We start from the raw sequence: 121896 nt of genomic DNA, 5'->3' as shown, positions 1-121896 counted from the left end.
ATCAAAAATTGTCCCCCACCCAAAGGACATCCAGCCAACTTGACACAACTGTGGGAAGCAATTGAGTCAACATGGGCCAGCATCCGTGTGGAACACTTTCGACACCTTGTAGAGTCCATGTCTGATGAATTGAGGCTGTTCTGAGGGCTAAAGGGGGTGAAACTCAATATTAGGAAGGTGTTCTTAATCGTTTGTACACTCAGTGTATTCTTGCATACAACATCATGGTAATGTACTTGCTGTATTTATGATGAGACATATTTGTGCATTGCACAGCAAAGTAATCTGTAATGTTCAAGCAGAAATTAGGATGAGACATGGTTTGTTTGAAATTCACAGAGTATTTTGTTTAATGGAGTTTTAGTCACATATCATAGAGCTTAATGATGATTAAACTGTCTCACATTGAGGGGCCTGCATATAACATGATGTTTTCCAGATGTATTTCTGCCTGCTGTTTGTTTTTCTCTGAGTATGGATGCTATTTAACAGTCTGTGATGTCTGGGGATTTGTGGGGATGGAAAATATAGGAGATAGATTGACCTCTGACCCTGTGTTCCAGAGAATAAGCACAGCAGTGATTTGCTCTGAGGCTGGTTTGGTTTATACTGGGCCAAATCTGGGGTCCTCTAATGCCATCTAGTGATGGTTTGGACATAAAGGAACACTTTCATTCCCCTATGAGTAAAACTCATTGGATTTATTGAGAGTGTGGTTTGAAAGTGGTTTCCATTATTCATACATAAATGCATCATTATCCTCTAGGATTGTCTGCAACTGCAAACTTCTGAACAGAATGCAGGCTAGAATCAACTAAGGACACAGACAATAGATTGGTGTAAAGATGTTAATTAAAAGCTTTACTCCCCATAAGTGGAGTGGGATAGTCTGGGATGTAGTTTACACTCCCATCCACAGGCTCACTCTACAGTAGCGTTCCCCTTTACAGTGGTAAACCCATAACTATAAACTGGGTGGTTCAAACCCTGAATGCTGATTGGCTGATACATCAGACAGTATACCACAGGTATGACAAAACATTTATTTTTACCCTTCTAATTATGTTGGTAACCAGTTTATAATAGCAATAAGGCACCTCAGGGATTTGTGGTATATGGCTAATATACCACGACTAAGAGCTGTGTCCAGGCACTCCGCGTTGCGTATCGCCTAAGAGCCCTTAGCCGTGGTATATTGGCCATATACCACACCGACTCGGGCCTTATTGCTTAAACATACAACAGTACGTAAAATACAGTCCGATGTCACAACAAACAGACAGGACGCAGACAGATGATTACAGACATAGAAAGTGCTTCTACTCCTCTGCATGGTGACTGATGCTGCAGTGAGTCTACCTTCACTACAGCCCAGACACCCCCATCAGCAGGGGGGCAGGACAGGGAGGATGGATGACGGTGGTGGGCAGGTTAGGCGTGGTTCTTCTTGATAAAGTTAATGAGCCCGTTGGTGGAGGAGTCGTGAGAGTGGACCTCGTTGGAGCCATGCAGCTCAGGCTCGATCTTCTTACACAAAGCCTTACCCAGCTCAACTCTGAGATAGAGAGAGAGAGATAATAATGGACGGAATAGAATAGAATGTCACCAGAAAACTCACCAGAGTAGACAGAATAGAATGTCAGTGAAATTTTTTTTGTACAATTTCATAGGATAAAGGCTCTGTGTGTAATCTGTCATAGACTACACATTATCGAGGAGCTTGGTTTCAAATAGTCACACTTACCCCCACTGGTCAAAACTGTTGATCTCCCACATAACACCCTGGACAAAGATCTTGTGTTCATACATGGCTGTGAAACAAACAACACCATACATTGTTACTGGGAGCATAACAAGTAAATACATTATTTTGATCAATATTTCAAATATCATTGGTTGTTGGTTCACAGGTCCATATTCAGCTCTTACCAATAAGTGCTCCCAGTGTGAATGGGTTCAGCTTCTTGAAGACAATAGAGTTGGTTGGCTTGTTTCCTTGGAATACCTTACAGCAGAACAAGAGGAAACATTTTATATCACACAACCTGTTGTAAGACAGTTGTTGCATGCTTGTAATTATACAGTGTTGCACCCTGTTTGAAGCTTCTTCCATCCTGATGCAAAACTTATTTTGTCCACTAGGAGGACGCACGTCCCTATCAGAGCGACAGTGTCTGCCCTAGCAATAGACACACAATCTCCCCAGTATAACAACAGGGTTTAAGCCCATATAAAGTTTTAGGCCGGACTGGGGCTGCAGTGGACTTGCGCCATGAGGGATCTGCTCTCACTAACTTTGTGTGGCAGAATGGTTTCCAAGGCCTCTCCTGTCAGGCCGCCGGCCTCCAGTTCCTTCTTAGCCTCCTCTGTGGTCTTTCCTTTCATCAGAGCCTCAGTCTGGGCCAGGAAGTTGGCCATCAGGATCTACAGACACAGAGGATACAACAGGTAAGGCACACTGCACACTGAACATTGCATAGGTTATTTTGTCAGATAAACAGTAAAAGTAGGCATGAATAACTGAATAATTATGAATGATTAGTTCAGTCACTGAATGGGAAGGTATTTAATCCCAGATTATTCCCACTGACACCACGTCATTTCAATGTGGATAATTGGGTAATATTCGGTTGAGATGTTGATCAATTAGATTACAACCTATATTCACCCACTCAAAAAGACAACCAGAGGTTTGTTTAATTTCCAAAGTGTTATCACTCTGCTTTCAACCATCTATATAAAAGCATAACCAAATTCCAATGGGAAAACCATGTCTGATTTTTGGTTTAGTTGTCACCCAAATGTCTGTCATTGCGCTTTCATCCATTTAAAAGCACAGGAAATTTCAAATTAGGAATACACTGACAGATATTTTGTTTATTTATACAACAGATTAATGTGTTATTACTGTGCTTCATCTAATAGCTGAACCAAATGGCCTGGATGGAAGTTGAGACTATTTTAAAAGTACATGGTGCAAGTGATCAATGCAGTTTGAGATTCTGTATAGATTATTACAGCAACATGCATGTTTTATATGATTACATACAGTAAGAAGAAATGTATGGTGACAGTAACTTCATAATGTGGCCTTGGATGTGTTACTAATTTTAAGGTTGAATGTTACATTAGTTTGTAAGAAAGCCTTAACTTTAAGCTATTTAGTATATTACAAAAGTAGTATTGAATTTTGTTTGGTTGACAACGCAAACAACATCAACATTTGAAGGAGATGTATCTACTGCCTGGATAGCTCCATCTGAGCCACTGTCTTAATCCCATTCTTTAACTTTTTGGCTGAGTTGGAGACGTGAATGCAACATATAATTTGTTAACTTGTCAACAAGTTAATAATAGGCTACAGTATTTATTGTATGTGAAAAGTGATGTTGAATTGTGTTTGGTTGTCAATGCAGCCTGATATCAACATTTGAAGGAGACTTATCTTCATTGCAGATAGTTCCATCTGTGCCACTACTTAGTCTGGCTTTAATTTTTGTTTGTCTACAAATGAATAATTGGTATGCTGGATTACATCTCCATCTCAACCAAAAATCTAAATTAATGAATTGGACTAAATCAAATAAATTCAAACTTTTAATGCTTTGAAATAAAGTTTGATTTTATTTAGTCCTATTCTTTAACTTAAATTTTTGGTTGAGATGGAAATGTGAATCCAATATATAAATTATTCATTTGTAGACAAGCCAGACTATGTCAATGGCACAGGTGGAACTATCCAAGCAGAAGGTACATCTCCTTCAAAATGTTGGAAGCGTTGACAACCAAACACAATTCAATATCACTAAATATCATTACATTTGAAATCAACCACTGCTTGAAATCCAAGGCCTATTGTATGGTCTATTTTTAGTTGAATTCTGGATTTGAATTCAAACAATAGCTGTTTAATATTTTGAGAATGCTATATAGTCCTAAATAGCATCATTGATGATATATGAGTGGTAAAGTATGGTCACATTTCATACGCCTCTGTCCCGATGCAAGAACCAATTAGCCTGGAACTTGCCTTGCTAGGCCCAATTCCCGGCTAGCCGAAGAAGTCCATCAGCCACTCCTTGGGATTCAATACCTATTTTGCCGATTGGCATGGACCCCCACCGACCCATCACGACTGGACTACCGACGTGATTCGCCCGAGGGGGTCTCTCAACTGGCTCCTCCGTCGCGACGTCCCCTGAATGCCCATCTGCTATCCGCGGCCTGCTAGCTGTCTAGAGCACATCGGACTGTTAGCTTTAAGAGGCCCATTGGACAAATTCTTTGGCCACTATACCTATTTTGCCAATTGGCCTGGTTTTACCACACGGAGCCCTGCTGATCCGTCTGCTGACGTAACAGCATGAGGGGGCCACAACAGACTATCTTCCGTCACGACGTCCCTCAAAGGCCCTTCTGCTAGCTTGCTAGCCCCGGCCCGCTAGCTTGTCTAGAGACAATATCTCTTTCATCATCACTATGCACAGGTTTATCCCCACTGTATTCACATCCTACCATACCTTTGTCTGTATATTATGCCATGAATCTATTCTACCGTGCCCAGAAATCTGCTCCTTTTACTCTCTGTTCTGAACGTACTAGACGACCAGTTCTTTTAGCCTTTAGCCGTAGCCTTATCCTACTCCTCCTCTATTTCTCTGGTAATGTGGAGGTTAATCCAGGCCCTGCAGTGCCTACCTCCACTCCCATTCCTCAGGCGCTCTCATTTGTTGACTTCTGTAACCGTAAAAGTCTTGGTTTCATGCATGTTAACATTAGAAGCCTCCTCCCTAAGTTTTTTTTATTCACTGTCCTAGCACACTCTGCCAACCCGGATCTCCTAGCTGTGTCTGAATCCTGGCTTAGGAAGACCACCAAAAACCTTGAAATTTCCATCCCTAACTATAAAATTTTCCGACAAGATAGTACTGCCAAAGGGGGCGGAGTTACTGCAGGGATAGCCTGCAGAGTTCTGTCTTTCTATCCAGGTCTCTACAAGTCTCTTACCGTTGCTACAGACCACCTTCTGCCCCCAGCTGTGCCCTGGACACCATATGCGAATTGATTGCCCCCCATCTATCTTCAGAGATCGTGCTGTTAGGTGACCTAAACTGGGACATGCTTAACACCCCGGTCATCCTACAATCTAATTTTGATTCTCTCAATCTCGCACAAATGATCAATGAACCCACCAGGTACAACCCTAAATCCGTAAACACGGGTACCCTCATCGGTATCATCCTAACCAACCTGCCCTCCAAATACACCTCTGCTGTCTTCAACTAGGATCTCAGCGATCACTGCCTCATTTCCTCCGTCCATAATGGGTCTGCGGTCAAGCGACCACCCCTCATCACTGTCAAACTTTCCCTAAAACACTTCAGCGAGCAGGCCTTTCTAATCGACCTGGCCCGGGTATCCTGGAAGGATATTGACCTCATTCCATCAGTAGAGGATGCCTGGTTATTCTTTAAAAGTGCTTTCCTCACTATCTTAAATAAAGCTACCCCTGGCTACCCCTACCCCGGTCAACAGCCCTGCACCCCTCACTGCAACTTGCCTCCCCAATTCTCCTTCACCCAAATCCAGATAGCCGATGTTCTGAAAGAGCTGCAAAATCTGGACCCCTACAAATGAGCAGGGCTAGACAATCTGGACTCTCTCTTCCTAAAATTAAAAGCTGAAATTGTTGCAACCCCTATTACTAGCTTGTTCAAACTCTTTCGTATTGTCTGAGATCCCCAAAGATTGGAATGCTGCCGCGGTCATCCCCCTCTTCAAAGGGAGACACTCTAGACCCAAACTGCTACAGACCTCTAACTATCATACCCTGCCTTTCTGAGGTCTTCGAAAGCTAAGTTAGCAAACAGATCACCAACCATTTAGAATCCCACCATACCTTCTCCGCTATGCAATCTGGTTTCCGAGCTGGTCATGGGTGCACCTCAGCCACGCTCACGGTCCTAAACGATATCATAACCGCCATCGATAAAAGACAATACTGTGCAGCTGTATTCATCGACCTGGCCAAGGTTTTCGACTCTGTTAATCACCACATTCTTATCAGCAGACTCAACAGCCTTGATTTCTCAAATGACTGCCTCACCTGGTTCACCAACTACTTCTCTGACAGAGTTGTGTGTCAAATCGGAGGGCCTGTTGTCCGGACCTCTGGTAGTCTCTATGGGGGTGCCACAGGGTTCAATCCTCGGCCGACTATTTTCTCTGTATACATCAATGATATCGCTCTTGCTGCTGGTGATTCTCTGATCCACCTCTATGCAGATAACACCATTCTGTATACTTTTGGCCCTTATTTGGACACTGTGTCAACTAACTTCCAGACGAGCTTCAATGACATACAACTCTCCTTCTGTGGCCTCCAACTGCTCTTAAATGCAAGCAAAACTAAATGCATGCTCTTCAACCGATCGATGCCCACACCTACCCACCCGTCCAGCATCACTACTCTGGACGGTTCTGACTTAGAATATGTGGACAACTACAAATACCTAGGTGTCTGGTTAGACTGTAAACTCTCCTTTCAGACTCACATTAAGCATCTCCAATCCAAAATTAAATCTAGAATTGGCTTCCTATTTCGCAACAAAGCATCCTTCACTCATGCTGCCAAACATACCCTAGTAAAACTGACTATGCTACCGATCCTTGACTTTGGCGATGTCATTTACAAAATAGCCTCCAACACTCTACTCAGTAAATTGGATGCAGTCTATCACACTGCCATCTGTTTTGTCACCAAAGCCCCATATACTACCCACCACTGTGACCTGTATGCTCTCGTTGGCTGGCCCTCGCTTCATACTCGTCGCCAAACCCCCTTGCTCCAGGTCATCTATAAGTTGTTGCTAGGTAAAGCCCAGCCTTATCTCAGCTCACTGGTCACCATAGCAGCACCCACCCGCAGCACGCACTCTCGTTGGCTGGCCCTCGCTTCATACTCGTCGCCAAACCCTCGGGCTCCAGGTCATCTATAAGTTGTTGCTAGGTAAAGCCCAGCCTTATCTCAGCTCACTGGTCACCATAGCAGCACCCACCCGCAGGTAAATTTCACTGGTCACCAAAGCCAATTCCTCCTTCAGCCGGCTTTCCTTCCAGTTCTCTGCTGCCAATGACTGGAACAAACTGCAAAAATCACTGGAGACTCACACCTCCCTCTCTAGCTTTAAGCACCAGCTGTCAGAGCAGCTCACAGATCACTGCACCTGTACATAGCCAATCTGTAAATAGCCCATCCAACTACCTCATCACCATATTGTTATTAATTTGATTTATTTTGCTCCTTTGCACCCCAGTACCGCTACTTGCACAATCATCTTTGCTACTTGCACACTCATCTATCATCCGTGTTTAATTTGCCGTACTGTAATAATTTCACCACAATAGCCTATTTATTGCCTCACCCCTCTTATCCTACATCATTTGCACACACTGTATATAGACTTTCTCTATTGTATTATTGATGGAATGCTTGTTTATTCCATGTGTAACTCTGTGTTGTTGTTTGTGTCGCACTGCTTTGCTTTATCTTGGCCAGGTCGCAGTTGTAAATGAGAACTTGTTCTCAACTAGCCTACCTTGTTAAATAAAGGTTAATTTTTTTGTTGTTTATTTGCTTTCTTAAACCTTCCCTTTGGAATGACTTGACAGCAACAGTAAATCTAATTCGTTTTTAAGAGGAGATCTCTCAACAATCATTCTCACAATAGCATATTGGTAATTGTCCGTAACAAATATCATTGCTAAGCAGTGCTGGGCTTGGTTAAAACCCTGGATGGGAGGTCAAAGGGTAGCTGCAGATAGATACATTCTCCAGTAGGAGGGGCTGCCCAGCCTATTGTTTTGAAGAAGATCTGACGTTGTTTTAAAAAGGTACAAATTCAACATATTTTAGATCCAGTATATTTTACACATAGAATACACATCACAATACCTTGACAAATTGACAAATTACATTGAAACAATGTTGATTTAACCAGTTGGTTCCCAGTTGGTTGGTAGTGCTGGAAGATGTGTCCTGTAGGGGTAGCCTACCTTATGGTGCTTACTTTCCCTGATGGGGTGCTGTGTCTGGGCAGGGATGAGGAAGTCAGCGGGGACCATGCGAGTTCCTGTGGAGGACACAGCAGTAACACTGCATCTGTGACTAATAACATATTACTCTTCCATAACATACATACTCATCCATTTCAGCTGACCATTAATCAATATGTTGAAGAGCTTATGGACCAGTCAGCAACATTATTTGGGTATGAGTTAAGAGAATATGAACTTTTAAAAGTCAGATTTTAACTGGACAGTTCCTTTAAGGAGGCAGTACCTTGGTGAATGAGCTGGTAGAAGGCGTGCTGTCCGTTGGTGCCAGGCTCTCCCCATACGATGGGGCCAGTATGGTAGTTGACACGTTTGCCATGGATAGTGATGTACTTTCCATTGGACTCCATGTCACCCTATAGACATCACATGAATTGAACATCTTCGGTGTTCCGTTTCAGTTCAATTTAAACTAATACTAAAACAACATTATCATCAGGCTATTTAACCTTGACTTAGTATGCACAGTAAAACACATTTCCATTTGATCAATACAAATCTGACAATATATCCGACCACAGCCTCCCTTCAGGACAAGGAGTGGGTGTATACATTTTTATAGTATTTATAGTAAATTGCCAAAGTAGACTGACACATTCTTCACTGTGTTTTGCTTTGGCTGTTTACTTATGTTACACTCAGTCATGTCTTAACTGTGGAAATGACTCTTAACCCTGGTAAAGGCTCTTAACCCAGGTAGTGACTGACGGACCTGCTGGAAGTAGGCAGCGAATCGGTGCATGTACTGGTCATAAGGCAGCATGGCGTGGGTCTCGGCCTGGAAGAAGTTGATGTACCAGACACCCAGCAGAGCCAGGAGCATGGGAGCGTTCTTCTCCACAGGGGCTGTTTTGAAATGGTTGTCCTACAGGAACAAGAGGGGGTCAACTCACACGTATTCATCTGACCAATAGAAACGTTTCCAAGTCTTTGGACAGTGAGAATAATTGGCTGTACTTACCATCCAGTGAGCCCCTTCTAGAAGCTTCTCAAAGTTGTCATAGCCTGGGAAGAAAGAAAATAACAGAGACTTTGAGTTATACTTCAAATATCTCCTTTTAACAACTGATTACAAAGGTTATTCTACTCAGGTAGAGTACAGGCAGCTGATCAAAGCATTAGAATATCTAAACTGGGAGAATAAACCTACAACATAATGTACATACCGATGTGCAGAGCAATGGACAATCCAATACAAGACCACAGGGAATAACGTCCACCAACCCACTAAAACACAGCAACAATCTGGTTAGAAATGTGCACAATATCAACAAACATTTATTGAGCTTAATCATTTTCACAGTACATATTTGAATATGCAACATGTATTTTTTCCCCCCCAAAATGTAGTGACCCTAACACCAATGTTATGTAACTCAGAAATGTGACTCTTACTGAAATTACTTTACTATTTCAGTGCTGTGCATTCTAGTCTATGTATTTTATATTAATTGGTGTCCTGAGAAGATTCAGAAACCTCAGAGCACTCTGAAGCTTACGTAATTGAATGTGACACAGATACGGGGAACTGTGCCCAATCTCACTTGGCCCTACAGCTTGCCCCAGAAAGAGGCCCAAAGCCTCTAAAAATTCCATACCATTGTCTTGAAATTCCTTACCATTAACCCTTATCTATCTGTGGTGACACATTTCAGCCCACTGCAGAGAATGAATCCCCCATTGTCACGCCCTGACCTTAGTTATCTTTGTTTTCTTTATTATTTTGGTTAGGTCAGGGTGTGACAAGGGGTGGTTTGTTGTGTTTTTGTCCTGTCTAGGGTTTTTGTATGTTTATGGGGCTGTTTACTAGTCTAGGTGTTTTGTATGTCTATGGTTGCCTAGATTGGTTCTCAATTAGAGGCAGCTGTTTATCGTTGTCTCTTATTGGGAACCATATTTAGGCAGCCATATTCCTTGGGTAATTTGTGGGTGATTGTCTATGTATTAGTTGCCTGTGTCTGCACTTATTCTATATAGCTTTGCGTTTTTGTAAGTTTGTTGAAGTGTTCTTCGTTTCATTAAAATAGAAGATGTATTCACATCACGCGGCGCCTTGGTCTCATCGCTATAACGAAAGTGACACCCATATTACACAGCACTTCATTTGGGTAATAATATAATAAACAGTGTGTAATAAGTCACAAATAGCCGGGTAGGCCTATATATGAAAAGGCAGACCCCAACTTCTAAATATTCTCACTTCTCATAATTATTTTCAATGTGAATGCCACCTTTAATCAGTAGTGGTGCGTGGGTAAAATCCCCGGGGAAGCCAATCCAGAAAAAAAGCCATATTACAATCTATGTGTTGTGATAATTGCGTTTTTTGCTCTATAATCTGGTAGTTCAAACATTTTCGAACTACTAAACAACTATTGATTTAGAACACAGAGTTACTGCAAGTCGTAAAGAAAACAGGAGCTGCCTCCACTATTCCAGCACCATTTCAACTTCAACATCATCGAATCACCTATTCTTAGTATAATACATTGACAACTAAAAGATACAAGAAACGATTAGTCCAATCAACATAAGTTAAATATGATGTGGCTGTCCATGGTGATGATTTATCTCTCTCTCTGTCTGTGTGTGTGTGTGTGGGGGGGGGGGGGGGGGGGGGGGGGGGGGGGTGCCCCTGTGACAACAATTTTGGACCCCCTTGTGGCCCCCCTAAATATGGAGTATGATATAATTTTTACATAACTAATTTTTGCTATCGTTGTTTTTTTACATCCGTTATTAAGACAGTGGCAACGATGATGATTATGAACATGGTCTTTTGCCTGCTTATGCCTGCAATGCAGTGAAGAAAACGATATGACAACAATAACGTCTAATGTAATTGGCCCCTCTAACAGTACAACTGGCCCCAGCTTGGCCCCCCCAGTTGAAATGGTCTAGAACCGCCACTGGTGTGTGTGTGTGAGTATAAAAAACATGTTGACTCACCCTACGTGTTGAGAAACGCTAATGCCATCCTCCTCTTTTATGTTGCCTAAACGGTCTATGACAGTACACGCTTTTAGTTTTGTTGTCCTAGGCTACCTGGCTAACATACTTGCTCGCTAGCCTAACTTCCTTTCATGGGCAACGATATGCCAGGCCAGCTAGTTAACATTACCATACTACATCTAGCTATCATCTAGCTACATGTTGAACTTCCATCCTCTCAGGCCATGGGAACAATGTATGAATTTATGATTAGGTCAGAATCGCTGTTATAGTCATTGACCAGAACGGAAAATTAAGTAAAACCACAAGTCCAAATCCCTATTTCCATCGATGTCTAATTTAGGAAAGGGATGATTTTACCTAGCTATCTAGCCACCAGAGGACAACAGGACAATGAGATGCCACAATTCAAGGCTTTTCAGATATATGCTACACATGCTGAGACAGAGGGGGTGCTGTTTCGTTCACTCGGATGCTTTCTCAGCCTCTTGCAAATTGAAGGAAATTTATGAAACACAGAGTAGAGTAAATATTTTTTCTTGGTCCATTTTTGGGGAAGCCTGGTTTCCCTTGGTATCCATGAATACACACCGCTGCCTTTTATACATATTACTTCTGAGAGCAAGCAGCTATCTTTACTCCGACGTGAAAGGGCACGGCATGTTACCCTTTAAATACCAACAATGTAACTAAATGTAGCTTTCTGACCTTTGATGTGACCCAGCCTTTACAGTAACCTCTCCAAGGGAGAAGGTCGCTACCAATAATATAATACTCTTTGAGGGCAGAGCTGGAGAGTGCGGCTTCTGATTACCCCACAGCTGCCAGCCTGTGAGCCCAGGCACCTACTTCACAGGTCAGAAGTCTATGCTATTTATAGTCGTTGCCTAAGTCCCCCGTCAAAAGCCGGTGATTGCAGGAAGAGCACTGTACTACCCCAAATGCACTGCACACATGACATATTCTGCATCATCAGATAACATGCACTCACATCCCAGAAGCCAAACATGTTGTCAGGATCAATGCCAAAGGCCTTCACTAAAGGCTGCAGAAGAGAGGAGATAGAAAGAACAGAATTAGAATGTTATTTTATTTTACAGAAACACATGCAGAGCATATCACTGCATTTATGATGGTGTATTGCAAAAATAAGAACTTACGCCGGCAGTGGAGAGCGCCACAAAGTGCTTGGCAACAGCAGATTTCTGTAAAGAAGACAAGGTTTAATTTAACATACTTTGCATTCATCTTCGGTAATAGAATTCAACTCCTTTCCCTGTATTTTTATGAAGGTAAAACGGCTACCCACATCTTTAGCGTGCTCAATGAACCATTCCTTGGCAGACTCTGCGTTGGTGATGGTCTCTTGGGTGGTGAAAGTCTGAAAAGGGACAGACAGTTAGATCACTACAGTAACACCAAAGATATTGCATTTCTAATGTGTGTTTAGGCTACTGTGTACAGTACTAAACCACTAACAGTTCATGCAATCTCTTCATCAATTCTCAGGGCTGGGTGACAATAGGAAAGCCATTCAGACATAATTTTGGGTACCACTCTACAGAGGCATAGGAGAGAAGGTACAACATGGCATGCAGCACCAACTGATACCTTTGTTTCAATGGAAACGTCCATTGTATCAAACAACTGTTGCTCCTAAAGCTGAGTGGAACTTTATGATTTTCCATATTATCAGATGCAGTTTCTTTGCTCTTTGTCAATGTCTTTTTGTATGTCTTTCTTGTAAATTTTTTTGACCAATATTGAAGAAGAACATCTCTCTCTCAAGTGTTCAGACAAAACAATAAAACCAGTGAATGCACTGGTATGGTAAAGACAATTAAAATCAGGCACCTTGGAGGCCACGATGAACAGGGTGGTCTCAGCATTGAGCTCAGCAAGGGTTTTGGCGATGTGTGTGCCGTCAATGTTGGAGACAAAATGCACACGGGGACCTCCCTTGGAGTAGTTCTTCAGAGCCTCAGTCACCATTAGAGGACCCTGGAAAAGAAGACACAACAAATACACAGTGATGGCAGAGGTAGCTTTCACACCTAATAGTGAAACATCATATTGCCTAGTTAAATAAAGGTTAAATAAAAAATATAAATAGAATATTGACATTTTAACAAATGATACGGTGAAAATGTTACTTACCAGGTCCGATCCACCAATGCCGACGTTGACAACATCTGTGATGGACTTTCCAGTCCAGCCCTTCCACTCGCCACTGCGAACTTTCTACACCAGACACAAACGAGTAGACCATTGAATAAAGTGCCTACACAGTTCAGTCAAATTTAATTTGTTATGCCTTGAATGCCACAGGGAGATAGCTAGCAAATCTATGTATAAACGGTACTGTAACTATTCAAATTGGAAATACAAACGGTCTCACTAAGCGATTTGGGGGATTACTACGAAATTGAGACCCTTGGGTCAGCTCCCACTCACGTGGCAGAAGCCCTTCATCTTCTCCAGGACTTTGTTGACCTCAGGCATCACATCATGTCCGTCAACCATGATGGGATGGTTGGAGCGGTTCCTCAGAGCCACGTGGAGCACAGCACGACCCTAACCAAACAGGTGGAGAAGATACAGTAAGGACACACACACTGATATAAGAATTACAGCAAATGTATGTAGTGCCATTGATTTGTTTCAAGCCTATTTCTGAGGTGTCAGGTGTGTTACATTTGGCCATTCATTATCACAATGATAATAACATTGATAATAAACCACGCTCAGGCTAAAGCTCAGATACGCACCTCAGTGAAGTTGATCTTGTCTCCATGGAACATCTTGTCCCTGGTGGCCTCAATCCCCCTCGACTTGCCCTAGAGAAAACATATATACATCTATTGGTGGGGAAATGGGCCTTCATTGTCAGAAAGGTTGATAGGGTACTGGACGCACAGCAGAAGAAGACTGTTTTTATAATGACTGTAGGTAAATGCCAAATACAGTATGGCTATTTGTAATTGTTGTGTTATTTGAATCATAATGATAGAGAAGCAGCGATTTACCAGTTCGACCAACATCTTCATGACATCCTCAGTGATGAGATTCTTAGAGTAATCAATCAGAATGTCTCCATGATCTGTCTTCAGCGTTGTGCTATTCAGACACAGAACATTTGACAGTGAGTGATCTGTTTCCACAGAGATCCTATTAAATGAGGGACTCTATATGTAATTCTGTCTGTTTCTGGATTTAGGCAATTAGCTCAATAACCTTTTGCCCACAAGTTACAAAATCAAACAGCCCTTTACCATGAAACAAATATAAATCTGTTTTGTTTCACCACAAGCATTTTGTAGTGAATTTGAGGGGTAGCCCAATTGAAACCTGAAGCCACTTATTTATAATTCCAAGGCAAGCAGGGTATCCCAATTCTACTGTTTGCTTGTGTATGTGGAAGTGCTTGTAATGCACTTAAGGTTAGGGTTATTACAATACAGACAGACATCAGACAACAAACCTGCACATCACTAGCAGTACATGAAGAGAGTTCAGAGTTCACAAGTCTACATACAGTGACAGTGCTGTGCATTTTCTATGGTGTGGAAGCCCATAAGCTACTCTGATAAAAGGCACTACTTCATATTTTGGGGAAGGAGACAGTTGCACCTGAATGAATTGCAAAGATCTCAAATTGTATGGTAGTTTTTTTATTGGCAGTGGCATCTGTTTATGATGACACATTATGTGCTTTTAGCCTATGTCTAAAGGTAATAGCCTGAAGTGAAGACAACATTTTCTGATGGACATCATTTGAATTTAAATCACATTTTATACTGGTGATGTAATAATGTTTTTGAGAATAAGGATACTGTGTGTATCTTCAACAAATTAACACTGACAGTTTCAAAATAAATGCCAACCATAAAGATACCTGAATTTGTGGAATCTCTCCTTGTCTTCCTCAAACATCTTCCTCATGTTGAGGTGCAGAGCATGTTCATGGTACCATTTCTCCAGTTTCTGGAAGGTTGGGTCGTGTGTGAGTCCCATGGTGTCGAGATGTGTTGGGCGCGGTCCTTTCAGCTCAACTACCCTGGCTGAGTGAGACCGTAAGGCGCGAGAGGAGAGGCTTTTGAAGGGCAACCAACCTGCTACACTTGCCCCTCCTATAATAACACGATACCTCGGATCGTGCAGCACAGCCACATGTACTGTATCAGTAAAGCAGCGATCAAGACTATGTTGTGTAGCTAAGTCCATAACATTACCAACCGACTGAACTTACAATTCATGACATAGAGTAGTTTTACCAAATTCCATGACAAAAAAACGTCACACTGTCATTTATAAAATGGAGTGACAACAGTATCATTGAATAATTGAATACAACTTCTAAAGTTACATAAACGTCAGTGCACACAATTAAAATCTAATTAATAAACTATAACTGCCTCCAGATGTGATACTATTTTTTTTTATTATGTTTTTAAACATAGGACCAAGGGAAATCTCAAGTCATGCTGAATATTGTAGCTCCGGGTGATAATTATATTATTAGAACAGCATCAATGTGTGGACAACCTAAGTGCGTCTCGTCCAGTGGGAGACATGTTAGTGTTGAATCTTTGTCGCACGCTAGTGTTTGATAAGTGATACTTCACCTATTCAGTTTAAAAATACCACTAGAGGGCGGATAACTCCACGGAATATACATAAATACCCTTGTGCGACAATTCGATTCTTGTAACAAAAACATGTTTTACTGTTTCAGTGGGATTGTTTATACACCTAATCGATTAAAATAATGATCAAATTAGTTATGAAAAGCGTAATGTATTGTTCTTCCACACTTGAATTTGTAACTGATGTCATGCCATATTATCTACATAAAACATAATCTTTGTGATGAAGTAATGATGTTATAAAAATATGTTTATATCTGACGCTTTCATCTTAGCATTCACTTCAGATCGAATTCGAGGTTTTGAGTGTGTCTGATCCGTGTGATCAAGCGATGTTTGTAGTTTAGCTCACGCGCTCTGGTTTTTATAGAGAAACGTCACATCCGTTGTATACAGACTTCATTCGCTGTCAAGAGGGTGGATGCCTAGCTAGCTGGTAAGTGATGCGCTTATCAACTGTACTTTGATTAAAAACGTTTTTATCTGAAAGCTCTTACCAAATGTACTCCCTTCACAAACAACAGTTGTTGTAACAAGGAATAGTACCCTAGTGTCCCAGTTGTATTAGGTTTGTTTTTTGTGTTCTAGCTTTTAAAAAATCGTGTCGCAGAGCGCTAGCTACAGTACCTAGATAGCTAACGCTTACATTGGTTGTCGATAACTAGCTAGTTAGCTGTGGTCTTTGGGAGTTATGTGGCCGTTCAGTAGCTACTAACCAGAAACCTACAATTTAGCATCAGTTGCAAGAAGTTCTAAGACATTCAAACTATGAATGCTTGGTAGTGAACTGGCTTTTAGTATTTATTTTAAGATATCCCTGAAATAAGGTAAATGTGGACTAGCTAACGTTACCTAGTGTGATTTGATTGATTGGTTTTGGGACATTATTTTTGCAAATATGTTGTGTTTGCCCTTCCAGCGAGGCAATTTCAATTAGTATCTTTCGAGGGTCAGGGAAGGTAGCTAGCTAGCTAACTAACGATAGGTAATTAAGATAGGTAAACTTGTCTAAAGTGGGGGCAAACATGTTTACAATAGGTATGGAACCCTTCTAATAGTCTATGGTACTCTGACAATTTACAGCCTACTAGTTACTTGGCTGCTAACGTTAGATCTTTGGGTGTGGCTTATGGGGACTAGTGGTTAAAGCGTTGGGCCAGTAACCGAAAGGTTGCTGGATCGAATCCCCGAGCTGACAGGGTAAAATCTGCCGTTCAGGGGCAGACCCGGGTAGGCGGTCATTGTAAATAAGAATTTGTTCTTAACTGACTTGCCTAGTTAAATAAAGGTAAAATAAAGCATGCTTTTCCAAACCGAATAGCGTTTGTTACAGTGAATTTCTCATGTATTTTGTGTAACTATGTTGCCGAACTTTTTCTCCACTCGAGCCTGACAGGCGATTTCGTTGTAGTTTAGGGCGTTAAAGGGCCGTATTAATAGCTTGCAACATAGTGCCCGGTGTTGTCTGCATGAGTTTCGATGAAACCGGCGTACTGCGCTTGCGGAGATTATGTTGCACCTTCCTGCTAAATAGTGATCAGATTCATAAATACTAGCCTACGAGCTACGTCTATGCATTTTTCTATGCTTCAAGGTGGATAACTCGGCTCACTTGAACTGACCACACAACCGACTAGTACCAAGCTGGTCGGATTTGAAAGAGGATCACCGATTTATAGTAGGTAAAATCTAGTGTAACTAGCGAGCCGGGTGGGCAATTTTGCGACCTCTTTACTTGAAAAAAAAATCTGCCTTGTCTTCTGAGTTCATATCTGCTTGACTTTACGCTCGTGATCTATCGGTATTTAGCCGTGCTAGTATATCTAGGTTACATTATGTTTCGCTTTCATCAACATTTGCTTGTGTGTTATAGCAAGCTAACCAGTGAGGGACAGCCGGAGAAAGCTTGCTGCATCCTCAGAACGGGAGTAGCCCTTACTATCCTTTGCGTTTGGTAGCTTGCTTGATAGATGACATCAATAATGCTGCACCGTTGTTTTCGATATTCTACATTGATCTCGGTATTGCATGATTTGTTTAATGTTATAGTTTTTTGCTTGGGTGGTAATGTTGGATTGAGAATTTGGCAAATTTTGCAAAGATATAGGCCAGTAGTACAGTATCGAACAACTGGAATCAAATCGTATTTGTCACGTGCCAAATACGACTTTACGTGAAATACTTGCTTGCTTAGGAGTCCTTCCCAACGATGCCGTTTAATAATAAAATGATAAATAGGAATAAAATACACACGAATGGCGATACAGTATACACAGGGAGTACCAGATCAATGTGCAGAGAGGTACGAGGTATTTTTGGTAGATATGTACATGAAGGCAGGGTAAAGGGACTAGGCATCAAGATGGATAATAATAAGAGTAAAGAACAACAGAGCAGCAGCAAATTATGAGTGTTTAAGTGTGTGTGGGGTAGGTTTTGTGGGAGTGTCAATGTAGTGTGCGTGCTTGCGCATAGGGTCAGTGCAGATAGTTCGGGTACCATTAGTTGGCTATTGAGCAGTCTTATGGCCTGAGGTTAGAAGCTGTCTCGGAGCCTGAACCGATGCTCCGGTACCATTTGCCCAACGGTAGCAGAGTGAACAGTCTGTGGCTTGGCTGCCTGGAGTCTTTGCCACTTTTGCATTCCTGATATAGTGGCCCTGGATGGCAGGAAGCTCGGCTCCAGTGATGTACTAGGCTGTCCGCACCACCCTCTGTAGCGCTTTGAGGTCAAAGGTGGTGCATTTGCCGTACAGAGTTCCACCTTTCAGCCTGAGGGGGAAGGGGCGCTGCCTTGCCCTCTTCATGACTGTATGGGTGTGTGTGGGCCATCCTTAGTGATGTGGATGCCAAGGAACTTGAAGCTCTCAACCCATTCCACAACAGCCCCGTCGATGTTCATGGGGGCATGCTCTCCCCTCTTTATGTATTTATTTCACCTTTATTTAACCAGCAACCTGGCCAAGATGGAGCAAAGCAGTGCGACATAAACAAGAGTTTATCCCATGTGTAACAAACGTACAGTCAATAACACAATAGAAAAACCTGTGTACAGTGTGTGCAAATGAAGTAAGGAGGTAAGGCAATAAATAGGCCAATAGTGGCAAAGTAATTAAAATTTAGCACTTTACACTGGAGTGATATGTGCAGATGGAATGTGCAAGTAGAAAAATAACGGTGTGCAAACGAGCAGAAAAAGTGGTTGGATGGGATATTTACAGAGGGCTGCAGCGATCTGTAAGCTGCTCTGACGGCTGATGCTTAGTTAGTGAGAGAGATATACGTCCAACTTGAGTGATTAAATGTGTGTGTATGTATGTGTGTGTGTATATATACATATATATATTTTTTTTATTATTTATTTATTTTAAAATTGCAATTCACTCCAGTCATAGGCAGCAGAGAACTGGAAGGAAAGGTGGCCAAAGGAGGTGTAGGCTTTGGGGATGACCAGTGAAATATACCTGCTGGAGGGTGTGCTATGGGTGGGTATTGCTATGGTGACCAGTGAGCAGAGATAAGGCAGAGCTTTACCTAGCAAAGACTTATAGATGACCTGGAGCCAGGGGGTTTGGCGACGAATATGTTGCGAGGACCAGCCTACAAGAGCATACAGGTCGCAGTGGTGGGTAGTAAATGGGGCTTTGGTGACAATGGATGGCACTGTGATAGCAAATTGGATGCAGTCTGAGTAGAGCGTTGGAGGCTATTTTGTAAATGACATTGCCGAAGTCAAGGATCTGTAGGATAGTCAGTTTTACGAGGGTATGTTTGGCAGCATGAGTGAAGGAGGCTTTGTTGTGAAATAGGAAGCCAATTCTAGATTTAATTTTGGATTGGAGATGCTTAATGTGAGTCTGGAAGGAGAGTTTACATTCTAACCAGACACCTATGTATTTATAGTTGTTCACATATTCCAAGTCAGAACCGTCCAGAGCAGAGATGCTAGTCGGGCGGGCGGGTGTGGGCAACGATCGGTTAAAGAGCATGCATTTAGTTTTACTTGTATTTAAGAGCAGTTGGAGGCCACGGAAGGAGAGTTGTATGTCATTGAAGCTCATCTGGAGGTTAGTTAACACAGTGTCCAAAGAAGGGCCAGATCTATACAGAATGGTATCGTCTGCGTGGAAGTGGCTCAGAGAATCACCAGCAGCAAGAGCAACATCTTTGAAATTTACAGAGTAAAGAGTCGGCCCGAGAATTGAACCCTGTTGGGACCCCCATAGACTGCCAGAGGTCCGGACAACAGGCCTTCCGATTTGACATACTGAACTCTATCAGAGAAGTAGTTGGTGAACCAGGCGAGGCAGCCATTAGAGAAACCAATGCTGTTGAGTCTGCCGATAAGAATGCAGTGATTGACAGTCGAAAGTCTAAGCCAGGTCGATGATGACGGCTTCACAGTACTGTCTTTTATCGATGGTGGTTATGATGTCCTTTAGGACCTTGAGTGTGGCTGAGGTGCACCCATGACCAGCTCGGAAACCAGATTGCATAGCCGAGAAGGTACGGTGGGATTCGAAATTGTCAATGATCTGTTTGTTCACTTGGCTTTCGAAGACTTTAGAAAGGCAGGGCAGGATGGATATAGGTCTGTAGCAGTTTGGGTCTAGAGTGTCTCCCCTTTGAAGAGGGGGATGACCTCGACTTCTTTCCAATCATTAGGAATCTGACGAAATGAGAGAGGTTGAACAGACTAGTAATAGGTGTTGCCACAATGGCGGTGGCTCATTTTAGGAAGAGAGGATCCAGATTGTCTAGCCCAGCTGATTTGTTGGGGTCCAGAATTTGCAGCTCTTTCAGAACATCGGCTGTCTGGATTTGGGTGAAAGAGAAGCGGGGGGGTCTTGGGCCAGTTGCTGCGGGGTTGCAGAGCTGTTGGCTGGGGTAGGGGTAGCCAGTTGAAAAGCATGGCCTGCCGTAGAGATGCTTATTGAAATTCTCGATTATCGTGGATTTATCTTTCTCCTATAGTGCACGATCATCCCCTTTGGTCTTATTGAGGTTGTTGTCTTTGCACCACACTAGAGGTCGACCGATTAATCGGAATGGCCGATTAATTAGGGCCGATTTCAAGTTTTCAGAACAATCGGAAATCAATATTTTTGGGCGCCGATTTGCCTATTTATTTATAAAATAAATGTAAATGTTTTTTTTTTATATAACTTTTTAACTAGGCAGGTCAGTTAACCTCTTTGATCTCTAGGGGCGCTATTTCATTTTTGGATAAAAAACGTTCCCGTTTTAAGCGCGATATTTTGTCACGAAAAGATGCTCGACTATGCATATTCTTGACAGTTTTTGAAAGAAAACACTCTGAAGTTTCAGAATCTGCAAAGATATTGTCTGTAAGTGCCCCAGAACTCATTCTACAGGCGAAACCAAGATGATGCGTCAACCAGGAAATGAGCAGAATTTCTGAAGCTCTGTTTTCCATTGTCTCCTTATATGGCTGTGATTGCGCAAGGAATGAGCCTACACTTTCTGTCGTTCCCCCAAAGTGTTAGCAGCATTGTGACGTATTTGTAGGCATATCATTGGAAGATTGACCATAAGAGACTACATTTTCCAAGTGTCCGCCTGGTGTCCCTGCGTCGAAATTGGAGCGTAAAGCCAGGTGCAATTATTTTTCCATTTGAGAGCAAGGAGAAACCAGGCTTCCACGAAGGATATATCATTGAAGAGATATGAGGAAAAACACCTTGAGGATTGATTCTAAACCACGTTTGCCATGTTTCAGTCGATATTATGGAGTTAATTTGGAAAAAAGTTCGCGTTTTGAGGGCTGAATTTTCGTTTTTTTTTTTTTTTTTTTTTTTTTGGTAGCCAAATGTGATGTACAAAACGGAGCTATTTCTAATACACAAAGAATCTTTTTGGAAAAACGGAGCATCTGCTATCTAACTGAGAGTCTCCTCATTGCTAGCATATTTATTTCATTTCATTTGCGATTTTCATGAATAGTTAACGTTGCGTTATGGTAATGAGCTTAGGTCTATAAATAGAATCCCGGATCCGGGTTTGGTCGTCGCAACAGGTTAAGAACACATTCTTATTTTCAACGGCGGCCTAGGAACGGTGGGTTAACTGCCTTGTTCAGGGGCAGAACGACAGATTTTCACCTTGTCAGCTCGGGGGATCCAATCTTGCAACCTTACAGTTAACTAGTCCAACGCAATAACAACCTGCCGCTTTCTCGTTGCACTCCACAAGGAGACTGCCTGTTACGCGGATGCAGTAAGCCAAGGTAAGTTGCTAGTTAGCATTAAATGCTATCTTACAAAAAACAATCATAATCACTAGTTAACTACACATGGTTGATGATATTATCTAGTGTGTCTTGTGTTGCATATAATCTGACTGAGCATACAAGCATACAAGTATCTAACTGAGCGGTGGTAGGCAGAAGCAGGCGTGTAAACATTCATTCAAACAGCACTTTCGTGCGTTTTGCCAGCAACTCTTCGTTGTGCTTCAAGCATTGCGCTGTTTATGACTTCAAGCCTATCAACTCCCGAGATGAGGCTGGTGTAACCGAACTGAAATGGCTAGCTAGATAGCGCGTGCTAATAGCGTGTCAAACGTCACTCGCTCTGTGCCTTGCAGTGGTTGTTACCCTTGCTCTGCATGGGTAACGCTGCTTCGAGGGTGGCTGTTGTCGTTGTGTTCCTGGTTCGAGGCCAGGGAGGAGCGAGGAGAGGGACGGAAGCTATACTGTTACACTGGCAATACTAAAGTGCCTATAAGAACATCCAATAGTCAAAGGTTAATGAAATATAAATGGTATAGAGGGAAATAGTCCTATAATTCCTATAATAACTACAACCTAAAACTTCTTACCTGGGAATATTGAAGACTCATGTTCAAAGGAACCACCAGCTTTCATATGCTCTCATGTTCTGAGCAAGGAACTGAAACGTTAGCTTTCTTACAAAGCACATATTGCACTTTTACTTTCTTCTCCAACACTTTGTTTTTGCATTATTTAAACCAAATTGAACATGTTTCATTATTTACTTGAGGCTAAATTGATTTTATTGATGTATTATATGAAGTTAAAATAAGTGTTCATTCAGTATTGTTATTGTCATTATTACAAATAAATAAAAAATCGTCCGATTGATCGGAATCGGCTTTTTTGGTCATCCAATAATCGTTGTTGAAAAATCATAATCGGTCGACCTCTACACCACACTGCTAAGTCTCTGATCTCCTTCTTATAGGCTGACTCATCTCCGCCGGTGATCAGACCTACCACGTGTTGTCAGCAAACTTGATGATGGTGTTGGAGTTGTGCGTGGCCAAGCAGTTTTGGGTTAACAGGGAGGGCACTAAGCACAAACCCCCCGAGTGGCCCCCGTGTTGAGGGTCAGCTTTTCTGAGGTGTTGTTGCTTGCCCTGTGATGATTATGGAATTTGGGGTAATTGTTATGCAAATAGACACTGTCATTATCATAATCGTCATTTTTAAATGTTTTGAGCTTATAATGCCGCTTTGAAAATGATCTACGACATACGCAATGAATAAAACACAGCTTTGGTGACACCAGATTTAAAAAATTAATGGTTTTGACCGCTCGGGACTTTTGGAAATTAAGCTTCTCCTTCCGACTGTGCCGTTTTGCTCGTAAAATGATTACCAATTTTACCCACTTCATGTAAAACTTAACTGCTATTGACTAAACTTTATCTGCTTGAATATAAAGTTAAATTGTTATATTGTCCTTAATTGTCAGTTACACGATTATCTGAAAATTGAGCCAGCCCTAGTTGTTGCATACCCTCACCACCTGGGGCTGGCCTGTCAGGATGTCCAGGATTCAGTTGTAGAGGGAGGGGTTCAATCCCAGTGTCCCTATCTTGTTGATAAACGATGAGCTGTAGTCCATGAACAGAGTTCTCACAGTTATTTCCCCACCTTTGTGTTGCTGAATGTTACACACACACAAGACACATTCAATCAGTACTGTCCAACTCAACTGACTATCTTATTAAAGTATTTGAATAATCCCCTCATGTGCTACTACAACACAGAGGTCTTTGGTATTGTTGTTGAGCTAAAGGCAGCTTCAATTGCTATGTCTGCCTTCTGTGGTCATGTGGAATGTATTTCCTGTTTGGGTTGCTGCAGTTTGGAGAGAGAGGGGTGGGGGAAAAGTGTGACCTTCTACCGAATATTTTGTTGCTCCACAAGTGATCTGAAGAAGGAAGTTTTTACCAATATAAACATCTCTCATTTTTGGGCCATTTTATCATTGTGGAATCAGGTTGTCAATGCTGCTGTCTCTGGTTTTGATTATATATATATTTTTAAATAGGCTAACTACACTGTCAGTAGCCTAAATGTGTCACTGAGTTTGAGTATAGACCAGTTGTTGTGCATCTCAGCTCTCCTCGGTAGTAAACCAACATTTCCAACACATTTGTCACAGCCACCTCTTAACCCTTGGGTTTCTGTTTGCTTTGAGCTTGTCACATTTTAAGACATTGCATTATTGGCTGTCATCCAAAGCTTGATGAGATATTCTATTTAACAGTAGAGGTCGACCGATTATGATTTTTCAACGCCGATACCGATTATTGGAGGACCTAAAAAAGCCAATACCGATTTTAATTCGGACGATTTTAAAATAAAATAATAATAAAAAAATATATTTTGTAATAATGACAATTACAACAATACTGAGTGAACTTATTTTAACTTAATATAATACATCAAAATCAATTTAGCCTCAAGTAAATAATGAAACATGTTCAATTTGGTTTAAATAATGCAAAAACAAAGTGTTGGAGAAGAAAGTAAAAGTGCAATATGTGCTTTGTAAGAAAGCTAACGTTTCAGTTCCTTGCTCAGAACATGAGAACATATGAAAGCTGGTGGTTCCTTTGAACATGAGTCTTCAATATTCCCAGGTAAGAAGTTTTAGGTTGTAGTTATTATAGGAATTATAGGACTATTTCCCTCTATACCATTTGTATTTCATTAACCTTTGACTATTGGATGTTCTTATAGGCACTTTAGTATTGCCAGTGTAACAGTATAGCTTCCGTCCCTCTACTCGCTCCTACCTGGGCTCGAACCAGGAACACATCGACAACAGCCACCCTCGAAGCAGCGTTACCCATGCAGAGCAAGGGGAACAACCACTGCAAGGCTCAGAGCGAGTGACGTTTGAAACGCTATTAGCGCGCACCCCGCTAACTAGCTAGCCATTTCACATCGGTTACACCAGCTTAATCTCGGGAGTTGATTTGCTTGAAGTCATAAACCGCACAATGCTTGAAGCACAGCGACGAGCTGCTGGCAAAACGCTCTAAAGTGCTGTTTGAATGAATGCTTACGAGCCTGCTTCTGCCTACCACTGCTCTATCAAATCATAGACTTAACTATACCATAATAACACACAGAAATACGAGCCTTAGGTCATTAATATGGTCGAATCCGGAAACTATCATCTCGAAAACAAGACGTTTATTCTTTCAGTGAAATACGGAACCGTTCCGTATTTTATCTAACGGGTGGCATCCATAAGTCTAAATATTCCTGTTACATTGCACAACCTTCAATGTAATGTCATAATTATGTACAATTCTGGCAAACTAGGCGGCCCAAACTGTTGCATATTCACGGACTCTGCGTGCAATGAACGCAAGAGAAGTGACACAATTTCACCTGGTTAACATTGCCTGCTAACCTGGATTTCTTTTAGCTAAATATGCATGTTTAAAAATATATACTTCTGTGTATTGATTTTAAGAAAGGCATTGATGTTTATGGTTAGGTACACATTGGAGCAACGACGGTCCTTTTTCACGAATACACACCGCATCGATTATATGCAACGCAGGACACGCTAGATTAACTTGTAATATCATCAACCATGTGTAGTTAACTAGTGATTATGATTGATTGTTTTTTATAAGATAAGTTATGGCTCTTATGGCTGCATCCCTTGTTCTCAATTTACGCCTGAAGACATACCCTAATCTAACTGCCTGTAGCTCAGCCCCAGAAGCAAGGATATGCATATTCTTGGTATCATTTGAATGAAAACATTCTGAAGTTTGTGAAAGTGTTAATTGAATGTAGGAGAATATAACACAGATCTGGTGGAAGAAAAGAGAAAGAAAGAGCATACGTCTTCTGTTTTTTATTGTTGTAGCATCTTTCACATGTCCTAGAATAGCCACACAATCAGATGGGATGCTGGAGATCATTTTCATGGATAACACAAGAGGGCAACTGTAGGTGTGCAAAGTTTCAGACTGATAACTTCAGGAATGGGTGAGCTACATGACATTTAGCATGAAGTCACCCAGGTGTCCCACACAAGTTGGCCAAATGTACCCAAGTGGCCGACTTGGTGAAATGACTTAACTATTTACACAACAGTGCAAATAACTATATACAACATATCAAAAAGCAATTCTAACACAGCAAAAACAAAAAAAGTTTAAAAAAAGCGTAGAAAATAAATATATTAAAAAAACAGTACACCCTTTGGAAGTCCTCTATACAATATTTTGCTGCCTGTGCCATGTCCCATAGCAGTCTCTTTCTGATGTAAAGCTGAGGCAAACTGAACAAGTAGTGCAGGTCATGCGACACAGAACACAACGACGCCTCCATGCCGTGCCCTTTTGGCCCTGAGGCACAGTCATGCCTGCAGTAATGAACTGTGGCATATGAACACCACTGGAGGCAGAGGTAGAGCGGGCAGCTTGGCACCGGGGGCTCCCAGTCGGAGTCGCTATCACTGTGAAAGAAACAATACAAATCTTTTTTTATGTTATGAGCCTTTTATCATCACATAAAATAAAAATATATGTATTGTATAGAGCAGAGGGAACAGTCACTAAGGTGAAGTGCTGTCCCATTCAACTCTGGCCATTGTTGTGGGCCTGCCCTCCCCTGAACAGCACCCAATGGCTATTTCATATGGAAATGGAGCGGAGTAGCCAGCGCAGTGGTCATGTGTGTGTGTGTGTGTGTTTGCTGTTCTACTCCATTCCATTTGAATAAAATTTTTTAAAATGTATATATCTGACATGGAAAATATATATATCTGACATGGAAAATTATATATATCTGACCTGATTCTTTGATAAAATCCATTCTCACTTTGACTATCAGAGGAGTTGCTGTGACGCTTGTTACGCACAGCAGTATTTTGGAAAGTTGTATTTTCAACGATTTCATTGAAGACATCATGGCGAATAAATCAGGAAAAGTGAAGTCAAAGTCTAAGTATACAGATTTGCACCAGATTATAGAAGAGATTGATCGGGAAAGTGAGACAGATTTTTTGTTTGAGGTATCTTTGAGTGTTATGATTCAAACAGGAGCTGAGGAGCTGTTTCTGCAAGGACAGGATGTACTTCTGGACAGGTAAGTGCTAACGCCGTTTTATGAAATATATATATATATATATTTTTTTTTTTTTGTGTGTTTTTGCACAAAACATATATATTTTGCAATGAAATGTGTGTTTTGTTTGTTTGTGTGTGTGTGTATGTATATATATATATATTTTCAATCAATCTCTTCTATAATCTGGTGCAAATCTGTATACTTTGACTTCGCTTTTCCTGATTTATTCGCCATGATGTCTTCAATGAAATCGTTGAAAATACAACTTTCCAAAATACTGCTGTGTTGTTATGAAAACTTGAAATCGGCCCTAATTTAATTGGCCATTCCGATTAATTGGTCGACCTCTACTTAACAGTTTGTTTTACTGCATGCAGTTTGAAGAAATCTTCCTCTATGGAGATTGACTTGACTTAACCATGTTTTTATGCAAGTAAAGTCTCTGTATAATTTAATCATAACAGCTGTGATGGAAACAGGAAAGTTAGGTACAATCGTTTGACATGGTGACATGATGCTGTAAGGTTGGCACACCTCTATTTGGGGAGTTTCTCTCATTCCTCTCAAGCTCTGCTAGGTTGGATGGGGAGTATTGCTGCACAGCGATTTCAGGTCTGCTGTTCGATCCGGTCTCTTGCTGGGCCACTCAAGGACATTCAGAGACTTGTCCCGAAGCCACTCCTGCATTGTCTTGGCTTTGTGCTTAGGGTTGTTGACCTGTTGGAAGATGAACCTGAGTGCTCTTCATCAAGGTTCTCTCCATTACTTTGCTCTGTTTGTCTTTGCCTCGATCCTGACTAGTCTCTCAGTCCTTGCCGCTGAAAACATCCCCACAGCCTGATGGTGCCACCACCATGCTTCACCGTAGGGATGGTGCCAGGCTTCCTTCAGGCGTGACGCTTGGCATTCAGGCCAAAGAGTTTAATCTTGGTTTCATCAGACCAGATCTTGTTTCTCATGGTCTGAGTCCTTTAGTTGCATTTTGGCAAACTCCAAGCGGGCTGTCATGTGCTATTCACTGAGGTGTGGCTTCCATCTGGCCACTCTACCATAAAGGCCTGATTTGGTGGAGTACTGCAGAGATGGTTGTCCTTCTGGAAGGTTCTCCCATCTCCACAGAGGAACTCTGGAGCTCTGTCAGAGTGACAATTGGGTTCTTGGTCACCTCCTTGACCAATGCCCTTCTCCCCCGATTGCTCAGTTTGGCCGGGCGGCCAGCTGTAGGAAGAGTCTTGGTGGTTCCAAACTTCTTCCATTGAATAATGGAGGCCACGGTGTTCTTGGGGACCTTCAATGCTGCAGAAATGTTTTGGTACCCTTCCTCAAATCTGTGCCTCGACACAATCCTGTCTCGGCGCTCTATGGACAATTTTTTTCGACCTCATTGCTTGGTTTTTGCTCTGACATGCACTGTCAGCTGTGGGACCGTTTTTATATAGACCGGTGTGTGCCTTTTCCAAATCATATCCAATCAATTTAATTTACCACAGGTGGACTCCCAAGTTGTAAAAACATCTCAAGGATGATCAATTGAAACTGGATGCTCCTGAGATTAATTTTGAGTCTCGTAGCAAAGTGTCTGAGTAATTATGTAATTAAGGTATTTGTTTATTTTTAATACATTTGCAAACAAATCTAAACCTGTTTTTTGCTTTGTCATTGCTGAGGTTTTTTACATTTTATTAAATCAATTTTAGAATAAGGCTGTAACGTAACAAAATGTGAAAAGTGAAGGGGTCTGAATAATTTCCAAATGCACTATATGTGAAATGTCACCATGCGCTGATTTTGACCTGCATCAAGTCAGTTTGGCAGAAACACTACTGGTGAAACGGGTGAAAATGCGCTTGTTTTCTTTATGCAGATTTTGGCAATTGGCCTAATAGTCACCTGGATTTGTTTGCCTGTAGAGAGAGGACTTTGTCAGACTGCGTCTTTGTAACACTTACTGAGAAGCTCTGGTTTGTTGTATCATGTTTGACATAGATAAGAGGGTTTATCGCAGATATCCCTGTTGATTTATGTCACAGCTCTGTTGCTATGGAAATAAATGCATTGCTCTGCAGATGTCTGTGTATACTCCCTGACCACTAATCCAACTCCTGACTAGCCCTGTCCCAGACCATGGACCAGTTGTTAGTTTTTGTTGTCAGTGTAACTAATGTATTGATCAGCAGATCCCTTTTTAATTTTGTTTCCTGTTACGTGTGAGGGAGTCAGCCCATGAGCCCAATAGTCACAAGATATCTATTTTTGCCTTTTGTCTCATGGCTTTGTCTATTCTTTCAACTGGACGAACCAGAGTGATATTTCCATTAACAAAGCATTCTAGTGTTGCTCATGCTGCAATGCTTAGAGTATGCTGTTCTCTCAGACTCTCATCAGAGTTTAGAATGTCACAATGGAATCTTTGATGGGGGAGGGGGGTGTAATGAATCCCAGATGAACAGGAATGATTCTAGTGTTCCATGGTTTTTTGTTTTCACCTAATTCTGGCTATGAAATATAGACTACCACTACAATGTAAGGTAAGCATGAAGAGGTTTCTGTGTTTAGTTTGATGGCAGCTTTTAGCAAAAGTGGCAGGACTTGTTTTGCAATTTTTCACTGGAGTGTCTGATTGGTGGCCCCTGAGGGCTAGTTTCTCAGATAAATTCCTAGATCCTGAGGGAAGCAGCACTCTCAAGAATGTCATAGAAAAAACAGGTGTAGCAGGAAGGAACACCTAATGCTACCCAGGTTTGAACCTCTTGAAAACTACCCCTAGAAAGACAGTAACCAGGTCCCATTTTAAACTGCATTCCCTTCCCCTTGGGTGTTCACAGATCTGAAATAGCTTGATAGATGATTCGTTCCATCTAGTCCCTCCAATCAGCTAGGTTGAGGGTCTGACAATCCTTCAACTTCCAATGTCTTTCATACATGTGAAGGCTGGGGCTACTGGGTCAGAAATGAAGCCGTGCAAGTTATCCTCACTTGCCTCATCCTGTATTTCTCAATGACATATATTTAAACCTCTGTGCCCTCTAATCAGTGCTAACCCTATATGAGATTTCTCTCGAGACCAAACAATTAATTCATGCTCTATTCCCATATAGTAGGCTAAGTAGACTACATCAAATTTAACTGCAATAGTATTTTTTTTGTCAGGAGAATGATTTCCATACATAATCTGTGCTTCATATTTGTAGATAATTAATGTTAGGCATGTCCTATACATGGTACTGTATATTTGTGGCTTTTCTGTTTATTGGCAGAAAAATCACATTGAGGAATAGGCCTCATGCATGCCACAGCCACATTGCCTAGGCTCTGACAGTGGCAGTGCCAATAACAACTTTCAAAATGTCTGAAAGAGAAGCCCTAGGACTCTTTTTGTGGAGGTTATACGTAGGCAGAGTAAGTATCAACAACATCCCTTCCTAGGATATTAACAGTTTCCTGACACCAATACAGATGAATTAGGCCTATTGCTAAACAGCTTATACTTATACCTTTTGAACAATAAATCCTACTTCATGTGTGTCTGGGCATCATTCCAGCTATTGCAAATCAAAGGCTAGAGCTGTCATTCACTTTCAGGTCAGGCTTAGTACAAGATGCTACAAGGCTATTTTTCCCCTTCGACTTACCCATGGACTGCTCAAATCTAGGCCAAATAGAAGGTACAACATTTGCGTCTCAGGAGGAATTTCCATTTGTCAGACACACAGCAGGTCTTGGTCTTAAAAATGTAGCATTCTTGGGGGAATTGATCATTCATTGATGTTTTGATAAGTTAGTCTAGCTAGTAGCAGGGAATCTTTCAGAATGCACAAGCAATTTCCTGTAGGTTCATATCAAGCAAAATTCATGATTCCCCAATTACCTTTTTTGTAGTTACACATACTTAAGATGGTTACATAACACAAATGTACAGAGGCAAGAAAGTATATGAACCCTCTGGAATTACCTGGATTACATCAAATCTGATCATCTAAGTCACAACAATAGACAAACCTAGTGTGCTTAAACTTCTTAACGGGATCGATTTGACAACATCCGGTGAAATGGCAGAAATATAAATATTTAACTTTCATACAATCACAAGTGCTATACACCAAATTAAAGCTTTACTTCTTGTTAATCCAGCCACTGTGTCAGATTTCAAAAAGGCTTTACGGCGAAAGCAAACCATGCTATTATCTGAGGACAGCACCCCATCAAATAAACACCAGGCGTGACACAAAACTCAGAAATAAAGATATAATTCATGCCTTACCTTTGAAGAGCTTCTTCTGTTTGCACTCCAATATGTCCCACAAACATCAAATAGTCCTTTTGTTTGATTAATTCCGTCGTTATATCTTCAATGTCCATTTATTTGGCGCGTTTGATCCTGAAAAACACTGGTTCCAACTCGTGCAACATGACTACAAAATATCTAAGTTAACTGTAATCTTTGTCCAAACATTTCAAACAACTTTCTTAATACAACTTTAGGTATTTTTTTACGTAAATAATCATTTAAATTTAAGGCGGGATAAACTGCGCTCAATAGCCGATTTTAAAAACAAAGTGGCGCAAGCTTTCAGGTCGCGATCCCCAACCACAACAGTACACTAGACTCGACCCTCGTTCTAAACAGCCCTACTTCTTCATTACACAAAGGGAAAAACATCAACCAATTTCTAAAGACTTGACATCCAGTGAAAGCGACAGGAACTGCAAGCATAGTGCCTTAGTACATAGAAAAGCATTGTACATAGAAAACACTGTCACCTCAAAAAAAAAAAAATCCTGGATAGTTTGTCCTCGGGGTTTCACCTGCTAAATAAGTTCTGTTAAACTCAGACATCATTCAAACAGTTTTAGAAACATCAGTGTTTTCTATACAAATCTACTAATAATATGTACAGTGGGGTAAAAAAGTATTTAGTCAGCCACCAATTGTGCAAGTTCTCCCACTTAAAAAGATAAGGGAGGCCTGTAATTGTCATCATAGGTACACTTCAACTATGACAGCCCCATGCTTCACAGTAGGTATGGTGTTCTTCGGGTGCAACTCAGCATTCTTTGTCCTCCAAACACGACGAGTTGAGTTTTTACCAAAAAGTTATATTTTGGTTTGATCTGACCATATGACATTCTCCCAATCTTCTTCTGGATCATCCAAATGCTCTCTAGCAAACTTCAGACAGGCCTGGACATGTACTGGCTTAGGCAGGGGGACACATCTGGCACTGCAGGATTTGAGTCCCTGGCGGCGTAGTGTGTTACTGATGGTAGGCTTTGTTACTTTGGTCCCAGCTCTCTGCAGGTCATTCACTAGGTCCCCCCGTGTGGTTCTGGGATTTTTGCTCACCGTTCTTGTGATCATTTTGACCCCACGGGGTGAGATCTTGCGTGGAGCCCCAGATCGAGGGAGATTATCAGTGGTCTTGTATGTCTTCCATTTCCTAATAATTGCTCCCACAGTTGATTTCTTCAAACCAAGCTGCTTACCTATTGCAGATTCAGTCTTCCCAGCCTGGTGCAGGTCTACGTTTTTGTTTCTGGTGTCCTTTGACAGCTCTTTGGTCTTGGCCATAGTGGAGTTTGGAGTGTGACTGTTTGAGGTTGTGGACAGGTGTCTTTTATACTGATAACAAGTTCAAACAGGTGCCATTAATACAGGTAACGAGTGGAGGACAGAGGAGCCTCTTAAAGAAGAAGTTACAGGTCTGTGAGAGCCAGAAATCTGGCTTGTTTGTAGGTGACCAAATACTTATTTTCCACCATAATTTGCAAATAAATTCATTAAAAATCCTACAATGTGATTTTCTTGATTTTTTTTCTCATTTTGTCTGTCATAGTTGAAGTGTACCTATGATGACAATTACAGGCCTCCCTTATCTTTTTAAGTGGGAGAACTTGCACAATTGGTGGCTGACTAAATACTTTTTTGCCCCACTGTATATCCTAGCTTCTGGGCCTGAGTAGCAGGTAGTTTACTTTGGGCACGCTCTTCATCCGGATGTGAAAATACCGCCCCCTTGCCTAGAGAGGTTAAACTAATAACGCACAAATCATTGTATTCAATATAGACAAGAAAAATACGTAACCTACACTGAATGTTTCAATTACGTGAACCCCTAGGCTAATGACTTCTCCAAAAGATAACTGGAGTCAGGAGTCGGTTAACAGTGAGTCCAATCAATGAGACGAGATTGGAGTTGTTGGTTAGAGCTGCCTTGACCTATAAAAAAATACTCAAAATTTGACTTTGCTATTCACAAGAGGCATTGCCTGATGTGAGAACCATGCCTTGAACACAATGGATCTCAAAATACCTAAGATTAAGAATCGTTGACTTGTATAAAGCTGGAAAGGATTACAAAAGTATCTCTAAAAGCCTTGATGTTCATTATTCCACGGTAAGAAAAATTGTCTATAAATGAAGTTCAGCACTGTTGCTTCTCTCCCTAGGAGTGGCCGTCCTGCAAAGATGACTGCAAGAAAGCAGAATGTTCAATGTGGTTAAGAAGAATCCTAGTGTCAGCTAAAGACTTACAGAAATTTCTGGAACATGCAAACATCTCTGACGAGCCTACAATACATAAAACACTAAACAAGAGTGGTGTTCATGGCAGAACACCACGAGGGGGAAAAAAAACATTGCTGCACGTCTGAAGTTTGCAAAAAAGTGCACCTGGATGTTCCACAGCTCTACTGGGAAAATATTCTGTGGACAGATGAAACTAAAGTTGTTTGGAAGGAACAAACAACACTGTGTGGAGAAAAAAGGCACAGCACACCAACATCAACCTCATCCCAACTGTAAAGTATGGTGGAGGGAGCATCATGGTTTGGAGCTGCTTTGCTGCCTCAGGGCCTGGACCGCTTGCTATCTTGGACAGAAAAATGAATTCCCAAGTTTATCAAGACATTTTGCAGGAGAATGTTAGGCTGTCTGCCGATTTGAAGCTCAACAGAAATTGGGTGATCCAACAGGACAACGACCCTAAACACAAAGTAAACCAATAGAATGGCTTCAACAGATGAAAATACACCTTCTGGAGTGGCCCAGTCAGAGTCCTGACCTCATCCCGATTGAGATGCTGTGGCATGACCTCGAGCGGTTCATTCTAGACATCCCAAGAATATTGCTGAACTGATAGTTTTGTAAAGAGGAATGGTCCAAAATTCTTCCTGACTGTTGTGAAGGTCTGATCCGCAACTACAGAAAACATTTGGTTGAGGTTATTGCTGCAAAAAGGAGGGTCAACCAGTTATTAAATCGAAGGCTTCACATACTTTCCCCACCCTGCACTGTGAATGTTTACACTGTGTTTAATAAAGACATGAAAACGTATAATTGTTTGTCTTATTAGTTTAAACAAACTGTGTTTATCTACTGTTGTGGCTTAGATGAAGAAAAGATACAATTAAATTTTTATTTATGCAGAAATCCAGGTAATTCCCAAGGGTTCACCTACTTTTTCTTGCCACTGTAGCATTGTAATATGTCTCAGAAGGACACCTCATAAATCCAGACTGTTGCGCAGTCAGTCTCTAGTATGGGGGATGGTGAACTGAGGGACTGTCATAAGGGGCTTCCAGAGGGGAAATCTCAGCCTGCTGTATCCTGGGAAACCAGTGCAAGCCTGCTCTCAGCTATTTTCCTCCCTGTGAGTCTGTCAAGAGGGGCTAAAGTTCTTCGGCACTGCGACTGATTTCCTTCATATGGATTCTGGAGAGGTCGTTTCTTTTGTAGATGACATAGAACAACCATGCTTCAGTATGTATTAAGCTATGAAATACATTTAATTTTTTTTCTCTTATGCTGTGTGCGCTGAACTGACATGCATGATTGTTTCTGACACTCCATTGTTAGATGAAGGGTTATTAAATTGTCTAAAATGCTCAACTCAAACAGCGCTGTATAGCCTACTGTTGCGGCTGGCGATGTAATTCAAAGCCTGTACTTCATCACTCAGGATGTGACTTTCCATTGCTCCTGTTTTTCCCATGTAATGTTATTAAAATAAAATCTGACAACAGTTGACCTATTTACCTAGTCTGCTTGTTGTGTGTTAGAGAAATATTATTCTCGAGGTGTGTTCAATTTGTGCGAGCCAAAGGGAGGGAAACATGTATTCTGACAAGCAGTCATTGTACAACAGTTCTTAATGCAATTGCGGGAAGACACTTTTGAAGAAGTTTTGGCCTTTGTTAAAAAGAGGGGGATCCCATTTGCTACCATGGGTGTGAACGTTAGAACGAAATTGGGATCCTTAACGTTAAAAATCCCAAACTGAAAAACAGTTTTTATTATTCATTTAAATTGCAGTGTAGTTATCAAAAACCGTATTTTCCATGTTAGTCTAACTAGACGATAGGCCATAAAGGCCTGGGGAAATTTGAGGACCAGAGGAAGAGGTGAATTTTAGGTTACTTTAGTGAATGCGTGAGGCAAGCAAGACCAATTTTACCAAGATGAGCTTTATATACAAAAGTATGTGGACACCCCTTCAAAATAGTTGATTAGGCTATTTCAGCCACACCTGTTGCTGACAGGTGTATAAAATCGAGCACATAGTCATGCAATCTCCATAGACAAACACTGGCAGTAGAATGGCCTTACTGAAGAGCTCGGTGACTTTCAACGCGGTCCTGTCATAAGATGGCACCTTTAAACAAGTCAGGTTGGCAAATGTCTGCTCTGCTAAAGCTGCCTCGGTCAACTGTAAGTCCTATTATTGTGAAGTGTTAACGTCTTGGAGCAACAACAGCTCAACTGCAGAGTGTTAGGCCACACAAGCTCGCAGAACGGAAGCAACGTCGGCACAAAAATTGTTCGTCAGCTTCATGAAATGGGTTTCCATTGCCGATCAGCCGCACACAAGCCAAAGATCACCATGCGCAATGCCAAGCGTCAGCTGGAGTGGTGTAAAGCTCACCGCTAATGAAACGCGTTCTCTGGAGTGATTTTAATCACTCTTCACCATCTGCCAGTCCGACGGATGAATCCGGGTTTGGCGGATGCAAGGAGAATGCTAAATGCCTGAATGCATAGTGCCAACTAAGGTTTGGAGGAGAAAAAATAGTGCCAGTGAAGTTAAACTTTAACGCTACAGTATACAATGACATTCTAGACAATTCTGTGATTCCAAGTTTTGCGAAGGCCCTTTTACTTTATCATCATGACAATAATGCACAAAGCGAGGTCCATACAGAAATGGTTTGTCGATCTGTGTGGAAGAACTTGACTGGCCTGCACAGAGCCCTGACCTCAACCCCATCGAACAACTTTGGGATAAAATGGAACGCCCACTGCGAGCCAGGCCTAATCGCCCAACATCAGCTCCCGACCTCACTAATGCTCTTGTGGCTGAATGGAAGCAAGTCCATGCAGCAATGTTCCAACATCAAGTGGAAAGCCTTCCCAGAAGAGTGGAGGCTGTTGTAGCAGCAAAGGGGGGTACATCTCCATATTAATGCCCATGATTTTGTAATGTTATGTTTGATGAGAAGGTATCCACATACTGTACATCACAAAGTATGTGTACCACTGTTTTCTCGCTCTATCGTTCTCTCTTATGCCCCAGGCAAGCCAGCGCATTCATTACGTTACTTATATGTAAGCAAACCGAATGAAATGGGAAGGGACCAACCTGAATTTGTCCAATAGAAACTTGTTTTAGTTGCAACTGTTTGGACTAATGATTACACCCCTGCTCTATCTCTTCGCTGATGATGCAAGTGTGTGTTCAGTCTTGTGTGTAGAATATCCTATTCATTGATAGGCCCTGCTTTACTGAAGTTGCAAGCCAAGAAATTGCGAGATGCAGCTTTTGGCTGCCTATAGATGGGCCTAGTGCACGGTTCTGCCAGTTGGCCGACTTGCCAAAACTGTACCTCTCTCTCTTCCTCGCTAGGTCACTATGACAGATGGGAGTTTGTTCTCGGAAGTACGGTAACTAATCAGTCTCCTCCTTCCAAAAACAGTGTCTTAGGAGTCGATTCCTAGTGGAATCGACTCTTGATACTTAGAAATGGGAGTCGAGAAAGGGAGGCAACGTACAAGGAGTCAAGGAATAATTTTTTTTTTTTGTGGTCGACTTTCCACCACTACGTCATCGTTGTTAACAGTTGGGAAAAATAGCAATGAAAGGCAAGCAACAGCAGCGAAGTCCTGTATGGCAATACTTTGAGAAGGAAATGCAAACTGCGGAGTCTGAATTGAGATACAGTAATGGTAGTACAGGTGCAACACTTAACCATCTGAAAGGGAATCACTGTTGGATCCAAACCGTTTGCAGCAGCACAGCTGCCTTGTGAATTCACATGGATATACAGTGCTTTCCGGAAGTATTCAGACCCCTTGACTGTTTCCACATTTTGTTATGTTAGCCTTATTCTAAAACTGATTAAATAAAACAATTTTCTCAGCAATCTACACTACCCCATAATGATAAAGTGAAAACAGGTTTTTAGAAATGTTTTGCGAATTTATTAAAAAGAAAGTACAGATAACTTATTTACATACAGTACCAGTCAAATGTTTGTACACCTACTCATTCAATGTTTTTTAATTTTATTTTTACATTATATAATAATAGTGAAGACATCTCAACTATGAAATAGCACACATGGAATCATGTATTAACCAAGAAAGTGTTAAGCAAATCAATATATTTATATTCTTCAAAGTAGCCACCCTGTGCCTTCACAGCTTTGCACACTCTTGGCATTCTCTCAACCAGTTTCACCTGGAATGCTTTTCCAACAGTCTTGAAGGAGTTCCCACATATGCTGAGGACTTGTTGGCTGCTTTTCCTTAACTATGCGGTCCAACTCATCCCAAACCATCTCAATTGGGATGATTGTGGAGGCCAGGTCATCTGATGCAGTTCTCCTTCTTGGTCAAGTAGCCCTTACACAGCCTGGAGGTGTCATGTTGAAAAAGAAATGATAGTCCCACTAAGCGCAAACCAGATAGATAGGATGGTGTATCGCTGCAGAATGCTGTGGTAGCCATGCTGGTTAAGTATGCCTTGAATTCTAAATAAATCACTGACAATGTCACCAGCATGGCACCATCACACCACCACCACCATGTTTCACGGTGGGAACCACACATGCGGAGATAATCCGTTCACCTACTCTGCGTCTCAAAGACACACCGGTTGGAACCAAAAATCTAAAATTTGGGCTCATCAGACCAAAGGACAGATTTTCACTTGTCTAATGTCCATTGCTCCGGTTTCTTGGCCCAAGCAAGTGTCTTCTTCTTATTGGTGTCCTTTAGTAGTGGTTTCTTTGCAGCAATTCGACCATGAAGGGCTGATTTTCTGTCTCTGAACAGTTGATGTCTGTTGCTTGAGCTCTATGAAGCATTTATTTGGGCTGGTAACTCTAATGAACTTATCCTCTGCAGCAGAGGTAACTCTGCGTCTTCCATTCCTGTGGCGGTCCTCATGAGAGCCAGTTTCATCATGGCGTTTGATGTTTTTGGGGGATTTGCACTTGAATAAACATTCGAAGTAGTTGAAATTTTCCCGGCTTGACTGACCTCCGTGTTTTAAAGTAATGATGGACTGTCGTTTCTCCTTGCTTATTTGAGCGGTTCTTGCCATAATATTTCCTTCCTTTTAGCCCAATTTGGTATCTTATGTATACCACCCCTACCATGTCAGAACACAACTGATTTGTCTCAAACGCATTATGAAGGAAAGAAATACCACAAACTTTTTAACAAGGTACACCTGTTAACTGAAATGCATTTCAGGTGACAACCTCCATGAAGCTGTTTGAGAGAATTCCAAGAGTGTGCAAAGCTGTTAAGGGGGGGGTTGCTTCATGATTCCAAATGTGTGTTTTTTTCATTAGTTTTGATGTCTTCACTATTCTACAATATATAAAATAGTACAAATAAAGAAAAACCCTTGAATGAGTACGTGTGTCTAAACTTTTGACTGGTACTGTAAGTATTCAGACCTTTCCTATGGACCCTGAAATTGAGCTCCGGTGTATCCTGGTTCCATTGCTCATCCTTGATTTTTCTACAACTTGATTGGAGTCCAATTCAATTGATTGGACATGATTTGGAAAGGCACACCTGTCTATATAAAGGTCCCACAGTTGACAGTGCATGTCAGAGTAAAAACCAAGCCGTGAGGTCCAAGGAATTGTCCGTAGAGCTCCGAGACATGATTGTCGAGGCACAGATCTGAGGAAGGGTACCAAAACAACATTTCTGCAGCGTTGAAGATCCCTGAGAACACAGTGACCTCCATCATTCTTAAATGACAAAGGCTGGCCAAGGCTTTCGACTCTATCAATCACCACATTCTTATTGGAAGACTCAACAGCCTTGGTTTCTCAAATGATTGCCTTGCCTGGTTCACCAACTACTTCTAGTTCATCCCCAACTAGTTCAGTGTGTCAAATCGGAAGGTCTGTTGTCCAGACCTCTGGCTGTCTCTATGGGGATGCCACAGGGTTCAATTCTCAGGCAGACTCTTTACTCTGTATATATCAATGATGTCGCTCTTGCTGCTGGTGATTCTCTGATCCACCTCTACTCAGACGACACCATTCTGTATACTTCTGGCCCTTCTTTGGACACTGTGTTAACAAACCTCCAGATGAGCTTCAATGCCATACAACTCTCCTTCTGTGGCCTCCAACTGCTCTTAAATGCAAGTAAAACTAAATGCATGCTCTTCAACCGATCACTACCCTCACCTGCCCGCCTGCCCGTCCAGAATGACTACTCTGGATGGTTCTGACTTAGAATATGTGGACAACTACAAATACCTAGGTGTCTGGCTAGACTGTAAACTCTCCTTCCAGACTCATATTAAGCATCTCCAATCCAAAATTAAATCTAGAATCTGCTTCCTATTTCGCAACAAAGCATTCTACACTCATGCTGCCAAACATACCCTTGTAAAACTGATCATCCTACCGATCCTCGACTTTGGCGACGTCATCAATTAAATAGCTTCCAACACTCTACTCAACAAATTGGATGCAGTCTATCACAGTGCCATCCGTTTTGTCACCAAAGCCCCATATAATACCCACCACTGCGACCTGTATGCTCTCATTGGCTGGCCATCGCTTCATACTCGTCGCCAAAGCCCCGCCTTATCTCAGCTCACTGGTCACCATAGCAGCACCCACCCATAGCACGTGCTCCAGCAGGTATATCTCACTAGTCCCCCCCCAAAGCCAATTCCTCCTTTGGCTGCCTTTCTTTCCAGTTCTCTGCTGCCAATGACTGGAACGAACTGCAAAAATCACTGAAGCTGGAGACTCATATCTCCCTCACTAACTTTAAGCACCAGCTGTCAGAGCAGCTCACAGATCGCTGCACCTGCACATAGCCCATCTGTAAACAGCCCATTCAACTACCCATACTGTATTTATATATCTTGTTCCTTTGCACCCCAGTATCTCTACTTGCACAGCAATGTTCTGCACATCTACCATTCCAGTGTCTAATTGCTATACTGTAATTACTTCGCCACATGGCCTATTTATTGCCTCACCTCCCTTATCTCATTTGCACTCACTGTATATAGATTTTTCTTTTTTTACTGTATTATTGACTGTTTATTCCATGTGTAACTCTGTATGTGTCGAACTACTGTTCTTTATCTTCGCCAGGTCGCAGTTGTAAATTAGAAAAATTTCTCAACTAGCCTACCTGGGTTAAAAAATTAAAGAAATAAATGGAAGTAGTTTGGAACCACCAAGACTCTTCCTAGAGCTGGCCACCTGGCCAAACTGCGCAATTGGGGGAGAAGGGCCTTGTTCAGGGAGGTGACCAAGAACCTGATGGTCACTCTGACAGAGCTCTGGAGTTCCTCTGTGGAGATGGAAGAACCTTTCAGAAGGACAACAATCGCTGCAGCACTCCATCAATTTGGCCTTTATGGTAGAGTGGCCAGACGGAAGCCACTCCTCAGTAAATGACACATGACAGCCCGCTTGGAGTTTGCCAAAGGGTACCTAAAGGACTCTCAGACCATGAGGAAACAAGATTATCTGGTGAAGCATGGTGGTGGCAACATGATGTGGGGATGTTTTTCAGCAGCAGGGACTGGGAAACTAGTCAGTATCGAGGGAAAGATGAACGGAGCAAAGTACAGAGATCCTTGACGAAAACCTGCTCCAGAGTACTCAGGACTGCAGACTGGGTTGAAGGTTCACCTTCCAACAGGACAACGACCCTAAGCACACAGCCAAGACAACACAGGAGTGGCTTCAGGACAAGTCTCTGAATTTTCTTGAGTGGCCCAGCCATAGCCCGGACTCGAACATCCAACCTGACAGAGCTTGAGAGGATCTGCAGATCAGAATGGGAGAAACTCCCCAAATACAGGTGCACCAAGTTTGTTGCGTCCTAGCCAAGAAGTCTCGCGGCTGTAATCTCTGCCAAAGGTGCTTCAACAAAGTACTGCGTAAATGGTCGTAATACTTGTGTAAATGTCACATTTCAGTTTTTAAATGAGCAAATATAAAAAATACTCTCTTTTTGCTTTGTCATTATGGGGTACTGTGTGTAGATTGCTGGGGGGGAAAAAAACTATTTCATCCATTTTAGAATACGGCTGTAATCCAAAGGCAGTGTGTGTCTTTTAAACGGTAAACTTATTAAAAAATTAAATTTGGCACATCCCTACCGTTACCGCATTTATTTCTTTGCTCTTAAAATTGCTTGCAGCATCATTTTAAAAATGCAGTTACAACCAGAGGTTTAAGCATGGTTTACGCATTGATCACGCTGATTAGCATCACTGCGCAAAATGGTACACAGCATCTGGATATGTGTGCAACAAATGTTCAACATTCACCTTCTGCTACCATTTCTGTCCATCAGTCTACGCATGCAGTTTGACGCAGCGTATGCACCACACAGAACGCACTGCCTCTGCAAGGCAAACAGTGTTCCATTGGAAATGAATGCATTTCTGGTTTACCAAAATGCAATGACTCTGTCGGTGTGATCGAGGCGTTAGGCACAGCGCTCTTAAATTACATACTTAATATGTAATTAGAAACCCATAAAATGTATTGGAGTGAATAAGAACAGAATATGAATATGTGTACAATGGGTTAAGTAGAGATGGATAAGACCCATGCTTCAGCCTATGTATTTATAGCCACTATGCTGCATCAGTTGGGCTACAGGTGATAATGTTTATTTCTAATAGCATGCATGGTCCAATATGTTAATGAAATATATTTTAACCAATATGTTATTGGGCTCATTTCTGGAGGGGGAAATTCAATTTTAGATGGTGTTGACATTAATTTTTATTTTCATTCACTTTGGAATATGTCCTTTTTTAAGTCTCTAGAACTGAGCTCATCAGTCCTCCTCCGACATACAAATGATTCCAGGAAGGACCCTGGACACCCTAAGCAAGGAGACTAGAGTTAGTCAAACTCGCAGTTTCATACATGTACAAAATTATGCACTTTCCCTAAAAGCAGGATGTTCATTATGGGAGGTTTACATGGTCCTAGACAATCGATCTGAGACCGACTTAAGTTTCATTCATGTATGTTTTGTTTTTTGCTTCATCCCCAGTGTGATGCATGGAAGTGTTGTCAATGAAGTTACTCACTGTTAGTATGCACATCATGTACAAATTTAATGGCAGATGTTGGTCATCTGTAAATCATGGTAGGTAACAGTTGTGAGAAGGGTAGTATTGGCTACATAAGTGTACGGTTTATTTACCAAAGGGCAGTAGGTTTCTCATTCTGTGTAGTAAGAGGAATGATATATCAGATTTTTCTCAATGGGAAATCTGTTGTGAAAGTCAAATGGGCTCTGTTTCCATAGGAACCCCATATCCTGTCCACTCCTGGAGTTAAATAGAAAATCTTACTTTTGTCCTGGCTAAAAATAAAATGATGTTTGGCAAATCATGAAACCTTTTGACCTTACTCTTTTTAAGTGAGCCATTTGTGTCTTCCACGGTATGTCTTCAATGGATATGACATCCAATTTTGTGGTTCTGTAGCCTTCAAGTTGTGCCATTTTACATATGGGGATAAAAGTAGCTTCATGTGACACACGTTCCCCTTTTTTTAAGAATAACATTGTCTTATTCAAGGATGCTTACAGATGTCATGCTGCTTATGTAGAAGAGAAACTCAAACTCCATCCGCTAGGCTAGCCAGCAGAGCTCCCTCCAATGATGTGCCTCGTGAGAGGTCTGTGAAATGTGAGCCGCGTTCGCTATTGGCCTGTTGCTGAAACGGAGCTGTAGTTAGAAGGCTTTGAATAGGAAGCTGCTCGAGTCAGGAGGTCACTGTCGTCTCCAGGACAGGGCTGGGCGTTGTGCTTCTATCTATGCCCAACACAGTTCATGAGCTTTACTCATGACTACCATTGATAAGACATTTATCTGAGCATGCCTCAATTCGGATCTTTGTTTATTTTTATAACTCAGTTGTAGTGAACTGTAGGAATCCTTTTATAAAGTCATTTCGGTTTCTCCATACATCCTGTAAGTAGTTGTTGGGTTGAAGTTGCCTCTGACCGCTTGTATGAATTACGTTTGCATTTTGCCTTCAAATAGTTACTCAAGCCACCTATACCAGTTTGTCAACATTGTGAAACCTATAAGGGAAGTTCCGGTATGTGTAAGACAGTAGGACATTTTTAGTTAACAATTTGAAAATAAGCATCTCCTTATTACTTGTCTAGGAAACGATTAAACACCAGGGCCAACATTTTGTTCTTCGAGCTATATAAACAAGTGCACTGTTGGCGACGGAATGTAAGCTTACATAGTTAGGAGCCTCAGACCTTTTGCTGTCCAAGCATATCCCCTCCTTTGTTTCAGCAGCCAGCCTGCTATTTTTACGGACATAAGCTTCTTATATCACGTTATAATATCTAGGCCTACTAGCGTACAGCCAGTTAGCCAACCTCATTTCAGAATGGGACTCTCCCGTATACTACGTAATTTGACGATAAACATTAAAATCATAGACCATATTTTGCCCTTTTTTCTTTGAGAATCCTGCTGCAGCTGGCTGAGGGTGTTATTATTTTTTGTTGTTGTGGTGGTATGGAGGAGGCCGGTGCTTGCCACAATGACCTCCTTGTGTTTTCTGGGCAGGCAGAGCCTGGCTCTGCTCCTGTCACACAGTTGCTTGCAGCACTTGTCCTGCCACTTGGCTTGACACTTGACCTGTCTGCTGCCACGGAGTCTGGGGCTAGGCTACCCCATATCCCATCCATCTACAATGTGACTATGTAAGAATGTTTACCTACAAAATACTAGTAATATCTTCTATTTTAATGGTTCCTGCTCATTTTAATTGTTGAGCAATTTGTGCTTATTGCTTTTTTTGAGATGTTTCCTTCTCATATTAGTTGCATATTTAGGTTGATACCCATTACCTTAGATACTATATATGTTTGAAGTAGAATATCAATGAAATGGGGTACATACTATATAAAAGGGTATAATGGGATTGAAATGGTCGCTCTACCTGTTTTTGACGTGTTCTTGTTTGAATCCACATAAGAGCATTCTGGGGGAAAAGCATTCCTTTGCTTCATTGGCAACAGATGTAGAGAACATTTTTGAGCTGAAACTTTGAGTCCTAAAAGCGGTATGGTACTGTCTAGTGTATGGCAGCTGTTTGGCCGAGGAGGCTGAAATAGACCTCATAAGCGGAGACTGAGGGGTTGTCTAATGGTGGCCATGTGGTTGTACCCTGCCTTCAGTGGGCCTGGTGCCTCAGTGGCAGAAGGAGCTGTCAGCTTGAGGAACAGCTGCCCTGTCCACCACCATGAGGCTACCTTTTAGTCGTTGATGTTGAAAAGAGTAATGGATACACATTTGTTATATGCTGCCTGTGCCATTATTTTACATTTCAGTTGACTTTTTAGTGCTGACATATTCCTTGAAGATCTATCACAGGTAAATCATACTTGGGAGCTCATTTTGTATCTGGCGACAGAGCTTGCTTCAGGAAACCTAAGCTCCTTGTCCAAGTAGCAGCAGCTGAGATACACAGTGAGGGGTGGAGGCGGCACTAACATTAGCCCTGAGTGCACCCTGCCAAAGGAAGGACATTAAACCGGGCGCTGAGCCAGCAGCACAGACTGGGGACCCTCCTATTACGTGTTTGTTTGGGTGTAAGCTCTAATACTTTCCGCATTGGAACAAGAAGCTTGGCTGCCAATAGAGAGGATAGTGGGACGGGTCACATCAATATTGATGCCGTGGCCGGCCTGACCTGCTCATCTTAGCCAGACCTTAGGCAGGCAGGGCAGCAGTGTTTCACTTGGACACAAATTTAACCGTTTTTTAAAATGTTTTATGTTATGATGGCTGGCTGGGTGTCTTATCCTGTCAGCAGGACACCAAGACCCACAAACTCACTTTTTGGAGTCAGAACAACAAACCTGACAGCCTACACTTCATGGTTTGATAAGTCAAAATGAGAATATCAGAGGCAATATTGGCTTTGTTTATTCATCACAATACTTGGCTGGCTCTGCCTCCTTTTGTTATGACCTGAGTCCTACTGTATTTCACAACAGTTTCCTTATTGGATTCATAGACCTCTGACGTAACTTCCCTTTTCTGTTATGCAGTTTCTAGGGTTTAGGACCTTTTTGGGCTGGACCTGGCTAGTCCGGTTCCTGTTTCCTCCGGTAGCCTTAATATCCTTACTTTAAGCAGCAGGGAGTGTGGGGCATCTGGCAGTTACCGCAGTCACTGTAATCCATGGGATTTTGCGACAGGAGAGACTGCTCATTTCACTAGTTAGACTACCTCTCTCAAAGCACCATGTTTGAAGTAGACTGCTCATCTCTTTTTTCCAAAAGAAAACATAAGGAGCAAAATTTTACCTTTGGTTATAATGAGAACTGTTAGGTGTAATGGTTTTTTGAACCAGTTTGCTCAGTTGGAAATTGAGGTACTGACCTGTTTCATCCTTTATAACCTCTGTGATTATTATTTGACCCTGCTGGTCATCTATGAACATCTTGAAGAATAATCTGGCCTTAATGGCCATGTACTCATAATCTCCACCCGGCACAGCCAGAAGAGGACTGGCCACCCCTCAGTCTGGATCCTCTCCAGGTTTCTTCCAAGGTTCCTGCCTTTCAGTTTTTCCCTTGTCACCATGCTTCTACATCTGCATTAGAGGTCGACCGATTATGATTTTTCAACACCGATACCGATTATTGGAGGACCAAAAAAGCCGATGCCGATTTGTATTTATTTATTTGTAATAATGACAATTACAACAATACTGAATTAACACTTATTTTAACTTCATATAATACATCAATAAAATCAATTTAGCCTCAAGTAAATAATGAAACATGTTCAATTTGGTTTAAATAATGCAAAAACAAAGTGTTGGAGAAGAAAGTAAAAGTGCAATATGTGCTTTGTAAGAAAGCTAACGTTTCAGTTCCTTTCTCAGAACATGAGAACATATGAAAGCTGGTGGTTCCTTTGAACATGAGTCTTCAATATTCCCAGGTAAGAAGTTTTAGGTTGTAGTTATTATAGGAATTATAGGACTATTTCCCTCTATACCATTTGTATTTCATTAACCTTTGACTATTGGATGTTCTTATAGGCACTTTAGTATTGCCAGTGTAACAGTATAGCTTCCGTCCCTCTCCTCGCTCCTCCCTGGCCTCGAACCAGGAACACAACGACAACAGCCACCCTCGAAGCAGCGTTACCCATGCAGAGCAAGGGGAACAACCACTGCAAGGCACAGAGCGAGTGACGTTTGACACGCTATTAGCACGCGCTATCTAGCTATCCATTTCAGTTCGGTTACACCAGCCTCATCTCGGGAGTTGATAGGCTTGAAGTCATAAACAGCGCAATGCTTGAAGCACAACGAAGAGTTGCTGGCAAAACGCACGAAAGTGCTGTTTGAATGAATGTTTACGCGCCTGCTTCTGCCTACCACCGCTCAGTTAGATACTTGTATGCTTGTATGCTCAGTCAGATTATATGCAACACAAGACACACTAGATAATATCATCAACCATGTGTAGTTAACTAGTGATTATGATTGTTTTTTGTAAGATAGCATTAAACCTAACTAGCAACTTACCTTGGCTTACTGCATCCGCGTAACAGGCAGTCTCCTTGTGGAGTGCAACGAGAAAGCGGCAGGTTGTTATTGCGTTGGACTAGTTAACTGTAAGGTTGCAAGATTGGATCCCCCGAGCTGACAAGGTGAAAATCTGTCGTTCTGCCCCTGAACAAGGCAGTTAACCCACCGTTCCTAGGCCGCCGTTGAAAATAAGAATGTGTTCTTAACTGACCTGCCTAGTTAAAAAGTTATATAAAAAAAAATATATACTTTTATTTTATAAATAAATAGGCAAATCGGCGCCCAAAAATATTGATTTCCGATTGTTCTGAAAACTTGAAATCGGCCCTAATTAATCGGCCATTCCGATTAATCGGTCGACCGCTAGTGTGGTGCAAAGACAACAACCTTTGATGTCTGTCTCTCCGCTGCTGCCTCCCATGACATGGAAGGACCATGGGCTTCCCGGCATGTAAGGTCACCTCTGTCTCCAAGGCAGGTTAATTTCTTTTGGTGTAGGCTGTCAGTCTGTCTACACACCCCTCTGTTTGTGAACGACAGCGAAGTTTGGAGGTTTATTTGTTATTTCACATTTATTTAATCATGTAGGCCAGTTGAGAACAGGTTCTCATTTACAACTGACCTGGCCAAGATAAAGTAAAGCAGTGCAACATAAACAACAACAGTTACACAAAAACAAGCCTACAGTCAATAAACACAATAGAAAAATCAATGTACAGTGTGTGCAAATGTAGGGAGGTAGGCAAATAGGCCATAGAGGTGAAAATAAATACAATTTAGCATTCATTCTAGAGTGATAGATGTGCAAGTAGAGATACTGTGGTGCAAGAGGGTAAGGTCAGTGGAACATTGTAGATTCAAACAGTGGTGGAATGTTTGTGGTTGATAAAGGCCATGTACAATGCACAGGCTGTCTGAGCAGCACACAATGACGGGTGTCTTGGTGTTATCCTGAGGAAAAGCTGTGGCTTGTTTTTTTTTTCCACGAGTTGCTCCCTCATCCCCAAACATTGTAGCTGTAAGCATGGGGCTGAGTGATAACTCGGAGCGTTCCACAACAGAATTAATAACAGATAGGCCTACACAGTGGGACTGGCCTATCAGTATGATTTACTTTGATTTTTGCCATTTAAGGTGTGATCTCATCAGGGGATTCTAATATCAACAAACAGTACAGCAACACCCCAGATAACAATTGCAAATGTTTTAGTATTGCTTGCCAAATTGCTTGTGTGCGTCTGAATTTCCTAGCCTTATGCTAGCTAGGGCCTACATCTAGAAAGGAAACGGGTACATTTCCAAGTATTGACATGGACATCTCCACTACTGTGGCGTATTATCACCATTTTTCTCATGCTAGGTAATGATACATGCTGGCATTTGTTTCTCCTAAACATGCAAATAGGATTATGCGTATTTGCATAATTACATAACTACCAAGAAGAGAAACAGGTTTCTGTTGACAATTTGCTGCTTAGATTTTGAAAGGGGATATTGTTAACTCCCACTGTGTGTGTGTGTGTGTGTGTGTGTGTTCCATTAAGACAGATCGCCACTGTTTTCCAACAATGACCGCTTGCAGACATTTGTCTGTGGCTGTATTTCCTTTTGTAGAGGAGTTATTAGTGAGTGAGGTACAACGTTAGTACCAGTCTAGAAGTGTTGATTGTGTATGCAAGGATCTACAATGCGGTCATGTCTACCATTTATTTATGAAGGCTAATATGAAATTAGTTTAATAATTGGATAAAGAATTAACACCTGATTATGCTAAACCTTCAATTTTCTGTTTTATCTTGTTCGGTTTTTTGGCTGTTGAGTTGGGCTACTGTAAGTAGTTGCACAATATTGTCACAAAACCTAGTGTAATTCATTAGACTAAATGCTTACTTGAGTTTCTAATCATTCACAATTATTTTTCTTCCCAAGAACTGCTTCAACTGCCATGTTTTATTGGAAAAAACAGAACATTTGAATCCTTCCTCTGAAATCATTTTGACTTTCTTTTGTTTCTCCTTTTTCCTCCCTTAGGAAATGACCTAGAGGCCTTACAGATACATTTGTTCTTTTGTCGCTCTTCTAATCTCCATTTTGTGGAGGAGAAGGGGCGAGATCTGGGAGCACATTTTTGTTTCCGCAGTGATTAACTACCTCAGCCAGCAGAAGGAAACGGCGAGGACGTTGAGGAGGCCGGCAAAGTTTCCAACAGCAGTTCTATCAGCTGGCTTCCTTTTTACCGCCGCAGACAGTGTGAAGAGAATCTCTGACGGACTGGTTGTCTGCCCTCCGCTCTGCTCCATACACACAGAGAGGAAGTGAAGTGACAAGGCACCATTGTCCTACTGGATAACAGATTTTGTCTCTCTTTATTGTCAGACTCCTTGCTGTTGACCAGTGCCACATTTCTTTTCAGATTATTTGCTTTTTTTGCGTACAGCTTTTAAAGATTTTCTATCTATAAATATAAAAACTATATACTAACTATATATGTTATACAAAAGGACATTTTCTGCTTCTATTTGAAGGAATTGTTATGCACATGAATCTTGTCTTGGAATGAGAGAATCGTGGAGTGTTTTCAGTTTTTTGCACTGTCCTCTCATAAACCATTGACTCCTTTTGAGGCAGATTCAGGAAGGTGCATTTCCACCTTTTTATTTTTGCTGGGACTGTCCACCGTGACCTGCAGCAGGGCTGCACATAAACATCACACTTAGTCAACAAGTCTCTACCCTGCATCACTCTGTTAGTTACAAAGCATTTTGAGATGAGTTTCTGGTAGATGGAGCCCTTAAGTTGTCTTTTTACATAAATTCCAGGACTATTGGTTTGTTGTATTCTATAAGAGAGAGAGAGAGCTTCTGGTTGGCTGAAATCCGGAGCTTCCAGAGTCAGCCTGACACTTATGTATTGTTGTAGTGCGCAGGAAAGTAAAATGGACTACAAGCGGCGCTTTTTGCTCGGCGGGTCCAAGCAGAAAGTGCAGCAGCACCAGCAGTACCAGATGCCTGAGCTGAGCCGGACCCTCAGCGCCCCCCTGGGCTCCACCTGCTCCCCCATGGGTGGATCCACCGGGGTGGGTATGCCCGGCAGCTGCCAACCACCTCCCTCCACCCCCAACACCACTGCGGTCGCCGACATCCAGCAGGGCATCTCCAAGTACCTGGATGCACTGAATGTGTTCTGCAGGGCCAGCGCCTTTCTCACTGACCTGTTCAGCAGCGTGTTCAGGAACTCTCACTACTCGAAAGCAGCTATGCAACTTAAGGACGTGCAGGAACATGTCATGGAGGCGGCCAGCCGGCTGACTGCAGCAATAAAGCCAGAGATCGCCAAGATGCTGATGGAGCTGAGCGCTGGGGCTGCCAACTTCAAAGACCAGAATGACTTCAGCCTGCAGGATGTGGAGGTAAGGGGTTGCCAGGGTTACAGTTACTTACCTGGACACACACTGAACACCTGTCAAAAGTAAAGTTATTACATTATCCTGACAATTAGGCCTACCTATAAAATAACATGAGTCTTTTCCATTCCCCTCCTTTCCATTTCCCTGTCAATCAGGGGCGGCTGGTAGGAGGAGCTATAGGAGGAAAGGTTCATTGTAAAGGCTGGAATTGGGATGGTTTCCATATGTTTGACTGTTCCATTTATGCCATTACAATGAGCCTGTCATCCTATAGCTCCTCCTACCAGCCTCCCCTGCTGTCAATAAGCATGTTTTGCAAAAAGGGAACTTTTTAAAAATACCACATTTTGTTATGATGGTCTAGACTATAATTTTTTGCAATTTCTTTTGCACTTTTTGCTTTGTTTCTTATGTTCCATGTTTCTAGGGCAAGGCTGCTGCTAAGATGCCTAGCTAAAGTCTCTCAGAATGCATGGCTCCTTGATTCAGAATTTCTTGGCTGAAATTAGGTCCTGACGCCCAATGTTAAGCGGGTGCTAGGATCTGAGGGCGAGGTGCGAAAAGCACTGAGAATGTGAGAAGAAAAGGGCAGGAACCATCGTTTATGCTGAGAGACAGTCTGACTGAGCATGCAGGGTGATCGGTCTGTCTATTACAGGCCAGCAAAGTTGCTTACGTCTCAATTGTGAAATGTTGCTCTTAAAGTATTTATTTTGTTGCAGTGAGTGTTTTGATTGGGAAAATAGTAACTGAAATTAGACTTTACCGGCATTTGTGGATGAGAAGCCTTATGTGCTCCTGATGCCACAGCTGTGCCTCCTGCCTCACCAGTCAGAAATGAAGAGGTTCCAGGGTAGTGCACTCCTAAATAGTACTCAAGAGAAATGCCAATTTATGTATTTATTTTTAATTCATCTGTTTAGGCAGCAAGCAAATTGCCTCTTGTGTAGTGAATGTTTGAGATGTCTATGCTCTCATCCTGGAGATTAAACAGATTTAGGGAGCAAGGCCTCAGTGGCAGACAGTGAGTGAATAAGCTGTATGTTCAGGCCAGGCCTGTTTTATGAGAGGGACTGCAGGGCCTCAGTGGATGTGGTTGTGCCCTGAGCAGGAAAGACTTTTGCACCACAATCTGTAATTTAGACTCTGTGGTCTTGGATATGCACAGATAAATATTAAAGGAGGGAAAGCCCAACTCAGTGAAAGTTCAGACTGTGGCAGGACTGTCTGGCAGCCACACTGACTCACTCTGGCTTCAGCTAGCGTCTGTGAATAACAACAGTGCGTTTGTCAAATAAAAGTGTGCTTTTGCTCTACCTCTTGCCAATATGCAGGAATTGAGGAATGAATAAGATATTCAGACCTGGTTGAGTAGAAGGAATCTATCAACAGACAAAGTCCAAAATGGCCATGTGCATCATAGGCCTACTGTGTACTTTTACTAGACCAGTGAGTTTCACTCTATTCCACAGATTACGGCATCACTTTTTATTCCACCCCCATTTCCTCCATAAGCAGCTGAATATTGTTTATGTAAAATTGCTTTTCACATAAGTACATGGTACACCTTCAGATTTGGCCATTTCCATGCCCCCAGAGATTTACTACATTTGTGACAAAGGACTTTTCCATTTGTGCGTGTTTATGAACATTTATCTTGGCAGTTGTATGTAAAAGATAGAATTGTGTGTCTGTATGAAGAACAAAAAAATACATTTTGAGTTTGGAGAATTGTGGAATTTTGAAGGAAGCAGGATAATTCCCCCCCACCCCCAAATCCAGAAAGTCCAGTCAGTATGGAAAACAAAATGTGTTTTTATCGGAGCTTGGCTACACTGGCTGCTCAAAGTGTCTCCGCTGCCAAATATGCATGAAAATGTCACTGTTTATTAGGGGGCAGTCTACTGAGTGTATGAGCGAAACCACAGAGGGAGCGAAGGTCAGGCCAGCCAGACAGGAGTCCTGGTCTCGATTGCATACTCCTCGCATCCTCTCTCCTCGTGTCCTTCTCAAAACCCATTGGAGGAGAAGACATGAGGATAATGCAATTGAGATCTTCTCCTGGTTCTGAACATGAGGCAATAATAGTGCAGGCAGGGCCAGAGCCAGGCGGACAACTGCACTAGCAGCACTCCCAAAACACCCCTGAAAAATAGAATGGCAAAAAAACACTCTGTTTACATGTCGCTTAGGAGTGCATTTCAAACTACTTTTGGATTATGATTAGATTTTAAGGCTCGTATGAATGTCTTACTTAATTTTGTGTCAACACAAATCAACAGCATTATACTTAAAAAGCACTTTAACCAGTAAAATGGCTATTTGGCTAGCTTTTGCTACAGCCTATATCAATGAGCGTTAGCATTATAGCAAACTGATACATCCAAAATTAGTTATTTTGCAAAGATCACAACCAAATATATTCTTAGTGACTGTTTATGCAAGAATCAAAATGTCATAAGAGTATGAAAACCCTGAAAAGTTTTGTTTAGAAGTAATAACATAAATCTAGGCTGTCGAATGAACACAGATCGTGATGGTTTTCTTACCTCCGCCAAGACTCTCATGCATCTGTACGTGACGTCAGTGTGTCGTGTACTGGAAAAGGGTCTAATAGATGTTACCTTTGGAAATGGCCATCCTACAGAAGACAGGCTAATATGTTGCGGGCTACTCACTAACAGCACTAAAGCGGTATCTTAGACAGGAAGAAAACACGAAGGCATCTGGTTTTTATTCTCACTCCTAGGATAGATGATGATTTCCCCTTCAAGAAGACAATAGATGTGTCTTCGCACTACACGTGCCCTTAGTTAATGGGGAAGATGAGTTGTTTGATTCATTCTTACTGTTTAAGCCAGCCTTTCAGCCTTGTATGCGGCTAAAAGTTGGCTTGGCCCTGTAGTTTTATTCCTCATATTTTCCATGAGCCGATTTGAAATTTCATCTTATCCCCATGTGTGATTAATTATCTTTTGTTGCAACCTTTACATTTTTCTTGCTACATAATCATGTCCTTTTGTAGTTTGTCTGTTCTGTCCTTTTTTATAGTGTTCTGTGCAGCTGGTCCAAAAATAATAGTATTAATGGTCAAATTGCTTAAAATACATCACTTTTCAGAATGCAGAGCTATTCATGACCTTTTTTGCCTTTTCGCCTTTGGACAAGAAGGACTGATTTTTATAAAATTTTAACCAAAAGCGTAAGTCACTTAAAATAAATAAATGGTCTTTAACACCATTTTACATCATTGTATGACTTTGCAAAAGAAAATGCATTACTATATTTTTAACCATAGAGAAACAGACAAAAATGTTGGCTACTGGCTATTGGCTATTCATATTCAAGCCTGTCTCAAATGGTTGGCCACCTTTTGGTAGCCTATAAAATATTGCAACATTACAATTACAACCAAATACTTTTTATGTCTTTATAAAATAATTCCTTCCAGGGCTGGTAATTAAGGGCACATTTTTGTCACTGGGATGATCAATATGTCTACGTTTCAAAACAGACACAGGGACAGTTCTGGGATGACAAAATCCATACAACCACTGCACTTAAAAAAGCAGAGGCTGATCAGACCATTTTTAGGTTAAAATGTTAACTTTTTTATTTCTTCATATTATAAGCTCAACAATGCGCACATGGCTGTTTGGTTACGTGCGAATGTTCCAAAATGCAATTAGTGGGAAACCACCGGGAAACCACCGGGAAAACACTCAAAATATGTTGGAAATGAAGAAAGCATTCAAATTGTGTAACCATAATCTGTAATAATAAGGCTTTTGTTACATTCACTGATCAAGTGGACTCCAAATTTGACCGCTAAGAGATTTTATGTTAAACAATTCGCCACTCCATTCCGTGACAGCCTACAATTTGTTTGATAGTCTGCATTAGGAAAACGAGGGAAGAGGGACCATCTCATATATCATCATTATTCATTGAGCCAGTGTTTGGTATGCATTAGTCATTTGAGAGTGAGGTGTTACCAGTGTTTTATACTGTGATTAGCAGTCCAACATAAGCAGCACGCGTTTCACACCCTCATAACTCATGGATCCGAACCAATACTGCATGTTTGACTAATTCCCTTATGTTAACTGTTATTTGGTCCTATTTTAGAATCAGAGCTGAAGAGGGCTCTAAAGGGTTTGGACCTAGCCTTGGAAATGGTCAGTAAGTGTATAGGCCTAGTCGGTGTCTGTGCCCCCATGATGTGTTGTTAAAGAATGAGGACATCCCAACCTTGTTGTTCCTGTCTGCTTTTAAACAGGGCGGCATATTTCTGTCCTTAACAACTCAGCCAAAATATATTTTCAGCACGTACCTGAAAAAGAACCCTGTGACCACAGTGAGCCGGCTGTGGTGTCCGGTTGCTCTTGTTTTGCTCCTCTTTTTGCTAACTGGACAACAAACATGTCTGACTCCTACAGCTTTACAATTCTTTCCTTCACTTATGTAAATGTGAACCTTATTGTTTATATGAATTGCCCGTTGCACAGGGTCTGGGACGGTATCATCATGATGTGGAAAAATCTGCTCCACTATTAAGTTGAAGGAGAAGAGCGAACTTTGTTTCCAGTTGTAAGCATTGCTTGTTGTGCTTTACAACTACAGTGCTAGGCCTTGACTCTCAGAGTAGACTGTTATAAAATCAAACTGAGCTTCCCAAATATGGTAGAAAGTTATTTGCTGTGGTAACATTGCACTGTAGACTGGTGTTGTGTGGAAAATTAGAGGATGTGTTATCAAGCAGCACAGCAGAACATGGCCTTGATATAGAGACATTTTTTATTTAATCCTGCCACAACTTGAGCTGTGGCTTTTTTTTTGTACAATGTTAGCCTGTCAAATGTTTTCCATAATGTTCTAGTGATATGACCCAGTTGAAATTGAACTATTAAATAGACAGTGCTCTTCAGTGACTCACTGTAATGCAGCCTTTATCCAGCCTTGAACTGTTTTTGGGTTATAGCCCTTCACAATTTACTTTCTTACAAGTTGTTTTTGTGGGTAATAATGTCATGTTCTTAAGCTGGGTTTTCCTCAAACAAGAGCATCTGTAAGCAGTAAATTGATGCAATACATGTGACTCTATTTAGGACTGATTTAAGAGGACTCTGAGGGTTATCAAATATGTAATTGTTTTTAAGGAGAATTTTAAACAACCAAGTCACTGAAGCTAACATCACTTAAGTAACTGTCTGAGTAATGAAAAACAAGGAATGCCAAGGCCATATGCTTTGAGAACCAGTGTTCTTAGAAAACAATGATGAATGATCAAGGCTCCCACTAATTTAATCTTGTCAGGGGTGTGATTTTTTTGTTGATATTATAGGGAATTCCTGCTTTTCTGCCATGTCTCTCTTCATTCATCATTGACCTTGACCAATCCCCCAAACCAATAGGCTAGTGTTCTTGATTTTCTATGTTGTCCTGATCACAACCTTTGAATGTTGTGTTCTCTCTAGGTCCTGGGTCGGTGCTTCCTAACAGTGATGCAGGTGCACTTCCAGTTCCTATCCCAGGCCCTGCAGAAGGTGCAGCCTGTGGCCCAGTCGTGCCTGGCGGAGGCCCTCGCCCAGGCCCAGGAGCGACGCAGCATTGTCCGCTCCCAGAGCTCCTGTCCTGGGCCCCTGACGGAGCTGGAGGAGGCTTCACGATCATGGAAGGGTGCAGCCGAGGTATTTGGACATGGAGGCCAGGGCGCCCCCAGGACTCACCAAGGAGCTTCCTGGTGTGACTAGCTGGTGGAAATAGGCTGTGTTCAAAACTTGACAAGCTGACTGTTATACATTCCTATGAAATGCAGTCAGCTACCATTATAGCCTCAATTTCCACTTATTTCCTGTTGAGAAGTTTGTATATACAGTATATGAGCCTGTATTGATAGTTTTCCCTCCTCCACTTTAAGCTAGGCCTACACATCCCCAAACAAACCCTAGCTAACTGAAATGGAGGCTGTTTTGTGAGAGGAGCTAGCTGGCTAATCCCGTAGCTAGTAACAGCCCCCCCCCCGGCACATTTGGAGCTTTGGTCTGTACATTGGAGGCAGAATGGAGAATCGTGAGTGGCCTGATTGATCTGTTAAGCCCTGGCATGTGGGGTGTTAGCCCTGGAGGGAACGGGGCTGGATATCCTGCTGGAATGTGCTGCTGCGATATGGCCGGGCTGGGCCAGGCCGGGCCTCACTGCACTGTTGGGCAGTTTCCATAGAGGGAGGCGATCGGTCTCCCCTCTATAGAAGCAGTTATTCACAAATCTAGGCATGTCACAAATCTAGGCATCTAGGCACCAGTATGACATACCGAAAGACCAGTACGCCTATGCTAGTAATTAAAGCCTGCAAAGTAAACAGTTAAATTGTTTGGTGATCAAGGATATTTATGGAAATCCGCTCTCCATACAGTTTGACATTTGCACTGCACCCAATCCTATAGCGCTACAGCAAATTGTCAATCTGTTTGTTGGCTCATTGGTTCTCACACTTTTTGACCCGCAACCCCCAAAAAGCAGTGGTTCAAAGCTCGTGACCCCACGCATCTACATGCACGCATAATTTCTGCGCCAATGTAGCCTGTCATTACAGCCATAAATGGTGATGCAGTTTCAAACGCAACATATAGAAATAAACTGTGTTTTACACATTTTGCATTTGTAGCTGAAAGTCATTGTTAGCAGCCAATATCAACTAGGTATGGATGTCATGTCACTTCTCTAGAGTCCAGAGCAGAATCATACTGCCGACCTGTATGCAGCGGGGGTTGCAGGATCGGATGGAAAGCATGGTCTATCTGCACTGCACGCTATCACTTTGGAGAGCCGCCTACGGTATTGCACTAAATTGCTCGTTGCCAACTGTCAAGTAAACTGCCCTTTTCTTCCTCACAAATACCGTAATTAATTTGCCAGAATGTTATATCTTCATCCCATAATATTGAATGCAGTGTGACGTTACAGCCATCTTTTAAACATGTAGCCACCCAAACTAGGCCTATCTGAAATATGAAAATGATCAATGAAAATCTCCATGTAGCCTGTTATTGTTCTGTCAAATATGCCTCTGTAGTAGATTTCCAAACTGTTTTATCTGGATAATACAAACATAGGCCTACTCTGTTTTTGTCTGGTCATCAATCAATATGTGCAACTTTTTGGTTCTGAAGCACAGATTAGATATTTTTGAGATGACAATTTAGTGCAATACCGTAGGCCTATATTAGAAACCAGATAAAATGGGTGAAGGTATATAAAATCTAAATGGTAGGGTATTTGTATTTTTCCCATTAAGTTTGACACTTGTGACCCTTGTGATCATTTCAAGTAATCGGTCAAGTTATTTTATGTCATCAAATTTGTGACTCGAGTCAGACTCGAGGTCAAGCCATGACTCGAGTACACACCTTTGTAAAAAAAATATATATATATATACTGTGTACTTGGTGGTGAGTTACTCCTTTACGTTGAAGATGTTAGCTAGCTACTTACCATTCCCTTACAATACAACACTGACACATTTCCTCATGCATATTGTGTACGTTGCTGTAATGCAGATTAGCTGTGCAAAGCAGATGCAGGGTGTGTAAGGGTTGTAGTAGGGTATGTGATGCTGTGTGTAAACTGCTATGTGACCTGAGACTATGTGCTGTGTTCCAGGCTACGGGACGTCTGAGGGAGAGGGGACGTGACGGCTGCCTGGCAGGCATCCAGGTCCAGCAGCTCTTCTGCTCCAACAACCCCAACATCCCTGATCACCATCTGAAGGAGCTCAACATGAAGATCAACAATGCCTTACAGGTAGATGGCGCACGCGGCAGGACCACCACAGCCTTGGTCAATGTCTGAAATGACACACTATTCCCCAATATAGGCTTGTGCACTGCTTTTGACCAGAGCCTTATTCCTGGTAATTTTCCCTGTAATGTGCAATATTTTTAATCAGGGCTCTGGTCAATAGTATTGCACTATATATGAAATAGGGTTCCATTTCTGACTGGGTCAATAGTGCCCTACAGCACAAGGGCTGCTTCAAATCAATGTGTTGATGGCTTGGATATGAAAGGACTGGATGAAGCAATCGCCAGCCTGACTTACTTACATGTTGAGTTTATACAAATTATTTTGTATTTTCTTTCGCCAGGCTTATAAAGCAGCACTAGAAAGTATGGGCCACAGTGAATATGCACTGAAGGCTGGCTTTCACCTCAATCCCAAATCTGTGGAGGCAGCTTTACAGGTATGTTTACTCTAAGCACAGTATGTATTACAGCTCATTAGGAATGGTAAAGCCTTGGATTATAGTGGCTGTGATAAGGGCAAAACCCGGTCTCTAACCTACATCCTGTGTCTGCGCCTGTCTCTCTCTGTCTACTATGTAGGGCTGCTGCAGTGAGGCAGAGGCCCAGCAGGCTGGCAGGATGCAGACCATCTCCCAGCCCATTCAGTGTGAGCTGCCCACCATCCCTGTGCAGATTGGCGCCCACTTCCTCAAAGGAGTGTCCTTCAACGAGTCGGCGGCTGACAACCTCAAACTGAAAACGGTATGCCCTGTGGTCTGTTATAGAATGTTCAGATATTGCATAGAACATATATGATAGTCTGTCATGTTAAATTGGGAGTCATCAGCTCAGGAGTGCCTTGCAGCAGAAGTCTTGTGTTTTCACACCAGCCACCTTGTTTTGTATCCTCAGCACACCATGTTGCAGCTCATTAAAGAGGCAGTGGGGCAGAACGGAGTGACCCCCCGGGACGACTCCCCCGTCACTGAGGTCCTCAACCAGGTCTGCCCTTCCAGCTGGAGAATGGCCTGCAAGACCGCCGTCCAGTTACTGTTCGCTCAGGCGGGACTGGTGAGTACAAAGCACTTAAGATGTCAACAAGGACAGCAAACGCACCCAGATTAAAATACTTGTCTCATTAGATGTCAACAAACTGTTGTCTCAACTTAAATTAGCTGATGGATTGTTTTGCTTTAGCAGTACAGCCATGTGGTTCAACCAACTTCACTTATTTTATGAAAAGGTAAAATAATATTTAATTCGATAGAGGTCCCTGCCTTGGGCAGATTCACTATATCTCTACAGCCTCTGCTTAGTGAAGCCTCTACATTATAGCTCTGGGCCAGGCTGCAAGTTGTAGTCTATTGTAACCTAGAGCCCATTGTTTGGGAGGTGTGTAATCGAGATGATGGGAAGGTATGTTGGGTTCCTTTGAACGGCCAAGAGGTGTAAGCAAACTCATTGTAGACACAGTGAAGCCAACATTCCTGCAGCATCTGGGTAAAGGGGTCATCTGGTTGGGTCTTCAAACAGATCTCTGGCTGTTCACTTTGAAACGAGTCTCCCCCAGCCAACAGAGAAAGCAGCAGTCCTCCTATTCTACTTTATTTCCTCAGTGTGGTCTGTAATATTTAGTGCGTCAGGCCTGGGGAGTGTTCTTATCCACCTAACAGCAGCGCTGAGTGTAAAACAAACCCTGGTGGTGGATGGGAGCTTTACATGAACTTCTTATCTGGTTATGAGCTCTGAAGAACAGACAGTGGGAGCCTGCATAGCAGCCTAGGAGGAGACCACCTTCTCTTAACATTACTTATAGAGCAGATCTGCCAGACAATGAAAATGGCTTTGTTATTTCTGGGATGTTAATTTTCAAGTTCTCAACAACTAAATTGGCCAATTCTCCTTTTTTGGGAGCCTATGCTGCTGCATCTCGCTCTCGTTTTTCTCTCTCTCTGCCTGTGACCTTGTGAGTCTGGGACCTGGTGGGTGTGGTGGTATGTTTCTCACAGGCCTGGACTCCGCCCTCTGACTGCCCAGGGGTCCTGAGGATACACCTGCTATATAAATTACAATAGGCTGACTTCCTGTGAGACAGGAAGGAGGGTCCTCCCTCCCCATGACCCAATTGCATTTGCCTATTTTTCAAAGAACTACTGGAAAATATTGGGCTGGATACCTGAAAGCGTGGATATTTGTTGTACACCCAAAGTAGCTTACATTGCCTTTGCCCACATGCTCTGACTATGGGCAGAGTTAGTACTAGATCTTATTTCATTATATCCATTTTCTATTTTAGAGGAGACTGGTGTGTTATTGTGGACAGATTGGTACTCTATCTGCTTTGCTTACAGTCAGAGTCCAGATAAAAAAGGGACATTATAATGCTGTAGAATTGCTTGCACAAGCGTAACTGGCTATGAGGGAATGCATTCTATTAGAAACTGTGCTGATGCAGCTCTCTGAATGACTGTGTGGACAGGTGGTTGTTGACACTGCTCAGATGGAGAACAAGGAAGCCTATGCTCCACAGATTGCTCTGGAGGGCTCCAGAGTTGTGGTACAAGTACCCTCCACATGGTGAGTAGGATTATTCATATTTGTCTCTTCTGCCCTCTGTTTTTCTACAATCTGCTTGCTTTACATGTCCAAAAAATAATTTGGCAAATAAATACATTTAGCTTGCTTTAGTAGCTTTATCTTAGCAAGGGAATTCCAAGTATTCAGAACCCTTAGACATACAATTGGCTAAATCTGCAAACTACATACTTTCTATCTGCATAAGCCAACACTGAACTCAATCAACTATCACATTTGGACAGTAAAGTGAAGTATTAACAGACCTTGTATAAATGTATTTGTGTTATGTTGGACATGACAGTTGTGCTGTGTCCTGACTGTCCTGTGTGTAGGTGCCTGAAAGAGGACCCAGCCACCATGTCTCTGTTGCAGCGGAGTCTGGACCCAGAGAAGACCCTCGGCCTGGTGGACGTGCTATATACCGCCGTCTTTGACATCAATAGGTGGAAGGAGTGCAAGTGAGTGGATGTGTATTGTCCAAGGCATTTTCACATTTGCATTTTTAATTCCGAGAAAGAATCAACCTGCTGTGTGTTTGCATTGGTTGACAGAGGTGTAGCTCTCATTCTCAATCTTTAGTTTAAATTTGCCCTGAAAGAAAATCTTGAAAAAGCTAGCTAGCTATTGTAATTTTCCATGCCATTGAATGCTTATTATCTTCTCCCTCCACAGAGAACAGGCCTTGCCCACCATTCAGATGCAGTTACAGCGGGAGAGCTCTGACTACGGGATGCAGGTAGACCTGCCTTCTGGAAATGGCTCCAAAGCCTACAGTGGCCTGCCCAAAACTATCTCCAAGCTAACTTCCAAATTCACAAAGAAGGCCTCTTCCAGCTCTGTGTCCAGTGGGGGGGGTGGTGGTGGTGGTGGGGGCAGCTACTCCATTCCCAGCACCCCGTCCCATAGCATGCTCTCTAGCAGCAGCTCTGAAGACAAGCAGTTCAAGAGCCTGGGTCACGCAGTAGACGGGAGACTGCAGAGCATCTTACAGCTGGGCAACCTGTCCAGCAACCTCGACCCGACCCAACCCCAGAACGGTTCAGTGTGTGACGACCAGGGCATGAACCTCCCCACGGACCAGGAGATGCAGGACGTCATTGACTTTCTCTCAGGTTTCAACATGGGCAAGTCCCAGCAAGCCTCCCCACTGGTCAAAAGGAGGAACTCTGTAGCGTCTGCCAATGCCGCCGAGCTGAAGCCCCCGAGCGGAGCCACCGACCGAACCCCCATCTCCCAAGCGGTCTCCCACAGTTCACTGCAGCCCCCTACCCAGAGTAAGCCGCAACAGCAGCAGCAGCCACCACCACCACAGCAGCCCTCCCAGCAGGCACTGCAGTACTACCAACACCTCCTCCAACCTATTGGTCAGCAGCAGCATGCTCTACCTCAGCTGCCCTCCCAACAGCCTCCACCCCAGGCTCTTCCCCAGCAGAGAATGTCAAGCAAGTGGCTGAGTGGTTCCAGCCAGCAGCAGCCTCCTCCCCAGGGCCCCCCTCCCCCAGCAGGGCTCTCCCCCCTTGGGCCCATTGGCCAGTGGGGCTCACCTGGCCTCCCAGACCTGAGCTCGGACCTGTACAGCCTGGGGCTGGTCAGCACCTACATGGACAGTGTCATGTCTGAGATGCTGGGGCAGAAGCCACAAGGTCCTCGCAACAACACCTGGCCTAACAGGGACCAGAACGAGGGAGTGTTTGGGGTGCTGGGAGACACTTTGCCCTTTGACCCCGCAGGTGAGTAATTTTTCTCCCTCTGACTAATGTGGGTGGTGTTCAATAGGGAGTGAACATTTTGGAACAGAGTGAAACGGGGAGGTACTACGGTGTTCCTCACTGAACATAATGGTGGTTGATAATAACACTTCAGAGCAGTGTGTGATCTGCATATTATGTTGAAGGATGCAGTCGACTACAAAGGCTCAATATAATAACAATGAAAGTTGGCTCCTTCCTGCACATCGTTGGTCAAAGTGTAGCCAGGGTGAGAGCCAGTGTCTTGACCTCCGATAAAGAAAAGCGGCCTCCTTTAGGACGGTGTTATTCCCCCTCCCTCCCCATTATCAGTAGGTTGTGGTGGTGAGGCAGGCAGCTCACAGCCTCCAGGGATTCCGTGGTAGGAGAGAACTGTGTCAGCACTGGGGCTTGGAGCTGTGTTGACTGGGCTGTTTCATAAAAGACTGAGAAGGAAAAAGGAGACACTACTGTTTAGCACTGAGGTCATTATGCCTGGAAAGGATAGGTTGCTTTTGATTTCTTGGGGTTTTGTGGTTTGGAGATGTAGGTTGTTGTCTGACAGTGAGCCCCCCCCCCCCAGCATTTCTGATTTGTCATTTTAAATGATATGCTGAATTTACAATGTGTCAGTTGCTGTTTTTACAGTGCAGCAGACTCTTTGAGTGGAGGCCATTGTGTTCAGCTGACTTACGGCTATTGTGCTTTTTCTGCTATGGTAGACAGTCTGGCTGAATGGTTTGAGCTGTGGAGTGCAAACACACAGAGAAAAGCTGAGGATGTCAAACTGAACTGTGTTTTCTCCCTTTCATATGCAGTTGGCTCTGACCCTGAGTTTGCGCGTTATGTTGCCGGAGTCAGCCAGGCCATGCAGCAGAAACGGCAGGTGCAGCAAATCCGTCGACCCAGCAACACCCGCGGCAACTGGCCCGTCTCTGATGAGCAGCACAGGACCTGGTCCCACCCAGAGTACTACAGCGAGGGGTACGGTCCCCAATCATAATCAACACCTAACATCTCTGTATATGACATAGGGCTCTATATAGTCTGCCCAAAGTAGTACTACAGGGTACGTTCATTCAAGGCTCTATACACCACTCCATCTCACATGACACATGCCTACTAGTACAATTTATTCACACCTCTTTGTATATAACATCTCTCTAGAAAGTATGCCAATCAATCTTACATCCCTCTTAGTGATGTTCGATTTGTAGAATGGTAAGAACAAGATGTTCAGTGTTTCAAGTAGTTCTGAGAATGCCACTTATGTGAAACAGGGAGGCGGTCAACAGCAGCTGGTCAGCCAATCAGGGAGACTCTGCCAGCTCCAGTGATGAGACGTCCTCAGCCAATGGGGACAGCTTATTCTCCATGTTCTCTGGACCTGATCTGGTTGCCGCCGTCAAACAAAGAAGGTACAACTGAGTCACCATGTGTTAAACGTACACCATAGTGTATTACTGTTCTTTTGGTTTCCCTACAACCTGTTTTGTTATTCATGAAGTGCTATTGATATTGTGCTGTAGAGCTTCATGTCTCCTCTTCTGCCTGTAGAAAACACAGCTGTGGTGAGCAGGAGGTATGTACCCTTCCCTCTCCTCCCCTCCATCACTTGGGAGATGATAATAACCAGGTAAGGAAAGTGTGTACTTAGGAGTCTGTGTGCAGCACAGTAATTGGGCCAGAAAATGTAAGCCTCTATCGTTCACTGCATCTGTGTGTATATATATATATATATATATGATTATATTTTATATTAAATCCTTTTTTATTTATTTTTGCTAAAGATCTTGTATTGATCAACTCCCATTTCCATCCATTCTACTCCACAGGAAAGCAAAACTAAAACTTGGCCTCCAAAGGCCCCATGGCAGCACTCCGCTCACACTCAACACAACACCATGCCCAATCCAAGCTCTTCCCTGTACCAGATGAACATCCCTTCCAGCCAATGGAGTGATTCCATGCAGATGTTACAGTCGCCGGTGTGGTCCACTGCCAGTGACTGCCCTCCCTCCACCGGGATCTCCTCTGGCTTCTCTCACTACACCCAGCAGCAGCAACAGCAGCACAAACCCATCAGCAAGGGCTTTAAATCCTTCCCCATCAAACATGAGCACAGGCCCTCCTACCTTCACCAGTACTGATACAGACCAAACAAATGAGTCCATTGGCATGATAGAGTAGCTGTATTTCTGAAGCAAGTTCCGCTGCGACCATTATTAATGTTGCCCTTTTGGAATAACCATTAAATTGAAAACATTAGTCTAAGTATGTGTTTTAAGGCAAAATTGCATTGTTCATACTGGCTTAACATTTTGTATGTATTTTTCCATTTCAAACAACCCCTATTTGAAAGACATTCTAAACTGCCATGTAAAAGCTGTAAGCAATGCATGTCATGCTGGCAGCAGTTAGTCTGCCTGATAAATTTTATACTGTGTTTCCTCAGACAAGAGCTTGAGACATGCATGGCCATCATCCACTTTTCTTCTCCTTCTGAACATGTGTAAGGGATGAGATTTTAGGGGGTGGGCTCTAAACGAGGCACTCCAGTTTTCCCCATAATTATATACTGTCTACATAGCTGTAACTGCCAAATCTCATGTAAAATGACTGATTACAGCTAACATCTACTGTTCCATAGCTTGTAAATTACTGAAGTTGAAATATAAATAATAATTTACTACTTTTTATTAAGAGGCTTTGAGCAGGCTCAGCATACATAAATCATTGCAGAGGTGTAATTGAAAAAAATATAGCAGTAACTGTGCCATGTTGGTATTAATAGCACTTTCACAATATTATTTTCCAACCAAAGCGTTGTTCAGAAGATAAATGGTGCTGAGAGAAGTAAGAATATTATATTGATCATTAATAAAGTTACGAGCCCTAGTGATAGTCTGATCAAAAAGCGCATTCATTTCCTTTTCTTTCCCTGATTTGGCAGTTCGCTTCAGAATGACTAACTCAAACCTAATGTTTGTTCCTTTTAAAATACAATATTTTCTTGTACAAATATTGACAGTATTAATCTTATTTTTGTATTTTCTTACATGTTATACCATATTACAACCGCCCCCCCAAGATGTGAAGGCACATTAATTTCTTTAGTACAGAGTTTAACTACACCATATATCTAAAGGTTACCAAATATGCCATTAAACACTAAAACATTGTGAGTAGGGTATTTTTTAGCCCATGTTTCTATGGCTACGGGCTGTATTTAAAATGCCCAGAATGTTAAATTTTTGATGTTTGCGGATGCCAATGTTGCCTGTATTTATGAAATGACACCATGTTTTCTGAAAACTAACATACTTACCATGTTTACACAGATTTGTTTGCTGTATATACATAAATATATCTTTTTATAGTTCAAAATATAGGGTGTGTTGCTTTGTCTGTTCCCCAAACTTTTGCTGCCTTTTTTTTTTTACATCTTTATAGACCTTGGACTGTAACCATTAGCATCTTTCCGCTGTGTCAAAATGGTTTACTAGTGGCATCTACAAAAAAAAGAATGTTACCCTGACAGAAGATATGAAGGGGGACTGCTTGGCTTATGTTGCTTTTTGTTCTCTTGAGCTGGCAACTGAATCTTCCCAAGTGTACCAGCAATGCAACAACAAAAAAATAATAAAAATGACTAGCAATTGAATGTTGGTATTTTCTATGATTTCATGCTGTCACAAATTACAGTATGATCCTTTGAGGGGTGACAGGCTGTTGCAGTTCAGTGAAATCCTTTGTCAGCATAATAGCCATTGTCCGAGGCTACCCGTAGTAGTGTATTTCAAACTTAACAATTCTGGGACCTAATGCTGTTGGTGATTTGTTCACGAACTGACCTGTTGGGAGTAATGATATTCTGCGACAGCTCAGTATGCCCAAACTATACTGCTCAAAAAAATAAAGGGAACACTAAAATAACACATCCTAGATCTGAATGAATGAAATGGTTTATTTTATAGATGTCTAGCATACTTTTACAACCTTTGCTTTGATAGAAACATCTATAAAAATCAAACGTTTTCACTGATTATGACAGAAAAATCTAACTAGGTATGAGTTATTCTATAAATGTCTGGCATACTTTTACAACCTTTGTTTTGATTTTATACATCAAATCTATGAAATGCCATTTAAAGCGGTATAGAACTAAGTCACCGTTTGTTACAGAAACATCAAACTAGGTATGATCTATTCTATACATGTCTAGCATACTTTTTTTAAATTCCAGTTTTGATTTGATAGAGGGCACGTGGTCAAAGTTTCAACAAGTGAGTTATACTTAGACAGGGCCTGGTAAAAAATTCTGCATCTTCTGTCATATTAAATTAGATTACAGGGAAAAAACTATGGGATGAAGGGGTAAGGCCTGACTATCAAAGAAGACAGGTGGATGGATCAACATGGACATTCCACAGTGGAGATAAGGAAAACTAAGAGTGACCCATAACATACACTACCGTTAACATTTTGGGATCACTTAGAAATGTCCTTGTTTTTGTCCATTAAAATAACATCTAAAGGATCAGAAATACAGTGTAGATATTGTTAATGTTGTAAATGACTGATTTTTAATGCAATCTTTGGAGAAAAAAATCGATGACCTACGCGCAAGATTAAACTACCAACGGGACATTCAAACTGTAATATCTTATGCTTCACGGAGTTGTGGCTGAACGACGACACTATCAACATACAGCTGGCTGGTTATACGCTGCACCGGCAGTATAGAACAGCGGCGTCTGGTAAGACAAGTGGCGGCGGACTATCTATTTTTGTAAATAACAGCTGGTGCACGACATCTAAGGAAGTCTCGAGTTATTGCTCGCCTGAGGTAGAGTATCTCATGATAAGCTGTACAGTTGTGGCGAAAACTTTTGAGAATGACACAAATATACATTTTCGAAGTCTGCTGCCTCAGTTTGTATGATGGCAATTTGCATACACTCCAGAATGTTATGAAGAGTGATTGATTGCAAAGTCCCTCTTTGCCATACAAATGAACTCAGTCCCCCAAAAACATTTCAGCCCTGCCATAAAAGGACCAGCTGACATCATGTCAGTGATTGTCTCGTTAACACAGGTGTGAGTGTTGACGAGGACAAGGCTGGAGATCACTCTGTCATGCTGATTGAGTTTGAATAACAGACTGGAAGCTTCAAAAGGAGGGGGGTGCTTGGAATCATTGTTCTTCCTCTGTCAACAATGGTTACCTGCAAGGAAAAACGTGCCATCATCATTGCTTTGCACAAAAAGGGCTTCACAGGGCCTCCCGGGTGGCGCAGTGGTCTAAGGCTCTGGGTTCGAGCGCAGGCTCTGTCGCAGCCGGCCGCGACCGGGAGGTCAATGGGGCGACGCACAATTGGCCGTCGTCCGGGTTAGGGAGGGTTTGGCCGGTAGGGATATCCTTGTCTCATCGTGCACTAGCGACTCCTGTGGCGGGCCGGGCTCATTGCCAACAAAGAGATAAACTTTTGTTATTGACCAAATACTTATTTTCCACCATAATTTGCAAATAAATTCATTAAAAATCCTCTCTCATCTTTTTAAGTGGGAGAACTTGCACAATTGGTGGCTGACTAAATACTTTTTTGCTCCACTGTATATTAACTTGACTAACCGGTGCCCCCACACATTCTCTGTATCCCCTGTATATAGCCTTGCTATTATTTTACAGAATGCTCTTTACATTTTTTTTACTGCATTGTTGGTAAGGGCTTTGTAAGTAAGCATTCACTGTAAGGTCTACCTACACCTACACCTTGTATTTGGCGCATGTGACAAATACAATTTTATTTGATTTAAATAATTATCCAAAACGGAATTATCCAAAAGGTTTATTGCATGACTACCTAGTAAGTACTGCAGCCAATGATAATTGGTGATGTGTCCCAAAATAATTGATATTAAAGTTTCTGACAGGATTGTCCATCAGCAAAAAAAAGTTGTGTAGTGAAAGTTTTCAAAAACATTACAACCAACCAGAATCAATTGGACACAGTAATAGATAATGCAGCTTTAATATTTTAATACATGTATGATTTCTTAGTGGGTAAACTGAGCATTATGCAAAGTAGTTAAATCATGTATGTCAAGGGACTATGCTACCATAAATACATCTTCCAGTAAATATGGACATTTCATTTACATGTGTAATGGCAAAAGACACTGTAGTTGGTACATAGGTCGCGGTGCAGAAAGTTTAGTGGAGAAGCACAAGTGGGACTTTGAGTGAAGTAACTGAGGGCAGAAAAGCTGCTGGTCATCTCCATGTCAATGTACAGTAGATGGGAGAATGGTGAAGTCTCACCATCTACTTTGTTTTGTTTACGCTGAGACTGACGTATCACCATTATGTCAGGTCCCACAGATCCTTCATGTACTCATGTGTACCATGGTAGTGTCGGGTCCATTCTGGGGATACACATTTTTATGATAATGTAAAAAAATCGAAATTTGTTATTACAGGATTTACACCCAGAACCCTGAGTCTGCTAACCAGTTTGTGGGTCAGGATGGCGTTGAAAGCAGAGCTATAAAATAAAATGCACTCTGACGTATCAAAAAATGTATAATTGACATTTGTTGCGACAATAGGCAAACTGGAGTTGTACATTGTGCTACACAATCTATTGTTCCAGGTTTTTAAAATCGATATTGACTGGGCTGCAGACACTGCAGTCAAATGCCAACCAGCGGCTCTCCGTCCTACGATGGCTGAAGACGTTTTGCCTGACGTTAACAAGAGTGTCAGATTGAAGTGTCTGGAAAAAATTTAAACAGAACCATAAGAGCAGATTACTTTTGTCATCTTTACTGGCACAGTTTTAAAATGTCTAATTGTAGTCACTTTCAATTGATTCATTGACTCCCAAGAACCATAGATTGTTTGTAGTTCATAACATTAACACAACTGACAAACGCTGCTTGACTGTATTTGGGACACATGTTTTAATAACATTGGCTATTTGATTGGGCTTAATGTTGCATACCTTATGTTGTGCATGCCAACCAGGTGAGAATCACCTGAATGAATTGATACTTGATGAATCAGGTCTTCTCTGCTGCTTTACAGTTTTTTCCAACTGCTTACACACAAAATCTTTTCATGTCACACGATTTTTGAAACCTCTCACTCAAAGTGCAAAACTACACACCAAATATCCAAAACCATAAGCTATTTCTCAGCGTTTGACTCAGTTGTCAATTGCATAAAACACTTTTTTCAAAACACTACACACAATTATCTACCTAAAACACAAAAATCGAACAGGAAGTGACTTGCTTTCCTTTTCCAAACACAACCAATCAAAATGCTACACTTATTCACCAGGTCACACACACACTCCTCACATGTGCAAACACTAATAGCTTAACTGATCACTAACCAATCACTGCTTTACTGTAGTATAGGCCTATAAATAGGTCAAAGGTCAGATGACCTGTTTTGAACAATGGATGCCAACAATGGACAGAGAGCAAGAGGAGTAGGAGGGAGAGGAAGAGGACGAAGGCAAAAAAGAGAAGGAAGGAGAGTCATCTCTGATGAGATTAAGGCAAAACTTGTTGATCATGTGATCAACCACGGTTTGACCATGAGAGAGGCTGGACTGAGAGTCCACCCCAACTTGAGTCGATTTACAGTGGCGAGGTTGAGGTTGGATAGAGGTTGCCTCTGTCCAAGGTTGGATACGCCATGCTAGGAGATACTTCCCTCGATGTTTGGCAAGAGAAAACGTATCCTGTGATGTGGACGAAGATTCCCCCCCTACCAATTCCTGGACTGTCCCCCCCGGGACCCCATACACACAAATTGTGTTCTTTACTGTATTCTAAAGAATATACTTTTGGTTTACATATGTTTATGGTTTTGTTGTATGCTACTGTATACAACAGTAATGTTTGGCCTAATACATTTTTTATGTTTCTACATTGCATTGGTGTTTACAGTGTACTTGTTACCCCTCTCAGCAGATTACTTTCACTATAGAACATTGTATTGAAATGTAGATATAAGCCTATGAAAGACCAAAGAGCTTTAGATTTAGAACAACAGTGTTTACATGGTATATCCAAAAATGTACTATTATGAAAGCAGTGTTTGCCATTTGATGCAAATGCTTCATTCTGACATGTGTCTATGGCATTTTGAATGCATTGTTACATTTTGAAGGAGATGTGAGGCATTTTGCATTTTGTGTGTGCAGTTTTGGGAATTGTGTGTAGAGTTTTGAAAAAAAGGAGACAGTTTTGAAAACTTGTGTAAGCAGTTGGAAGAAACTGTATCAGCCTCCCCCTTGCCCACTCCAAGCTCCTCTTCATGGTTCCCTTCTGCAAGACACAATTGTGTGAAAATAAAGCGGAAGGAATGGGAACCCTATTCCTTTGAAGAAGTACTGGGTATATGCCTGAAGTTATTTTACCCAAATAAGCTTCGATGGAATATAAATGTTCAAAACGTGAACGTGCACATTAAAGTCTACTCTGTTCAAAAGCTGACATGTAATGTTAGCAAAGGTTTTACAAGGTTGTGACTATCCAAATGTGCTTTATGTGAGCTTTTCTGTGTTCATGCTAATACCGAGCTAGCGCAGCTAATGCTAGCATTTAAACGAAAGCCAGTCGGCCTGAACAAGTGGCCTACCTTAAGTTGTTGTTTTACTTAAATACAAGGCTTTGGGCTAAAAATGTAACTCAAAAACATGTCCTGCTTCGGTACTAGCCGATAAGTCACATTTAGGAAGCTTGTCTTCCTTAAGTCAATGATAAAGCAAAATAAAGACAATAGTCCAAAAATCGAGAACTACCTAGATTTTGAGCATTTTCGTTGTCTAATCTACGTATGCCTGGCCCTGCATTCAAGCAACAATCTTGCTAGTATGTAATTTACCTTAATAGTATTGTAACAATCCTGAATTTATAAGCGCGGAAATCGACTCAGCCGCCTGAGCATGCTTTTGCGGCACAGTCAATAGCGCGCTGGACTTCGAGCCCTCGACCTGCTCCCTCCCTGTTTCATTACAGTATTAACACATTTCCGTGGCTGTTATAGTTTACATGTTTTTTCAGCAGGGCTTTTAATAAAACACAAGACGGTGACGTTCACTGCGGCTAGCAGTATGACCGTGCAAAGTTTGAGGCTACCTATATGATATTGTAGCGACCCGCTCAGACAGCTGTGTGTTATGTATTAGGTTATTAGTTGGTTGTGTTGTACTTAACAGTACCAAGTGTTCGCGGGGTCCGACATGCCAATCAACCTGTTATCTGCCAATCATGGGAATGCCTGGAATGTTCTGATGCCGGGCATCCTGGTGGTTGGCGGAGTGGCGTGGAGGGGGGTTGGGCAGGGGGATGGAGCATTGGAAGTTAAGACCAGGTTTAGCCATTGTTCTTTCTATTACGTCTGGGCTTCACACGAGAAGGTCATGGGCTACGGCCAAACAGTAGCCTGTGTGAAGTTGGGTTAATAAACCGTCAATTCGTAAACTTAATCCTCTGTCTGGACAATTGCTCCTTTACAGTGCCTTGCGAAAGTATTCGGCCCCCTTGAACTTTGCGACCTTTTGCCACATTTCAGGCTTCAAACATAAAGATATAAAACTGTATTTTTTGTGAAGAATCAACAACAAGTGGGACACAATCATGAAGTGGAACGACATTTATTGGATATTTCAAACTTTTTTAACAAATCAAAAACTGAAAAATTGGGCGTGCAAAATTATTCAGCCCCCTTAAGTTAATACTTTGTAGCGCCACCTTTTGCTGCGATTACAGCTGTAAGTCGCTTGGGGTATGTCTCTATCAGTTTTGCACATCGAGAGACTGACATTTTTTCCCATTCCTCCTTGCAAAACAGCTCGAGCTCAGTGAGGTTGGATGGAGAGCATTTGTGAACAGCAGTTTTCAGTTCTTTCCACAGATTCTCGATTGGATTCAGGTCTGGACTTTGACTTGGCCATTCTAACACCTGGATATGTTTATTTTTGAACCATTCCATTGTAGATTTTGCTTTATGTTTTGGATCATTGTCTTGTTGGAAGACAAATCTCCGTCCCAGTCTCAGGTCTTTTGCAGACTCCATCAGGTTTTCTTCCAGAATGGTCCTGTATTTGGCTCCATCCATCTTCCCATCTTCCCTGTCCCTGCTGAAGAAAAGCAGGCCCAAACCATGATGCTGCCACCACCATGTTTGACAGTGGGGATGGTGTGTTCAGCTGTGTCGCTTTTACGCCAAACATAACGTTTTGCATTGTTGCCAAAAAGTTCAATTTTGGTTTCATCTGACCAGAGCACCTTCTTCCACATGTTTGGTGTGTCTCCCAGGTGGCTTGTGGCAAACTTTAAACGACACTTTTTATGGATATCTTTAAGAAATGGCTTTCTTCTTGCCACTCTTCCATAAAGGCCAGATTTGTGCAATATACGACTGATTGTTGTCCTATGGACAGAGTCTCCCACCTCAGCTGTAGATATCTGCAGTTCATCCAGAGTGATCATGGGCCTCTTGGCTGCATCTCTGATCAGTCTTCTCCTTGTATGAGCTGAAAGTTTAGAGGGACGGCCAGGTCTTGGTAGATTTGCAGTGGTCTGATACTCCTTCCATTTCAATATTATCGCTTGCACAGTGCTCCTTGGGATGTTTAAAGCTTGGGAAATCTTTTTGTATCCAAATCCGGCTTTAAACTTCTTCACAACAGTATCTCAGACCTGCCTGGTGTGTTCCTTGTTCTTCATGATGCTCTCTGCGCTTTTAACGGACCTCTGAGACTTTCACAGTGCAGGTGCATTTATACGGAGACTTGATTACACACAGGTGGATTGTATTTATCATCATTAGTCATTTAGGTCAACATTGGATCATTCAGAGATCCTCACTGAACTTCTGGAGAGAGTTTGCTGCACTGAAAGTAAAGGGGCTGAATCATTTTGCACGCCCAATTTTTCAGTTTTTGATTTGTTAAAAAAGTTTGAAATATCCAATAAATGTCGTTCCACTTCATGATTGTGTCCCACTTGTTGTTGATTCTTCACAAAAAAATATAGTTTTATATCTTTATGTTTGAAGCCTGAAATGTGGCAAAAGGTCGCAAAGTTCAAGGGGGCCGAATACTTTCGCAAGGCACTGTATGATCAAGTCCGGTCACTACATTGGTGTCAGAAGTGGGATTGAGTTTACAAATTGAGGAACTGTGTTGGTCTTGACCCCGAGCAGCAGGAACGGTTGTGGCAGTTGCTGTTTGAATTCAGAGACAGCTTTGCGCTGAGTGAGGAAGAGGTGGGTCAGACTCATCTGGTGCAGCATGAGATCGACCCATCAAGATGCGTCCCGCCGTATCCCGCTGGCACGCCAGGCAGCGGCAGACAAGGCTGTGTTGGAGACGCAGCGGGCAGACTTCATTGAGCCCTCAGACAGCCCCTGGGTGGCGCCAGTCGTCATAGTTCCTAAAATGGGGGGCAAGCTGAGGTTCTGTGCGGACTACAGGCGGCTGAATGAGGTAACCAGGAAGGACTCATACCCCATACCACGTATCGATGAGTCGCTGGACCTGGTTAGGAGGTCCTCCTGGTTTTCCTCACTACACCTCCGCAGTGGCTACTGGCAGGTGCCCCTCTCCCCAGAGGTCAGAGCCAAAACTGCATTCTCCACTAACAGAGGACACTGGCAGTTCAAGGTCATGTGCTTCGGCCTGTGCAACACTCCAGCTACTTTTGAGCGTTTGATGGACAGGGTGCTGGATGGCATCCCCCGACAGCAGTGTCTGGTATACCTCGATGACATCCTGGCCCATGGCAGCACCTACAGTGGGGCAAAAAAGTATTTAGTCAGCCACCAATTGTGCAAGTTCTCCCACTTAAAAAGATGAGAGAGGCCTGTAATTTTCATCATAGGTACACTTCAACTATGACAGACAAAATGAGAAAAAAAATCCAGAAAATCACATTGTAGGATATTTAATGAATTTATTTGCAAATTATGGTGGAAAATAAGTATTTGGTCAATAACAAAAGTTTGTCTCAATACTTTGTTATATACCCTTTGTTGGCAATGACAGAGGTCAAACGTTTTCTCTAGGTCTTCACAAGGTTTTCACACACTGTTGCTGGTATTTTAGCCCATTCCTCCATGCAGATCTCCTCTAGAGCAGTGACGTTTTGGGGCTGTTGCTGGGCAACGCGGACTTTCAACTCCCTCCAAAGATTTTCTATGGGGTTGTGATCTGGAGACTGGCTAGGCCACTCCAGGACCTTGAAATGCTTCTTACGAAGCCACTCCTTCGTTGCACGGGCGGTGTGTTTGGGATCATTGTCATGCTGAAAGACCCAGCCACGTTTCATCTTCAATGCCCTTGCTGATGGAAGGAGGTTTTCACTCAAAATCTCACGATACATGGCCCCATTCAATCTTTCCTTTACACGGATCAGTCGTCCTGGTCCCTTTGCAGAAAAACAGCCCCAAAGCATGATGTTTCCACCCCCATGCTTCACAGTAGGTATGGTGTTCTTTGGATGCAACTCAGCATTCTTTGTCCTCCAAACACGACGAGTTGAGTTTTTACCAAAAGGTTATATTTTGGTTTCATCTGACCATATGACATTCTCCCAATCTTCTTCTGGATCATCCAAATGCTCTCTAGCAAACTTCAGACGGGCCTGGACATGTACTGGCTTAAGCAGGGGGACACGTCTGGCACTGCAGGATTTGAGTCCCTGGCGGCGTAGTGTGTTACTGATGGTAGGCGTTGTTACTTTGGTCCCAGCTCTCTGCAGGTCATTCACTAGGTGTAGTTCTGGGATTTTTGCTCACCGTTCTTGTGATCCTTTTGACCCCACAGGGTGAGATCTTGCGTGCAGCCCCAGTTCAAGGGAGATTATCAGTGGTCTTGTATGTCTTCCATTTCCTAATAATTGCTCCCACAGTTGATTTCTTCAAACCAAGCTGCTTACCTATTGCAGATTCAGTCTTCCCAGCCTGGTGCAGGTCTAAAAAAAAAATTCTGGTGTCCTTTGACAGCTCTTTGTCTTGTCCATAGTGGAGATTGGAGTGTGACTGTTTGAGGTTGTGGACAGGTGTCTTTTATACTGATAACAAGTTCAAACAGGTGCCATTAATACAGGTAACGAGTGGAAATAAATTCATAAAAAATCCTACAATGTGATTTTTTTTTTCCCTCATTTTGTCTGTCATAGTTGAAGTGTACCTATGATGAAAATTACAGGCCTCTCATCTTTTTAAGTGGGAGAACTTGCACAAGTTGTGGCTGACTAAATACTTTTTTGCCCCACTGTACCAGTCAGCCCTGGTGGCGCTACGGCGTGTGCTGGAGTGGGTGGCTGCCGCAGGTCTGAAGCTCCACCCCGAGAAGTGCCACTTCATGAGGAGAGAGGTGTCCTTCTTGGGCCACCGAGTGGGTAAGGAGGGGATCAGCACCATGGAGGACAAGGTGGGGGCTGTCTGAGACTGGCCCACCCCCACCGACCAGCGTCAGCTGAAGAGCTTCCTGGGCCTGGCCTCATACTACAGGAGGTTTGTACGGGGCCTGGCCTCGTACTACTGGAGGTTTGTACGGGGCTTCTCAAGCGTCGCTGCTCCCCTGAACCGCCTGATGCCGAAGGACAAAGCTTTCACTTAGACAGTGGAGTGTGAGGAGGCGTTCAACACCCTCAAACGTGCACTGATCGAGGCCCCCGTGCTTTCCCCCCCTGACCTCACCTTGCCCTTTATCCTGGACACAGACGCAAGCAATGTGGGCATGGGTGGGATGCTGGCCCAGGTGGGGCCAGAGGGGGAGAGAGTGGTGGCATACTTCAGCAAACATGTGCGCCGCTACTGTGTCACCCGGATGGAGCTCTTGGCTGTTGTGGCTTCCGTCAAACAATTCAAGTACTACCTGGGTGGCCTGCCATTTACTGTAAGGACTGACCACTCTGCTCTCCAGTGGCTCATGTCTTTCAGAGAGCCAGAGGGGCAGGTGGTACGCTGGTTGGGGGAGCTTCAGACGTATAACTTCACAGTGGTGCACAGGGCAGGGGCACGCCACTCCAACGCCATGTCCCGTCGGCCCTGTTCTGCAGACGGCTGCCGCCACTGAAGGCGGAGAGAAGAACGTGAGAGAGAGCTGTGTGCAGAGGAGGGGGTCTGTGCCGCAGTGTGTCGGGCGAGCGGGCCTGTCTGCTGTGAGCTGCAGACTGTCAACGTGGCTGAATGGGGGCAGCAGCAGCAGGGACGGGACACAGACCTACAGCCAGTGCTACAGTGGGTAGAGGCGCAGGTGAGGCCTCCGTGGGAAGAGGTGACAGCGCTCTCACTCGCGACCAAAGGGGTGTGGTCAAAGTTTGAGAGGCTGATGGCGTGCTACGGCAGGCATGGAAGGAGTCAGCTACGGGAGAGGAGAGGTGGCAGGTGGTGGCCCCAAAAGCACTGCGGGAGGCTGTGCTCCAGAGTACTCATGGGGGGGTGGGGACTGGACACTTTAGGGTCACAAAAACACTGCGCCGCCTCCGTCAGGGCTTTTACTGGGGCAGCACAAGAGGGATATGGAGGCCTGTGACAACTGCACAGCGAGAAAGGACCCCCCAGGCCGCTCTCATGCTGAGCTCCAACAGTTCCCAGTGGGGTCTCCCATGGAGAGGGTGGGAGTGGATGTAGTTGGGCCGTTTCCTACCACAGACAGTGGAAACCGCTGGGTGCTCACGGCCATGGACTATTTCACAAAATGGCCCGAGGCCTATATTCTGCCTGACCAGGAGGCAGAGACCATCGATGACACCCTGACAGCGGGGATGTTCAGCAGGTTTGGAGCTGCGGAGTCCATCCACAACAACCAAGGCAGAAACTTTGAGTCCTGTGTGTTCGCCACCATGTGTGAGAGGCTGGGTATGCACAAGACGGACACTACTCCTCTCCATCCTCAAAGTTATGGCCTAGTGGAGCGCTTCAACAAAACGCTTGGACAGCAGTTGGCCATCGTCTCTGCCAAACAACAGTGTGACTGGGACAAGCACCTGCCTATGGTCCTCATGGCATGCCGCTCCGCTGTCCAAGACTCCACCTCCTGCCCGCCTGCCCTCCTCATGCTGGGGAGAGAGATCCACACCCCTGCGGAGATGGCGTCGACCCCCGGATAGCCCTCATGTTCCACATGGGCCGGAGTATGTCCGGAGACTCCAGGACCGCCTGGAGACAGCCCACACCTTCGCCAGAGAGCAGCTGGTGAATGCAGGTGTGAGGCAGAAGAGGAACTATGACGTGCACACCCGGGGAAGGCACTTTGTGGCTGGGGAGCTGGTCTGGGTCTACAGCCCCCTAAGGAAAAAAGGCAGATGCCCCAAGTTGGACAGTCACTGGGTGGGACCCTGCAGTGTCCTGGAGAGGGTAGGGGAGGTTGTTTACCGGGTGCAGCTTCCTCCCAGGGGGAGAAAGGTGGCACTGCACCGGGACAGGTTAGCCCCATACAGAGGGGCCTCTTCTCCCCAAACCCCAGGGACCCCCACAATTCCCCTCTGGCAATGACATTCTCCAGGCACCCACCCCCAGGTGCCGCAGACAAGGCTCCAGACAGCCCACTCCCCCTGTCTCCCTCCCTGTCACCTCGTGATGCCACGGACTGTATTCCCCGTTCCCGCATCCTGGTCCCCCATATCGCTGACTTCATCCCCTGGGTCCAAGAGGGGCAGTCCCCTGCCACGGATGGAACCCTGTTTCACATCTGGACACTCTGCAACCATCACGGCCACACAGGCAAAGAAAACCTCCGGGTCGCTTCAGAGACTTTGTTTGTTCCCGGGGACGAGGGACTTTGTGGTGGGGGGGCTGTGTAGCGACCCGCGGGGTCCACCATGCCAATCAACCTGCTATCTGCCAATCGTGGGAATGCCTGGAATGTTCTGATGCCGGGCATCCTGGTGGTTGGCGGAGTGGCGTGGAGGGGGGTTTGGCAGGGGAATGGAGCATTGGAAGTTAAGACCAGGTTTAGCCGTTGTTCTTTCTCTTATGTCAGGGCTTCACAAGAGAAGGTCACGGTTGATTTGTGGGGTATCCTTCATTTATTTTGCGTGGGCTACGGCTTAACAGTAGCCTGTGTGAAGTTGGGTTAATAAACCGTCAATTCGTTAACTTAATCCTCTGTCTGGACAATTGTTCCTTTATGATCTAATCTGGTCATTACAATATAATATGGCCGGAGTTCGAGGCTACCGGCGTTAGCTAAATTAGCTAGCAATTATCTGACTTAGTTTATACTAGGCACTGCTGATCCTGGTGCTAGATTAATGTTAGCTGCATTTTATAGCCAGTGATGAGAAACCGATCCTTCCACTGTAAACTAGCTGATAAACTTTACGATTCATGTCAAATGTCAAAGACAAAACCGTTACCTTGTAAAGTTTCAAAATCTGTTTGCAGTGGAAAAGGAAGTTCCTTCAAACTGTGAAATCTGTTTGAAAGGAGAAGCTAGGGAAATTGGATAGTAAAATTGCATATTAAAGAACGCGTTAAATTAGCGTGTGTGGATGTATATTTAGCAGCTGTAGGCGTTAACTTGACGTGCGCAGGACCGCTTGCAGACGTTTATTTAGCACATGTTAAACCGCCTGCAAGCACATTTGCACGCCCTTTGACGCGTGTAGGCGTTAATTTAGCGCCTGGACTTTACACACATAGCATTAAAAAGATCGCGTTTTGACCACGTGCTTTAAGACCAAAACGGTGTTCCACATTTTAACCTCAGCGCTAATCTTATGCCTAACCCGAACCTTAAATTATGACCCATAGGCCAATTTCTGTTTTCATGATTTTTACGATATAGCCATCTGGACTTTGTGGCTATGGTAACTAGTGGAAACAGGGATTTTCGTTCATTTTAGTCGAACATTTGCCCGTTCAATTTCAATCCAGTCCCTTGTCTTTACCCTGATATAGAATCCTGCTAATCTGTGGATAGGCTAATTGATGCTTCCTGCTATATCAAGTTCATCTATCCAGTTGTTTTGGACAGGAGTAGGACTCAGGGTAGGACGAGAAGTAGCTAGGGAGCGAAGTGAAAAAACGTCCCGTGCCCGTGCTAGTGCGCATGTCAAAATCTAATCAAACTTCAGAAAAAGTCAACCCAATGCTTTCTACAGAAGCATGTCTATAAAAAATATAACTTAAATACATTTTCAAACTACATGACCATAAACATATTTCAAATAGTAACTGAAAAGCCCTAAAAAGTCATAAAACGATGACATACACAAATGCTATGAGCCTGGAAGGTTTGCTAGAAGGCAATAATTACATTTAGCCTAAAATCTTGAAAAATATCTGAACTGAGTAGTGTCCACAATTCTTGGAAGGCAACTCGACTGTCAATATAATAAAAACAAGGAGATGGCTATTGAACAATTGTTTATTTTTATAGAGTAAAAACCTGTCTGCAGAGGGTCGGCCCACTTGAAGTACACCATGCTGTTCAACTGCCTTATTTAGAAACAATATCTGGCTTTATTATTCCAGAGGTCGGAAGAAGTAACTAATGTAATCAAAACTTTACAGCAATATGTAGGTAATATGTACTGTTTGAAATCTCAAATTAGCTCTGGACCTTACACCGATGTGGTTATTGCAACTGCCCAGGCTCCTGTGTATAATCCTTGTTCGGAGTCATTATTTTGTGTTTTATCACAAGGCAAGGCTGCCATAGCCCCATACAAGCCACCCTGATCTCACAAGCTCACAGATCAGGATGATTTGTACGAGGCTAAGGCTGCCATACATTGCTCTGTATTATCAATCTGTACAACAATTCAGTCAAACTGCACATTTATGAACTACAGGATATATTGGCCTAGCTGCCCAACATTTTTTATGTTCTAGATCAGGTTTATCTTGTAGTGTTTTCAAATAGTACAGCTTACATATTGTCATCATACTGTAGGTCAATTGAGAGAAAGATAAATGCATAACCCTCCTTCTAGCACTCCCAAACATACTGACAAAAAGTGAGAACATCTGAAAAATCCACCCCCTTATCCACTGGTCTCAACATCCAGTTCACATCCCTTTATCTTAAAAAAAGAAAATATCCCATTAAAAATCTGAATCGCCCCAAGAGGTATGATTTTATGGACAATCCTCCAAACTGCAAGTGCTGGACAATAGACAGTGCTCAATAGACTTCCCCAAGCATGGGGAAAGGGACAAACATTGCAAGCTTAAAGCACCGATGCGGTTTATTATAAATGCTGGAATTGGATCACTAGGAATTCTTCCAGAAGCTTAGTAGATTGGTTTTAAGGCCTGGAGTAACTTCACTACTTTTCATCTAACTTCTTCCAACAAGTGAATTTGTTTCCTTCAACCTCATGTAAACTTAGCGGTTGGACTTAAAATAAATCTATGAATGTATACTCAAACCTAGCTGTGCAGAATATTATCTCTGATGGCTGAAGATTTTTCCCAAGTTATACAGCCCTTACTCTCCCCAACATATTGCCACTTCAACAAATGTATGTTCTTTTTTTCAGGACAAGCTTACGTTAGAATCACTTGTGTGCCAGGCTACTACAATGTCAATACAGCTGGTGAATGATACTATTATTCACTGAAGTTACATTAGTGGGACTGAAAAACAAAAAACACCAGCATCTTTGTTTCGAGTTGAGCACACCAGATTGTTTTTTCAGATGCAACACCATACAAGGGCCAAGCATGCCAATAGACCATCAGGCAAAGCAAGATTGTCTGCTAGAAAAATGTCAACATACATCAGTAACACTTGTTGAATTGCAAATTGTTTTGAAACAAACAGAATAAGTAGCCCAATGCTCCCAGTCGTATTCCATACTGGGGACAAGATCAATCTGGTTACACAGCAGTCTAGGCCAGAAGCAGTCATCTTCTCTTGCAGGGCAAACATTTAGAGGTCAACAATGATTTAATACCATAGACACTTGTTAAGCGGCTATTTAAAACATGGCAGTTATTTCATATTCAAGCGCTGGGGAGATGAAGGCTAGATAGACATTTCTAATGACTGATGCTCCAAGTTCAGCCATGATTGTTGCAGAAAAGCCTCCTTTGACGACATCGACTACACTAAAAGAGCAATAGTCACCAACACTACATTTAACAAAAATATGCCAGAGCAAATATGTGCAGCACACCCCATCACAAGGACTGCAGTCCTTCCCAACATGACCTGTAGTTGGTGACCAGCATTAGCAGGTGTTGGGAACCACAGGGCATGCTTAGGGGTAGAGAAAACATCCCAAAAGCTCTGAATCAATTCATTCATATGCATTTCTAAAACCAGAAGTTAAGTGGCAACCACAAAATATCTTTGGGGCAGAAATAACAGCGTGATGCAGTAGAAATACATTCATTCAATATTCAGTAAGATTATAAAACAAATGATCCCGATTAGTGAAAACGCTCCAAAATGTTTGTATAAATAGCTTAAAGGTCTGAACTGACTACCTTAATTAGAAAGCAGGAGCTCTACAACAACAAATGTGAGCCTATGATGTAAACCACTTATCTACTTGATGTACCCCAAGAACATTTACATTTTAGTCTTTTAGCAGGAACACTGAAACAATAGTTTCTAAGAAACTTGGCAAAGTACAGCAGAACGTCAAAACACGGGATAAACGGCTAAGAAATAGACTAGGAAAATATAAAAAACAAAAACTGTGACCCGACAGGCTATGTAGGATTTTAGTGCTCCTAAGGTACATTGCAGGATATATCCCCAAAAAATAAAGCTATTTTTCAGTGATCAAAGTACTCACAGTATCAGCGGGATTCTGCATACATCTTTACACAACAGAACATTATCAAATACAATTTTAGTAAGAAAGGAACTCAAATAGATGCAAAAATACTGAATAATTCCACTGGAGTAGAATATTTACACAAGTTCTTGTCCCTCTGATTACTGGATAATATCAAACAATGCTCAAATTCTCAAAAGCACATTATAATCCTTTGTTGTATTTTTGGGAGAAAAAAATGAAATTGGTAAAGAAACTGCATTCACACCCGTTGAAATCAAGCAGTCAACCCCAGTGCTGGTGGGAAATTTACAGAGTATGTTGTCAATCTTTTTGACAAATATTTCTGGACCATGAAGGGCTACAATTCTTGGTGGATCCATCTCTCTGGTGCACTACGCGGCCACTTTGTTATCCTTCTGGAATAAAGCAAAACATGTTTAGACTTGAACACGCATCCAGCCTTTAATAATATCGAGACAGTCTTGCATCATATTGAACTTTACTTGCATTATAAGTGTGATGTTGGGTTGTCCTGTCCTTTGTTGAGTGTGTGCTTATGTACATTTAACTTTGGAATAATAAAATCACCAATATTTTTACATGTGGTGTAAGGAATGATTTACCCTGTATTCATATTCAACGAACTCCCGGCCACCTCTGCTGCTTCCTCGGAATCCTCCCCTGAAGCCGGGTGGGGCCCCGCGGGGGGGTCCAAAGGAACCTCTGCTCATGGCACGCCCTCTGCCCCCACGGAAGCCCACGCCGCCACGACTTCCTCTGAAGCCTCCTCGGCCTCGGTTGTGCCTCAGTGGAATGCCAAAGGTCTCCGAATTCATCCTCCTCTCCTCAGCCCAAGTCTGCCTTCTTGGGAATCCTGAACCGCCAGATCGCTCCGCTGCTTTCCTGTAAATACAAAATAAGACCTTTAATGCCAAAGACTAACCTAACCGACATGCTTTGGATTTCAATTAGTATGAGACACTATCAATACCACAAAGCACAAATAAAAATAGAAAAATTGTTTAAGAGAGCAAAAGGGACATGCCTTGTATCATCAGAAGAGATGTTATCAAAGAAGGACTTAGTCTTGTCGTAGTAAACGTTGGCCACCACAGGTTCCTCTTCCTCAGCATTGCCTTCACTGTTCTGGGTCTCCACTCCAGAATCTGCCTTCTCATCTCCATTAAGAGCCTTCTCTGGTTTATCAGGCTTGTCATCTATGTTAGACAATTAAAAAAGGGGTACAACATTTCTTCATAAACTTGGATTAAGATAAGAGGATAAAAAGAGTACACAAAAATTGACAAGTTCCAAGTCAACAGTGGCAGCCTGGGAATTTAGGTAGGAACCCAGGCTAGGCCATGACATTACTGCTGCATGGAACATACTATAATAATTACAAATAGTACCTTTCAGTTTGAGTTTGTTCTGAAACTCTTTTTCAATCTCCTCCTTGTTGAACTGAGCGTTGGCAGTCTCAAAGTCAAAGTCTTGATCAAACTTCATGGGACCGTCCCTGTGTGGGTTGAAACGGCCTCTTCCACGGTGACCACCTCCACGACCACGGCGCTGAGGGGGAGGACCACCGGCTGGGAAGACAAGACAGCAGAGTCAGACAAACAATAGCAAAGCAACCTTTAAATTATATTTAGTTTGAATGCGTATAGAACTTATTTTGACAGAAAAACATGGGCACATTAACACTAGTAAGCCAGTGTACAACAGAAGCTAGGGCGAGAGATTAAAACAAGTTAACAAGTACACTGGTATTTCATGAGAACCAACTCACCACATTGACGGTGATTCCGGTTGTCGCCACCACCTTGCTCGGAATCTGTTCTGGGTATTTTCTGAACCTCAGGGCCTAAAAAAAAGCACAAAATAAAAAGGCCAAACTCGCAATTATTTTGGCATATCAGTCAAGAGCAACAATACTCTAAACTAGAAAGCCATATGGCCAGGTTCTTCACTTAGAGAGATAGGCAATCAAGCAATTGTTCTAAACAGGCAATGTAGACTAGTCTGTGTGACAGCAGTGTATTGTGGACATTCAGGCCAAGCCTGGCTACAGCCTCCCCTGCCAGCCTCACCCCTCCTCTGTTCCAGGATGTCTGGAGGCTTCTGGTTGCCCAGGGTAGTGATGGGCCTGGCTGATGGGCCAGCTGGGCTCCTTTGTCCCACTGGTGCAGGTGCAGCAGGGGCAGTGGTGGGGGAAGTCTGCACTGCCTGCTCCAAGGAAGGGCTCTTCCTCAGAGTGTCCAGCTGGGGACTGGTGCGACCTAAAGGACAAGGCAGGGGTTAGCCCAAGATGTACTGTTTACCTCTTGGGGCTAGAGGGCAGTATTTTCACATCCGGATGAAAAGCATGCCCAGAGTAAACTGCCTGCTACTAAGGCCCAGAAGCTAGGATATGCATATTATTAGTAGAGTTGGATAGAAAACACTGACGTTTCTAAAACTGTTTGAATGATGTCTGAGTATAGCAGAACTCATATGGCAGGCAAAAGCCTGAGAAAAATCCAACCAGGAAGTGGGAAATCTGAGGTTTGTAGTTTTAAGTGATTGCCTATCCAATATCCAGTGTAAATGGGGTCAGATTGCACTTCCTAAGGCTTCCAGTAGATGTTAACAGTCTTTAGAAAGTTGTTTCAGGCCTCTATTGTGAAAGGAGAGAGAATAAGAGCACAGAGTTGTTTATCACGTGTGGCGTGAGCTCCGTTCCCGGTCTAATGACAATGGAATTGTCCGGTTGGAATATTATTGAAGATTTATGATAAAAACATCCTAAAGATTGATTATATACATCGTTTTACATGTTTCTGCAAACTTTAATGGAACCTTTTTGACTTAGTGCCCGTTCTTTGTGCATTTGGATTTGTGAACTAAACGAGAACAAAAAGGAGGTATTTGGACATAAAGATGGACTTATCAAACAAAACAAACATTTATTGTGGAACTGGGATTCCTGGTAGTGCATTCCGGTGAAGATCAAAAGGTAAGTGAATATTTATAACGCTATTTCTGACTTTTGTTGACTCCACAACTTGGCGGGTGTATGTATGGCTTGTTTTGGCGGCTGAGCGCTGCACTCAAGATTATCTCATGGTGTGCTTTCGCCGTAAACGCTTTTTAGAAATCTGACACAGCAGTTGCATTAAGGAGAAGTTTATTTTTAAGGAGCCAACTGTTACTCTTTAAGGTCCAAGGAAATTATGATATATTTAAAAGGTAGACTGGCTCTGGCAGCCAACACAGCCAAATAAGCCAAATTATTTTACCCCCTTTCCTCCCCAATTATTCGATCTTGGTTCATCGCTGCAGCTCCCCAATGGGCTCGGGAGAGGCGAAGTCATGCGTCCACCGAAACTCCACCTAACCGCGCTCCTTAACACCCGCCAGCTTAACCCGGAAGCCAGCCGTACCAATGTGTCAGCCTCCCCTGCTGGAAACTGGCATAGGTGGTGAGCCTGCAGGCACCCGGCCCACCACAAAGAGTCGCTAGAGTGCAATGAGTCAAGTAAAGCCCCACTGGCCAAACCCATCCCCTAACCCGGATGACGCTGGGCTAATTACGAGCGGTCCTATCGGACTCCCGACCACGGCCGGTTGTGGCACATATGAAGCTGGGACTGTAGTAACACCTCTAGCACTCATGCAGTGCCTTAGACCTCTGCTCCACTCGGGAGCCCCAGATACTCAATTTAAACACGAAATCGATTATAAATTGCAATACGGTTCTAGAAACAAATCCCTTTACTTTCAAAATTATTCCACAACTGCAAAATATACACTTACTGTACACTTTTAATCAGCTTTATCACAGTTGAAGCAAACAGTATTTTTCAGTGTCAGATTTCTGGCAACCTTCTACAGTTACACACAGGTGTTTGGAGTATGCTAGATTGCTAATTAGCACAGGTAGTGCCTCTGTCTTCCATAAACACACGTTGTAACATGGAGATATGGCCATGTGGTAACACTAACCCAATAAAAAAGGTGTATCACTTTAACCTTTTCTTTAATTATTTTTTCTCACTGATATTAAAGATAAGATCCTTATGCCTCCAAAACCGTACCGCAAGTGACATGTTACTGTTCAGACCGAGCGCTGGGGCTCTTAACACAACTCCCCCCATATAGAAGACACCTTAGTCCAATTACTTGTGTAATGCACTGGAACAGAGTCATGATCAAAGGCAGGTTGTGTATTATAATAATGCAAGAAGTGCAGTTCTCCACTGATGTTAACTGCAAGCAAGATACTGCATAGAACATACAATTGCATGATATTGAGAGGCAGATATGCCAAAGAAAAAAGTACTAGCTCCAACAGCATTGCATTACACACTGAAAATACAAGAGCTTTCAATATCATTCTTCATTTCATCTCAGAGATGATAGAATGGCGAATCAACAAGATGAATGTACCAACCTCCACCGACAACTCCAAACTGCTGGGACACCAGGGGGCTGGGGTTAAACTGGCTGTAAGGGGGGACAGGAGCCCTGCCGCTAAAGGGTGCATATGAGCCCACAGACTGGAATGATGGGGGTGGAGCATTGGTGGATCCAATAGAGGACTGGGGAAAACAAAATGTTAAACAACCATATACAGAACTATTAAATATGTAAACAGCAAATACATTTGCCACTGAATCATTGACTAAATCAATGTCCTGCTTACTTGAACAATGGCAGGGTCCTGAGGCAGCGAGCTGGTGGCTTTTGGTGGCTCGCAAACAGTCAGGTCCTTGATGTCACTCCCTCTGAAGATTATGTACTCGAAGACTTCATCCCGTGGTGGAATTGGCCTGTCAGTAGGGCGGTCCTCAGTGCCAAAGGAGCGGACTGTTTGGATAAACAAATGCAGAGACAAATTACATTGATTTCCTGCCAGATCATCCACCATTCATTGTACAGTCTAGTATTGACAAAATGAAACGCCGTGCAGGACGTAAACAAAGGACGCAAGTGAGCGCATGCACATACCAGTGCAAACAGGCAGCTAGCTAGCTGCCACCGGAGGAACAACAATAGAACGGTCGCTAGTTAGCTAACTTGCACTTTCTAGCCACCAAATTAAGGTCAACATCGTTAGCATTTTATCTAGCCGATTTCCCGTCCACATTAACCGCTAACGTTTACTATCTAATCTTGCAAGTTAACTGAAGTGATAAACCGGTCAGCTAAGCAATGCACCAACAAAGCATGAATGAAACAGGCCAGAGCGTTTGCAGTGAAACGAGCTAGTTAAATTAGCTCTGCTAACTTAAACTAGCCTGCCACACGCATGATTACGCATTTGACAAAGCTAGCTACTAGCCATGCTAACTAGCATTGTGAACAATTTGACAGTGACAGACTAAATGCCTGCACCTCATTGCTAGTTAAAAAACGGTGTTTTCAATTTATCGACTTATTTGATTGCAAGGTATACGTTTTAGCTTACCTTTGGCGAGGGCAACAGTCGAATTTTCGGTGTCAATTGTGTATAAAATTCCCTCATAGCGAATCTCGGCCTTCGAGATTAGGCTAATTTTACTCCCGATGTAGGGTGTCCCTCCACTCATACCGTCTTCCTTTTTATTTGAGTGTGGGAAATAAATATATATCTTCCAAAAGTATATGGAAAGTAGCTAGCTACGTTATTTAGTCCTGTTTGCACACTTCTAACAAAGATTATTGCTCGTTCGTTCTTCCACCAATTTGCTAGCACAACGACATGGCCGTTTTCTTATGATGCCTTGCCTCACCGCAAAGAATGGTGGGAAATCGTCTCTGTCAACCGTAGATATCGCGAGTTTTCACGGGATCATTGCTACCTTTCAAAGATTACTGATCTAAGGTTAGTTTTGTGTTTCTCTCCCTTCTGGATACTTTCTGGGATTGGGAGAGGGCAAACTGATCCTAGATCTGAGACTGCCAACTACAGTTTATGTACATTTTCTATCGCTGCCACTGGATACCTTATCGCCCATCTCTCTCGCCCACCCCGTATGCATAAAAATACATAAAAAGACAACGTGTGTTTAATTAAGCAGTTTCCACACATGTATCATGTATTTTAATGTAATCTGCAATAAATGCAAGGGTGCAGTTGCAATCTGCTTCATCTAACAAAATGTCCTTCCAGCAATTCTAACAAACCAGCAGCCAGCCAGCCACAGCTAGCCGAAGCAACAAACCTTGATAGGTGAAATTAGGTGAAGGTGAAATTATTTGGTGCGGAAACTACTAAGTATTTCCAGTCGTGTCTTTGGCAAGTGTCAAAATAAAATCTCTATGACAAATAAAATATGCTATTCTCCCAGACTAAAGCCTATTTTCATTGCCATAATAAAATGTGAGGTTTCTGAGTTTCTGTGAGAACTCCCACTTTATTACGTGCTGAAATGTAACGTGCTAAACAATTTCCTTACAGTATTTTGTTTGGTAATACATTTATTAATCAATGAAATAAAAAAAAAACAACCATAAATATTGGCTCTTTGACGTCAGATTAATTCCCACAATGCCTAGTAACACGCATGCGCATTTCACTCATTTACACTTTTTTAGACAGCGATCTATGATCAAAGATGGCGAGCACCTCCGACCCACTGGAAGATATGCTATTTTCTGAGGTGGATGAAAAAGCTGTGAGCGATTTAGTGGGCTCTTTGGAGTCACAACTTGTTGGACAAAGCAACCCTGCAGATACTCAGTCGGAAAACAGAGGTGCTGGGTGTACATTCACTGCAAACCATCACTTAGGGAAAACGCTACCAGCCCAAGTGGGTACTACACTAGTACAGCAGCAACAAGGACAACATAAAGCTGGGATGCACCAGGAGATAAACTCTAAAGAAATTAGCTTAGAGAAAACTGTTACATCTTCTTCGCTGAGTTCTATTCCGTCCTTTGAGGAAGCTTCCACCACTTCAGGGACTGGAGTAAACGCTACCAAGAGCGGTTTGCAATCACATGGAACATCATCTATCACAACACTACCTGCATTTGGTGGTGTAGCAACTTCTCCGCTTGTCAACAGCATCAGCAGCACCACTACCAGCCGAGGTTCCGCTCTGGCTTCAGGTCAGACATCAACAGACATTGTCGATCATCCAAGAAAACGTATAACTGCATCGTTACGGAGTGCATCCGCGGGAATACAGAGTTTGAACGGTACCGGAGGAGCGGTAACGTCAAGGAATAATCCCCCTGCGGCGGGAACTGCTGCAAGTGCAGCAAACTCAAGTCGGACCGTTGACGTTACATCTTGTGTAAATACGACGAATTTCACTTTATCTAACTCCAGAATTTCTTCAACTCAATCAGCGATTCCCCTGGATAAGGGGACTCCTACTATTGCATTGCAAAGACTACCAAGTCACATTGTAGCGAGCATCGCACATAATGGAAATGGCACTACCGTCTCGGCCTTGGTTAAACAAGGCGCGATAGGACCGATCACCTGTGCAGCAGCTTCGCAAGTGAACCACAAAAAAGAGGGTTCTGAAGCGAAGTCGGGCGCTCCCGTACAGTCCAAAATAGTCATGTCCAGTCCGTTCGGTGTTGTCAATTCCGTAATAAACTCTGTTTCCTCTCCCTCTGCTGTTTCCAACATAGCAGCGGCGACTACAGCAAGTCATGTCATGGCAAAGCCTGCTGTCAATGTTGTTGGACAAACAACAACTGTTGGAATGGTAAGGCCAGCGTCACCGGCTGTGGCCACAGCTACACAGCCTCTGCTTCGACCGGGAGTCCCAGCGGCTCAAAGGACTGTAGCCCCCCAGCTGATTGTCAGACCCCCCCAACAACCACAGACGACCATTCAACTGCCTCCTGGGTTTACCATCCCACCGGGTAAGGTGTTAGAAGGATGAATTGCTCTTCTCTTCAAATCAGAGCGGGGAAATCTGCTCAGATCAAAACAATGAAACTGGGCAGGTCTTTTTGAGAGCCCTGTGCTTTGTCATTACATCAATTGTGTACTTTAATGTAAAACATTACCTGGACATGTGATGTGTTCCTTCATCATTTCCCTGTTCACTTCCTGAAGATTCCCAAAGACGCAGCAGATTCTGAATGTGCTTTGGGCAAAGTAGCATTCATTTGATAAAACACCTGTCAATACAGATTACATCTGTAAATTCTATACAGCTTAAAGGAGAAGTCGTTTTTACAACAAAATCTCTATTTCTGATGTAAATGTCATCTTATAGAAGGGTCCAGACACCTTTTGTGTGATTTCACATGTTTTTGAGAAACTTGCCCCACCAGCAAATCTCTTCTCCTCGTTGTGTAGTATAGGGGTCCTGAAAAAACACAAACAAAGGCTCCAAAAACAAATGCTTCCTTTTTTTGTCAGTATAGTGATGCAGGTCTTTTAGATATTTTACATATGAAATTGTGCCATTCCGAACTTTGTCCGCAACATTATAGACGCTTTGTTGTGGCTCGAGCGATACATTTCTGTCCATTTTACAGGTAACTGCCAAAATAAAGGAAACACTTGAGTAAATGATGGATACAAAGTGTACTGAAAGCATGGGTTCTTACACACAGGAAGTTCCAGGCCCTTGTAGAATCTATGCCAAGGCACACTGAAGCTGTTCTTGCGTCTCGTGGTGTCCCAACGTGCTATTAAAATGCTTTATGTTGGTGTTTCCTTTATTTTGGCAGAGACCTGTAGCAGCAGGCTACATGGAGAATGGAGCTGGATAGGGGAAAGCTGGATAGGGGAAACAGCTCGAGTTGTGCAACAGGGAATATAACATTGCGGATAGAGTTTGGAATGACAATTTGTGTACAACATCTAAAGAACTGCGTCACTATACTGAGAGCTTTGTTTTTTTTCTAAGAGGACGTATTTGCTTGTTTCTGGAGCCTTTGTTCATGCTTTTTCATGCTTTTTCGGGGGCCCCATATTACACAAAACAGATGAGAAAGTGATTTGTTGTTGGCTGTAAGTTTCTCAAACATGTGAAATGAAAGGTTGTCTGGACCCTACAACATCCAATTTCCATTTAAAAATAAGATTTGGTTGTAAAAAAAATAAAAATAATATCCTTTACATCTGTATTGATTTTAGGTTAATTCTGTATAATGTTGTAGAAATATCTGAAATTGAATAAAGTTATTACATGATTCATGACACCCACTATCAACACAACACAAAGATCACAACCAAGACTGCATGTGAGCAAGATGTTCGCTGCTCAGTTGGTATGGTGACAAAAATGCCTACTGGTATACTGAATATAATATACAGTATATTTCAATGGCATTGACAATATGACAGAACACAGTACACAATGGCATGCATCATTCCAGTTCTAAGAAAGTTCCACGCATCTGTTTGATTTTTCTGACATCACAAGCATTCACATACAGTGGGGCAAAAAAGTATTTAGTCAGCCACCAATTCTGCAAGATCTCCCACTTAAAAATATGAGAGAGGCCTGTAAGTTTCATCATAGGTACACTTCAACTATGACCGACAAAATGAGAAAAAAAATCCAGAAAATCACATTGTAGGATTTTTAATGAATTTATTTGCAAATTATGGTGGAAAATAAGTATTTGGTCAATAACAAAAGTTTATCTCAATACTTTGTTATATACCCTTTGTTGGCAATGACAGAGGTCAAACGTTTTCTCTAAGTCTTCACAAGGTTTTCACACACTGTTGCTGGTATTTTGGCCCATTCCTCCATGCAAATCTCCTCTAGAGCAGTGATGTTTTGGGGCTGTTGCTGGGCAACACAGACTTTCAACTCCCTCCAAAGATTTTCTATGGGGTTGAGATCTGGAGACTGGCTAGGCCACTCCAGGACCTTGAAATGCTTCTTACGAAGCCACTCCTTCGTTGCCCGGGCGGTGTGTTTGGGATCATTGTCATGCTGAAAGACCCAGCCACGTTTCATCTTCAATGCCCTTGCTGATGGAAGGAGGTTTTCACTCAAAATCTCACGATACATGGCCCCATTCAATCTTTCCTTTACACGGATCAGTCGTCCTGGTCCCTTTGCAGAAAAACAGCCCCAAAGCATGATGTTTCCACCCCCATGCTTCACAGTAGGTATGGTGTTCTTTGGATGCAACTCAGCATTCTTTGTCCTCCAAACACAACAAGTTGAGTTTTCCCAAAAAGTTATATTTTGGTTTGATCTGACCATATGACATTCTCCCAATCTTCTTCTGGATCCTCCAAATGCTCTCTAGCAAACTTCAGACGGACCTGGACATGTACTGGCTTAAGCAGGGGGACATGTCTGGCACTGCAGGATTTGAGCCCCTGGCGGCGTAGTGTGTTACTGATGGTAGGCGTTGTTACTTTGGTCCCAGCTCTCTGCAGGTCATTCACTAGGTCCCCCCGTGTGGTTCTGGGATTTTTGCTCACTGTTCTTGTGATCATTTTATTTATTATTATTTTTTGAATTTGACCCCTTTTTCTCCCCAATTTCGTGGTATCCAATTGTTGTATCCAATTTTGAAGAGTAAACTAGTAGCCATGATGATGTAACTTTCTTTTGCCAGACTTTGTATCCAATTGTTGCTACCATCTTGTCTCATCGCTACAACTCCCGTACGGGCTCGGGAGAGACGAAGGTTGAAAGTCATGCGTCCTCCGATACACAACCCAACCAAGCCGCACTGCTTCTTAACACAGCACGCATCCAACCCGGAAGCCAGCCGCACCAATGCGCCAGAGGAAACACCGTGCACCTGGCCACCTTGGTTAGCGCACACTGCGCCCAGCCCGCCACAGGAGTCGCTGGTGCGCGATGAGACAAGGATACCCCTACCGACCAAGCCCTCCCTAACCCGGGTGACGCTAGGCCAATTGTGCGTCGCCCCACGGACCTCCCGGTCGCGGCCGGTTACGACAGAGCCTGGGCGCGAACCCAGGGACTCTGATGGCACAGCTGGCGCTGCAGTACAGCGCCCTTAACCACTGCGCCACCCGGGAGGCCCTTCTTGTGATCATTTTGACCCCACGGGTGAGATCTTGCGTGGAGCCCCAGATCGAGGGAGATTATCAGTGGTCTTGTATGTCTTCCATTTCCTAATAATTGCTCCCACAGTTGATTTCTTCAAACCAAGCTGCTTACCTATTGCAGATTCAGTCTTCCCAGCCTGGTGCAGGTCTACAATTTTGTTTCTGGTGTCCTTTGACAGCTCTTTTGTCTTGGCCATAGTGGAGTTTGGAGTGTGACTGTTTGAGGTTGTGGACAGGTGTTTTTTATACTGATAACAAGTTCAAACAGGTGCCATTAATACAGGTAACGAGTGGAGGACAGAGGAGCCTCTTAAAGAAGAAGTTACAGGTCTGTGAGAGTCAGAAATCTTGCTTGTTTGTAGGTGACCAAATACTTATTTTCCACCATAATTTGCAAATAAATTCATTAAAAATCCTACAATGTGATTTTCTGGATTTTTTTTCTTCTCATTTTGTCTGTCATAGTTGAAGTGTACCTATGATGAAAATTACAGGCCTCCCTCATCTTTTTAAGTGGGAGAACTTGCACAATTGGTGGCTGACTAAATACTTTTTTGCCCCACTTTATTTTGCCAATGGGCAAGTTTAATGAAATGGCAGGACATATTAAAAACACCAGACATGATCTCCTCTATTGGTATTTATCTCTCAAAGTTGTTACAATGAGCTGCATGAGGCACGTGAAAGAGCAACTCAAGTTCTTCAAGAAAAAATATCACTGTGTTGGCCCAGCAGATGGATAGGCCTACTCATGCATTTTGTATGCACTCATTATTTTTTATATATTTTTTAATTTCACCTTTATTTAACCAGGTAGGCCAGTTGAGAACAAGTTCTCATTTACAACTGCGACCTGGCCAAGATAAAGCAAAGCAGTGCGACAAAACCAACACAGAGTTACACATAAACAAATGTGCAGTCAATAACACAAAATAAAATAAAAATAGAAACGTCTATGTACAATAATTACAATTTAGCATTAATACTGGAGTGATAGATGTGCAGATGATGATGTGAAAGTAGAGATACTGAGGTGCAAAAGAGCAAGAGGGTAAGTAATAATATGGGGATGAGGTAGTCGGTGTGCTATTTACAGATTGGCTGTGTACAGGTACAGTGATCGGTAAGCTGCTCAAACAGCTGATGCTTAAAGTTAAGGAGGGAGATATAAGACTCCAGCTTCAGAGATTTTTGCAATTGGTTCCAGTCATTGGCAACAGAGACCTGGAAGGAAAGACGGCCAAAGGAAGTGTTGGCTTTGGGGATGACCAGTGCAATATACCTGCACAATGGGTGGGTGTTGCTATGGTGACCAGTGAGCAGAGATAAGGCGGGGCTTTACCTAGCAAACACTTATAGATGACCTGGAGCCAGTGGGTTTGGCGATGGATACGTAGTGAGGGCCAGCCAATGAGAGCATACAGGTCGCAGTGGTGGGTAGTATTTGGGGCTTTTGGTGATAAAACGGATGGCACTGTGATAGACTACATCCAGTTTGCTGAGTAGAGTGTTGGGGGCTATTTTGTAAATGACATCGCCGAAGTCAAGGATTGGTAGGATGGTCATTTTTACGAGGATATGTTTGGCGGCATGAGTGAAGGAGGCTTTGTTGCGAAATAGGAAGCCAATTCTAGATTTAATTTTGGATTGGAGATGCTTAATGTGAGTCTGGAAGGAGAGTTTACAGTCTAGCCAGACACCTAGGTATTTGTAGTTGTCCACATATTCTAGGTCAGAACCGTCCAGAGTAGTGATGCTGGTCGGGCGGGAGGCTGTGGGCAGCAATCGATTGAAGAGCATGCACTTAGTTTTACTAGCATTTAAAAACAGTTAAAAGAAGCAGTGGATCAGAGAATCACCAGCAGCAAGAGCAACATCATTGATATATACAGAGAAAGGAGTCGGCCTGAGAATTGAACCCTGTGGCACCCCCATAGAGACTGCCAGAGGTCCGGACAGCAGGCCCTCCGATTTGACACACTGAACTCTATCTGAGAAGTAGTTGGTGAATGAGGCGAGGCAGTCATTTGAGAAGCCAAGGCTATTGAGTCTGCCAATAAGAATGAGGTGATTGACACCTCGAAAGCCTTGGCCAGGTCAAAAGCCTTGGCCTGGTCGATGAAGACGTCTGCACAGTACTGTCTTTTATCGATGGTGGTTATGATATCGTTTAGGACCTTGAGCGTGGCTGAGGTGCACCCATGACCAGCTCGGAAACCAGATTGCCTAGTGGAGAATGTACGGTGGGATTCAAAATGTTCGGTGATCTGTTTATTAACTTGGCTTAAAAACTTTGACTCAGTAGAGAATGCTGCCCAAAAACTTTGACTCAGTAGAGAATAAGAATAGGGACTATATAAAAAATATATGAAAATGATCGACACCGACAATACTGATCACTTATCGCAGGCATTTTGCTGATATTTTGCTAGTAGCCTATATTAGAGAAATGTGAAGTTTGAAATGAAATAAGTTTACTAATATGGGTGATTGTTAATGGGACAATTGATGGCTACAACCATCAAACTAGTAGTAGTATAGAGGATGATTTAAAAAAACTGACGCATATTAATTTTATTAACTTATAGGTTTATTTATCATTATTGCACCAATTCAGGCAATTTATTGCAATATGGATTTTTGTCCATATCACCCAGCTCTTGTGGAGATTAGACTTGCCACTGTCATATAATGCTCTCAAAGTTACACATTTTAAAATAAACAAATACAACACTATCTGGTATCCCATCCAGGGACTGACCAGGACCAACCCTGCTTAGCTTCAGAGGCAAACCAGCAGGGAGATGCAGGCTGGTATGTTGCAGTTTCAGTTGTTCCTCCGCAGAGATCTACACATTTTAAGTCACATAGGGCCTACTTGTGTCTGGACATTACTCTTATAGCATACCCATTAGCCTACCCAAAATGTTCAGTGATTAAAGTAGCTTTTGTGTTTTAGTGAAAACATTGTAATGTAATATAGTTACATTTTCTCTGAGTCTCTGAGTTAATCTAGAGGAGGTTTATGGAAATCTGTTTGAGGCGTTTATGTTCAGTAACAGATACACTGTGTAATAAAAGCTCTATCATTTCTCATTCTATTTGATGCTGATGTAAATGGAATGTACTGCTCTCATGGGCAGATTGAACATGGCATTAAGAAATCAGAATGAACATCAGAATTGATTCTACTGTTTCATAAATCCAACGTGATCTCCTTGTCACTTTCTAGGGTCACTATGTGACTGTAATAGGTGCATTTCATTGACAGCCAGCCCAGGTGCCTTTTATGTCAGTGTAATGACTTTGACTGAGTATATTGTGTGTGATTGCTCTGTCTGCACTCTAGGAATGGTGTTGGTGCGCACTGAGATGGGTCAGCTGGTGATGGTCCCACAGCAGGCCCTTGCCCAGGCACAGGCCCAAGCCCAGGCCCAGGCCCAGAACAACATCTCCCCCCGAACTGCCACCCCCACTGCAGGGGCCACCTTCAGAGCAACTACCCTACAGGTAAGAGTTACTACCCCACTGTCACTACCACAGTGTGACATGCCCTTAGTTGTTCAGTGAATCAGTTACACAGAGGGATATATTAATTCAAAAAGATGGATTTAGTTCATTACATTGAAAAAAAACAGTTGCTGAATGTATATAGCCGCTGGCTTTTGGGAAACTCATCATTTGATATTCCTTATGATGGAAAGGCCTGTATTGCATAGGATGTTGAAGAGGTAATCTATTTCATAGAAGACTAATCTACACACTGGGCTGCTCTAGGTAGCTAGGTTCTACCATTAGGTATAGTAGTAAAGAATTTGACTGTCAAATATATGCAGACACATTCCCTGAGGATATCAAAAGAGATGAAGTGGTTATAGCCTGCCACCTAACTGTCTCTCTGTAGTCTCACTTTACATTACTGAAGCCTCTGAGACAATTGGAAGAGATTTATGGTTGAAACTAGTAAACAAAATATAATCTACCTGATTTACATTATGTCAGTTTAGACATGTTACATTTGTCAGTTAAAAAACAAAATCAAGCTTTTATCCAGACTGGTCTGTATTTGACCCAAATATTTTACATTAGTATTGTGTTTTTATGTGTAATTATATAGTATTATTTTGATAGAGCAGTAGATCTGGATTAAGATCCTTATTTTAATGACTCTTCTGGGTCTCCTATTTTCAAATTTAAAGAGCTGCTAAATATTTCATAGAAATTTGCTTATTATCACCTGTGGAAACATTATTAATTGCAGTGGTGATTTTAGCATGTAAATCCTGGTGGGGCAAATTCATTTTATTTATTTTTTGCATGCCAGCAAAGCCACTAGAAAACAATAAACAATACATGAATTGCGCTATAATGGTGACAAATGGTTCCCACAAACTGTTAGGGCCCACATAAAGCTGTCCCAACAGCAGAGCTTTCTTTTCAGCACCATGAATCCTTAACACCGCTACACCATCAGCAGAGCCTTGTCTGGGAAACGAAACAGTTCATTCAGCCTCATTTACTGCCTTTTTAGAAAACACTACTGTTCAAAAGTTTGGGGTCACTTAGAAATGTCCTTGAATGTCCTTGAAAGAAAAGCTATTTTTCTGTCCATTAAAATAACATCAAATTGATCAGAAAAACAGTGTAGACATTGTTAATCTTGTAAATGACTATTGTAGCTGGAAACAGCAGCTTTTTAATGGAATATCTACATAGGTGTACAGAAGCCCATTATCAGCAACCATCACTCCTGTGTTCCAATGGCACATTGTGTTAGCTAATCCAAGTTTATAATTTTAAAAGGCTAATTGATCATTAGAAAACCCTTTTGCAATTATGTTATCCCAGCTGAAAACTGTTGTGCTGATTAAAGAAGCAATACAACTGGCCTTCATTAGACTAGTTGAGTATCTGGAACATCAGCATTTGTGAGTTTGATTACAGGCTCAAAATGTCCAGAAACAAATAACTTTCTTCTGAAAACCGTCAGTCTATTCTTGTTCTGAGAAATGAAGGCTATTCCATGCGAGAAATTGCCAAGAAACTGAAGATTGGGTACAACACTGTGTACTACTCCCTTCACAGAACAGCGCAAACTGGCCCTAACCAGAATAGAAAGAGGAGTGGGAGGCCCCGGTGCACAACTGAGCAAAAGGTCAAGTACATTAGAGTGTCTAGTTTGAGAAACAGATGCCTCACAAGTCCTCAACTGGCAGCTTCATTAAATAGTACCCGCAAAACACCAGTCTCAACGTCAACAGTGAAGAGGCGACTCCGGGATGCTGGCCTTCTAGGCAAAGTTGCAAAGAAAAAGCCATATCTTAGACTGGCCAATAAAAATACAATATTAAGATGGGCAAAAGAACAGAGACACTGGACAGAGGAACTCTGCCTAGAAGGCCAGCATCCCAGAGTCGCCTCGTCACTGTTGACGTTGAGACTGGTGTTTTGTGGGTAATAGAACTGTTTGTCCATAATGACCATCGTTATGTTTGGAGGAAAAAGGGGGAGGCTTGCAAGCCGAAGAACACCATCCCAACCGTGAAGCACATTGATTCACATTGTTGTGGGGGTGCTTTGCTGCAGGAGGGACTGGTGCAATTCACAAAATAGATGGCATCATGAGGATGGAACATTTTATGGATATATTGAAGCAACATCTCAAGACAGACAGATCAGTCAGGAAGTTAAAAACAAGGATATTTCTAATTGACCCCAAACTTTTGAATGGTAGTGAAGCTGATATGGCTGACTTGCATAAACAAATGTGGTTTCTACTGACAATTGAGATGTACAAACTATGGCATAAGGGAATGATAAGCGGATAAGAGGCAATCCGTTATTTCGATTAAGACATTAATGAGCGAGCTAAGATGACCATAGTCAATATAACTATTTGTTCATCACTTTTGATATGTACAGCGTCAGAATTAAGAACATAGGCCTTTCTTACAGTATTCTCCCTGTACACCAAGTCAGAACCGTAGGATAAATGAAGGGGGCATATATGCAGACAATGAAATCTCTTACAATATTCAAGGATATTTCTCAAAGACATGCTATAGGCTACATGTTTTAAGGTGAAGTACACTGTCTGCTAGCAGCTTACTACACAACATACACTTAGTATTACTTTCTTAGCTACAGTATACATATCTCGCTGTCATGTTACATAATTTATGCAGCAGCATACAAGACATTTTTGGACTCACCATTGTTGTGCTGCTCACTTGAACAGGAAGGTGGCACAGCGGTCCTTCTTGTGGGCACATTTTGTCATAAAACTTTGTCATCAAAGTCTGGCATTCTCTGGATTTATGGTGCTTTTAAGACAATTGGGAACTCTGGATTAAAAACAAGGTTGAATCATTACGTCAGTGATCTTCAGGTCGGAGCTCTAGAAAGAGACCCAGTTTCCCGACTTGGAATTCCGAGTTGGATGACCGTTGAAAACACATTTTCCCAGTCTGAGCTCGTTTTTTCTTAGTTCCCAGTTGTCTTGAGATTTCCCAGTTCCGAGTTTCCAGTTGTTTTGAACGCGGCAGAAGTCATGCTGCTGAATTGACAGCATGACCAATGTATTCAGCCTCTTCTGGCCCATGGTATTGCGTGTGAATATATATATTTTTAATCTTGGAAATTAGACCCTTAAACCCAGACTTGGACCACAAATTAGACATGTGCAGGTATCCACTGATTTCTTACAAACCACTCATTGTTGAATTTGCGTTTTCAAACTTGTTGTGTAATGTTTATGTCCAATGGCCGATAAGCACCGATACATTTGATCTATAATTCCTCTTCATATGACAATGATTGAAAAGGATTTGCCAGTAGATTGTCGATGTGATTCATGATGATGACTGCTTGTCTAGCTTGCCAGCTAAGATTTTGAAAGTATGATTTTGACATGATCATTCCAATCAAAGCTACGGTAGATACAATATAACGTGATTTGACGTAATTTTATCTGTGGCCAATGACCTTGAGCCTTCTTGGATGGGCAATTCATCATGTAAATCTATGTCAGCCCTTCCATGACAGAAAGCTCTGAGCTAGGCTGAAACACCTGCACTTTGGAGCTGCCTTACTCAAGAAAGCAAAAAAGAGACCATGTTTGTATGCAGATTTAGAATTTTTTTTACATTGTTTGCAAACTGATATGTGACACGCCTTAATGCTAAAATAACATGCAGCTAATTTTTTTGTCACCTCTGATTCATTGTGAAACTTATTGTATTGAATCCAGAATGTGGTAGGAGGACTAACATGTTTCACAACTCTTGTTGGACAACTTGTCAGTAGAGCTGTCTGCTGAACTTGACTGTGCTTGACGAAAGTTGGATTTTGTATACTCTGTTGTCAAAGTGTCTACTTTGAACAGAAAGGGTTTGTAGAATGGCAATTTGACGAACTGAAATGAGATATCAAGGGAGTTTTGCCATCAAATTCCCATATACAGTGGGGCAAAAAAGTATTTAGTCAGCCACCAATTGTGCAAGTTCTCCCACTTAAAAAGATGAGAGAGGCCTGTAATTCATCATAGGTACACTTCAACTATGACAGACAAAATGAGATAAAAAAATCCAGAAAATCACATTGTAGGATTTTTTATGAATTTATTTGCAAATTATGGTGGAAAATAAGTATTTGGTCAATAACTGTTGCAGGAATTAAATTCCTCTGTTTAAATAACCAATTAAAATGAATCACTCTGTCAATTCATAAGGGGTTGTAAGACCCTTATTGGTATAAAATGGACAGAGACCAGCCTTTGAAATCAACCAGCTGCGTTTATTCTCGAGAGTACTGCTCATTACACATTTTACCACAGGTTATAAACTGAAAATGACGTCAGCGTTTTCTAAATGTTCCGTCTCTTCTTGACACTGGTAGAAAGGCTCTATAGTTCTCAAGCCTTCCCACCTCGCCTAGAGCCAAGGTCAGCCTGTGTAGATAAGCATTCTAGCCAGTCTGGCGATATAGTTCATTCATTTCTACCAAGGAACAGACAGTCATTGTTCTAATTCTTGATTATATTTACACACATTATATTCAGTACTAGGATTAAAAAGAAAATTCATACATATACAGTAACATAATAGTATTCTGATTAGTACATATACAGTAACATAATAGTATTCTGATTAGTACATATACAGTAACATAATAGTATTCTGATTAGTCAGTCCTGATTGAAATGTATACATAATTAGTCATCATTGATAAAAATTCCCTTAACAATAACAAAAGTTTATCTCAATACTTTGTTATATACCCTTTGTTGGACAAAGAATGCTGAGTTGCATCCAAAGAACACCATACCTACTGTGAAGCATGGGGGTGGAAACATCATGCCTTGGGGCTGTTTTTCTGCAAAGGGACCAGGATGACTGATCCGTGTAAAGGAAAGAATGAATGGTGCCATGTATCGTGAGATTTTGAGTGAAAACCTCCTTCCATCTGCAAGGGCATTGAAGATGAAACGTGGCTGGGTCATTCAGCATGACAATGATCCCAAACACACCGCCCCGGCAACGAAGGAGTGGCTTCGTAAGAAGCATTTCAAGGTCCTGGAGTGGCCTAGCCAGTCTCCAGATCTCAACGGCATAGAGAATCTTTGGAGGGAGTTGAAAGTCCATGTTGCCCAGCAACAGCCCCAAAACATCACTGCTGTAGAGGAGATCTGCATGGAGGAATGGGCCAAAATACCAGCAACAGTGTGTGAAAACCTTGTGAAGACTTACAGAAAAAACTTTTGTTATTGACCAAATACTTATTTTCCACCATAATTTGCAAATAAACTCATTAAAAATCCTACAATGTGATTTTCTGGATTTTTTCCCCTCATTTTGTCTGTCATAGTTGGAGTGTACCTATGATGAAAATGACAGGCCTCTCATCTTTTTAAGTGGGAGAACTTGCACAATTGGTGGCTGACTAAATACTTTTTTGCCCCACTGTACTTCCCACCACTGGGACCTGTATGCTCTTGTTGGCTGGCCCTTGCTTCATATTCATCACCTACCTGGTTAAATAAAGGTGAAATAAAATAAAATAAATATCCTGTCTGGTTCCTGCAGACAATAACATATAAATACCACCAGGGGGCAGCATTTCCTTGACTTGCACACTTCAGCTGAACAAAAATGCATTGCACTTCCTTTGATTACCATTGGGTGTCATTATGCCAGTATTTAGCCTCTAATTCTGTGTGATTTCAAGTCAATAGATTGTTACTCATTTGTAAAATTATACAATTCTAGAATTATAAAAAATATATACGTTACAATGTAAATGGTAATTGCATTGTAATAACCTAAGTACGTGTTTGTTACTGGAGGACTCAGCACCACTAGACACTGGTACCAGTAGGCTCAGACTTATTTTCACATGAGCCGTAGAAATTAAGACGGTTATCTTTAAGTTGCTGAACTTGTTATCCTTCTTCCTACCTGCTCATCCTGAGATAAACACTGTAACAAGGTATTGCAGAGTTGGTTGTTATAGTGATTTAGGTTCAGAGTGAATCGAAGGTTCAACACTGTCACTGATAGCAGATTAGTGAGCTGCCAGCATTGACATAAACATCAACACATGAAAACAAGAGGAGCTGGAATATGAAAGAGAATGGGGTTTATTCCCGGTGCTCCTCTCCTCTCTGTCAGGCTGTCTGTCTCTCCTGTGACCGTGAGGGAAAACGGAAGGCATTCCGAGCTGAGCTCCTTCCTTCGACAAGTGTTAAATCATTCATCATCCAACTGCCTGATTGGTTTAAAAAGCTAACAACGCTTTAGCTGGTGAATGAGAAATGTGTTCTTCCCCCCTCGTGAGCCCCATTCTCTTCCCACCTAACTGCACATTCTTTGAGCCCACAAAACGTTCTGCTAAGGAGAGACTCGGAGGGAGGAGCCCTCTTCATCTAACCCCTTTCCCCTCTTCATTTCCTCCTTCATTCCCCCCTTTCCTGTCTCGATTCTCCCCTCTCTCGGCTGTGTGTGTGTGTGTGCGTGATATTTATATATACACTGCTCAAAAAAATAAAGGGAACACTAAAATAACACATCCTAGATCTGAATGAATGAAATATTCTTATTAAATACTTTTTTCTTTACATAGTTGAATGTGCTGACAACAAAATCACACAAAAATTATCAATGGAAATCAAATTTATCAACACATGGAGGTCTGGATTTGGAGTCACACTCAAAATTAAAGTGGAAAACCACACTACATGCTGGTCCAACTTTGATGTAATGCCCTTAAAACAAGTCAAAATTAGGCTCAGTAGTGTGTGTGGCTTCCATGTGCCTGTATGACCTCCCCACAACGCCTGGGCATGCTCCTGATGAGGTGGCGGATGGTCTCCTGAGGGATCTCCTCCCAGACCTGGACTAAGGCATCCACCAACTCCTGGACAGTCTGTGGAGCGAGACATGATGTCCCAGATGTGCTCAATTGGATTCAGGTCTGGGGAATGGGCGGGCCAGTCCATAGCATCAATGCCTTCCTTTAGCAGGAACTGCTGACACACTCCAGCCACATGAGGTCTAGCATTGTCTTGCATTAGGAGGAACCCAGGGCCAACCGCACCAGCATATGGTCTCACAAGGGGTCTGAGGATCTCATCTCGGTACCTAATGGCAGTCAGGCTACCTCTGGCGAGCACATGGAGGGCTGTGCGGCCCCCCAAAGAAATGCCACCCCACACCATGACTGACCCACCGCCAAACCGGTCATGCTGGAGGATGTTGCAGGCAGCAGAACGTTCTCCACGGCGTCTCCAGACTCTGTCACGTCTGTCACTTGTGCTCAGTGTGAACCTACTTTCATCTTTGAAGAGCACAGGGCGCCATTGGCGAATTTGCCAATCTTGGTGTTCTCTGGCAAATGCCAAACGTCCTGCACGGTGTTGGGCTGTAAGCACAACCCCCACCTGTGGACATCGGGCCCTCATACCACCCTCATGGAGTCTGTTTCTGACCATTTGAGCAGACACATGCACATTTGTGGCCTGCTGGAGGTCATTTTGCAGGGCTCTGGAAGTGCTCCTCCTGCTCCTCCTTGCACAAAGGCAGAGGTAGCGGTCCTGCTGCTGGGTTGTTGCCCTCCTACGGCCTCCTCCACGTCTTCTGATGTACTGGCCTGTCTCCAACTTCGATGTAATGCCCTTAAAACAAGTCAAAATTAGGCTCAGTAGTGTGTGTGGCCTCCACGTGCCTGTATGACCTCCCCACAACGCCTGGGCATGCTCCTGATGAGCAATCAGTTGTAGACTCTGTCTCATGCTACCATTAGAGTGAAAGCACCACCAGCATTCAAAAGTGACCAAAACATCAGCCAGGAAGCATAGGAACTGAGAAGTGGTCTGTGGTCCCCACCTGCAGAACCACTCCTTTATTGGGGGTGTCTTGCTAATTGCCTATAATTTCCACCTGTTGTCTATTCCATTTGCACAACAGCATGTGAAATGTATTGTCAATCAGTGTTGCTTCCTAAGTGGACAGTTTCACAGAAGTGTGATTGACTTGGAGTTACATTGTGTTGTTTAAGTGTTCCCTTTATTTTTTTGAGCAGTGTATATATGTATATATTAGAGGTTGACCGATTCATCGGAATGGCCAATTAATTAGGGACGATTTCAAGTTTTCATAACAATCGGTGATCGTCATTTTTGGACACCGATTATGGCCTATTACATTGCACTCCACGAGGAGACTGCGTGGCAGGCTGACTACCTGTTACGTGAGTGCAGCAAGGAGCCAAGTTAAGTTGCTAGCTAGCATTAAACGTATCTTATAAAATACAATCAAATTTGACATAATCACTAGTTAACTACACGTGGTTGATGATATTACTAGTTTATCTAGCTTGTCCTGCATTGCATATAATCGATGCGGTGCCTGTTAATTCATCATCGAACCACAGCCTACTTCGCCAAACGGGTGATGATTTAACAAGCACATTCGCGAAAAAAGCACTGTCGTTGCACCATCTAACCATAAACATCAATACCTTTCTTAAAATCAATACACAAGTATATATTTTTAAACATGCATATTTAGTTAATATTGCCTGCTAACATGAAATTATTTTAACAAGGGAAATTGTGTCACTTCTCTTGCGTTCTGTGCAAGCAGAGTCAGGAGATATGCAGCAGTTTGGGCTGCCTGGCTCATTGGGAACTGTGTGAAGACCATTTCTTCTTAACAAAGACCGTAATTAATTTGCCAGACTTGTACATAATTATGACATAACATTGAAGGTTGTGCAATGTAACAGCAATATTTAGACTTAGGGATGCCACCCGTTAGATAAAATACGGAATGGTTCCGTATTTCACTGAAAGAATAAACGTTTTGTTTTCGAAATGATAGTTTCCGGATTTGACCATATTAATGACCGAAGTCTCGTATTTCTGTGTGTTATTATATTATAATTAAGTCTATGATTTGATATTTGATAGAGTAGTCTGACTGAGTGGTGGTAGGCAGCAGCAGGCTCATAAGCATTCATTCAAACAGCACTTTTGTGCATTTGCCAGCAGCTCTTCGCTGTGCTTCAAGCATTGCGCTGTTTATGACTTCAAGCCTATCAACTCCCGAGATTAGGCTGGCAATACTAAAGTACCTATTAGAACATCCAATAGTCAAAGGTATATGAAATACAAATGGTATAGAGAGAAATAGTCCTATAATTCCTATAATAACTACAACCTAAAACTTCTTACCTGGGAATATTGAAGACTCATGTTAAAAGGAACCACCAGCTTTCATATGTTCTCATGTTCTGAGTAAGTAACTTAAACGTTAGCTTTTGTTACATGGCAAATATTGCACTTTTACTTTCTTCTCCAACACTTTTTTGCATTATTTAAACTAAATTGAACATGTTTCATTATATATTTGAGACTAACTGATTTTATTGATGTATTATATTAAGTTAAAATAAAAGTGTTCATTCAGTATTGTTGTAATTGTCATTATTACAAATATATGTATAAAAAACGTCCGATTAATTGGTATCAGCTTTTTTTGGTCCTCCAATAATCGGTATCAGTGTTGAAAAATCATAATCGGTCGACCTCTAATCTATATATATATATATTCTCCGCCCTCCTGGTGTCAAGCCTGGTTCAGGCTGGCAGATTGGGCTGTGTGCCCGTAGCGCCATGGGGAACCAGTGTGTTAGTTAGTACCCAGCCCTCCCACCAGCATGGTACTGTGTTAGTTAGTACCCAGCCCTCCCACCAGCATGGTACTGTGTTAGTTAGTACCCAGCCCTCCCACCAGCATGGTACTGTGTTACTTAGTGCCCAGCCCTCCCACCAGCATGGTACTGTGTTAGTTAGTACTCAGCCCTCCCACCAGCATGGTGCCCAGCCCTCCCACCAGCATGGTACTGTGTTACATGGTGCCCAGCCCTCCCACCAGCATGGTACTGTGTTAGTTAGTAACAAGCCCTCCCACCAGCATGGTACTGTGTTACATGGTACCCAGCCCTCCCACCAGCATGGTACTGTGTTACATGGTGCCCAGCCCTCCCACCAGCATGGTGCTGTGTTAGTTAGTACCCAGCCCTCCCACCAGCATGGTACTGTGTTAGTTAGTACCAAGCCCTCCCACTAGCATGGTACCGTGTTACATGGTGCCCAGCCCTCCCATCAGCATGGTACTGTGTTAGTTAGTACCCAGCCCTCCCACCAGCATGGTACTGTGTTAGTTAGTACCAATACCTCCCACCAGCATGGTACTGTGTTAGTTAGTACCAAGCCCTCCCACCAGCATGGTACTGTGTTAGTTAGTACCAGGCCCTCCCATGAGCATGGTACTGTGTTAGTTAGTACCAAGCCCTCCCATCAGCATGGTACTGTGTTAGTTAGTACCAAGTCCTCCCACCAGCATGGTACTGTGTTAGTTAGTACCCAGCCCTCCCACCAGCATGGTACTGTGTTAGTTAGTACCAGGCCCTCCCATGAGCATGGTACTGTGTTAGTTAGTACCAAGCCCTCCCATGAGCATGGTACTGTGTTAGTTAGTACCAAGCCCTCCCATCAGCATGGTACTGTGTTAGTTAGTACCAATACCTCCCACCAGCATGGTACTGTGTTAGTTAGTACCAAGCCCTCCCACCAGCATGGTACTGTGTTAGTTAGTACCAGGCCCTCCCATGAGCATGGTACTGTGTTAGTTAGTACCAAGCCCTCCCATGAGCATGGTACTGTGTTAGTTAGTACCAAGCCCTCCCATCAGCATGGTACTGTGTTAGTTAGTACCAAGCCCTCCCACCAGCATGGTACTGTGTTACATGGTTCCCAGCCCTCCCACCAGCATGGTACTGTGTTACATGGTGCCCAGCCCTCCCACCAGCATGGTACTGTGTTAGTTGGTACTCAGCCCTCCCACCAGCATGGTACTGTGTTAGTTGGTACTCAGCCCTCCCACCAGCATGGTACTATGTTAGTTAGTACCAAGCCCTCCCACCAGCATGGTACTATGTTAGTTAGTACCAAGCCCTCCCACCAGCATGGTACTATGTTAGTTAGTACCAAGCCCTCCCATCAGCATGGTACTGTGTTAGTTAGTACCAAGCCCTCCCACCAGCATGGTACTGTGTTAGTTAGTACCAAGCCCTCCCACCAGCATGGTACTGTGTTAGTTAGTACCAGGCCCTCCCATGAGCATGGTACTGTGTTAGTTAGTGCCAAGCCCTCCCACCAGCATGGTACTGTGTTACATGGTTCCCAGCCCTCCCACCAGCATGGTACTGTGTTAGTTAGTACCCAGCCCTCCCATCAGCATGGTACTGTGTTAGTTAGTACCAATACCTCCCACCAGCATGGTACTGTGTTAGTTAGTACCAAGCCCTCCCACCAGCATGGTACTATGTTAGTTAGTACCAAGCCCTCCCATCAGCATGGTACTGTGTTAGTTAGTACCAAGCCCTCCCACCAGCATGGTACTGTGTTAGTTAGTACCAAGCCCTCCCACCAGCATGGTACTGTGTTAGTTAGTACCAGGCCCTCCCATGAGCATGGTACTGTGTTAGTTAGTGCCAAGCCCTCCCACCAGCATGGTACTGTGTTACATGGTGCCCAGCCCTCCCACCAGCATGGTACTGTGTTAGTTAGTAACAAGCCCTCCCACCAGCATGGTACTGTGTTACATGGTACCCAGCCCTCCCACCAGCATGGTACTGTGTTACATGGTGCCCAGCCCTCCCACCAGCATGGTACTGTGTTAGTTAGTACCCAGCCCTCCCACCAGCATGGTACTGTGTTAGTTAGTACCAAGCCCTCCCACCAGCATGGTACCGTGTTACATGGTGCCCAGCCCTCCCATCAGCATGGTACTGTGTTAGTTAGTACCAATACCTCCCACCAGCATGGTACTGTGTTAGTTAGTACCAAGCCCTCCCACCAGCATGGTACTGTGTTAGTTAGTACCAGGCCCTCCCATGAGCATGGTACTGTGTTAGTTAGTACCAAGCCCTCCCATCAGCATGGTACTGTGTTAGTTAGTACCAAGTCCTCCCACCAGCATGGTACTGTGTTACATGGTTCCCAGCCCTCCCACCAGCATGGTACTGTGTTAGTTAGTACCCAGCCCTCCCATCAGCATGGTACTGTGTTAGTTAGTACCAATACCTCCCACCAGCATGGTACTGTGTTAGTTAGTACCAAGCCCTCCCACCAGCATGGTACTGTGTTAGTTAGTACCAGGCCCTCCCATGAGCATGGTACTGTGTTAGTTAGTACCAAGCCCTCCCATGAGCATGGTACTGTGTTAGTTAGTACCAAGCCCTCCCATCAGCATGGTACTGTGTTAGTTAGTACCAAGCCCTCCCACCAGCATGGTACTGTGTTACATGGTTCCCAGCCCTCCCACCAGCATGGTACTGTGTTACATGGTGCCCAGCCCTCCCACCAGCATGGTACTGTGTTAGTTGGTACTCAGCCCTCCCACCAGCATGGTACTGTGTTAGTTGGTACTCAGCCCTCCCACCAGCATGGTACTATGTTAGTTAGTACCAAGCCCTCCCACCAGCATGGTACTATGTTAGTTAGTACCAAGCCCTCCCACCAGCATGGTACTATGTTAGTTAGTACCAAGCCCTCCCATCAGCATGGTACTGTGTTAGTTAGTACCAAGCCCTCCCACCAGCATGGTACTGTGTTAGTTAGTACCAAGCCCTCCCACCAGCATGGTACTGTGTTAGTTAGTACCAGGCCCTCCCATGAGCATGGTACTGTGTTAGTTAGTACCAAGCCCTCCCATCAGCATGGTACTGTGTTAGTTAGTACCAAGCCCTCCCACCAGCATGGTACTGTGTTACATGGTTCCCAGCCCTCCCACCAGCATGGTACTGTGTTAGTTAGTACCCAGCCCTCCCATCAGCATGGTACTGTGTTAGTTAGTACCAATACCTCCCACCAGCATGGTACTGTGTTAGTTAGTACCAAGCCCTCCCACCAGCATGGTACTGTGTTAGTTAGTACCAGGCCCTCCCATGAGCATGGTACTGTGTTAGTTAGTACCAAGCCCTCCCATGAGCATGGTACTGTGTTAGTTAGTACCAAGCCCTCCCATCAGCATGGTACTGTGTTAGTTAGTGCCAAGCCCTCCCACCAGCATGGTAATGTGTTACATGGTTCCCAGCCCTCCCACCAGCATGGTACTGTGTTACATGGTGCCCAGCCCTCCCACCAGCATGGTACTGTGTTAGTTGGTACTCAGCCCTCCCACCAGCATGGTACTATGTTAGTTAGTACCAAGCCCTCCCACCAGCATGGTACTGTGTTAGTTAGTACCAAGCCCTCCCACCAGCATGGTACTATGTTAGTTAGTACCAAGCCCTCCCATCAGCATGGTACTGTGTTAGTTAGTACCAAGCCCTCCCACCAGCATGGTAATGTGTTACATGGTTCCCAGCCCTCCCATCAGCATGGTACTGTGTTACATGGTGCCCAGCCCTCCCATCAGCATGGTACTGTGTTAGTTAGTACCCAGCCCTCCCACCAGCATGGTACTGTGTTACATGGTGCCCAGCCCTCCCATCAGCATGGTACTGTGTTAGTTAGTGCCCAGCCCTCCCACCAGCATGGTACTGTGTTAGTTAGTGCCCAGCCCTCCCACCAGCATGGTACTGTGTTACTTAGTACCCAGCCCTCCCACCAGCATGGTTCTGTGTTACTTAGTACCCAGCCCTCACACCAGCATGGTACTGTGTTAGTTAGTGCCCAGCCCTCCCACCAGCATGGTACTGTGTTACTTAGTGCCCAGCCCTCCCACCAGCATGGTACTGTGTTACTTAGTGCCCAGCCCTCCCACCAGCATGGTACTGTGTTACTTAGTGCCCAGCCACAGCCCTCCCACCAGCATGGTACTGTGTTAGTTAGTGCCCAGCCCTCCCACCAGCATGGTACTGTGTTACTTAGTGCTCAGCCCTCCCACCAACATGGTACTGTGTTACTTAGTGCCCAGCCCTCACACCAGCATGGTACTGTGTTAGTTAGTGCCCAGCCCTCCCACCAGCATGGTACTGTGTTACTTAGTGCCCAGCCCTCCCACCAGCATGGTACTGTGTTACTTAGTGCCCAGCCCTCCCACCAGCATGGTACTGTGTTACTTAGTGCCCAGCCACAGCCCTCCCACCAGCATGGTACTGTGTTAGTTAGTGCCCAGCCCTCCCACCAGCATGGTACTGTGTTACTTAGTGCTCAGCCCTCCCACCAGCATGGTACTGTGTTAGTTGGTACTCAGCCCTCCCACCAGCATGGTACTGTGTTAGTTGGTACTCAGCCCTCCCACCAGCATGGTACTATGTTAGTTAGTACCAAGCCCTCCCACCAGCATGGTACTATGTTAGTTAGTACCAAGCCCTCCCACCAGCATGGTACTATGTTAGTTAGTACCAAGCCCTCCCATCAGCATGGTACTGTGTTAGTTAGTACCAAGCCCTCCCACCAGCATGGTACTGTGTTAGTTAGTACCAGGCCCTCCCATGAGCATGGTACTGTGTTAGTTAGTGCCAAGCCCTCCCATCAGCATGGTACTGTGTTAGTTAGTACCAAGCCCTCCCACCAGCATGGTACTGTGTTACATGGTTCCCAGCCCTCCCACCAGCATGGTACTGTGTTAGTTAGTACCCAGCCCTCCCATCAGCATGGTACTGTGTTAGTTAGTACCAAGACCTCCCACCAGCATGGTACTGTGTTAGTTAGTACCAAGCCCTCCCACCAGCATGGTACTGTGTTAGTTAGTACCAAGCCCTCCCATCAGCATGGTACTGTGTTAGTTAGTACCAAGCCCCCCCACCAGCATGGTACTGTGTTACATGGTTCCCAGCCCTCCCACCAGCATGGTACTGTGTTACATGGTGCCCAGCCCTCCCACCAGCATGGTACTGTGTTAGTTGGTACTCAGCCCTCCCACCAGCATGGTACTATGTTAGTTAGTACCAAGCCCTCCCACCAGCATGGTACTGTGTTAGTTAGTACCAAGCCCTCCCACCAGCATGGTACTCTGTTAGTTAGTACCAAGCCCTCCCATCAGCATGGTACTGTGTTAGTTAGTACCAAGCCCTCCCACCAGCATGGTACTGTGTTACATGGTTCCCAGCCCTCCCACCAGCATGGTACTGTGTTACATGGTGCCCAGCCCTCCCATCAGCATGGTACTGTGTTAGTTAGTACCCAGCCCTCCCACCAGCATGGTACTGTGTTACATGGTGCCCAGCCCTCCCATCAGCATGGTACTGTGTTAGTTAGTGCCCAGCCCTCCCACCAGCATGGTACTGTGTTAGTTAGTGCCCAGCCCTCCCACCAGCATGGTACTGTGTTACTTAGTACCCAGCCCTCCCACCAGCATGGTTCTGTGTTACTTAGTACCCAGCCCTCCCACCAGCATGGTACTGTGTTAGTTAGTAACAAGCCCTCCCACCAGCATGGTACTGTGTTACATGGTACCCAGCCCTCCCACCAGCATGGTACTGTGTTACATGGTGCCCAGCCCTCCCACCAGCATGGTACTGTGTTAGTTAGTACCCAGCCCTCCCACCAGCATGGTACTGTGTTAGTTAGTACCAAGCCCTCCCACCAGCATGGTACCGTGTTACATGGTGCCCAGCCCTCCCATCAGCATGGTACTGTGTTAGTTAGTACCAATACCTCCCACCAGCATGGTACTGTGTTAGTTAGTACCAAGCCCTCCCACCAGCATGGTACTGTGTTAGTTAGTACCAGGCCCTCCCATGAGCATGGTACTGTGTTAGTTAGTTCCAAGCCCTCCCATCAGCATGGTACTGTGTTAGTTAGTACCAAGTCCTCCCACCAGCATGGTACTGTGTTACATGGTTCCCAGCCCTCCCACCAGCATGGTACTGTGTTAGTTAGTACCCAGCCCTCCCATCAGCATGGTACTGTGTAATTTAGTACCAATACCTCCCACCAGCATGGTACTGTGTTAGTTAGTACCAAGCCCTCCCACCAGCATGGTACTGTGTTAGTTAGTACCAGGCCCTCCCATGAGCATGGTACTGTGTTAGTTAGTACCAAGCCCTCCCATGAGCATGGTACTGTGTTAGTTAGTACCAAGCCCTCCCATCAGCATGGTACTGTGTTAGTTAGTACCAAGACCTCCCACCAGCATGGTACTGTGTTACATGGTTCCCAGCCCTCCCACCAGCATGGTACTGTGTTACATGGTGCCCAGCCCTCCCACCAGCATGGTACTGTGTTAGTTGGTACTCAGCCCTCCCACCAGCATGGTACTGTGTTAGTTGGTACTCAGCCCTCCCACCAGCATGGTACTATGTTAGTTAGTACCAAGCCCTCCCACCAGCATGGTACTATGTTAGTTAGTACCAAGCCCTCCCACCAGCATGGTACTATGTTAGTTAGTACCAAGCCCTCCCATCAGCATGGTACTGTGTTAGTTAGTACCAAGCCCTCCCACCAGCATGGTACTGTGTTAGTTAGTACCAAGCCCTCCCACCAGCATGGTACTGTGTTAGTTAGTACCAGGCCCTCCCATGAGCATGGTACTGTGTTAGTTAGTACCAAGCCCTCCCATCAGCATGGTACTGTGTTAGTTAGTACCAAGCCCTCCCACCAGCATGGTACTGTGTTACATGGTTCCCAGCCCTCCCACCAGCATGGTACTGTGTTAGTTAGTACCCAGCCCTCCCATCAGCATGGTACTGTGTTAGTTAGTACCAATACCTCCCACCAGCATGGTACTGTGTTAGTTAGTACCAAGCCCTCCCACCAGCATGGTACTGTGTTAGTTAGTACCAGGCCCTCCCATGAGCATGGTACTGTGTTAGTTAGTACCAAGCCCTCCCATGAGCATGGTACTGTGTTAGTTAGTACCAAGCCCTCCCATCAGCATGGTACTGTGTTAGTTAGTACCAAGCCCTCCCACCAGCATGGTAATGTGTTACATGGTTCCCAGCCCTCCCACCAGCATGGTACTGTGTTACATGGTGCCCAGCCCTCCCACCAGCATGGTACTGTGTTAGTTGGTACTCAGCCCTCCCACCAGCATGGTACTATGTTAGTTAGTACCAAGCCCTCCCACCAGCATGGTACTGTGTTAGTTAGTACCAAGCCCTCCCACCAGCATGGTACTATGTTAGTTAGTACCAAGCCCTCCCATCAGCATGGTACTGTGTTAGTTAGTACCAAGCCCTCCCACCAGCATGGTAATGTGTTACATGGTTCCCAGCCCTCCCACCAGCATGGTACTGTGTTACATGGTGCCCAGCCCTCCCATCAGCATGGTACTGTGTTAGTTAGTACCCAGCCCTCCCACCAGCATGGTACTGTGTTACATGGTGCCCAGCCCTCCCATCAGCATGGTACTGTGTTAGTTAGTGCCCAGCCCTCCCACCAGCATGGTACTGTGTTAGTTAGTGCCCAGCCCTCCCACCAGCATGGTACTGTGTTACTTAGTACCCAGCCCTCCCACCAGCATGGTTCTGTGTTACTTAGTACCCAGCCCTCACACCAGCATGGTACTGTGTTAGTTAGTGCCCAGCCCTCCCACCAGCATGGTACTGTGTTACTTAGTGCCCAGCCCTCCCACCAGCATGGTACTGTGTTACTTAGTGCCCAGCCCTCCCACCAGCATGGTACTGTGTTACTTAGTGCCCAGCCACAGCCCTCCCACCAGCATGGTACTGTGTTTAGTTAGTGCCCAGCCCTCCCACCAGCATGGTACTGTGTTACTTAGTGCTCAGCCCTCCCACCAACATGGTACTGTGTTACTTAGTGCCCAGCCCTCCCACCAGCATGGTACTGTGTTACTTAGTGCTCAGCCCTCCCACCAACATGGTACTGTGTTACTTAGTGCCCAGCCCTCCCACCAGCATGGTACTGTGTTACTTAGTGCCCAGCCCTCCCACCAGCATGGTAATGTGTTACTTAGTACCCAGCCCTCCCACCAGCATGGTACTGTGTTACTTAGTACCCAGCCCTCCCACCAGCATGGTACTGTGTTACTTAGTGCCCAGCCCTCCCACCAGCATGGTACTGTGTTAGTTAGTACCCAGCCCTCCCACCAGCATGGTACTGTGTTACTTAGTGCCCAGCCCTCCCACCAGCATGGTACTGTGTTACTTAGTGCCCAGCCCTCCCACCAGCATGGTACTGTGTTACTTAGTGCCCAGCCCTCCCACCAGCATGGTACTGTGTTAGTTAGTGCCCAGCCCTCCCACCAGCATGGTACTGTGTTACTTAGTACCCAGCCCTCCCACCAGCATGGTACTGTGTTAGTTAGTACCCAGCCCTCCCACCAGCATGGTACTGTGTTAGTTAGTACCCAGCCCTCCCACCAGCATGGTACTGTGTTACTTAGTACCCAGCCCTCCCACCAGCATGGTACTGTGTTACTTAGTGCCCAGCCCTCCCACCAGCATGGTACTGTGTTACTTATTGCCCAGCCCTCCCACCAGCATGGTACTGTGTTACTTAGTGCCCAGCCCTCCCACCAGCATGGTACTGTGTTACAAAGTGCCCAGCCCTCCCACCAGCATGGTACTGTGTTACTTAGTGCCCAGCCCTCCCACCAGCATGGTACTGTGTTAGTTAGTGCCAAGCCCTCCCATCAGCATGGTACTGTGTTAGTTAGTACCAAGCCCTCCCACCAGCATGGTACTGTGTTACATGGTTCCCAGCCCTCCCACCAGCATGGTACTGTGTTAGTTAGTACCCAGCCCTCCCATCAGCATGGTACTGTGTTAGTTAGTACCAATACCTCCCACCAGCATGGTACTGTGTTAGTTAGTACCAAGCCCTCCCACCAGCATGGTACTGTGTTAGTTAGTACCAAGCCCTCCCATCAGCATGGTACTGTGTTAGTTAGTACCAAGCCCCCCCACCAGCATGGTACTGTGTTACATGGTTCCCAGCCCTCCCACCAGCATGGTACTGTGTTACATGGTGCCCAGCCCTCCCACCAGCATGGTACTGTGTTAGTTGGTACTCAGCCCTCCCACCAGCATGGTACTATGTTAGTTAGTACCAAGCCCTCCCACCAGCATGGTACTGTGTTAGTTAGTACCAAGCCCTCCCACCAGCATGGTACTATGTTAGTTAGTACCAAGCCCTCCCATCAGCATGGTACTGTGTTAGTTAGTACCAAGCCCTCCCACCAGCATGGTACTGTGTTACATGGTTCCCAGCCCTCCCACCAGCATGGTACTGTGTTACATGGTGCCCAGCCCTCCCATCAGCATGGTACTGTGTTAGTTAGTACCCAGCCCTCCCACCAGCATGGTACTGTGTTACATGGTGCCCAGCCCTCCCATCAGCATGGTACTGTGTTAGTTAGTGCCCAGCCCTCCCACCAGCATGGTACTGTGTTAGTTAGTGCCCAGCCCTCCCACCAGCATGGTACTGTGTTACTTAGTACCCAGCCCTCCCACCAGCATGGTTCTGTGTTACTTAGTACCCAGCCCTCCCACCAGCATGGTACTGTGTTAGTTAGTAACAAGCCCTCCCACCAGCATGGTACTGTGTTACATGGTACCCAGCCCTCCCACCAGCATGGTACTGTGTTACATGGTGCCCAGCCCTCCCACCAGCATGGTACTGTGTTAGTTAGTACCCAGCCCTCCCACCAGCATGGTACTGTGTTAGTTAGTACCAAGCCCTCCCACCAGCATGGTACCGTGTTACATGGTGCCCAGCCCTCCCATCAGCATGGTACTGTGTTAGTTAGTACCAATACCTCCCACCAGCATGGTACTGTGTTAGTTAGTACCAAGCCCTCCCACCAGCATGGTACTGTGTTAGTTAGTACCAGGCCCTCCCATGAGCATGGTACTGTGTTAGTTAGTTCCAAGCCCTCCCATCAGCATGGTACTGTGTTAGTTAGTACCAAGTCCTCCCACCAGCATGGTACTGTGTTACATGGTTCCCAGCCCTCCCACCAGCATGGTACTGTGTTAGTTAGTACCCAGCCCTCCCATCAGCATGGTACTGTGTAATTTAGTACCAATACCTCCCACCAGCATGGTACTGTGTTAGTTAGTACCAAGCCCTCCCACCAGCATGGTACTGTGTTAGTTAGTACCAGGCCCTCCCATGAGCATGGTACTGTGTTAGTTAGTACCAAGCCCTCCCATGAGCATGGTACTGTGTTAGTTAGTACCAAGCCCTCCCATCAGCATGGTACTGTGTTAGTTAGTACCAAGACCTCCCACCAGCATGGTACTGTGTTACATGGTTCCCAGCCCTCCCACCAGCATGGTACTGTGTTACATGGTGCCCAGCCCTCCCACCAGCATGGTACTGTGTTAGTTGGTACTCAGCCCTCCCACCAGCATGGTACTGTGTTAGTTGGTACTCAGCCCTCCCACCAGCATGGTACTATGTTAGTTAGTACCAAGCCCTCCCACCAGCATGGTACTATGTTAGTTAGTACCAAGCCCTCCCACCAGCATGGTACTATGTTAGTTAGTACCAAGCCCTCCCATCAGCATGGTACTGTGTTAGTTAGTACCAAGCCCTCCCACCAGCATGGTACTGTGTTAGTTAGTACCAAGCCCTCCCACCAGCATGGTACTGTGTTAGTTAGTACCAGGCCCTCCCATGAGCATGGTACTGTGTTAGTTAGTACCAAGCCCTCCCATCAGCATGGTACTGTGTTAGTTAGTACCAAGCCCTCCCACCAGCATGGTACTGTGTTACATGGTTCCCAGCCCTCCCACCAGCATGGTACTGTGTTAGTTAGTACCCAGCCCTCCCATCAGCATGGTACTGTGTTAGTTAGTACCAATACCTCCCACCAGCATGGTACTGTGTTAGTTAGTACCAAGCCCTCCCACCAGCATGGTACTGTGTTAGTTAGTACCAGGCCCTCCCATGAGCATGGTACTGTGTTAGTTAGTACCAAGCCCTCCCATGAGCATGGTACTGTGTTAGTTAGTACCAAGCCCTCCCATCAGCATGGTACTGTGTTAGTTAGTACCAAGCCCTCCCACCAGCATGGTAATGTGTTACATGGTTCCCAGCCCTCCCACCAGCATGGTACTGTGTTACATGGTGCCCAGCCCTCCCACCAGCATGGTACTGTGTTAGTTGGTACTCAGCCCTCCCACCAGCATGGTACTATGTTAGTTAGTACCAAGCCCTCCCACCAGCATGGTACTGTGTTAGTTAGTACCAAGCCCTCCCACCAGCATGGTACTATGTTAGTTAGTACCAAGCCCTCCCATCAGCATGGTACTGTGTTAGTTAGTACCAAGCCCTCCCACCAGCATGGTAATGTGTTACATGGTTCCCAGCCCTCCCACCAGCATGGTACTGTGTTACATGGTGCCCAGCCCTCCCATCAGCATGGTACTGTGTTAGTTAGTACCCAGCCCTCCCACCAGCATGGTACTGTGTTACATGGTGCCCAGCCCTCCCATCAGCATGGTACTGTGTTAGTTAGTGCCCAGCCCTCCCACCAGCATGGTACTGTGTTAGTTAGTGCCCAGCCCTCCCACCAGCATGGTACTGTGTTACTTAGTACCCAGCCCTCCCACCAGCATGGTTCTGTGTTACTTAGTACCCAGCCCTCACACCAGCATGGTACTGTGTTAGTTAGTGCCCAGCCCTCCCACCAGCATGGTACTGTGTTACTTAGTGCCCAGCCCTCCCACCAGCATGGTACTGTGTTACTTAGTGCCCAGCCCTCCCACCAGCATGGTACTGTGTTACTTAGTGCCCAGCCACAGCCCTCCCACCAGCATGGTACTGTGTTTAGTTAGTGCCCAGCCCTCCCACCAGCATGGTACTGTGTTACTTAGTGCTCAGCCCTCCCACCAACATGGTACTGTGTTACTTAGTGCCCAGCCCTCCCACCAGCATGGTACTGTGTTACTTAGTGCTCAGCCCTCCCACCAACATGGTACTGTGTTACTTAGTGCCCAGCCCTCCCACCAGCATGGTACTGTGTTACTTAGTGCCCAGCCCTCCCACCAGCATGGTAATGTGTTACTTAGTACCCAGCCCTCCCACCAGCATGGTACTGTGTTACTTAGTACCCAGCCCTCCCACCAGCATGGTACTGTGTTACTTAGTGCCCAGCCCTCCCACCAGCATGGTACTGTGTTAGTTAGTACCCAGCCCTCCCACCAGCATGGTACTGTGTTACTTAGTGCCCAGCCCTCCCACCAGCATGGTACTGTGTTACTTAGTGCCCAGCCCTCCCACCAGCATGGTACTGTGTTACTTAGTGCCCAGCCCTCCCACCAGCATGGTACTGTGTAAGTTAGTGCCCAGCCCTCCCACCAGCATGGTACTGTGTTACTTAGTACCCAGCCCTCCCACCAGCATGGTACTGTGTTAGTTAGTACCCAGCCCTCCCACCAGCATGGTACTGTGTTACTTAGTACCCAGCCCTCCCACCAGCATGGTACTGTGTTACTTAGTACCCAGCCCTCCCACCAGCATGGTACTGTGTTACTTAGTGCCCAGCCCTCCCACCAGCATGGTACTGTGTTACTTATTGCCCAGCCCTCCCACCAGCATGGTACTGTGTTACTTAGTGCCCAGCCCTCCCACCAGCATGGTACTGTGTTACAAAGTGCCCAGCCCTCCCACCAGCATGGTACTGTGTTACTTAGTGCCCAGCCCTCCCACCAGCATGGTACTGTGTAAGTTAGTGCCCAGCCCTCCCACCAGCATGGTACTGTGTTACTTAGTGCCCAAACCCAGCCCTCCTACCAGCATGGTGCTGTGTTACTTAGTGCCCAGCCACTGCCCTCCCACCAGCATGGTACTGTGTTAGTTTTTTCCCTCCCACCAGCATGGTACTGTGTTAGTTTTTTCCCTCCCACCAGCATTGGTACTGTGTTTGGTAGTGCCCAGCCCTCCCTCTCACTGTCTGCCCTGGTGCTGTGAAGAGAGGCTTCTGTCGTGACAGTGGATACAATAATCTGGATTGTCTAGTAAAGGACTGTACTGTGTTACTGTGTTGCAGCGATGAAACAAGACTGTAACTACCAATAGGATACCACGAAATTGGGGAGAAGAAGGGGTTAATAAAAAAGACAACATTTTAAGGACACTGATTCATTCATATTAGTTGTGACCCTCATTGCATTAGAGGAACTTATTTAGTCCTTCCCATTGAATAGTATTACTGTACCTCACCCTCGGCATCAGCATCACAGTGTTTTCTCTTCTGTTCATCTCTGGATCAGATCAGATCCTCTCTGTTTCATCCTGTGGATCCACAGTGATTTACTGTCACTTCCTACTATAATGACCTTTCTCCTCCACGTCTTCAGGGCATGTTGCACTTCTCCTTCTCCTCGTCTTGAAGCCACATTGCTTTTGTGTTTTCTCTCTGTCCCCTCTCTCTTTGTCATTCTCTCTCTCCTTCTTCACCCCCCCACCTCTGACCCTGTCTCTCCGCCCCTCCTCCAATACTGACCCTGTCTCAACACCCCCCCACCTCTGACCCCGTCTCACCGCCCCTCCTCCTATACTGACCCTGTCTCACCACCCCCCCACCTCTGACCCTGTCTCTCCGCCCCTCCTCCTATACTGACCCTGTCTCACCTGCCCCTCCTCCTATACTGACCCTGTCTCAACACCCCCCCACCTCTGACCCTGTCTCTCCGCCCCTCCTCCAATACTGACCCTGTCTCAACACCCCCCCACCTCTGACCCTGTCTCACCGCCCCTCCTCCTATACTGACCCTGTCTCACCACCCCCCCCACCTCTGACCCTGTCTCTCCGCCCCTCCTCCTATACTGACCCTGTCTCACCTGCCCCTCCTCCTATACTGACCCTGTCTCACTGCCCCTCCTCCTATACTGCCCCTGTCTCACCGCCCTTCCTCCTATACTGACCCTGTCTCACTGCCCCTCCTCCTATACTGACCCTGTCTCACTGCCCCTCCTCCTATACTGACCCTGTCTCACTGCCCCTCCTCCTATACTGACCCTGTCTCAACACCCCCCCACCTCTGACCCCGTCTCACCGCCCCTCCTCCTATACTGACCCTGTCTCACCACCCCCCCCCCCCCCACACCTCTGACCCTGTCTCTCCGCCCCTCCTCCTATACTGACCCTGTCTCACCTGCCCCTCCTCCTATACTGACCCTGTCTCACTGCCCCTCCTCCTATACTGCCCCTGTCTCACCGCCCCTCCTCCTATACTGACCCTGTCTCACCACCCCTCCTCCTATACTGACCCTGTCTCACTGCCCCTCCTCCTATACTGACCCTGTCTCACTGCCCCTCCTCCTATACTGACCTTGTCTCACTGCCCCTCCTCCTATACTGACCCTGTCTCACCTGCCCCTCCTCCTATACTGACCCTGTCTCACTGCCCCTCCTCCTATACTGACCCTGTCTCACCTGCCCCTCCTCCTATACTGACCCTGTCTTACTGCCCCTCCTCCTATACTGCCCCTGTCTCACCGCCCCTCCTGCTGCACTGACCCTGTCTCACCTGCCCCTCCTCCTGCACTGACCCTGTCTCACCGCCCTTCCTCCTATACTGACCCTGTCTCACTGCCCCTCCTCCTATACTGACCCTGTCTCACTGCCCCTCCTCCTATACTGACCCTGTCTCACTGCCCCTCCTCCTATACTGACCCTGTCTCACCGCCCCTCCTCTTATTCTGACCCTGTCTCACCTGCTCCTCCTCCTGCACTGACCCTGTCTCACCACCCCTCCTCCTATACTGACCCTGTCTCACCACCCCTCCTCCTATACTGACCCTGTCTCTCCACCCCTCCTCCTATACTGACCCTGTCTCACCGCCCCTCCTCCTGCACTGACCCTGTCTCACCGCCCCTCCTCCTATACTGACCCTGTCTCACCGCCCCTCCTCCTATACTGACCCTGTCTCACCGCCCCTCCTCCTATACTGACCCTGTCTCTCCACCCCTCCTCCTATACTGCCCGTCTCACCGCACCTCCTCTTATTCTGACCCTGTCTCACTGCCCCTCCTCT

At 43.9% G+C, this 121896-nt stretch overlaps 4 protein-coding genes across 8 annotated transcripts in view; 2 read left to right on the top strand and 2 right to left on the bottom strand.

Annotated features, from left to right (window-relative positions):
* Positions 1 to 321: 321 nt before the first annotated feature.
* On the bottom strand, positions 322 to 15238 carry LOC139411596 (glucose-6-phosphate isomerase-like). The gene is made up of 18 exons (XM_071158158.1): positions 14963 to 15238; positions 14094 to 14184; positions 13836 to 13904; positions 13522 to 13641; positions 13225 to 13308; positions 12922 to 13068; positions 12377 to 12448; positions 12228 to 12272; positions 12059 to 12112; positions 9282 to 9342; positions 9077 to 9120; positions 8828 to 8980; positions 8342 to 8471; positions 8056 to 8132; positions 2296 to 2424; positions 1930 to 2005; positions 1745 to 1811; positions 322 to 1555 (listed from the first exon to the last, which is right to left on the bottom strand). The coding sequence occupies exons 1-18, from the start codon at positions 15079 to 15081 to the stop codon at positions 1432 to 1434; spliced, it is 1662 nt and encodes a 553-aa protein (XP_071014259.1). The 5' UTR covers positions 15082 to 15238; the 3' UTR covers positions 322 to 1431.
* Positions 15239 to 15993: 755 nt separating this feature from the next.
* Positions 15994 to 66341, top strand: LOC139411595 (granule associated Rac and RHOG effector protein 1-like). Of its 2 annotated transcripts, none has more exons than XM_071158156.1 (14): positions 15994 to 16149; positions 49215 to 50592; positions 56067 to 56279; positions 58252 to 58392; positions 58736 to 58831; positions 58974 to 59135; positions 59286 to 59444; positions 60853 to 60950; positions 61283 to 61408; positions 61623 to 62680; positions 63496 to 63661; positions 63958 to 64095; positions 64235 to 64259; positions 64513 to 66341. In XM_071158156.1, exons 2-14 carry the CDS (start codon positions 50089 to 50091, stop codon positions 64825 to 64827), a joined length of 3201 nt encoding a protein of 1066 aa, XP_071014257.1. In that variant the 5' UTR covers positions 15994 to 16149; positions 49215 to 50088; the 3' UTR covers positions 64828 to 66341. The 2 variants fall into 2 exon arrangements, with proteins under 2 accessions (XP_071014257.1, XP_071014256.1); XM_071158155.1 differs by having other exon boundaries at positions 16104 to 16149; positions 64235 to 64313.
* Positions 66342 to 80064: 13723 nt separating this feature from the next.
* On the bottom strand, positions 80065 to 88216 carry LOC139411593 (protein LSM14 homolog A-like). Of its 2 annotated transcripts, none has more exons than XM_071158153.1 (9): positions 87900 to 88216; positions 87135 to 87298; positions 86883 to 87030; positions 84541 to 84729; positions 84240 to 84314; positions 83860 to 84039; positions 83496 to 83667; positions 83074 to 83353; positions 80065 to 82866 (listed from the first exon to the last, which is right to left on the bottom strand). In XM_071158153.1, the coding sequence occupies exons 1-9, from the start codon at positions 88018 to 88020 to the stop codon at positions 82843 to 82845; spliced, it is 1353 nt and encodes a 450-aa protein (XP_071014254.1). In that variant the 5' UTR covers positions 88021 to 88216; the 3' UTR covers positions 80065 to 82842. The 2 variants fall into 2 exon arrangements, with proteins under 2 accessions (XP_071014254.1, XP_071014255.1); XM_071158154.1 differs by having other exon boundaries at positions 80065 to 82863.
* Positions 88217 to 89028: 812 nt separating this feature from the next.
* LOC139411592 (transcription initiation factor TFIID subunit 4-like) overlaps positions 89029 to 121896 on the top strand; it is a 116026-nt gene continuing 83158 nt past the window's right edge. For all 3 annotated transcript variants that reach the window (XM_071158151.1, XM_071158152.1, XM_071158150.1), the window contains exons 1-2: positions 89029 to 90295; positions 96784 to 96944. In XM_071158151.1, coding sequence (XP_071014252.1) covers positions 89029 to 90295; positions 96784 to 96944 — 1428 coding nt within the window. The remainder of the gene's footprint in view (positions 90296 to 96783; positions 96945 to 121896) is intronic.

This window comes from Oncorhynchus clarkii, chromosome 6 (genome assembly GCF_045791955.1).
Source record: "Oncorhynchus clarkii lewisi isolate Uvic-CL-2024 chromosome 6, UVic_Ocla_1.0, whole genome shotgun sequence".
Taxonomy (NCBI): Eukaryota; Metazoa; Chordata; class Actinopteri; order Salmoniformes; family Salmonidae; genus Oncorhynchus; species Oncorhynchus clarkii.
Note: the sequence above shows the minus strand (reverse complement) of the source record. Positions and strands in the feature narration are given on the sequence as shown.

Bases quoted from the DNA above. Each gene is read 5' to 3' on its own strand.
- LOC139411596 (XM_071158158.1), bottom strand. From the start codon at position 15,081: ATGGGACTCACACACGACCCAACCTTCCAGAAACTGGAGAAATGGTAC. The intron at 9,343-12,058 runs GTGAGTGCATGT...GCTGTGTTTTAG, and splicing joins ACATGTTTGGCTTCTGGGAT to TGGGTTGGTGGACGTTATTC. The intron at 8,472-8,827 runs GTCCGTCAGTCA...TGATGTCTATAG, and splicing joins TCGCTGCCTACTTCCAGCAG to GGTGACATGGAGTCCAATGG.
- LOC139411595 (XM_071158155.1), top strand. From the start codon at position 50,089: ATGTATTGTTGTAGTGCGCAGGAAAGTAAAATGGACTACAAGCGGCGC. The intron at 56,280-58,251 runs GTATTTGGACAT...GCTGTGTTCCAG, and splicing joins CATGGAAGGGTGCAGCCGAG to GCTACGGGACGTCTGAGGGA. The intron at 64,314-64,512 runs GTAAGGAAAGTG...TCTACTCCACAG, and splicing joins TGGGAGATGATAATAACCAG to GAAAGCAAAACTAAAACTTG.
- LOC139411593 (XM_071158153.1), bottom strand. From the start codon at position 88,020: ATGAGTGGAGGGACACCCTACATCGGGAGTAAAATTAGCCTAATCTCG. The intron at 84,730-86,882 runs GTTGGTACATTC...CTTGTCCTTTAG, and splicing joins GTTTGGAGTTGTCGGTGGAG to GTCGCACCAGTCCCCAGCTG. The intron at 83,354-83,495 runs GCATGTCCCTTT...TTGTATTTACAG, and splicing joins ATCTCTTCTGATGATACAAG to GAAAGCAGCGGAGCGATCTG.